At 36.6% G+C, this 144,179-nt stretch overlaps 7 protein-coding genes and 1 long non-coding RNA gene across 13 annotated transcripts in view; 3 read left to right on the plus strand and 5 right to left on the minus strand.

Moving 5' to 3' along the window:
- Positions 1-22,431: 22,431 nt before the first annotated feature.
- LOC120491288 (uncharacterized) lies at positions 22,432-31,331 on the minus strand. Its single transcript, XR_005625232.2, has 3 exons — positions 31,119-31,331; positions 30,657-30,771; positions 22,432-23,442 (listed from the first exon to the last, which is right to left on the minus strand). It is a non-coding gene; the product is annotated as an uncharacterized LOC120491288 (long non-coding RNA).
- A 10,442-nt stretch (positions 31,332-41,773) lies between these two features.
- avpr2b.1 (arginine vasopressin receptor 2b, tandem duplicate, 1) lies at positions 41,774-44,622 on the minus strand. 2 transcript variants are annotated; one of them, XM_039689244.2, is made up of 3 exons: positions 44,484-44,622; positions 43,483-44,322; positions 41,774-42,446 (listed from the first exon to the last, which is right to left on the minus strand). In XM_039689244.2, exons 2-3 carry the CDS (start codon positions 44,318-44,320, stop codon positions 42,241-42,243), a joined length of 1,044 nt encoding a protein of 347 aa, XP_039545178.1. In that variant the 5' UTR covers positions 44,321-44,322; positions 44,484-44,622; the 3' UTR covers positions 41,774-42,240. The 2 variants fall into 2 exon arrangements, with proteins under 2 accessions (XP_039545178.1, XP_039545177.1); XM_039689243.2 differs by having other exon boundaries at positions 43,483-44,499.
- A 1,818-nt stretch (positions 44,623-46,440) lies between these two features.
- trnt1 (tRNA nucleotidyl transferase, CCA-adding, 1) lies at positions 46,441-51,084 on the minus strand. Its single transcript, XM_039689242.2, has 8 exons — positions 50,952-51,084; positions 50,733-50,873; positions 50,226-50,419; positions 49,901-50,039; positions 49,665-49,791; positions 49,358-49,551; positions 48,070-48,323; positions 46,441-46,837 (listed from the first exon to the last, which is right to left on the minus strand). Exons 2-8 carry the CDS (start codon positions 50,869-50,871, stop codon positions 46,589-46,591), a joined length of 1,296 nt encoding a protein of 431 aa, XP_039545176.2. The 5' UTR covers positions 50,872-50,873; positions 50,952-51,084; the 3' UTR covers positions 46,441-46,588.
- Positions 51,085-51,805: 721 nt separating this feature from the next.
- arl6ip5a (ARF like GTPase 6 interacting protein 5a) lies at positions 51,806-54,210 on the plus strand. The gene is made up of 3 exons (XM_039689245.2): positions 51,806-52,051; positions 53,120-53,337; positions 53,586-54,210. The coding sequence occupies exons 1-3, from the start codon at positions 51,873-51,875 to the stop codon at positions 53,771-53,773; spliced, it is 585 nt and encodes a 194-aa protein (XP_039545179.1). The 5' UTR covers positions 51,806-51,872; the 3' UTR covers positions 53,774-54,210.
- A 5,134-nt stretch (positions 54,211-59,344) lies between these two features.
- On the minus strand, positions 59,345-109,859 carry frmd4ba (FERM domain containing 4Ba). 4 transcript variants are annotated; one of them, XM_089134361.1, is made up of 24 exons: positions 109,632-109,859; positions 88,854-88,919; positions 88,680-88,774; positions 88,104-88,196; positions 87,758-87,842; positions 84,896-84,952; positions 84,431-84,453; positions 79,007-79,090; positions 78,030-78,095; positions 77,512-77,569; positions 77,128-77,214; positions 71,722-71,798; positions 71,005-71,143; positions 70,746-70,887; positions 70,516-70,649; positions 70,297-70,413; positions 69,972-70,200; positions 69,716-69,763; positions 69,113-69,236; positions 68,353-68,517; positions 64,681-65,390; positions 63,892-64,012; positions 61,659-61,851; positions 59,345-60,551 (listed from the first exon to the last, which is right to left on the minus strand). In XM_089134361.1, exons 2-23 carry the CDS (start codon positions 88,917-88,919, stop codon positions 61,683-61,685), a joined length of 2,889 nt encoding a protein of 962 aa, XP_088990487.1. In that variant the 5' UTR covers positions 109,632-109,859; the 3' UTR covers positions 59,345-60,551; positions 61,659-61,682. The 4 variants fall into 4 exon arrangements, with proteins under 4 accessions (XP_088990487.1, XP_039545170.2, XP_039545171.2 ...); XM_039689236.2 differs by lacking the exon at positions 109,632-109,859 and adding an exon at positions 95,997-96,224; XM_039689237.2 differs by lacking the exons at positions 61,659-61,851; positions 109,632-109,859 and adding an exon at positions 95,997-96,222.
- Positions 109,860-129,340: 19,481 nt separating this feature from the next.
- mitfa (melanocyte inducing transcription factor a) lies at positions 129,341-133,160 on the plus strand. Its single transcript, XM_039689010.2, is given in 9 exon segments — positions 129,341-129,559; positions 130,568-130,582; positions 130,584-130,664; positions 130,766-130,880; positions 131,029-131,121; positions 131,552-131,608; positions 131,724-131,799; positions 131,956-132,103; positions 132,484-133,160. Coding segments are annotated over 9 exon segments (1,053 nt in total). The 5' UTR covers positions 129,341-129,487; the 3' UTR covers positions 132,880-133,160.
- A 773-nt stretch (positions 133,161-133,933) lies between these two features.
- On the minus strand, positions 133,934-140,267 carry eevs (2-epi-5-epi-valiolone synthase). Its single transcript, XM_039689009.2, has 5 exons — positions 140,000-140,267; positions 138,236-138,869; positions 137,383-137,619; positions 135,569-135,821; positions 133,934-134,645 (listed from the first exon to the last, which is right to left on the minus strand). Exons 1-5 carry the CDS (start codon positions 140,212-140,214, stop codon positions 134,560-134,562), a joined length of 1,425 nt encoding a protein of 474 aa, XP_039544943.2. The 5' UTR covers positions 140,215-140,267; the 3' UTR covers positions 133,934-134,559.
- Positions 140,268-141,702: 1,435 nt separating this feature from the next.
- The window catches only part of LOC120491652 (uncharacterized), a 13,160-nt gene continuing 10,683 nt past the window's right edge, over positions 141,703-144,179 (plus strand). Inside the window, exons 1-3 of one of the 2 annotated variants that reach the window (XM_039689618.2) lie at positions 141,703-141,958; positions 143,637-143,826; positions 143,995-144,086. In XM_039689618.2, coding sequence (XP_039545552.2) covers positions 141,943-141,958; positions 143,637-143,826; positions 143,995-144,086 — 298 coding nt within the window. In that variant the 5' untranslated portion in view covers positions 141,703-141,942. Of the gene's footprint in view, positions 141,959-142,914; positions 143,217-143,636; positions 143,827-143,994; positions 144,087-144,179 lie in introns of those variants that run through there. The other variant, XM_089134363.1, reaches the window with a different exon arrangement.

Genomic DNA, 144,179 nt, shown 5'->3' on the forward strand with positions numbered 1-144,179 from the left:
GTAAGTAGAGAACTGGAGGCAAGTGGAGAATACAGCTCCTGCATTGCCTCCCCCATGCTTTATCCCCACTGAAGGATACAGACAGATGAAGTCTTGTCAGTGTGTGTGAGAGTGTGTGTGTGTGGGTGGGTGCAGATAACAGGGAAACTTTTTGAGGTCACTGTTGCCCTAAAGGCCTTAGCTGGCAGGTAAATAGAAAGGCTGTAGGTGCATTGGCTATATTTGAATTGTGATATGATGGTAAGGATTAAACACATGCACCCACATAACCAAACCTTTATCTTAGAATATTTTAGAAGTCATGCCTCTATAAATAAGACAATAACAACACCGATAAGCCTTTATGTCAGAGGTGTCCAAACTCGGTCCTGGATCGAGGGCCAGTGTCCTGCAGAGTTAGCTCCAACTTACCTCAACACAAGTTTAAAAGGAAGTTTAAAGTATTCCTAGTAAGACCTTGATTAGCTGGTTCAGGTGTTTAATTGGGGTTGAGGCTAAACTTTGCAGGACTGGCCTTCCAGGTTCAGGACTGGATGCTCCTGCTTTATGCGGTGGCATGTAAGTCAAAAATATTATTTCATATGACTGAAGGAATGTGACTACATAAGGTTACACCACAAACACAAGAAGTAGGTAGAAACTACTGCGCACTGGACCAAATTGACATTTTACAGTCTTGCTTCAGTTGCAAGAATATTCAGGTCACACTCATTGATTGAATATATCGATTTATTCCATTAAGGCAGATAACAAACAGAGTAAGATATGTCTGCTTCAGAGGATTCCCTCAGCATACTAAACCAAGCCTAACACAGGCAGGTTCAGTCAGCCCACAGACACATATCTACCCCTTAACAGCAGTTTTATAAAGTAATGTCAAATAAGACAACATAATATTCAAAAAATTAGTGCTTTGAATGAGTTATTTTGACTTTCATTACACATTTTTACCATTTTATCATATGGAAAACATAATTATAATGCAACATTGAAGCTATTAATTATTTGATAAATAGTTTCTCTTTGGATAAAATCAAGTTATTGAACCTCTGAGTCTGAGCGAGTCCTGCTTGCTTTAGAAAGGCCACCATCTCCTTCAGACTGACACAGAGGTTAAGAGAAGTTAAACCGGAGCCTGGGGTAAGTCTAATCAGCCACAATGAGTTTTAAAATCATGAATTTGTTGTGAGAGGATTCACGGTAGCTCTGAGTCAGATGGGACCTGTGGCTATGGGGTGTTGGCAGAGGTCAGTCAGTCAATAAGGCCACATCAAGGCCTTGGTGTTCTGTAGAAGAGAGACAAGAGGTACATGGCCCTGTTCAGCAAATTGCTGATGCTGGTACATGCATTCAGTGCTTGTAAATGGTTGTGAAATGGGTGAAACCTTTACAAGAGTATCAACTTTATTGTTTTGTTTTACACTTGAAACAAACAATTCACCATAAATGTTTTTATTATATTACATATTATGTATTTTTTACAACAATAAAAGAGTCAAATAATGTGTAAAAAACATGTAAAAATAATGTGTTAATATTTAAGTATCTATGGAACCTTGGAACCTATTTCAGGGTTTGCGTTCTCGGGCCACCAGGCACTGTTGTTGTATAATGAGCGGGCCAGAGAGTGTTAAGGGTTTCCTGTTAGAACGGTGTCGTGTAGGCTAAGTTAATAACTTATGATCTTTGCAACGGAAGTGAACCAATCAAAACTAACTTTAGCTGGACAATAACTTTATTCTATAGCTGCTGTAAAGTCAAAACAATCTCTGTTACTTGAATTTCCTATTATCACGTAGCTTCTTTGAAACAGTCGATATTGTTAAAAGCGCTATATAAACTAAGGTGACTTGACTTGACATATACCCCTCTGTAATTTTGTATGTTCTTCCCCAGAGAACATTGTAACAACTGAGAAGCTGCTGCAGTGCAGGTTTATTTTAAAGTTCATTGCTGATGGGTTAACCTCCAATCGGCAGTGAGTAGGAAATAATATATTCAGTGTGAATCCGTGTAAATATGTGAACTCATTTAGTGCATCCCTGATCAAATGATCAGCTTTCAAAATCTCACACACTCACCTAAACATAAACCTACACAACACAGAGATACATAATTCAAAGCTGACTGGCCCCCGTTTTCCTGTGGTTCACTATTTCACAGAATCAACATCATAGACTTAATGAAATTACACAAACACACACACACAGGCAATTTAAATAGCTCAATACATATGCACTTTTTCCAGAGACAAGCATTTTTTTTTCCTCTAGGCATTATCTCTCCAGCCCACTCCAAGACCTCCTCCATAATGCATTGCTTTTCCTCACCAAACCTCTGTGTCTACACGGAGAGAATCATCATTGCTCCAAACCTAGTCTCCATGCCTACCATTCTTAAGAGCTTTAGAATGAAAAATTTAACATTAGAGCAGTAAATTAAGACTAATCTGAATAAGATGTAGGCTGAGTTAAGAGAAAGAATAACGCCCTCATTTCATTTTAATTTAATTCTATCAGTGATTTTAACCAGGGGATTAATTGTCGTGGGGAATGATGTGTTGGCTCAAGAACCAGTGAAGGAGCAGATTAAATCCAAAGCATGAGAGCACCAGCTGTATTGCTCTTTCTCATGGGTGGGAGGTGACAAAATCACTGTGGTCTCTCCTCGACAAGGTTATGGTGATTGATTATAGTGCTTTCTTTTGACTCAATAGGAATAACAATTCAATTTATATCAAAGACTAAATTACATTAAGAAATGTGATAAACATTTTAAGTGGTTAAAAACTCAAATGTAACATTAACAAAGAAAAATGCCAAATACCAACTTTTAAGAATATACAGTATAATCATTAAAACTATGGCACAGTGTCTCATGAAACTCTTAGAGATGGATGACAGCGCCTTCATGGGTGCCCCACCTCCTTCAAAACAAAGAGAGAGACTTGAGGGCAAAATCTCTTGTCTTGGGGTCACAATGGTGACCTTGTTTAGGGTCAGGGTTATGACCCCTTGCACAGAGAATGGGTAAGAAGAAGAGAAAGGGTGGGGGAGATATAGGAGCGATCCTTTCAGTGCAAGGAATTCTCTCACATACAGCAGAGCGAGCTCACGCTTGCACGGCAACGGTTGCCAGGCAGATTGGATGCCTTGATACTGGCTAGCATGTGAGTTCTTCTCCTGATGGTGGAATCTAATCCGCTATAGCAAAACATGTTCACATGTCAACTCCCTCTTGCTCGCTCTCCTTTACATACAATGCACAGTCAGTCTGCAATATCCCCCTATTACATTTTCAAAATGGAGGTCCACAATCATGCATGTACAAAATGAATTAGTACAATTGGTGCAATGCAGAGCTACAAATCACATCCACACACTTACAGACATTGTTCCTCCACTCAGGAAAATGCAATAACAAAACACTTGAAGCCTGATTAACATAAGCAGAAATGTTTTGCATTTGTAGATTGAGTGGAATAAAATAATAAAGGGAATTCAATTGACCAAGAACAGTTAATGGTCTTACAGTTTTTCAAAAACAAATTGTTTAATATATTGAAGAACCTAATGAACTTTTAATCAGGGCCAAAAAAGGGGTGTGTAGCGATCAGATTTTGTTTAAATGTGCTTTAAATATTGGAGAGACGCTCCCATACTCACCTATTTAAAATTTAAAACTGAACTATGCAATATTTAATTGTTCAAGAGCATCTCCTGAAATCTTCTTTCTCAGCAGAGGCAGTGTCTTTGAGGCAGTTCACTTTGGCCCACATGTAGTTTAAATATTAAGCAGCTCTGCATGCCTGGTAACCAAATATATGCATATAAATATAAATTTTGTATAAATATAAATATAAATATAAACTTAATGAGTCATTTCATATAAATAGGAGTAGAAATTTTGATATTAAAATTTGAATGCATCCATTCAATATCAATAGGTTTTTTTTTTTAATTTACAGTATTATTCTAGCTACTTTTTACAGAAAATATTTAGAAAGTTGTTTATTCAATGTAAAGTTGAGGTTCAGAGTATAGGCCATCTTTTAGTGAGATTTAAAATCCCTTTTCCCCCCTCTGAAAATGTCTATATTTTCTCGTTTTTTACAAATAAACATCTTATGCAAATTTATAAAATTTAACATCATTTATCAAACAAGAAATGAAAGCTATCAAGCAATGCAGATAAGCATGCGTAAGTTGAATATATATATAGAAACCTAACCAGATAATTATATCTGCAGTATTTGCATTCGTTAACTGTCCTTTTTTTGCTCTAAATCAGAGGCAGTTTATCCCTCGGGATTTCAGCACCATGGATAGTGGTAATAAAATCATTTTTTCGAAGAGCTCTAAACCTGAGTCTCAAAGAGAGCAAGGTGGAAAAAGAATCAAAAAAGAAGTAGTCAATCATACCTACAAACTTTATCGTAGGTTTCAAATCGGATTTTGTGCCACTTTTTCAACCACTGATCCCCCAGCACATGGCAAAACAAAGAACTGATGTAAACATGAGTTTAATCTGTATAATCCAATGCATTGAGAGATAATATTTGGATTATATTTTACATTTCGTCTGCATGTTAACTAGGACCTTTGTTCTTCTCAGCATCAAAAATCAGTCCACCATTCAACACAATTGTTAAATGAGTTACTGTACGTGTCTGGCCAGTGTTGTGATGGATTAAATTATACATTGTACCTAAACACACACTCAATTAATAATATAATAAAGAATATATATGAAAAAAGGAGAAAGGTAATAAGCACTGAAACCATTGAATACAATTCAATGAATGCACAAATACAGTACAAAATGGTATTAAAAAGGACTATTAGAATTATTCTATTTTCTTTTCATTTTTCTCTTTTTCTTTAATTAAATAAGGATAAGGATCAGGTCTCCTGGAAAAGATCAGAATCTTTTTTATTGCCTTTCACATGGCAGAAGAGAGTCAGCTGCCAGTTTATAAAGTACTATTCCCTATCCTAAAATTACACAATAGATCAGTTGGGATAAATCTTTTACAGTACACCATAAGGCACTCAGAAATGTTGACAGTGCGTATTTGTGGCTCGCTTAAGGCCACAAGGGCCAAGGTAATCTGCAACAGAAATAGCAAAACTGAAACTTATTTATTGATTTACTTTCTATAGCCATTCAACACTTTGTTTTGTCATTTATAAGATATATAGATATCAAACAAACAAAGGACCATGGCATATGAAACTGTAATAATGTCATTTAACAACCATTTCCATGCTGCTTTTATATTTGGGGTCATGCTTCAACATGTGAAAGCAGCTCGGTCATTTGCGTGAATGAGGAAGCGTTAATGGCTCAATATTGACTTTTTCCTCGTGTACACTAAATAAAATTATCACAGATTGAGATCCAGACAATTCTTTATCTTGAATCCCTCACATTACTGCTTGCTCTCACTGTTTCTACAGTGTTTGTTAATACAATATAGGGCTAAAATTGGGAACATGTCTTTCAGCAGATATGGGACGTCTCGTTGCAAAGCCATTGCAATTTGGAGATTCCCATTATTTATTTATTTTCTCCAGAAGAGCGGTGTTAACTAGGCCACCAATGAAGAGTGAACGGCTGGAAAACTATGTTAAATTATTACTCAATTACAGGTAATTCACAAAGAGTAGTCGCTCCTCTCAAAATAGGCAAAGCCACTAAGATCGAATAAGGATTTTAGGAATTACCATGCCAAGATGGTAGTCAGAAGTATGGTTAACAAAATGTATTTAACATGGACGTTTTTCTATCATTTGCATCTTAATTCTAATACTAAACACAAAATGTCTGATATCTCTTAAAGCAACATTTTTATGCTTTTAATACATAATATAAAAAAGGTACAAAACAACACTTGTGGCAGTAATCATGACAAACATACACAATTATATACAATAAAACAGTGGTAAATTCGGCCCCTACGCCATTTTAAATCCCATTAAGATGTCTTGGCTCTAAAAATATATAGACATATGGGCATCACTTCGCTATTGTTTGCACACGCTCCCAAGTTTAAGATGATTCTAACTAAACTACATGCATACTGTGGATTACACCTGCTAGTTTGAGGCAGAAAGAATCAGGGAACAATAGTCCGCTTTAAGACTGCCATTCAGTATGCGTGAATTCTGCACGCATTCACTTCGCACAGCTGATTGGCATTTCAGACAGAAGGGGCTTAAAGTTGGACCACATGGGGCTTACAAACACTAGACCAAACTACCAGCCAATGTTAAAAACCCCCACCGCAAAGAGCTTAAGATACTTATAATGGTCGCTTGTACAACAGTGCTGTGATTGGCTTCTTCTCAACTTTTAAGTTTATAATCCATTTTGCCTCCTGTGAAATCTTGATTAAGCCATCTGCAAACTCGGTCTTAATATGACTCAAATGCTTGTTTGGCTCTCGGACATTCAATGAATCATCACTGATTTCTATATTACATGATTATCAAACACACTTTCATTGTGGTTTTTGAAATATCATGCAAGCACAATCTTCATGCAGGTCCATTATGACCCAGCCTTATACAAATATGACATTTGCTGTCCGCTGTGAGACTCCTCTGGGATTCTTATCACTGTAACACATAAAAGAGGACAAAATCGTAGACGTATCAGATGAGTAAATTAAATTTGCAGACAGGCGCAGGCTCCCCCTGAGAGCTGTAAAACAATTATACAAGCATAAATCTCAGGCACTTTTCAGTTTTATTTGTGGGTACTAGATAACAGACTCTAATTCGAAGCTGTTTAACTCTGTTTATTTCTAGAAATGAAAAAACATCAAACAAAACATGAAAAATCAATGTTGTGTTGTTTATAGTTTTAACATATCCAATATACAGTATATTATCACTATCTTGTTAATATGGATTCACTAAATATACAAAATAGTTGAGGAGCCAAAGTCTCAAAAGCTCAATAAAATGGGTTGAACCTCACATGGTTTGCCATACTTGTGTTTTTTTCTGTTAACTTTGACCATAAGAACGAATAATTGGGGTCTGCTCTGACGGAAATATCGTGAAAAAGAATTGTGGCCATTTTAGTGTATGCACCCTTTATTTTTTATCAGAAAAATTTGAAATAGTTTTTTTCCCTTGGTGGGTTGGGTAAGCTGTCAATAAATGCAATCCAGATACACAGAACACATGTGCTGACACCCCCCCCCCCCCCCCCTCTTAAAACACATTTCTACATGATTTTTCATCAATTTAATGCATTTTTTTTTTTTTTTTTCAGTTTTCTCACTTTTTTCCAATATTTTCATCTTTACTTCATTGGCAATCAACTATTCCCCTAAGTTATGTCATCAGTCAATATGCCATTATTTTCCACTATAGCTGTCTCCACTCCATATGATGTTGCACTGAACCAACTCATATCTCAGATAGATGAGCCCCTTTTCAAAGAGAATGCCATATTATTAATTTTAGCTTTGAGGGATGAATTCCATAACTATTTGGAAAGCCGTGGAGTTCACAATGTTACCTCATACAGATGTCAGCCTAAAACCACAGCTAATATCTGATTAAACATATGGATGTGCATAAAGCAATCCCTAACTAGATTTTAAATTGTCACGAATGTTTATTTTTTTGTAAAAATGTAGTAATTTTAATCTAGAGCCCTGTTACATTGAGTTTTACAGATAGCAATGTACCATTTCACAACACCTCTGAAACAAAGCTCTGCTTTCTTTCATGGACGTTTCAATGCACAAACATACTCTTACACAGTAAAGCCTGGGAAAGTTGTCTCTTTGCTTTTACATACCGCACAAGAGTCATTTTGTGGGAGCGCGTCACACGCCTCTTATTCACACGCTAGTGTTTGTTTACACACTGCAGCGAGAGCAGATGGAGCAACGTCATCCATATTCATCGACCCAAGCTCTGTCACCTTGACCCTGATGCCAGGCTCTTGCCCTGCGCTCTGTGAGGGTTCAATAGAGACACTCACGGCTGCTGCACAACCCCAGAGTAGGGCCATTATAGAAGAGGCTGGGAAAGATGGAGAAGAAGCCTCTTCTTTCCACCCCCACGCCTCAAATCTGCATTCCGAAACTCATGCTCTCAAGGAACGCCGTTGAGAATGGAACATCTGCCCAGTAATGGGGGTTTCCTAAGTTGATGGATGAAGGAAGGCAAAAGCAGACAATAATGTAACACAGGCAACAGCTCAATGAGCTTGATGGTTCATCTCAAGGTCTTGGTCAGCATAATCAATTGGAAGACCTGAAGGGTTTGTGAGAGCAAGCAATAGCGATCCCACAGCTTGCGTTTGGACAGAGGAGTATTTATTTATCTGGTCCTCACCAAAGCTATGCCAAAACACGCACCAAAAGCCCTAAATAACTTTATGCAGATGGATATTGGAGTTTAATGGAGAAAAAAATGCTTTGGTTGCACTGAATTACCACAGTTAAAATCAAATAAACCCCTTTGTCTTGCACTCTTGGGTTTTGTAATGATGACAGAGAAATATACTCCCAGAATCTGCAGTAAAATATCCTTTACAATGAGACAATTAACCTCTTCGATTAGAGAAGTGGGGGACAGATGACCCATGATGTTCCTGCCAAAATGAATGAATGCAAAGCTATAAACTAAGACAAGTCCATGCTAATTTGCATCAAGTGTACATAATGAAAGCCATAAATCACTAAGCACATAAAACACACCCACAAGAACTGAGATGACACCGGTGAGGAAGGTTGCGTGAACCAAAATTATTCACAGGCACGGAAATAACAGCAAAAGTACAATTTCCTCTTGTAATGTCCCGTCCAGTTGATTCTAACCAGGCCAACCCTGCCTAATTAAGTCCAGGACTAAACCCTGGAGATCACACTATAGTGTCAAGGGAGAGGGCTAAAACATTTATTAGTAAACCAGGAGGTTTCAGGCTATGCTGCAGTGTGAACCCCAGGTTTGTATTTCCTATGCGTGCTACAGGAAACACATTAGTCACAGTGACTATGAGGTCCCCTAGTGGGAGGCGTCATCTTAATGAACTGCCATGTGAAAGGATGTCTCTCCCTCTCGTGCCATAAATACGTCTCCCACCGTTTTTGCACCACGGAGTGCTCGCCTGTGGGTGCTCGTAAGGCACGGGGAGCACAGTGTCATTGTTACATGCATCATAAAATGAAGTGGATGAACTGGGTGGTGCAGAGGACATAACCTTGAAAACTGGCATGTTAAGTGGAGAAATATGAGCTTAAACAGAAGCCAAAAAAGTTTCTGTACTTTTCCTATAGAGGAATATACTAAATAAACCAATGAGCTACCATAAAAGGAGAATTTGAATTTTGCTTTATCTAAAACAACTATGAGAAATGGCAACTTAAAAATAAATGAATATTGGGGCTATCAAAATATTACAATGATTGCATTTTTTTAATTAGCTTGTCAAGTAAAGAAAACAAGATATGTTTAAGTTGTCCATTTGTGTGAATGACACGTTACAGAAAATATCCGTTAAGACTCCAGGCACATGCAACAGTGATCTTTTCTCATCTCCCTCGCAAATCTCCACAAAAAACACAGTGCTCTCTCCTATTTTTATCTCATCAAATGTCTCAGCTAATCAAACTTCAACGTATCAGTTAATATAAAATCACATTCTTTTTTACTTTGAGTATACATTTTGTGTGTCTGTTTTCACCCAATTAGTTTAAATGTTAATTCTAATAAAAACATTTTAACAATATTTATGACCGCTCTAAAATATATGCAGTACAATACGAGTTTGAAGAAACTCATTTTATTAGTAAATGCAGACATTTAAGTGTTTTATTATTTATTATTTTTATTGTATTATCTGCATTTAAAAAAGGCTGTATTTATTTGAATTTACAGTAACAATGAAATATTTCTACAATTAAACTGTTTTCTATTTTAATATATTTTAAAATAATTCATAAGCAATTTATTCCTGTGATGGCAAAACTGTATTTTCAGCAGCCATTACTCCAGTCTTCAGAGTCACATGATAATGAACATGAGAATGATAATATGCTGACTTGGTGCTCAAGAAACATTTCTTATCAATGTTTTTCAATGTCAATTTTGCTGCTTAAAATTGTAATAAAAATTGATAGCATTTTTTGTTTCAGAATTATTTGATAAATAGAAAGTTCAAAAGAACAGCCTCTATTGAAAAATTATAAATATATTTACTGACACTTTTGATTAATTTAATAAATCATTGCTAAATTAAAAATTTTTCTTCTTTTTTTTACTTACTCCAAAGCTTTGAATGACAGTGTTTGGCAAGATAAAAAAAAAAATGTTGGGACACAAAAAACACTGAACTATATGATTTCAGTTTAAACAGCCATTACTTTTACATTGCTTTCAATAACTGAATTCCTCAAAGCTTGCTCGAAACAGATTGACTAACTTGAAATGCATGTATCAAAATCATAACTTGAAAGAATGATATTGTTCCTCCAGCTAACTCTGATTACCGTTTTTACAAAAATCACTTCAAGGAGCATACAGCATCTCATTGATGAAACTGTGGTGACAGGCTAATGCTGAAAGGGCATTGTTTGCTGAAATAAAGTAATTTTGCTATGTGAAATAAGGACAACTCAGTTGACTGCATCTTTCATTGTTAGCAATTTAATAAGAACATGAAATGGAAATGTTACAGATGCCTTATGAATAAATTAACATATGAACAACATCTCTGTTTCTGTTCTCTATCCAAAAAGACCAAAAGCCTATTCTGAGTTGTAGTGCCGTGTGCTTCTCCTTAGATCGGTGGTGAATAAAATGCACTACTCTGACTTTACTTTTAATGGCATACAATAATATCAGGTTATGTATCTGACTATACATTTATAAAATACATTTATAGTCATTTCATATTATGCCTATTTGCTTGAATGTGAGCTGGGTAAATTCTCAAAGGCATTGTGGGACACCACTCATACTCTTGTATGTTAAAGAGACGTCTCTGTCTCCTGGCTGAAATCAAGAAAATTTAGAAACCCTTACTCTACTGGGAGCTGGCTGACTAATTAACTGACCAAGCTATTTTGAATAATTGCAAATGAATTCTTCTCAGCGTGCAACATCCACAGGGAACCTATCAACCCTTTTCCACATAGTAAATATTCTTTTTGTTTCATCCAGACAATTACCAGAAAAGCATTGGGTCTAAACATATTAACAGAGGAAACAAGTAAAGTGGAGAAAATGCTTTTCACCATTTTATCCCTCCATCCCCATCTCAGATGTAAATGTATTTATTTATTAGTTAAATTTAAACATTTATTTGTTGAAATGAAGGTAAAAATCTTGTGATGCTGTCTATTTAGAGATCCTGGATGCTGCAATATTCCACAACAAGTAAATGTTGAGGCTGTGAAGTAAAAAATAAATAAAATAAAAATCAGGATTGAAGGGATTTTGTACCCTGGGAGTTTATCATGTTAATACATGAATGTTGTTGCACAACAGGAGGTCCATTTTACATCATGCTGTGAAAGGGTGTATGGCAATCAAAGCAAGATAACTTCTGCATCGTCCTATTCTACATATTTCAGTCCTTCTGAGTATCCTCAAAAGAAAGGGAGACCTGAGTGTGTAGGATAAAATATTATTTCTAATGTATATTATAATGATAAAATAAAATGTCCTATATTGTATATATATATATATATATATATATATATATTATAACTTGTATATAACTTGTTACACCACTCATCATATAAAAATTACAGTATTAGATCAGTTTGCACCACAATTATATGAAATGACACTTCCAAGTATTGGATAGGAAATGGGTTGATTTGGCTTGTCATGTGAAATAAGGCTCTTATTCAGGAGACAACATGTCATCCAGAATGAAATGAATTATCTGGCTCTGCAGTCAGTTCTACTATGACGCTTTATTGTGAGCTAGAACAGACAACTGACAGAGCGTTAGTGACGTGTTGTGAGTGACACAGGGTTAAAACCCTGCAATTTGTCTGTCTGTCCCGTCAGCCAAAATTTAATTTCAACAATACTTACATTGTGTAAGTATTCATTTGAAGAATTACACTCATGGAAGGCATATACGAACATGTTCCAATTTAATACTGTATAAATATCAATAGCTACTCATGTAAGATAAGCGTTTTATTACACATTATTACAAAAAACTTACTGACTTGCAGCACAACAGCATTTTGAGTCTTTACTTCATCTTGAAAGTCATTTTTTTCATGTTACTTCTCACCATAGAGACAAAACAGCAGCAAAATACATCTGAGGTTTGCACTTACACAGTCAGCATTAAAAGACTCTGCTAAAAGAAAGATGAGAGTCTGTTCTTTCCCATCAAAGCTAGTTCTCATCAAAAAGTTTTTAAGATTGTGACAGGCTTTCTCAAGGTCACGTTTAAGTAAACTGTTGCTTTCTGAAATAGCATTCAACTTCTGTGCACATACCCATCATCATTCACATTCATATTAGTACTGGCACAATGCCACTTTTGATACACACCTTCAGGAGAATGCAATAGCGTTTGCCAAGCACACTTTAATATTTAAACACACTTTAGAAGTGCATATAGCAACCTACAAGAGAGCTGCTCCTGTTGTTGACATGCTCTTATTGTTGCTGTTGTTGATGATGCTGTTGATGATGTGGTACAATATGAATCTATATCTCTCAGCTCAGATTACCTTTAAGCTCATTCTGAAAGCAGGTCAGGCATTTAACAAATGGAAAACATCACCAAAAATCACAAAAAATTAGATATGACTTAAAAGAAATGAAGGAATACCAAATGGTGTTGATGTTTTAAGGCTGATGCTCTTATGCAGACCTTAAATTGGGCCAGCCTTCTGCAGCACTAGGCCTGGAGTGTCCCCTGAGACACAAGCATCCCGCAGTGAATCCTGGGAAGCTTCGTCTGATCAAGGGCTTTTACCAGCAGTGTAACTGGAATAAATGCTGATCTAACAAGGCTCACACCAGTATACTTAGTTCCACTTCCACACTCTAAAAAATACTGGATTGTTTCAACCCAAATTTGGGTCAAATATGGACAAACCCAAATGTTGGGTTAAAAAATGTAAAGTGAAAGTTGAAGTTGGGTTAATATTTGAAATTAGATTTTTAACCCAACATTTGGGTTCAAACAACCCAGCATTTTTTAGAGTGCAGAACATAAAAGTAAATTCAGTGGCCAGTTGCATAAAACTACTTAAGCTTGTCATCCAAATTAAGAAGTAAGTCAAACAAATCAAGTCAAAGTAAGACTAACTAATTATCCCTTGGTCAACTGTCAGCAGCAGATCAAAATCAGATACCTGCATGATATGCTCAGGGTTGGGAGCTCAACAAAAAAAAAAAAAAAAAAAAAAAAAAAAAAAAAAAAAACAGAAACAATTCGGCACTACCAAAGCTCCAAGCTCTTCATCAGTCCGCGTGCTCGAAACGCACCATTACATTTTTTTACATATGTTGTGCTTTGGTGTGCCGACTTTTTTTCAGGGGGGTTTTCTGGGCTATTATAAATCTCCTTTTTTATAATAAAATATTTTTAAAGTGCAGACCTTTTTTATGCATTTGTGGTAGTAAACTTTAAACATGCACAGAGAAAAGGGAAGAGAAGTCTAGTCTCTAGGTGTTTGTGTGCTGCTGCCAGATGGACAGGCTTCCACCTGCAGCTCCTGGAAATCAATAAGACTGATGTTTTTCACATGACCAGGCCACACCTTTCCATATTCGTCTTTACTGAAGCTATTTTTAACACCTCTATTATCCCCCCACACACAATGTAGCCGTGTGCCGTGTCTTCGGGTCTCGGCAGATTGTTGTCATAGCCACAAACTCCAGAGACCAAGTCATCTATGGTGACTTAGCGTTGACATGGTTACAATCTCCTCAAATGTTCTCAGAATTTGCAAGAGGAAGGTTAGAGGGATGGGAAGAATGGTAATAGAGAATAATGGCAATAAAGAATGAGAGTGCACTTGCTTGTATAGTTTATGTTAAAGGTGCTATGTAACTTTTCTTCTAAAATGAATCATTTTTTATTCCCTGTGTGTGAAGGGGTTGTAATCACATATTACAATGATCCACTTGTCTGGTTTTGCCATTATCAATGAAGGCCAGTATTCCTATTTCTATGTGAAGTCTCCGGGTCGGATTTTCTGTGAAATCCATCGGATGTGATATGCATGTGGGCTCCTGAGCCTCTCTCCTTTTTATATATAGTCTATGCGACGGCACTGCAGCGAACGACATGAGTCTGATAACACCAAAAAATGACCTGCCTCCAGCACAACACAGACTCAACACAAACGCCACATAAATATAAAAAACGAAACAAAAATATATCTGCTGAAGCTCGTCAGGTCAAACGTGAATCGGATCGACTTCGGACGAAAACACGGATCAACATCGGCAGACCGTTTGAATTATGGAGAGACCTCCGCTATTTTTATTGTGATAAATTACAAGTTTTTAGATATGCTGAAATAATGTTAAACTGTAACTTATCACTTTGACGGACCAGTTTCAATTAAGCAATTTTACATTATTTTTGCTGATATTCAGTGCAGTTATGCAAGTGATATTGCTTCATTTCAAGTTATATAAACAATTTGTTAATATTGAGTAATATTCAGACAAAACTGGCCAGCTGGTTTGAATATTTTATTCTCTGCTAAGCCAAGGCATCAAACATGTCGCCAAGCAATGGACAGGCTGTATTTAAAAATGTTTTTCTTTACTTGATGTAGACTAGGACACCTGTGTTTCTAAGATGACTGATGTATTGCTGACTGAACAGAAAGGTCATTTAAATTAGCAGTAAATGAGATTTGGTATCAGGCCATTAAATATGTAACTGGAACACACGGTTTAATTCACCATTGACTGCATGAGATAAAAAATTGATTTTTCTTTAGTTGATGTAGACTTGGACACCTGTGTTTTTCTGAGATGTCTAATGCAAGTATGTCTGACTGAACAGAAATGTCATTTAAATTAGCAGTAAATGAGATTTGGTATCAGGCCATTAAGTATGTGGAACATACGGTTTAATTCCCCATTGACTGCATGAGATAAAAAAAATTGATTTCCATGAGCAATTTTAAGCACTGAATAACTGTTTTCTTTTCTCGTTACATACAACCGAATCGAGGCAAGAGAAACCGAGACAGAAAGATGCAGAGAAAGATTGCACTACAAAACTAGCCTTCATAAAGGAATCAGACAAATTGAATAAAAGTTAAGATCTATTGATATCTGATGTGCTGCTCACCATTACAGCATTCATCCATCACACTAGAAATAGAAGGTCAAGTGTTTTACATTGCAATGTGGGATGTAGTACTCCAAGTTCTGGCTATTTATATATATATGTGGCTGAGCATTGGTGCAAAAATCCTCTAATGCACTGTCACTGAAGTCTAGATTGATTCCACTGTCTACGCCACTGAGTGAAATGGAGGTTTCGATAATGCATCACTACAGTCAGACTTTACTGGGTGTGATTCTGAGGTCTATAGACCATTTCACAAGATGTAAACAACACTGGTACAGAAGCACTTCCTGTTTCAGTTTTTTAACACTACATAAAGGCTGGGATAAAATACAACCAACAGAATATTTAAAACTGAATCAAAAAGTTAAACAAACATCTTTAAGATGTTTTCTTTACATGTGAAATAAAGAAAACAGTTACAAACTGAAACAGGAAGTGCTTCTGGACCAGTGTTGTTTACATCTTGTGAAATGGTCTATAGGCTCACATACATCTGAATCAGTCCTCTAATGATCAACATTTATATATAGCTGGCAGGGTGGAGGGTTATGAGTGTCAGGGAAAATTATATTTTTTATCAGCCACAAACACGATTGGGTTCTCCAGAAGTCTTGCATAAGGTCAACAATGTAATTTTTAACAGTTAAAATATGTAGATTGCATTGTACACTATCCACAGTGTTATTTTATAATTATTTGTATGCTTTTATTTTTTTAATTAATATTTTGGTTTTCATTTATTGAAGATGAAAGGGGGCAATGCCATACAACACCTTAGCAACAACACAGTACAAAATAAATAAATAAAAAATAAATAGTATTATGTTGCTATTTGACGGTCTTTACCAAAGACAATAACACTTTATGATGACAATGATATTTGCCCTAGTCACAGTATCTGCCATAATTAATGTCCATCATCCTTTAGCAACATTAATTTATATACATTGTGCACATATGAATACAACAGAGACAGACTGAAGGGGTGATGATCAATCATAAAGCCATTTATATAGCTCTACTGACTGAATGAGGTCTGGCATCTCTCTATAAAATTCGTATTGGTATTATGGTGATGACTGCCACAGAAAGGCTACTAAATCTTGCCACGATGATCCACATTAGTAATGGCTAATTATCTTTTAACGAGGCTGGCAACCGGGCGAAGCATATACCGAAGGGTCATAGATCACGATGTTCAATCGCCATTTCTCGTTTCAGCTTATCTTTGGATTCCCTGTGGCACAAAGGATTAAAATAAATTCTGTGTGCATGAATAAAACATTATGTGTATATGTAAAGCGTGCGTATAGGTAATGAGTATGCAAGTCATAAAATATGCCTTGTTATAAAGAATTTGCCTGGGGCTAGTGGCAAAATTCAGAAAGAGGACCTAAAAACTGCCAAAAGTGGTTTTACCTGAGTCGCCATGGTGATGGAACCATTCTCATGTTCTATGATTAGCACAACCTTCTGCGAAGCCTTCAGAATAAGGCGGGTAAGGCACATCTAAAGCATGCCAGTCTGTGATGACAGCTTCTGAAGGTTTTTGTCAGAGAGGAGGACTCAACCACCCATGACAATATCAGGTTGGTGTCAGTGCTTTGAAATTAAAATGCAGTTTTCCATTTCGCCTCCATGCTTTGAACAGGAAAACAACTTCAATCTGACTGATATTACAAGGGGAAAAATATGAAATGTTGCCATTCATCAGAAGCATGGTAATAATAAACATGTTTTTGTGCATTAATGACTATAGACATAGCTCAAAGAAATGACCTCCCACTGTGAGAGAATACGATTAGGTCTTTAGAACACTAACCAACCGCAACTGCAGGAAAATATGCAGTATTGAACACAAATTTAAAAAAAGAGACATGGAGAATAAAACAGAAAGACTTGTTTTTTAGAGAAGACAGGAACAATTTTTCTGTGCTTGATCATGTAGTTTAAGATGAACAAAAAAACGAAGAAACTAAAGAAGGCGAGATATTCTTCTGAAATTGAACAAACTGCATAACAGTAGTGCAGTACATACATTTATAGGATTTATAGATCAACCTCTCAATCATGCATTAAGTAAATAATATCAATTATATTGCATTTATATTGATAGATTTTTATTTACATTAGATAAATATATATATATATATATATATATATATATATATATATATATATTTTTTTTTTTCAGCATCAAGTAATACATGTTAGGTATAGGCAATATGCTGCATGAAAAATTATATCTCTGTCTCTCTTAAACAAGAAAACTACTTCAAATGTCAGAAGTCCTCTGAAATTCTCTTAATTGACTAGAACCTTCCTACGTGTGGTTTCTGCAAGATCTGGGGGGTTTATCAAGAGTTCACCCTTCAAAAGAAAAAGTAAGTCTTTCAGATGATTTTAGCAACAAGTGAGCTTCTCTAAAAAATATACATACAGTATTATTTTTAATCAATAGATATTCATTTATGAACTAATGAGATTTAGGAAAGCAGCTGTACAAATCCAAATCGGCAAGAGAAGCCTTAATAAAATAAGACATAGCTTAGGCATCAATGCCTGATTAGAGTATCTGTGTGGCAGTGACCTTCTGAATGCTGTGTGAAAGTCAATTTATAATCCCTGTTTGACAGAGCTGAGATGAAGAGGATTTTGGGATGAAAGAAATGCACTCAGCCATAGGGCCATCAGAGGCTGGTTGTGCACATGCAGGGCTATAGATCCCGTTTTATCACACAGACAGCAGAAATATACACCATTGATGTGCACAGTCTGCACACACACTCATACATTTGTTTAAACTTACTTATAAAAGTCAGTACTTATATAATACAATACGTTCTATGAACCTCAAATGCTTCTCCAAAGTATGTTTGTCAAAGTAAAACATCCATTAAAACATTACCTTTTAAGGCTTTCATTTAGAGGTGCCTCCTTTTCAAAAATGTAAAAAAAAAAAAAAATGGGGGGAAATAAGCCAGTAATATGGTTTTGGAATGACAGAAAAAGCCATTAAATTTTGATTTTAGGGTGAAATGTTTCAGCACAAATACAAGTTATTATCAATAGAATTGCATCCAATCATACACTCATTCAAATGCACATCTGCACATGAGCCGAGGCAACAAGCACGAATGCACAAACACACAGCTTCTGACAGCCCACCAATCCATGCTCATCTCATCTGTGTGTTGTTTTCAGGTTGAGGTAAATTAGGATTTAGCTATACTGAACATTGTAAGGAGCACAGTTCCTGTATACATGCATAAGAAGCTTAGGGGGTTAAGACATCAGAACTTGTTGCCATGGAGTGCAGAAGGAGGCTCTCCTTGGAAACACCCACCATTTAGATTCATAGATACAGAATTTCTTGTGTGAAGGACAATATTAAAAAAAAAAATAATGCTTTATTTTTTTATTTACTTCTCTAAACTCAACTTTAATCTTTCTCTCCAGTAAATAAACACCATATGTTTGCGTCTGGAGTCCCTGCAGTGACGGACAGAGGCTCAGACAGGATATGACATGCGGACAGGCAACCATGGAGCCTGAGCTGAATTCTAGGCAGATGAAACACAGGTGGTGGCACTGCGTGGGTGTGTGTGTAAGCGTACGTGCACATAGAGGTTAAGTAGAGCTGCAGGCTAAAGTGCTAAAGACCTGACAACAGACACAGTGAACTGCGTCAGTGCTCACTGAATCGTTACAGTGTTGCTCTGTTTTCAGCTGGTAAAAAGAAAAAAGCTGTCATTCTGCCATTCTGATGGCTAGCCGCTGTTATCAGCATTACAGGCTGCCAAGATTACAGGCTTGCAGATTATTAGCCAGAATACAGGCCAGCACTGTATAGATATGATATAATCATTTACGGGTCAGTGACGTAACATTATTTGTGTCCAGAAACATCCTAACTCAGAATACTATCCTATCCGTTTAGTTGCCACAGAAAATTTTGAAGTCAAGAATTAAGATTTTCTGTAATACAGCCCCAGATCTCATTTAAAAAAAAAAAATTAAAATGCAATTAATGTAGACAATAAATTTAAAAATATATTATATGATGTACTTACTTTCAGTTCCTGACTTAAAATGAATTTTGATCATTTTTCATTGAGCTTAAAGAAAGAAAATATCTTGGTGGTGTAACTGTCCTGTGTAACCGTTTGATGAATGAAATCGATAGCAAATTTGACAATAAAAAAAAAGTAGGGCTGCGCGATATGGACAAAAAAATATAATATCAGTATGTGGCTATATACAATATATGATTTAGGTTATAAATCTGAAGAAATGGTGCACACTGCATTTCCAGATGAACATTAGAAGCAACTCAAACCCATATATGCAGAGATGGAGTAAAGACATTCTCCATGCATGTAAATGATCATATCAACCTTCACGCGTAAATAATTAAAGCGCATATATTAAACACACACGGCATAAATTAATTGAATTGAATCACAGCCTTTGTGAATTCAAAATAGTACTATGTATTATAACCATTTAAAAACTACACCACATAGCAAAGGTCTAATAATGCTTCCCTTCTTTGCAATGTGCCACTTCCGGTATTTTAAAACATTATAAAACATTCCATTTCAAATTTATTAAGCAGCACAAGTGTCTGTCAGAGCATCTGACCGGGCAAGCCATGCTAAACTATATGCGTACTATATCTTAAGAGTTATATTGAAGACCTTAATATAAAGCATATGTCTCATGTTTAGGACAAATTGGATTTTGCACGGAAGCTCTGTCCTCCGCAATTTTTCAGATGAGCTCCTAATATCAAACTACTGCAAATTGATATAAATGGTTTTGCCTCATCCTGATTCCTTTATAAAAATATATCAATATATCGTACACACTCGATATACTGCCCAGCCCTACTTATCAATATCAAGCATCTGTTCCCAATCTCCCAAATTTAGCATCAGAGATCCAAGCCCTGTCAGCAGCAGATATTAGTCAATGAATAATTCAGGGTGGGACATGTCCCAAGTAATTTGTTTAAACCCAAATCTCCTAGAAATGTCATTCAGGGAATGTTCGGGGAAAAGTCTCAGAGAAAAGAACTCCAAGAGAACAGTTCTTTTACATGTGTACACTGCAGGAAAAATATATTTCCTTGCTTGGGATTGAGAGTCATTATGGACACATTATGGTAAGAGCACTGCAATATTTATGCCTCTGACACTACTTTGACTCTTTTTGAATCTTTACCCTCAGGCATTGCAGGCTGGCAAATAAAGTAGATGTATTCATTAATGAAAAAATATTATGTCAACAAGACAACATTTCAGAAAACTATTATGTCAACAAGAGTAAATTTCATAATACTAAGGTTGAACTAAGGTGTTATGTCCTATTTATTTTTAGAGACAACTGAACAGCAACTTCATGCCATTGCCAGGGTCATAATATTTTTTTGTGGGGGTTTATATATGTAGATGATTTTCAGTAATACTGAAGACGTCCTCTACACTCCCAGTGGATTCCTGTAGAGAATACATCACTCATCCTGCTGAGCAGCCTTTAACTGAACATTGGTATACATGCATGTCAGTCGGCCCCATCTAGTCCCACTCACGGCTTCAAATGGCACACCACTGGGCCTTCATCCTGGGATTCCAGACAGTCCAACCACCCTACTATGAATAATTAAACACTGAGAAAAAAATTACATAAAGTGGATGATCAATTATTTAGCCCCAATTCTATGTATTATTGACAAAGGAAGCTGAATGCTCCTGTAACTTCGTTGTTGTGACTATAGCTCAACAGCAAACTGCATGGGCAATGGTTTAGGGACATGGTTAACATGACTATATGGGGTGACCCATAGGGATTTTATGTATTTGCTTTAACTCTTTCCCCGCCAAACACGGAATTTTCCGTGTTTAATGAAAAAACGCATCTGCGCCAAACACGGAATTTTCCGGGTATCCGTGTTTTAGGTGGTATACGGTAAGGAAGACCCGCGCGCATGTCCTGAATGATTGCGCAACTCTTTGATCAGAGAAACAGATCGCAATCGTCTCAAACAGTGGAGTAGTGAGAATGTATCAGACAGACAATGCAGAGGTATATGGCTGAAGTACTGGAGGTTAATGGACTCAGAGTCCGATCACTCTTTATTTGATAATTCTGAATCTGATCGGGACGAAGTAGTCAGTGAGAGAGATGCACATGTTCATGCTAGCCATGGACGTGCCGCAGATAGATCGTATAATATTATGACACTATAATATTTATGTGTGTGTGCAGGCATTTATGTGTGGCTGTCTAAATATGAAGGTGTAATTGTCAAATTATTTCTCTCTTTGTGCACATTTACCACATTGTAATATGTATTTGTGTGTGTGTGTGTGTGTGTGTGTGTGTGTGTGTGTGTCTAGGCCTGTTTATTGTAATTCCAATTATTCATTATTCACAGGTAGAACACAGAGAGGCAGAGGCAGAAGTTTTATTGCAAAAGTTACATTTCCCTTACATCCTGGGAAATTTGATATATTTTACATTTATTTTATGTTTTTAATTTATTTTGGAAAGTTTTATATATGAAGGAAACAACATCTGAATGTATTCTGCTTTTAAATGCACTTGTTTGATAAAAATACCTTTTTCTCAGTTTTTTGTCCAAAATGTTGTGTTTTTGACAAAACCTACCTCTGTTCAAGAGGCAATAAAAAAAGAACAGATGAAGATAAAATAAAAACTTTTTTTTTGCCTAAAAGCAGAGGCTCAGATCTTTATTTTTATATATATCATCTTCATATATTCATGGAAGAAAATATTCAGCGGGGCATTCAAATTTAGCGAAAATCGTCAAAAACCCTGGCGGTGGCTGGCAACTTTTTTTAAAAACGCTGGCGGGGAAAGAGTTAAGGGTAGGCCTAGCTGCCAAAAAAAAAAAAAAAACACACTGGACACAGGATTCAGGATTGTGAATTGAAAAGTTTGTCAATTGTTAACTGCAAGATCTTGCTCCGCGCTTAATCTTTGGGAGTGTTTTTTCTTCTTAGTGTCAGAAGCCATAATGGAGAGTGTGTTGTACTGTATCTGTCAGGAGTTGATAAACAATAAAGCACAGACAGATGCAGCGAACTTCATCCATTTTATTTACTCTTTCACTTCCGTTCTCAAACACATTACGTCATTACACAACACTTAAAAATTGTCCACAACACAACATATAAATATAATTATTTAATGAACACACACAAGACACAACAGTGTGTGAGCTTTGTACTGACACTGGGCTCGATAGATGCTGTCCTCTCACAGAACAGATGAACATTATCAGAGACCATCTATCACACTGACAGTGAAGACTAATTTAACATCCAACAATGCCAAAGCAAGATAAGCAAAATGAACATGCTTATGCGTTTGAACTTTCATTGTTATAATTGCTAATTATATTGTCTGCAACACATTTTCATTAATACACTATTTAGCATGTTGATTAATGTTTTACTCATAACTAGTTCTCACAACCCAGGTGATTTCAGGTTTTACTATCCATGTAAACTACATAAAATCTCCCCAACACATCATTGATAGGAATAAATAATTTAACATGCCAGTAAATCCCACAGGGTCCATGTTATCAACATAAAGATCAATCCTATGATTATATAACCTAAGTATATTGCATAACAAACAAACAACAGCATTGACACCATAGCCCCATATTACAACCAAGAACAGAAAGACAACAGCATAAGACAAATATTTATTTCAGTAAGAAATTTCCTTTAAATAAGTAAAACGTGCAACGTATGTTCTGGGAGAGTTGCATCCCTCACAAGCTGTTGGAATAAACAAGGCCACTGAGGCGCGATCTCAAAAGGGGCAACAGTCAGTCAAAAACATGCCCAATTCCCAACACGTTAAGAGCAAACTAGTACTCCTGAGGCAACTCAAGCTTGTTTTAACCCAGCTCATGAAGTCTTGTGGCACTCTGTGCTGCAATCTCTAGATCGTTTCATTTCTGATATTGGGCTTGATGCCAGTTGATGGTCCTGACAGAGTCCCAACCAAGAAATATGGTCTGTCATGGTTAATTCTGCTCCCGTATTAATCTTTAGATGTGTGGTGGGGGGTGGGTTTCTGAAAATAATAAATGATAAAAGGCGATCAAAAACAACAGCTTCGAAAGACCAGCGTTCAGATAGATTGCATGCGGTTGCACAAACTCCGCAGGGCAACTTATTGATCATATGACCTTTAGCATTACAATGTCAAAACTGTGGGGGCTGCAGTCAGCAGAAGCCATCAGTATTTCAGTGAAAGGACACCGAGGCTATGCCAGGACATCTACAAGCATTATACACAGATTTGCTTCAAATGACTCAAAATGCATTTCTCTAGTTGTAATCTGCCGCTTCTGAAGTTATTATCAGCCTTTATGTTCTGATTACCATTTTATTACTCAAATTTAAGATAAAGCAATTTAGATGAAAGTTTGGTTAGCACTGATATAGGAGACATGAAGAAGGTTTAAACTGAATTCGACAGATGCTCTATTAGAGAGAAATAAAATGTTACATGTAACATAATATAAATGTAAAAAGAAATCCTGGCATTTAGCACATTCAGGGTTTTTAGTTCATATTTTAGTTGCACAAAACTGTATGAAAACTGGAAAACGTCTAATTGTCAAAACCCACAATACACACGCACTATTGTTCCTCAATTAAATGCTAAATATTTGCTTTAGCACTAAAATTACAGCTTTGATTTTTAGAGGTGAAAAGACATTATGCGTGTCCTTAAGATGTGGCATCTTCAATATTTGCAAGCTTATTCATTCTTTTTCTTTTTTTAATGTCTGAAACAAGGGTATTTTATTAAAATGCAAGTAAAGTATCCAATGTCAACATTTTCAGAAAAAGAAATGCGCTTTTAGTTGGAGCAAGATTCTTTATCTGCCTATCCCTTTTTACTTCACCTAAGGATTATATCCTTCTCCCCTTCACAGCCATCTTGAATCTGTTCTCATAAAGCTCATGAGTGCACCTGAGGCTCTGCTACAGGTCAACAACAAAATTCACAAACATGGGCAAAGAAATTCAATTAACCCAGCCATATATTTCCACGATTGCCACCGCAGAGGAAATTGAATGTTGTTCTTCCAATTCGATTGGCCTCCCAATGAAATGTAATAGCATTACATAAATGAATGAGGGGGAAAACGACAGGGCAAACAGAAGCAGGATGTTATTGTTAAATATGAACTGTGCTCCGGATGTTAAGGAAATCAGACAGTCAAGGGCAGATACCATAGACATATATAAAGAGTTTTGATAATCGAGGACTAAAAATAACAGTAAGTAATAATAACAACAGAAATCTAAAAAGTGGTTCTAATATAATATGATAGTATAATAAATATCTAATATAATAGTTCCTGCATAAAAAGCTGCATAATCCCATCCTTTTGATGTTGAGGAGGTGTGCATATGTTATCTTGAGCCTTAGCGTCCAAAATGGATAAGGTTAAGACAGATACTGAGTACCGGTATGCATATATTAAATGGTACATACTTTCTAAATAACTGATGATTATCCATTTCAACAAAAGGGGAAAAGCCTCAAACTGTTCACTCCAGGAAACAGGTGGCATGCAAATGTACCCAGTGAGCTGCAGGGTAAACCAGTTATTCAGAATGGCGTGCAAAACAGGGACCGAATCCACTTTCTATTACAATAAAGATTGTCTCAGCTACAGTAATTTCACATCCCACCATCTGTCACTTGAACCCCAATTGAACAAAATACTCAATATAGGCTATACATACACCCTAACAGATGTTATGGATTTCAGCACACTTGAAATTATGTCACAATAGTTAGACAGCATGAAGATGAAGTCAAATTGATTTCACTAATCAAATTTGATGACAATATCTCACCGTCCCAGAGTGCTAGGTATCATTACGATTTTTAATTCATCAATAATAAACCAAAACAGCAATGTACAAGCATGCAAACAGAACACCAAGCAAAAAAAAATCTTCAAGGAGAATGCAAATTGGTTCATTAATATTAATAACTTTTACAGTAAGATGCCAGTCAGGAGAAAACGGTGGGAATTTGCAAGTCTAATCCGGACTTTATAGGACTCAAGGAAGGGTTTGTTCCACATCACAAGTCTTACTGAGATTGGAGGGAACAGAATACCTCTGTTACATTAGATCTGTTCTGTGTTTCTCAAGACTGTGATTAAAAAATGCCAACGAGGAAGTAAATAAAAGTGTGTCTGTATCATCACAGCCACATTAACCGGTTTAGGTCCAAGTTGCCCTCAATTTTATATAAATAACTATGCTCTCCTACACGCTGTCCTCTGACATATTACACCTCCTCCATATTTTTAAGGGTGCTAATAGCAGATTTTCTTTATGTAATGTTAGTAGCATCTCATATTTGCTCTTCCTCCTGGTTGCCTGCTATGGTTTGCCTTCATTAAGAACCATGTTCTGTCTACTGACACACATATTCTCCTTTGAGCTCTCTACTGCCCACTTATCTTTTGCCAGTCCTATACTAATGAAGCTTCATTTGTTGACTCTGAGTGATTAGACTTAATCAGGGCTTAATGACCTTGAGGCTACAAATTCAAAAAGGCAAAGACTTGTTAGCCTGGGGGGAAAAAAAAGTTGTTTTACTTTAGCATGCAAAAGCAGTATGCTGAAAGGACAGCATGTGAAAATTATATGAACTTAAAACTTCCACTTCCAAACTATCAGAATCCACTGTATTTTAAGAAGTCATAATGTACATTTTTTTATTATTTAATTTATCTACTGAGGTCCACTCATAATGTTGCTGATGCTTTGAGCCAAAAAGTTATATTTTAGCTTCTGGTTACCAGAATTCAAATGGACCTTTAAAAATCCCCCTTCAAATGTCATGTTTTCTCCAGTTTACATTGTGACAGGGTCAGAAAACAATTCACACAGGAATGTGCTGTTAAGTTCAGACCGTTTTAATTCTTTGTTACGTCACGCTCTCATAAGGATCAGAACAATAAAAAAATAATGATTTTTAGTGGCTTCCTCACAAACTTTTTTTTTTCTGTGTTCAGAGTGCATTTATCCGGGAGATAAAATCCTGTTACAGATGTCTGAACACTACTTACATAATTCAAAAGTAAGGCTCAAATGCATCAGAATTGTGATATTTCATATGGCCCAACTGTTACTGCATCTTTTTCTTTGCCAGTTTTTGCTTTATGCCTCGCAGCCAATGCAATATGCCCGGATGTTCCAGATAGATGAGATTAATTATGAGACCCATAGCACCATGCGTAAAGCAGTCTACGAGTGAATGACAGCCCGTGCCGAAAAGGAGACAAGCGAAGAAACATCAACGCTCCACCATCCGGAGAAAACACATAAAGCATGACATTCAAAAAAGGTCAGACTCTCCTCATCCACAGACAGGCGAATACACACTCAAGCAGGTATGATGAGGTATCAACACATAACTTCCAACTCACTGCCAAAGTCAGATCTTTTCATTCATTATCAAATTATAAGATACCCTTTATTCACTAGTTTACATTAATGCCAGTCGGGTTTGAATAGTTCAAAATGGTTCTGTTTTCCAGCAATGCAGATTTAAGTTAGTAGATTTTAGTTAGTTAGGAATCCGATGGCCCACACCAAGAAGGTCTATAATCCCAGGAAAGTGAAATACGTTAGCATTTACATTTATCTTAATGTCAGATTCTCAAATGGCGCATAAATACTGGGAAATGCACGACCTTTGGAACCACAGAACATTTTGAGAACAATCACTAGAGTTGTAAATTCCATGTGAATCACATCATGACAATCCTGACTGGACAACTATGTTAACATTGCAGTATGCACAGTCCAAATTATTCAAATTATTACAGAAGTACTGGGGGAAAAAGGTTTAGTTTGGATATCCATATACAGTAGCGATCAAAATAGAATAAATCACCTTTTGGAAGAAACTTGACACTTCAAGTAATGATTGTATCAATTACATAGAGACAAGTGACTGTTAAAAAAAATGTATGTCATTGAATCATTCATTCAAGAGATTTGTTCAAATATGCTGATTCATCCAGTAATGAAACAAGTTAAAAATAATTAATTCAAACTGATTAAAAAAAATAGACTGCTGCAATTAACATTTTATAAGAACCTAGTAAATGTGCATGACATTTTTACGAGTTTACTCAGAATCGTGGTAGAATAGTGAATCTCCGTTTTTAAAAAAAAAAAATGTGATTCTCAAATTTTCCACAATTGCGCCCCTCTAGTTAAGCATCTGCGTTTACATTCTCGCATGGAGTATATCTGGGGCCTTACACGGTTGCAATTATATACACTTACAGGCATGCATGAAAATACACACGCAAACACAGACAGCACAGTCTCTCCGAGGTTTCCTCATCAGTATTCCATGGTCACAGCATGCTGCAGTGACACTGCTGTTATCTGGCCTCTCTTCCGCTCTGCTATGTGACTTTAGGAGAGGCTATATAGAGCTTCATGATTTGCGACAAACCTCCCCATTTGAGACTGTTTGCTTTCTTCAACTCTCTCACTCACTGTCTCACTCAACTCTGTCTGCCTGCCTGCATTTCTCTTTCTCCCTGTTGTGGTCATTCAGACACTTTTATCTTGATTACCAGATGTATCTGATGAAAACAATAGTATAAAAAAAGGAAGGGGAAGAAAGACTATGCCACTTGTCTGTGCTTTCACTTTAATTCCCATCAGCTTCAAAGGTAGGCAGAGAAGACATCTGGTGGAATTAAACTGCTAAAAATATCTGTGAGGATACTCAGAGCGGTAGACATCTCACCGTAAAAGCCAGAAGACATCAAAGGTTTGCAAGGAGCATCTTCAGGGGGCAAGGTCTTTTGGATTTTAATGAAGGCACTTTTTCTACTGCATTACCTTCCTGAGAGTCTCCCCAGCTGAGATGTATTCGCAAAAGATTAGCGGCTACAGCGAGCTTCCAGTTTGACGGAATAGCATGTCTAATCCACTGCTTTCATATAGTCAATTTGCTGCGTCGTACAAAAACAAGGTGAAACTTTTGAAGCAGCACTTCTCATGTTATTTTTACCCTTTCTGCTGGACTGAAGAGTTTGAGTGGCTTTTTTTCCCCTTGCTGGGTAATGCCATTTTGATGCTACACAGGTGCAGACTGCACCTGCTGTCTCTGAGTGCTGCTCTTTCATTGGCCCAGATGAATCGCAAAGCAGAATCCTGGCCAATCAGGCATAAGTGTGTGTTGCCAAAAGCAACTTATTGTGATCTGTGTGGAAGAGCACATTGAAATCAACCAGTCTGCCATGAGACGCGCAATTCAAACAACAGTGTGATGTGAGAAGAAATTGTGCTTTCCATAAAATATCACAGCTGAATAGAAAAAAAAGATTATTTGCCACCTATTAATAAAATTCGAAAAATAAAGCCAGATGATGAAAAAATACAAAACTTTGTGTCTTATGGAAACGTGTTTGTATGATTAAAAAAGGAAAGATTATATTAGAGAGAATTATATAATTGTCTTCATTTGAGAATATCAGTCCTACAAGATGAACTGAAAGCAAACAGAGGAATCAGTGTCTTAAACTCAAGACCAGCTGCCAAGTCAACGCCCATTTCCTTTTCCACAGTAGTTGAACAGTAGTTTGTTCTCTTGCCCCCTGAATCAGTGCCCTGTAAACTGGCACTCACAAAAAAACTCTTCACGTGTTGACAGTCTGAACTGCATGCAGGAAGCGAGAAGTAAATAAATGAAAACAAATTTTCCTTTAAGGAGCAATAATATGTCTCCCTATGGGGGGTTTAATCTCATTAAATGACATTAACTTTTAATTTCATTAAATTATATGAGTATTTTAAATAAAAAAACAATTTGAAAATAATCTTTAAACCTCAAACTGTCCAGGGAGTTTATTTATATTTTTTATTTCGATGAACAAAATTGTTTATTAGCAACGCAATTATATTAAATATCTGTCAGATAACCAATAAATGGAACCGATAAATCAGGTTTAATTTTTATTAAAACTATTTAAAATGGCTTTTGATCAAATAAAGCTTAAGTAAAATAAATATAAATATTGTATGAAACAAACAAAAAAAAACTAAAAAAGTTGTATTATGTTTCAGTTTTCAATTAAAATTTTTAAAAAATATATTAATTATAGAGGTGTAAAACCATGAATAGAAATGACAAAAATCACTTAAAATTACTAAAAGTTCAATCAAAATGAAAAGTGAATATAAAACATAAACTAACTAAGCAATTTTCTATAAATAAAAAAAAAACATTAAATACAAAACACTAAAAACATTTATTTTAAAAGCAACAAGTGAATCACACCATTATAATGTAGGCCTACAGCATGAAAAATGGATATTTAATTTGAGATTTTCTAAAAATTTCATTTAACAGCGTTATTAAATTACTGGTGTTTTTTTAAAGATTAACTTTGAGCGCTAGATGACAGCAAATGTAAAGTTAATAAAAATGTCTAGGCAAAAAATGCACCACTAAATATACAATATCAAACCATTTTTAATATGATACGATAACTGATCTGATATACTGTGAATATGTTTTTAATCTTAAAATGAAACCTGGAAAAATTTATTATTTTGTGCTTTGGTCTAATACAATGTCACATAATTAAAAAATGTATATATCTCCATGCTTTAGCAACCTCAACTAATGTAGCATACCACACGCTTATAGGCAATATTCTTAATGTATGCAGCAAATTTTCCTGAATAACTCCCATTGAAGAGAATGTCATGCTGTTCTGTCTCTTGCTGCGAGAGTAATTAACACCATTCCTGCCTCCTTATTATCTTCAATGCTGAAGATTATAAAGACAAATGTGAGCGCAGTTTACAGAAATGCAGAGTCATGCCTGCAGTGTCTTTGCACCTCTTCAATGTCATTGGAAAGCATCTGCATTGGACAGAATTTTGGCATGTAAGTGCCAAACATAACAGGCCATCAGGGATCAGTTAACTTATAGTGCCCCCCCCCCCCCCCCCCCCACCCCCACCCTTGTGATCTAACTGCAATCAGAGGAACTTTACTGTTTGCTCATCAACCAGGTGAAGCACCAGGATGATCTGCAAAACTGTATCCACACCTAAAGAGTACAAAAGTAATCTATCCACTCGTTCACCAAACATGAATGTGCTGTTTTGTGATTTTGTGGTGCAAGGTCAGTTTCTTGACAACACTGCACTTTCGTCAGCCTGCTGAAGGTCTTCTCTGGAGCAATAAGTCACATTTAAATTGCCACTCACCTTTATTTCTGTAGGCTACTTCGTGCAAATTGTTTCATCCTTAAAGTTAGATCAGTCAAGTTCTTTTATAATGGCTCTTTATTGCCCCCTAGAGCTCAATCCTTCCTTAAACAACCTGTGAAAAGATGGGAAGTAAAGGTTCAGTACTGAAAATGAAGTAACGTTAGATCAGTATGATATAGTGCATACTGCATAAATAATGAGAGAGAAATGTATTATGTTGATTTATTATAATGTTCTCAGATCTCGATCTAAACACTCTTTGAACTCACTGGCAGGTGTTGTGAAGAGCAATATGACAAGAAACCACAAGATGTCATACTTAACTAATCGAATTCCCTGCCAGACAGAATGATGTTTTTTTGTTTGTTTGTTTTTTGGAGAATATCATAATAACAATCTGTTTTCGCACTCTAGGAAAAAAACGGAGCCTCAAAATCATAATAATAACAATTTACTCACCATTACATCGTTCTAACCCCGTATAATTTTCTTCCATGGAGCACAAATGGAGAATTTGTCATGAAATATAGCCTGCCAGTGTCAATAAATGAGGACATGTGGCCGTCAACTTCCAAATTATGACTAAAAACGCATTAAATGCTAAAGGTAAAGGTAATTCCGTTTAATTCCCTAATCCCTCCGCTTTAAAATCAAATATGGCGCCAAAGCCGTCAATGATGTAGGCCTATGTTAGGCGATTCGCGAACCAATGAGCTCTATGCACGGCGTTATTTCCGGTGAAGGATTAAGGATGCTCGATAACTTCCGCCGATCATAGAGTCCAATGCAATACCGAGAATTTATATTGAATTTTATACTCCATGGTTATACTAAAGAAACGTTAGTCACAAAAACAGATAAAACAGACACCCCTCGTTTATGCTTCTTTTTAAAATTATATTAAATAAACATAACTATATATAAAATTACATCTAAACGTATGTACGTTTCGTTTCAAAGACAGGAGGACAGTAAATATTGAAGACTCTGCCATAATCCCGTTTTCTCTGGTTTTCCTCTGCTTTAATCTACACAACCGGAAATGGACGAGCATCCTTACGTCAAATGCGGAACTTATGCGTGCATATAGCCCATAACGTTGAACAGCAATTTGGTAGTCCAGCATACGTCTATATTTATTCTTATATTTAAAAAAAAAAAGATATATATATATATATATCTTTATTTTTTTTTATTTTTTTTTCCTCAGACTTGACTCAATTCACAATCACTTGGACATTGAAAGAAAAAAAAAAATCTAAATTGAGAACTCAAACCCTGGTCAGCCCTCCAATTAAGTAATGGTAGTTTTAGCTTTTTTGAAAGGTTCTTATTTTCATAAAGCTCATTTATGATTTTGAGTAATTTTATCAACAATTTCCGGCCCGGGCTTTAAGTGTAAAATACCGAACTTGTCCTTTAAACTTATAAACTCCTTAAACTCAGAAACTCATCTAAACATACTGTAAGTAAACTCAATTTGAAGAAATCAATAGGTGAGATTGTCTGTTGAGATCTATGACAGCTGATTAGCATGACCCCTCGCCCTCATTATGCTAAATGTGAACTGTAGAAAATGCCACTCATTAACCTTTGCCCATACCTTCTATGTGCTAAACCTCCCAATAGGTTATAATTTGTGGTTAAAGCAACTCTGCAGTCAAATTTATTAGCTATTCTTGTCCAGGTCTTCCTATAATTTACATGTTTAAAAAATGGTTGAACATGATGATTTGCCGAATATAAAGGTGTTACTGTTTTTGCAGTTTGTCTATTAATATTTCTACTCTCTAAAGTAAATTATTCTGCCTACGCCACTGCTTGTAGCACATTTCTTAGTTTGAAGTAAACTCTTAATAAAGTACAAAGTAAAGTTGGCCTATATAGGCCAAAACTGACTTTTCTGTCAGTATAAGTCAAGTGTAATTTTAAGTATAGCCTGTATTTCTAAAAAGTACATAAAAAATTGACTGAAAATATACTTTCTTATTTTTTAAGAAAAGTTAAGGTAAGGTAATGACTGGGTTTGTATTGTTTGGGTGAACTAGCCATTTAATTAACTTTTTCCCGCCAGCTTTTTTTTTTAGGTTGCCAGCCACCATCAGCATGTTTTAAATCATTTTCACTATTTTTATGGCCCCTAGAATACTTTGCTCTATGAATATCTGAACATGCAATTTATCAAAAGAACAAATAGAGATTTATTGTATAGCTTAATGCATTAGTTTTTTCCTCACCTAGATATCGGGGTGGCGATGGCGCAGTGGATAAGACACATGCCTTTGGTGCGAGAGACCCAGGTTTAAATCCATTGTGAGACACCAATGTGTCCCTGAGCAAGACACTTAACCCTTAGTTGCTCCAGAGGCGTGCAACCTCTGACATGTATAGTAATTTTAAGTCGCTTTGGATAAAGGCGTCAGCTAAATGAATGAATAAAAAAAATAAAATAAAATATGGGCAAGTTTCATAAAAAAAGCAACATTCTGAGCAAAAAGCTGAGAAAAACTTTTCAATTACATTTTATGACTTGTAATCAGCTTGTAAACATATTTTATATGACTAGAAAAAAATGAATAACGTGAAAGTATTTTGCAATTATATAAGACAATTCTCTTAAAAATTTTCAAGCAAGTCAGATGTTGCAATCGTTATATTGTAATGCTCATGCACCTGCTGAATCTCAAGGCACGTTGTGGTAGAGTGCGTTGTGGTTGACTGCGAACTTGACATTGACAAACTTTTATACAACACCATATTACAGAAAATTAATAAAAAAAATTATTAACATCCCTATTATCTTTCCTATTATCTCTATTTCGTAAAAATGACTGCTCTTGCTCCTTCTTTTAAGTGGTTTAGTATATGAGCCACTCACTCCTTTCATCTATATCTTAAAAGAAAATGAACTAACCCTTTCTGTCTCAGATCCAACATGCAGTAAAAGACTCACGTGGATAAGCATTCACAAAGAGTGAGATTACTCAAACCTTTCAGAGGTTCTTTCTAATGGGAGGAAGTACATCAAGTATGTGGCACATGCACGTGAATGTATGGTCAGTGCATTTAGTTGTTTATTTAGTCCTGTGGAAGATATGTTCAACCAGAAGGCTTTGATGATTTGGATATTAATATGTGGGCGGTTATGAAGGGAAGACAACATGCTTATGAATTTAGAGAGCACTACTTTAAACCCAAATACACTGTTCTAAGAGGTGCTTTGGTGTCCTACTTTCAGAGTGTGGCATAAAATAGAAAAGATCACTCTGGTTACATTTGCTTTGTCCTTTGGGTTCAGACTTGAGAGTGAAATGTGGAGAGAAGAAATCAGCATCTACAGTATCTTGTGCTTTACACACGTGACGTGTCATAGATGATAAAATCATTAATTAGATCAAAATGCATTAATACTCAGGCTTTTGTCACGCACATATAGGGCTCAAGAGAGGAAATTATGAAGATGGAGTGGGACTATATGACCTTGCAGGGTCAAACAGTTTTAAAAAAACAAATGAAGTTAATAAATTTAGTGGATTTCTTTCGAGGACGTTTTGCTATATTCATTGTCTAAATAGTGTAATTTACCTCAATGCTTTCAACCATACAGGCTCTTTCACGTTCATTCCCAATTCGTGCTATTTTAATATCACTGAGATAACCTACTATTTTTTAGTAAGTTTGAAATAGTCATTTAAGTTTTAGTGATTTTGTTGTTTGTTATTTTTATTATAGATAAAACCTTTCATAGATAAATTGACCAAAACAAATTGTCAATTGAACATGGGGACTATGCATGGTCTTTCATCATTAAATATTAAACACATGTTATCAAAAATAATAGCAGAGATCACTTGACACACATAATTTTGAATGCTACCTTGTCTCCTCCTGCATCAGTGGATTAATACATCATGAGGGCCAACATTCAGTGCTTGTATGGATATTTCAAAGCATTCATTGATCCTTTTCTTTGAAAGCCTCTGATATACCATGACGACCAGACCTAATGGTTTCAGCAGGCATCAAAGTCTTATTATGAACACATCAGATCTTTTTATCCACAAAACCTATTTCCGTCTCACTTCCTCTGTAAGGCCACACACTTTTTTTTTTATTCCGCTTGCCCGAAATACAATTTTACTGAAATGTTTGTCTTGTTTATAGCAAAAATATGATTTCTAAGATAATAAGGGGGTTTCACATCATTTTGATGGTCTCTTAAACACATTCTGTTGACTAAGTAATTTTGTACCTACATCTACTAACTCTCATTAGAGTGTTAGTTAGAGTAGTAGACTGGTTAGTGATAGAATAAGTTGATATGCATGTTGGGCTGTATTTTAAAGGGATAGTTCACTTCGAAATTAATTTTTTATATGTTAGCTATATCTCAAGGGCATCCAAGATGTAGGTGTCTTTGTTTCCACAGTCTTTTAAATTTTGATGTTTTTAGATCAAACCGCTCTATTCTGTCAGTCATATAATGCAGGTATATGGTCACCACCTCAAAGAGCATGCACAGAGAAGTCCGAATTAAACATAATTTAATGACTCATAAATGTAAGTACACTTTGATGACCTAAGACACAAAACGAGCGGTTTGTGTGAGAAAACGAACAGTATTTATATCGTTTTTACCAACCACAGCCACGTCCAAGTGATTTGAGATTTGAGGCCACGGGCGCTTCGGTCTGCGCAAGTGTCGGAAAGCGCCGGAAGTGATCTCTCGCGGTTGCCAAAAAAAAAAAATTCAATGTTGTCTGTTGATATATCAAAATCGTCTTCCATTGCAATTCCCTGTATATCTAAATATGTTTAGATCTTCACAGTGAAAGGTATAACAACATCATTGTTTTCTAGAGAGCGGCTATATAAATTAACTAAATTATTAACTTTTTTACAACAAAAATGACCCATCACTGAACTTACTTAAGCTGGACTATGACACTGTTTTCTTCTAGAAACTAAGTGTGTTGCATTATTTTCCTGTTACCACTGTAAAGCTACTTTGAAACAATCTGTATTGTAAAAAGTGCTATATAAATAAAGTTGACTTGACTTAATATAAACAGCATTATGGATGCAGTCAAACTATTTTTTTTTTTTTCAGATACTCAGAGGGCACGTGTAGCAAATCTTTGCACAAATGTCTCACATCCATGCTTTTGACCTGCAGTTGCAAAGTGTTGGAGTTTTATGTAAGACGCATCACAGAAGAACCCAGTTTCTGCTCTTACTGTCTGTCAGAACAGAGACTGATTGTTAAAATTCTCCTCTGAACAAAAGTAGTTTTGAGGTCCATCTTCACTGACACACTTTAAATCAAAGGGTACAGAACCTTGAACCAAAGCCATTGGTTTTAGGATTTTAATGATTTTAATTTCTGGATCAGTGTTTACATCATTAATCACCTCATCCATTGAATGTGATATTGTTAGTTAGGGATGGGCAATCTGACAATTTTATATTGTGATTGGTCTTGAAGACGTCCAAAATCTACTTTTCAAGCGAATAGTAGAGATTGGGATTCTTTTATGTCCCGGTAATATGTTGTGCAAATTCTGCCTATTAGATGGCTGTGCTGACTGGCCAAATCATAGCCTATGTGTCTTTCATGCTTGGTGATGCATTTGAAAAAACAATTCAGCAGCAATAGGGCTATGCGATGAATCAAATTTTAGTTTAGATTGTGGCTTCCCTATTATGCTATTTTAGGGCGTTTTGTGAATCCTGCGTTGAACTGTTGTTGGCTGGTCAAGTTGTTCGCGGGTGGACAACATACAACAGTTCTAGTGACGTAGAACCGCGAATGTAGAATGCGAATTACAAACGATTCGTCAAGGTATATTGCATGTCATCATCTTGGTCAAGTTTTGTTTCCCTGTAACCACTGTTGGTAAGTGTTATGTTCATGTTTTTAAAATTCATGCCACATCATGGTTACGTTTCGATCTTGTTATATTTATAAATAAACTGCACTTGGGTTCTCATATACACTTACCTCCAGTGGTTTCCTTTTACAATAGGTTTGTTCCAGTCTGGTTATTCTCGATAGTACATCTCAAAATACTTTTCTATCTCTTCAAACACAGCAAGCGTCTAATTTGTTCTTTGTGTTTTGTTTGTGTTCTGAAAATCACAAGTGAAGATAATTTGTACGATTTGTCTTTAACCACGTGACGGTTATGTTTAGGGGCGGGGTCAGGGGTAGGTCATTCATACGAATTCATACGAATTGGCTAATTCGTAAAATATGTACGATTTAGCAAAATCGTACTAATTCGTACTAGTGAGGTCGTACGAATTGTTACGAATTAGCCACCTCGTAAAATTCGTACGAATTCCCGTGGATGCATATTTGGCGTGCTGTTTGCGGGAGAGGGCTCCGAGCTCAGAAATTGGGCCCAAATGTAACGGAGGCCAGCTAGTAGTTGCTGTGCGAGTAAACCTCACTCCCCGATCTCAATAGGCGCTCTAGCGACAGACGCTAGGGGCTGCAGTCTTTAGCCTCCTTGCTAGAGCGCCTGACTCTCACGCCGGAGGACCCGGGTGTGAGGGGTTACATTGGTGCCGTGACCCGGATGAGAGTGAGGTTTAGGGGGGTGAGTGTAACGGAGGCCAGCTAGTAGTTGCTGTGCGAGTAAACCTCACTCCCCGATCTCAATAGGCGCTCTAGCGACAGACGCTAGGGGCTGCAGTCTTTAGCCTCCTTGCTAGAGCGCCTGACTCTCACGCCGGAGGACCCGGGTGTGAGGGGTTACACAAACCCAGAGTACTCATATCTCTGTTTAGGAAAATAATCAGACAAGTGTGAGGAGATGGGTGGCGGAGGGATGCTGAAAACTGTCAAGAACTAGGGTGAGTCGACTGTGTATATTTATAGGCTTTACTAATGTTGATTGAGTGGACCTGTTGATTACTGATTACTCACAGCTGGTTGGAATGACTGGATTGTTGATTAGAATGTGTTCCTCCCGAACCTTGTTAATAAAACATCAATTATTTCAGGAGAGCTAAAAGAAACAACAGCTGCATTCTGAGTTAAACACTTTCAACAACATTTCAATGATTCAACACTCAAACACTAATTTTTTAACACAAATGTTGTGCTATTGTAATCACTGCAAAGAAAAAAATCTGGCAAATGTGTCATTGAGTAACTATATTTACCTCCAGTGTTAAAGTTCAATACCGAAGCTCATTCGAAGTGAAAAGAACAAAAAAAGGGGTTAAAAGCAAAGCTAATATTTTGTGTATTTAAAATTGAATTATGTAGAAGTGGATTTGATGGAAGATTTACAAATGAACAAATGCTTTTTCGCAATACTTTATTAAAAATGTGTATATATATATATATATATATATATATATATATATATATATATATATATATATATATATATATATATACAGGGGCGTAGCAATCATTTCAAAAGTGAGGGGGACAGAATGTCAAGCATTATACCTTTTTTATCTATCCATCTATCCATCTATCTATCTATCTATCTATCTATCTATCTATCTATCTATCTATCTATCTATCTATCTATCTATCTGTCTGTCTGTCTGTCTGTCTGTCTTACTTAACCAAAACTATAATTCATTTTGAAAACATTCAAACTTCATGCTTTTAAAACTTCTTCAAACTTTCTGGTTAGGCTTTTTAAAGAAAACTTAACGTTTGTCTACAAACTTTTTTAATCTAATTGTAAAGTGTTACCTTATTATATGGTAAACATCATGTAGGCCTACACATGTTACAAGTACAACACTGCATGATTCAAGCAAATAAGTTAGATAATGGCAGAAAATTAGGCAAAGTTATTCATCAATGACAATGAGCAACCAAATTCGGATACCACATTACAACTTACAGTTCTTGACTTTTTTGCGAAAAAAAAGTGTGAAGTGTTTTTCGCCGTTTTGAATTCCTTTCGACCTTCGACGATAGATTCTGTGCGGGTGCGAGCACGGGCGTGTGGTGATGCACGAGCGCGAGTGACTGATTACCATGGCAACAAGTCACGTGTAGATACAGTAGATAGGCGATCTTTTCTCTTTGAATTTTAAATCTGTATCACATTGTAATACACATTGGCTCGAGAAAACCTCAACATGTCGTGAACACTTTTCCCCTATGAAAAAGTGCGGGGGACAAATTTACATTTTTTAAAATGTGGGGGGGGGGGGGGGGGGGACACGTCCCCCACTGTATATATATATATATATACTGTGTATATGTGTGTGTTTATTTTTATTCTCAAAGAATATCTTTTTATTCTTATCCAAATGGTAGCCTTTATTGTTGTGCATAAACTGTTAGATTTAAAACAATTTAATTTCTAGTTTTAATATCCAAACTAAACGTTTTTACCAGTACTTGTGATGATTTGAATGATTGTCACAGAAACAATGATACTGTGCGGTTGAAATTGCCTACTGTTTTGTGAAGCTTTTTCATATGACAACTGCTCTCTCTGGCTCAGTGGCAACACCATGCAGCACAGATCTTGTTTGCTGTGACGGACTTAGATGAATCATTGTCATTTAGACATAAGATTGCGTGCGTGTTTGAATCGAGATCAGCTCTACTGCAGACATTAGGTAGGACTTGCAATTGTCACACTAACCATCAATATGGAGGAAACATTTTATTGAACAAACCACAGGAAACCCTTTCTCATATTTTCATCCAAGGTCTGAAATCCCAGCAGACATGATCCATGAGTCACACAGAGAAAACGGTACAGGAGCAGTTGTGCAGCACACGTGCCTCATGCTGCTCTCACATAAATTGTAAATCGCTTCTCCATTTTGGAGCCTAGAAGTGATTGTCCCTATGGGAACATTCTGCACATGCTGTTTTTAGAGTCTGGATTATATAAGACTACAAAAGACATAAAAAAAAAATAATGCGTTATTGACAACTTGTTTCCAAAATTAAATAGGCCTATTAGCCTACCTGTGTTTTTTCCCCACATAAAGCAAAAAACAATTAAGGTACACAAAAAACACTTTCAATAGCCCAACTGATAAGGCAGGAAAATGTTTGTTCAATTTCAGTTAATCCTTACAAACAACATGTCTCTCTATGTGAATGATATTTTACTGTGTTGGATCTTCAAGCTTCATTTCCCCAGAGACTGGAGATATTTGTAAAGTTCAGTATGTTCAAATAAATTGGGATAAATCCTCTTTGCTTCCATAGTGTGGCTGAAAAGGTTAGACTGAATATCTCCACACAATCGTCAATTAGTTACTTGGGCATTGTTGTTCATTCATCCCTCTATGTTATACCTTCTACAATCTACAAACTATCTACAAATTCAAACCGGAACAAGATCATAAAAAATGGACCTCGATGCCACTATCATTACATGAGGTGGAGAGTGTTGAAATAAATGTTTTCCCGCGATTCAATTTTCTTAGTTCCATGATTCCCTTAACTGCCCCTAAAAGGTTTTGGCACAAATACGATTCGTAAATTAATCAGGAATAAGGCGTTCAAAACATAATGGGGGATTAACAATTCCAAAATTAATTATCAGAGGGCCTTATAAAATGCATTAAGGTTTGGCTCAACCCGCTCATGTGGTTCCTTGAGAGATAGAGGAGAACTAAACAGGCAAACAGATGTAAATTTAGGTAGTTAAGACTCTTAAAACTGCAGTCCGTAGCTTTTTTGGGGGGGTTAAAAATGATCCAAAATACTTATTTGAAAACAATACATAATCAGCCAGTGTTCAAAACTGCTTGCCGCTCTATTCGAAGTGGTAAGCTTGTTTTAATTCCAGTGGTATGGTGGATTTCCACAGGAGATTCAAGCATATCTTTGCGTCATTTCGTCACATCTGTACACATAAATTCGGAGTCTCGGCTAGTAGGCTATATTGAGTCATTATGTCACATCTGCACACATAAAGGAGGAGTCTCAGCTAGGCTATATTGCGTGTGAGGATGTTGGAGGTGGAGATTTATATAGCCTTTTCTCACAGCACTTGATATAATTAAATATATCAATTTGATCAATTTCTCACAATGAGCGAGAAAGTTTGACATGTAGCATGCTAAATCTCCAACCTCGGGGAATCACTTGAATTTTAAAAAAAACGCTGAACAGTGGAGAGTCTGCTGGCATAAAGAGAACGTGACCGAGCTTGTAATAAAATGAGGATCGACAGTAGCTTTGCTTTTTGAGATGGCAAGAATTCAGGGATTTGAAAATTTGTAAAAGCAACAGAGAGATTTTTACTACTCAACAGGTGTGTAAGGTATTTTATTAAACACATGAATTGCCATAGTTGTCTTAAAGAGTTTGTTGCAAAGTATTGTCTATTGTGAAGGGTCATGTTCACAGTCATGCAGTGTTAAAGCACAACCAAAACAATGTTCTTCCACAAAATACAGCTAAGTTGATGTACTAAATTTAAATTAAAAATAATAATAAACCATATTTAGAAATAAAATATAGACCAAAAACACATTCAAAATGACAAAAATAGAACACAATTATTAAAACTTTAACTAAAATTAAAAAGAAAAACAAAATTAAAATATGAATATAATATACTATCTCAATAATACTAAAATAACACAAATTAAGATTTGATATTTTTAATTATACATATTTATTTTTTTCTCAAATTTTCCACAGACATACAGAAACCCTGTCCTGAGAAATATAAAGTTCTTATCATACACTGACTCAAGCTCAAAAAAAACAAAAAACAACTAAACTGTAACCTGTTAGTAATACATTTGTTTCTCCCAACAATTATTTATTTTGTTAGTCCGTTGAGGCGTAATGTAAAACATACATACCTTTATAAAAATAAACATATCTTTCAACGCATTCTCACCTAACTGACACCTTGGGAAGCATTTTTGACCAGGCGCCCTTTAGCGTCAGTTAAATGACGCCCTAGGATCGCGTGTAACCCCTACCCCAGACCTAAACCTACCCGCGTCATCTAAATGACGCTTTCCTTTAGCGTCAGTTAAATGACGCCGTAGGATCGCCTAAAGCGTCAAATATTGAAGCATGGTCAAAGGTGACGCCTTGGCTGTGTATACTTCATGTAAGAACTGATTTCAATGCCAAATATTTCATTTTTAAAGCACTTTATTGACAACAGTGAGAATGTTCTGTACAGGCATTTTAATAACATCACCCACTACACTAATAGTCAAATGGATATTTTTGTCAGTATTTAAAGACACTATGTTTTGTACATTATTTTGATTATGATTAGGACAGCACACACTGAGCAATTTTCCTGCTTGTTATGTACAGTTAAAAGAAATGATAGAACAACATACTATAAGAGGGGAAGGTAAATGGGGGCATAATTGGTGTTGAACATTGTTTGAAATGCTTCAGTACATGGAGACTCCAATGAGTCAAGCGGGTTTCATTTTTATCTTTACATAAATGTAATGTGCTAGTAGCATGGTACAGTGATCATGTCAGATGGTAAAATCATGGTACTTTGACATTTACAGTATATGGTACTGAACACTTAGCACATTAATGTACAATTTACATGGTACTTCAAAGAATGTTTGTAGTGTTGTTTCTTTTTCACTGCGTGTCAGAGTTTTTAAAGCTCAAATACAGAGAGCTGACCATCGTAGTCTCCTCAGGCAGCGGCACCTTCATGTCTGTGTGTTTCATGCACAGGAGAGTTTGCAACAGTTTGGGGAACTTCACAGTGAAAAGCAGGTAGATACATGGATTGGCAACACTGTTCAGACTGGCTAGCAACATGAGGATGGTGAAGATTGCAGCTGAAAAATACAATTGATAATATTATTGGTTAGATACAAGTAATTACATTGGATAACATTCTCAATAAATGCCCTTAAACATGATTTAGCAGTGCTGTGTGTTACACGTAAGGAAGAGTGTGGAGTGCAACATGGGGTAAGTTGGAACATCTTCCATCATCTTAACCAATTAAAAAGTTACAAGGGGTGACATCTCCATAAGTAGGCAAATTTAAACAATTTTAATGTGAGAAGTCAATACATCATGTAATTATATAATATAGCCAACCCCTGCGAGGACTTCAGATGATGTTCACTCTGAATCTGACAAATTATATATATAATCATTACATCACAACTAATATTGCTTTAATAATATCATGTTTTTTGCTTAAATTACATGATGCTAGCTAACTACATGATTTATTGTACCTTAGAACTCTATACTTCATATGGACAATATAATCTATGATAACAAATTAAATTGTAATGTAGAAACATGCATTTTCTGTAAAGTTGCTTTGAAACGATCTGTATTGTTATCATAAAATGAATATAATAAAGTGTTATTCAAAACAGAAGGCTAATATTGTGAAATAGCAATTATTATATCATTATTTGAATACATTTTAAAATATCATTTATTTCTTAGATGGCAAAGCTGAATTTTCAGCAGCTGTTACTCTTCAGGGTCACATGATCCTTCAGAAAACAGTTATTTTAAAATAATATTTGACAATATTAGCCACTATCAGCTACTATGTTTACTGAATTTATGAACAAACAAAAAAATGCAGCCTTGGTGAAAATCTAAGATACTTCTTTTAAAATTATAAAACATACTAAAACACTTAAATACAAAAAATGGCTCTAAAACTGCATGGTTATTGACAACTGTAGAAATATTTGTATTCACTTTTATTTCCAAAATCAACCTGTCACACCCTATTCTTGTAGACAACTATTATCGAGCATTTTAACCTTTATATTAAGATAGCATTTGTAATTTATAAACACGTAATGACCAAAACGTCATTGCTAGAAGAATTTCTCTTACTCTCAGTCGGAGCGTCGGTGTCCCACACAGACCAGAGCTGCACGGTGAAGAACGGAGCCCAGCACACGGTGTAGGCGAGCACGATCACCACTGTCATCTTCACGGTCCTAATCCGAGACTTGGACACAAACACCACGTTGCTGGCTCTGGAGGAAAGACAGTTCGGGAGACCATCACCTCCCTGCTGCTGTTGCTGAAGCGTCTTCAGGTACAGGTTTGTCTGGAGCGCGCGGCAGATGCGCACCTGGCACACCATCACAGTTACGATGGGCACCAGAAATATCACCAGTGTCGTCCACGTCACATACGCTTTCGGTCCCCACGGCTGAATAAACTCGGCCCAGCAGTCGTAGACACCCGGGGCGATTTCAACCCTGGAGAAAATAAACAGTTGCGGGACGCTGAAGACAAACGACGCAAGCCACGCGACGCACACGGGCACGTTCCAGCGCGCGCGCCTCCTCTGGAAAGTCACCATGGGGTTGCAGATCGCCTGATAACGGTCCACCGTCATCACAACTATCAGGTAAGTGGAGGCAAACATGCCGACGATCTGTAGATACTTGACCACACGACATACGAGATCAGGACCGATGAAACGGTCAGTTATGTCCCACATCAGCTGAGGGCACACCTGGAAGAAAGCGACCACCAGGTCTGCCAAGCAGAGATGGGTCACAAACACACGCATCCTGGACACCTGCTGTCTCTTCCTCCACAGAAGCAGCAGCAGACCGAAGTTCAGAGATGATGCGCAGAGAAAGATGACGCTCAGCAGCGCGATCTCGATTTGAGCCAAGCGCTCGTTCCGGGGTTCATCATCTCCAGTGACTTCCATCTCTAAAGTTAAATTGGTTAAGTTAATTGTGAAGAGAGACATTATCTTAATATTTGTAGAGTCTTAAAAATAATTCAAGTTCAGAACCTGCGGTCCAATTAACCCTGTGCACGACTGTCAGTCACGCGTCTGCGCGTGTGAGTAAAGACTTGAGGTTTTATACCTGGGTCTACTGAATGGGATGGAGGGTGGGTCCTTCATTCAAAACTACTCATCAACACAAAATGGCATTCAGAAATCTGCATGATGAAAATATGAAGACAAAGACACTCACTCTAAGACAGTTTCACTTTATAAATAAGTCTTCAAAATATATCGAGTCTGATTTTACTCTTGTTTCCATGCAGTTTGCCAAAAATCGTCACTATGAAAAACAGAAAAACAAAAAACCTCCAGAGACTAACATAAAACAGAAATTATGTGAGAAATTGAATAATACCCATTTATTTCTATTGTATTAGCTATTCATATTGTGTTTAGGGTCAGTTTGACCCTACATTATTGATGTTAAAAATTTTGCTGAATAAACTAAATAAATAAAGACGATTTTGTTATGACTACTTGTGGTGACTATTGGCACACTCACTGAGGTGCAAATAACTACAAGTATAAATAGTAGCTTTCTCAGTCGATTGATTCTTAAACCCTTACACGGATAAAATGGGGTTTTCAGTAGTAACTGAGATCCAAAACAACGAATAACCAAAAAGCATACATTGTCTGTACAATAAAAACAAATAAATCTTCAATTTAGAGTAAACTTTGAGTCTTAAAATGTCATTCGTTCATGCATTCCATATTTTATTGTTTGACAAGCTACAATAACGTGTTTCTAGTGAGCTGTTTTTAAAATGTTGATATTTTAGGGGGTCAATATTACCCCAACAGACACAAATGTACCAAAATTTGTGAAGCCTTTCCAAAAACACATCTGGGATGTAACTTTGCATGCATATTAAAAGACCCTAAATGAAAAAATATTCACTACATTTCAAAAATAGTTAACAGTGTTTTAAACAGTTGAAATTCAAATAGGGTTCAAATTGATCCCAACACAGATGTACCAGTAGACATGATGAACCGGTAAAAAATTTGTCAAACGTTAGAGATTTTGAACTATTATTTTGCCTTGCAACGTTGTCACAAAAGCTTATGGGTAGTGCTCATTTGTGTCTTTGCTCTATTGTAGTTTGTTTTCCTATATGCTTGTAATTCATTTCTTTGTTCTTTCCTTATCACGGTTTGGCTTCAGTAAGTTTGAGATTATTTTTACTTAGGCTAGTATTAGTTTTTTGTTATATTGAAAACGGTGATTATACATATTATTAATACAAATATGTATAATACAAATTATACATAATTTAATTGGGATCAATACATTTTGATATCATAAAAACCTTATTTAAAGCAAAAATAACTATATTGTGATATATATCATTATAGTGAAATAAAATTACTTGTATCGTGATTTAAGGTTTTGGTCATATCGCCCACCCGAGATGTATATATCAAACCATTACAGATTACAATCCATGGACTTAAAGCAAGACACCTCGACACTGTAATACGTAATACGTGTGCTACTTTATTTTAAAGTAAACACCTTGAGAGTTGGTTACATAACCATCTAATAACTATAAACTGTTGACAAAAGGAATATCATTTTTTCTCATAATGAAACCATGGCTACGGCTTCATAAATGAGAAGATGTTATCTCTCGAGGACAGTTAAATTACTTTCTTTTCTATAATAATTACAGTTCACTAATTACACCACTTCACTCTTCTGAAAGGGACAAATCCCACATCAAAAAAACTAATCTGAAATGAAACTGCATTGTGTCATTCAATTTAGACGCATCCTTGTTCAAACCAAGTATATTAATGAATAAATGAACGATATTATGTCAAAATAAATCATCATTTATAAAAGGAAAACGATAGGGAAGTGTTTATGATGTTTAACATTCTAAGATCGCTTTGATACTCCAAGACATTTTCTGCATGTTCCCAAAAACATAGCCATTACAAATTGCACAGATAGCAACACCATAGATATTCCTCAGCTTTTGGTAGCATTGATTCTGCAAAGCCACAGGACAAAAATAATAAGGGTTTATAAGTGCCCCATGCAGACCTGATGGTCCCTCCACACTATTCGTTGACACTATGGAGGTGCACCTTCTGTACACAGACTCATAATGCATTATAGAACATGCATGCAAAGTCAGTAGCACTTCTGACATTAGTGTGTTTCCTTATCTGACATCAGGATCTGCTGAGAGTGGCCAGAAGTTCATCTTTGCTCATCTGATAGCGGCTCTTCTTCCACGTGTCCCTAAGCTCCAGAAGGATGGTGCCAATCTCTTTACCCGAGGTAATGCCCAGCTTGCGTAGGTCATGCCCATTCACCGGGAAGCGGGGGATGGACCACCGTCTCAGCTCATCTAAAAGTTTATATTCTCCCTGATACTTCAGAAGCTCCAGCACTTTACTCTGCGTTTCTGGCTCTCGAGACTGCAATGGAGGGGGAAAAAAATTGATATATTTTTATATGTTCATTGTATATTTATATATTTATATGTAAGGGATAATCCATGGCTAGCAGTGCATTAAACGATTTTGTGGAGGCAAAGTACCGCCAGAAGCAAAGCTTAAAGCTGTTATTGATGTTTGAAGCACACTATTTGACTGGAAGGGTAAAATTGATGGTTATTTCCGTCAGTTACAGCTCATTAGATCTAGCACTCTGCCTGCTTTGAAGACATAGAGGTAAAGTAGTGCTTAAGATAACATTTATTTGAATGAATTATAGCATTCGTCTGAATTAATAATCAAAGAGGAAGTAGCGTACATGCGTCGGTTCAGTGTCTCTCTCTCTCTCTATTAACAACGGCGCTGTGATACTTCAGAAATATAATGTAGCGAGATTCAGCCAAGCTATTTTATTAATAAAAGTCACGGGGCAGCGCTGATAAGTTTCTGTGCTCCTGAATGTTTCTGTGTGCGCAGCGTGAGTGACGTTCTGTATGTGTGTCCACGCTTAAATGAAAACAGCGCATTAATATAGACCGGTGATTAAACTTCCTGTACATTAAAAGGTTTTATTGCACACCTTCCAGCCAATCAGCATAGAGTATTCAGACAGACCATAGTATAAAAGTATATATAATATTAAAATAGTTATTATATAGTATATAGCATCGCTATTTATACATATTTTTTTATAATAAATAAAAACTATGTAATGTGGAAATAAAGATCTGAAAAAAATCAGCGTTGTAATTAACCAAAACTATTAAAAATCGTTTGCCGTAACTGAAATAAATGAATATGAAATAAAATAAAAATATTAAATGAAAAAAAAAAATGTAAAAAAAAACGTAAAACACTAAAATAAACAGAAAAATTTAAACTAAACAGATTTAATAGATCTAAATAGATTTAAACTCAATTTCTAAAAAATTAAAAGCTAATTAAAAATATCAATGCATAATATAATAGTATAACAAAATCAGGAATGAAATGCGTAAAAGTAAAACTAGTAAGCAGAATATGAGTCACTGGGCCTTTGCGAATGAGTCTTAATGATTATGGGGATAAAGTGTGTCTAAAGTGTTCTTACTGTTTGAGTGACACATATGTGTTTTGAATGTGAAAATGCTTTAAAAGGAATAAATCAATGTACAACAACTGATTTTTTTGGTAGTAAACATTAGAGAGGGAACCCAGGGAAGAAATGTACATACATCAATTATGAAATCTGTGTATGGTTTCATGCTGTCATGTTGATCCTGTCCCTTAACGAGATCTTGTCTGTGTTTGACCAGGAACAGGCCCAGGTTTTTCTCTTCTCTGGACAGCTTCAGTCGCAGATCCAGTTTCTCCACATCCTCCTGGCTTCGGAACAGAGCAGCCAGGATAGTCATGGGTTTAGGAGAGCTGTCGTGAGCCCTCTGCCAGACCTGCTTCATCTCTCCAACATTGCCATCTGCTGGAAGACCTGCAGGGAAACACACAGCAAGTCAGAATATTTGCAAAAAATATTGAACTTTTATATATTAAGTCCAACATTAAATCTATTGTATTTTGTAAATATAAACACATTTTGATGGCAGCTAGACAGTAGACTAGACTTGGAACAGAGGCAAAATAAAAGTGGAAAGCTTCTAGAAAATCCAAGTTAATCTCTTTTGAAATAGTCCACGATACGGTAATCGGTGAGGGTGTCGTGACTCTCAATCTTTGCAAGCAAAGATAGGTCATGGTTCATCACTTTGTGCCAAATATCAAGAGAAAATTGTCAAACAATTCAAAAATCACATTTCTCAATGCAAGACTGCAAAGAATTTAGGTCTTTCACCATCTACCATACATAATATTGTGAAAAGACTTCAATCCAGGGGAATCCAGGGAAATCTTGTAGTACATGTAGTGCAAGGCAAGAAACAGCTGTTGAATGTACATGACCTTTGAGGACCCAGGTGGCATTGCATGAGAAACCACCATGCTACTCTGTTTAATATAGCCACATGGGCTCGGGAGTTCTTTGGAAAATTGATTTTTGGAAAATCAATACATAAGTTCAAGCAGAGATGCCGACGAGGCCCGAGCTGATCTCCAATGATCCAAATCACAGTGGAAATGGTCAGATGAATCCACGTTTCAGCTTGCTTTGGGGGGAAATGGACATTGAGTTCAATCCCAAAGACGAAATGAACCAGAATTCATTATTTCATCAGCAGGTGCATCAGTGCAAATGGCACGGGTGACTTGCATGCGTGTGAAGGTACAAGAGTGTTCTGTTGCCATCAAAATCTAAATTTGATTATATTAACAAAATAAAATTAAGTTGTTCAGTGAAAATATTGAAAATCTTTTTGTTATTGCATTTTAAAAAAATGTCCCAACTTTTCTTGATTTGGGATAGATAGATAGAAATAGATAGATAGAGGCAGGTCATTAATCATCACTGTATACTGTATGTAGTGTCCAGGCACAATTCCTAACAAATATCTGTATTTCTCAGTTTCTCACCTGTGTACTGGGCTAGGCCCAACTCATAGACAAGCTCCAGGAGGTGGCCAGCATGGTTTCCAACCAGCATCTTCTTCAGCTCCACCCAGATCCTCTCACCTGAGATAACAGCCAATCCTTTGGCATTCTCTCTTATTGCATTCAGAGTCTCAGATTCATGTTGCCCAGGCTCAGCAGCCACCCGCCCATAGAATCTACCGAAGATATAAAGATTAACTCTGTAATAATTTATTCACCTTCATATAATTCTAAACATGCATTTCATTCAAATTCTTTTGGTCAAATTACTGTAATAGTGCATAATTACCTGAAATATCTCAAAATTCGAAGGTAGTCCTCTTGGATCCGTAGTGAGGCACTGCCGACAAACTTTACTTTCCTGTTCTTGAGGTCCTCGTGTCCTTTGAAATAATCATATAGAGTCCCATCCAGCCCTGTAAAAACACAATTCCAAATCCTGAGAAAGTCAACATCAAATTAATGAGAAATTCATTAATTAAATTGCGAGGTGAAATGTCTCATTGGGAACTCCTTCTGTTTTACCAAGAAACATGGAGTTGATGGTGAGATCTCTGCGCTCTGCATCCTTCTGCCAGTCAGTGGTAAACTCCACCTCTGCATGCCGCCCATCTGTCTGCACATCCACTCGCAAAGTGGTCACTTCAAAGTTCTCGTTATGAAGCTGCATAATGTATAAAGTGGCATGTTTCAGTTTGTAGTCATGACTTTAACTAATTTTAATGTGGAAAATTCTCACAAACCAAAATTGATCACCTAAACCCACTGCAAAAAAGTATAATAACTGTGTAAGAGGTTTAGCAAAACGTAAAATGTTTGAGGAATATATATATACAATTTTTCACCTTACCCTGGCAGTAATGGTCCCATGTTTCTCTCCTTTATTGTTTATCATCCTGACTCCTGCTGTCTGGAACATGCTCTTCATTTCCTCTGGAGTGGCTGTGGTGGCAAAATCTACATCTTCGGGCCGGTTCCCTGACAGAAGGTCCCGCACCGCCCCTCCTGCAATCCTCAGCTCAAACTGGTTCTTTTCAAATATTTCTATATATCGTAATAAAGACAATGCTTTTTTGGACATGTTCCTTGGTAGTATAAAAGTAAACAGCATTGAACATGAATGGTAACCATTCAAGTTGACACGTCTGACTGAATGTACCTCATAACATGCAAAATACTTTTGTTTTGGTGACTTTATTATTCTAAAATGTGAAAAAATGAGTAAGAGTGTCCAACTTCTCGCTAGTTCATATCAAAGTAAGAATGATGAAGTGGGTATATCACCACTGCAGTTAAAAAAAAAAAGAAAAGAAAGAAAGGGACGGGGTGATGATGGGTTAAGATAAAGTAAGCTTACCAGCTAGACCAACCAGCCCGTCGGTAAATAGAGACTCGAACTCTTTAGTTTTCAGTTGCATTGTGATCAATGATCTGTGACTCCACGTGAGATGAACTCGGTTGATAAACCTGGGGCTAAGGAATAATTTAGCCCACATACCTAAAGACAACAAAGGCAGTTACTAAAAGGAGCTATAAATGTCTCAAACGTAACATAAAATACTTCATATTTATTCACCCGAGGAAAGCAACAGATGCTATTTTAGCATATCCATAGTTTTACTCGTTTTACTTCTACCGTGAGCAGCCATGACAGATATTCGCAAAGGGGCGTGGTCATGTGATATACGTTTCCGGGATAGGTACGTAATAACACTACCAACCAATGAAAATGGTTTATTTCCATTTTTTTATGCTCCCAGCCAACATGCTGCCTTTAGTAATATAAAATCTATTTACATCTCTTGGCAGAAAATTTGAATGTTTATCAGTCAAGTCCCACGTAAACTACAATTTTTTTCCCTTAACTTTTTATTGAGCATATTTGGGGATACAACAAAGATAGAAAACAAGTTAAGACACTTGAATTGAAGCAATAAGGCACTAAAATATATTTGCAAGCAAGATCAGGGATAGTCTGCTAAAAATAAAACACCTAAAGCAATAAATAAATTACCATAAGGAGATTATCAGGAGGTATTGTTTCTTTTCATCAAGAGAACAGTTTTTTGTTGAATGATGAACAGTGAGTAGAATAGCTTTAAATCAATACAGCACAAATTCTTATCTTGAGCTCACTCACTCAAGGTTTGTCGGTTTATCACGAATCGGATATATCAACCACGAAAAAACGATTCCTGGTTCAGCTGAATCATTCATTTAAAAGATCCGACTCAGGAGAATCGTTCGTTCGCGAATTAAATTTACTTGTTAATTAAATCAGACAATACATAACCGTAAACTGTATGCGATTAGCATGAGATCAGACATATAATGATTTGCGATGATTGCATTAAGTCCTGAATGTTCAAACATGATGGTTTGTTTACACTTGAAGTAACCGCCCATTTAAAGCCAAAGCGCATCGCGAGAGTGAGGAAGTGCATAAGCTGTGAGCAGCTGCCAGTGTATCTTGAGTGTATCCGGTTATTCGGTTTTAATGGCTAAAGTGGAGATCGCCCCTTTGAGAGGCTGGGATGATTTCTATCCAGGCTCGGAGCGCTTTGCCAAACCAGACACGCGAGATTTGGCAAAATGGAACAACAGAGTGGTCAGCAACCTCCTCTATTATCAAACAAACTATCTGGTGGTGGCAATCATTGTATTCGTGCTTGTAGGGTAAGTCCAGTAACGTTAGTCTTGTTCTTTAATTTGATCGAGCATATTGTATTTAACTCTAAACAGATATTTCTTACTATTAGACTATTATAATATTTCAAGTAACGTTATTTAATTCGAACTTGTCTTGGATATGTCAACACTATCGCATTACAGAAAGTATCGCGAAACACTTAACTGTAAATCTATGGTAAATTCTCATGTTCTGATAAACTTAACTTTAAATGCGTTTTTTTAATGGTAGGCTAATATGATAATTCCGATTTTTTTTTTGGATACCATCTTGACATGCTACATCAGTACATGAAATTTGCAATATTTCAGTTGATATCATGAAACCACCATTGGTAAACTTCTGTACTGTTTTGAAAGGAAATTTCATGTCGTGCTGAAAAAATAAGCTACGTTAAACTCCTAACAAATATCCATATCCCCCCCCTGATATTACGGTAAAAAAAATTCCCCTCCTGTCAAAATTAGAACATGAAGTAATTTCTTCCTAAATATAGTTCGTAGATTGTTAGTGATATGTGGGCAGCTGTTTTTGTAAGATGAATGCCAGTGTAATGTCTGGGAGATTGTGGTTTGGCTCTATTATTATAGTTAGTTGCTAAGAATGAACTTAAGGTGTAATCACATGACACCATGAGCAAAGGCCAGTATTTAACAACTCATTTCACAGTAATAAAGTGGCTGTCTATTTTAATGTATTAAAGTTCAGTTTATTATTTAACTGACAAGTTTATTCGTTGTTTTATTTCTTTTCAGACCAACATGGAAATGCCTCCTTTTGTCAGCAATATTTTGTGTTTACACTTAATAGCCATTAGGTGTCACCATTGACGTATGCTTGTATTCTCACAAAGCTAGAAGGCAGGACAAATTTAATTGAGCGTTTTGTGAGAACTAAGGGAATATTAAATGTGTACAATGCTTATTTTAAAGGAGACATTGAAGCATTAGTTGAAAAAGTAACTGAACTGAAAAATAACACTAGTGAACTGTAGTATAATCACCACAGTTTTGGCCTCAATAATGTGCTGTCACCATTCAATTCTCTGTCCACAGGTTGATGAACCCCGTGAGCATGTTCACAGGAGCAATAGTGGTCACTTCTGTCTTCGTCGGCTCTGTGTGGGCAGGGGAGAACAAGGCAATCATTAAAAATTTCAAGAAGGAGAACCCTACCTTGTTTGTTTTCCTGGTGATGGTCGTGAGCTACTTCCTTATGTCGCTCTTCGGTGGAGTTATGGTATTCCTGCTTGGAATCAAACTCCCACTTCTGTGTAAGTTTCTTAAGAAATGTATCATCACCATAGATCTATTGTTAGCGAAAATGAAAGGAGGAAAAAAAGTTCATTTCAAATGTTTCTTTCAATGGAAATTAGATGGAATGCATTAGGGATTAGGCATTCCTAAGTTGTGAAAAGAAAAAAAATCACAGCAGTTTATTAAAAACTATTGTCATTTAAACGTTTTTGACATGCAACCGACCATCTGGAGGTTTAAAGTGCTCTGTCATTTTTCGTTTCAGTGATTTTTGCACATGCATCGCTTCGCCTACGGAACATGAAAAACAAACTGGAGAATAAGATGGAGAGTGCTGGACTCAAGAAATCACCCATGGGAATCATACTTGAAGCACTGGGTCAACAAGAAGAGAACCTCTGTAAAATTCAAGACATTCTGGAGAGCAAACTGAAGAATGATCTCTCTCGATAGGGACTCTCTGTTTCTCACCAATGCTTGAAGGAACTGTTTCAGCTGGTACAATCTGTGAAATCCACTCTGTTTCTTCCAACATACATAATTGGCAAAAAGAAAAAGTATTATTTTCTCTGTATTTTTCTGTAAAGGGATGAACAAATTGTATTGAAAAAAGTGTGTTTTATGATGTTTTTGTTTGTCTCATGTCAAATGTGAGGGGGTGCAGTTCAACTTGTTTTTCAAAGGTTCTTTTTTTTCCTGTAACCTGTTGGGTAACGTGTCATAAGTGCTTATAGAAAGTGTTTGTATTCTTTTCTTTCAAAATGTGTTCATTCTTACATTAAGAAAATGTAAAGTATTACATAACAAGATGTCATCAGGTTTATAAGATCTAATATCTCCAATTTTCCTGCAGTGTGATGATGATAACTGGAATTAAATGAATAAAAGATTGCATGGTCTGGACTAAAATTAATAGCGACTGAGTCATGTTATAATGAGCTATAATTAATGATAATTTGTTGGTGATGTGAACTTAATTGAAGATTGATGTCTTTTAACATATTACTGTTGTAGATGTGTTGTGAAGGGAATAAGCAATTTGAGTTCTGCATTACAATGATTTTACCATAGGAATATTTTGCCTGTTTTTTTGGGGTTTTTTTTGTATCATGCTAAGATCAACCCTTACATTTGGAAAATTACTGTAATGCACCACCTTTCATAGCTTATTGTTTTGTTGTGACCTATTAGGTAAAATAAGTCATAGTTGAATTTTGTGTGATGCTACTCCAAAATCTATGCATAAAGGTTTAATAAAGTCACATTTTGGTACCATCATGTGTTATTTTTAAATAAAGTTCGATTTACATTGACATCAAATTAATTGCTGTGGTTTGCTTGTTTTAATGCCATGCTAGCTTCTGGCTATTTTCATTTAAAAATGGTAAACTATATCAGGTTTTTAAAATCTATTTTTCTAAAACTATATTTTGTAAATGTGTGAAAAAAAATGATAATAAAAATAAATAAAATGCCTTCCGACGTGTTAACTGGATAAAAAAAAGGTTTCTAATAAAACATGCTTCAGGGATAAGGACAACAATTTTGAACATGTTGGTGAATTTGGAAACATTTGGAAAATGATGTGGTTAAAGATGCACTCAGCAATTGTATTATTTATGTTGTGCTGATTTCTGAAATGCACTTTTCACGATCAGCCATAATCAATTTGTTCCAAAATCAAAATAGTGTTCCAAAAGCGAATTTTGTCATTGTTTTGGAGCACACTTGCTTATAGACAGTAAGGCTAACATATTCATACTAAAAGCCAAAAAACTTTAAATAGGGCACTATTTGAGGGAACCATTGTGGACATTATTGAGTGCACTTATTCAATCTCACATTCAATCCCACAAGAAATGTGTTCTAAAATTAAATTTGATATTGATATGACGGTGGGCAGGCATTCAGAGGCAAAAAGTATTACATACAACAATAATAAAACAATGCATTGACATTTACTTTCGATAGTACTTTTAAAATCTAGTAGGCTACTTCTATACTTCAGTAAAAATCAGTCCTTACAACTTTTACTTGACCACTAGTATCTGTACTTTCAAGTTGTGGACTTTGTCCACCTCTGGAAGCCGATCATGTGATCTCAACGCCGCTGGGCCCCATGCAACCTGGTCCGTGTAAAATAATCCAGCTTTTATTAGGATACTGATATCACTGAAGTTTTTATCTCCTTCAAGTGTACATGACCTTAAACATGTTTTACAAAACCATTTACTTCTTTAAATGTGGAAAAATTTGAAAGAGAAAAGAAACGAAACGGAGTGCACCGAACAATAGATACGACTGAGCAAAGTATCCCATAACACTTCAACAGCTGTCTCTCATTACAGACTCTCAGAATGACTGAACTTTAGTGAAGAGTCTTTAAACTGTAAAATATTGACAGGAACTATGAACCGTTTTCCAACATCTAAATAACACTGTCATTCTGTATTTCAGAGCGTCTCGCAACATCTCTGCAAACTTACCTGCAGTAAATCATGCTGGGTTCCTGCTGAATCAGCAACTTCACTTCCATGTGTTTACATTTAAAAACAGACCCAAATCTGAGCCTTTTAAAATGCTGAGCAAAATAGCTTTTTTTTTTTTTTTTTTTTTTTTTTGTAGCCAGGAAAAGGTTCAGAATTCTTTCTTTTTTAGCAGCAGGGTAGCCTATAGGGTTCTTTTTTGCAGCATCAGAAGGGATTGGTTTCAGATTTTTTTTTCTTCAATATATAAGCTTCAACAGGTGGTTGTTAAGAGCTTATTAATTTTATAATTATAACTAAGGATTTTCTTATATTGAGTGGTTTGTTGTTACTAGGCCCAAGTTTTTCTTCTTGCACCGGGAAAGAGTTTTCTTATCATTTTTTTTTTTTTTCAGCATTAGCGATAGAGTTGCTCTCTAGGAGAAAGCAAACTTCAATGGCAGGTTGCAGACAATAAAGCCATTCATAAATGAAATAGCTATAATGGCATCGTCTATTGAGGAATTAGGTCACAAAAACGTAACCCAATCTCCAGTTGTTCTTCACCTTTGTGCAGGTGACACATCCAAAATCAGAAAACTGAGAGCGCAGCTCTTCACTGCCATATATATATATATATATATATATATATGAAATTTATCCTACAGCTCTTATATTGGTAATTTTCTTTTCAAAACCCACTTATGGCCATAGAGGCTGTGAGGGATACCGTGTTTTTAATGACATCCGCTGTAAAAAGCTGTATAATTCTCCTTGGACACATAATTTTCCATTTTTATTGTGTACACAAATTTCTTGGGAAAATATGTTTGCAGTGATTCATCAGCAGAACAATCCAAAAAAAACACATTAAATAACAATTCAACCTTGAAGAGATTAATCTATCCCTCACAGCCTCACTTTCATTATTGTTAAAAAATCAACCATGACACTGGTTTAAAATAAAGTCTATTGCTGAAACATTTTCCTCAGTTTGAGCTTCTTTTTACTAAATCTTTCATTTACTTCACATCAGTTAGATTTGAGCCTGATTCATCTATGAGGGTCTCTGAAAGACACCCACAGTGAATCTTTGATGGACTTTGTCTCTGCGCCTACCCTCCCCCACATCCAAAGGTTAAACATGACCTCATTTCTAATGACCTTCAGGTGTATAAGTTGACCATTGTTGCAAAACTTTACACCTCTATGAAATTTCTCTGGTCAGTTCACTGAGGTGTTGGAGTACGAGTGCACAAACAGAAGATGCAATAAGTTTAAAGGGTGTTATTGTCAAAAGTAAAAGTGTGTGAAGAATAAAATGTCTTAAAAGGAACACTCCACCGTTTTTTGAAATAGGGCTTATTCACAGTGTCCCCTACATTAAAATAGTTTGGCAAAAGCATTTTTTTTTTCAAAGTGCATGCATTGTCTTAGTTTGGCAGTGCCGACACTAGCTTAGCTTAGCATAATGAATGGAAACCTATGTTGCAAGTAGCATGTCGTGAGTAAAAGTGATTAAAAAAAACAAACAAAAAAAAAACAAACCTAATTACTACTTGTGGACTGTGTTCACATCGAGTATTCACAATCATTTCAAATTAAGACTAGGCGATTATTTAATCGCCTAGTCTTAATTTGAAATGCTATTTGTACTCGTTGTGAATACACAGCCCAGATAGCAAACTGACATTGAATCAACGTGGAAATGTGACATCGAAACAACGTTGATCTGACATTGTTTTGCTCATCGAATTAACGTTGAACCAACGTCAGACGCGTCATTCTTTCAAAACTAACGGAAAATCAACGTGAAATCAACGCGTTGTTTCAACGTTATGAAAGCAAACCAATTTTCGATTTTCATTTAGCTTTGAAGAATGCCGCGTCTGACGTTGGTTCAATGTTAATTCGATGAGCAAATCAACGTTGTTTCAATGTCATGAGAGACGTCGTTTCCACGTTGATTCAATGTCAGTTTGCTGTCTGGGAGGCCACAAGAAGTAATTAGGTTTTGTGTTTTGTTTTTTGTCTTAAGAATCACTTTTACTCATGACGTGCTACTTGGCAACATAGGATTCCATTCATTATGCTAAGCTAAGCTAGCATCGGCGCTGCCAAACTAAGACAATGCATACACTTTGAAAAAAAAATGCTTTTGCCAAACTATTTTAATGTAGAGGACACTGTGAATAAACCCTATTTCAAAAAACGGTGGAGTGTTCATTTAAATGAAGTGGTTTTAGATGAGAAGTTGTGTGGTAAAACAGGCTCATTTATACACTGACACTTTGGAAAAACTAGGTAAATAAAACACCACTTAGTAATAGTCAGATGACCGTTTTACAACAATATTTTGTCTATATACTGTGAAGTTGAAGTATGTGCGTAACGGAACCACAAACCCACTTGACAACTGGAAGGAGTGAGTGTGTTCATGAAGGACTAATAGACGGCCATTGTTTGCTTGGGTTTGGAGTCAGCTGTGGATGACCTGGCTGATATCTTTGTACAGCTGGTGGCTTCAGGAGCAAGGGGAGGTTACAGCTGCAGCATACTTCAGGAGCAGTGTAGGGTGGACAGCCCTGGGACACAGTCCTTCAGAACAAAGACCCTGTATCTCTCTGAGCCAAGAGCAGCGGCCAAGGTGAGGACAGACAAATTACTTCAAGAGCTGTAAAATCAAAAGACAACAGGAACAATAATGTTGCGCAAAGAAAATGACTAGAACAAAATGTTTTGAATCATTTTAAATGTGAAAAAAATTTAATTACTGTAATAGTTTTGAAAATCACCTTGCAAAAAAGGCATAAACTGAGAACAATAAACATCATAAAATATTTTATATAATTGTAGATGATTTTTCCACTGAAAAAAACCCCCAAACATTTTAGATTGAAATATAGTAGTCTTGCATTATTTTGAAGATATATTTTGTGAGAATGACAGTGGCTTTGTTTATATACAAGTGAAGGATGTAGGTTAGAGGGCACAAACTAATCTAATTTAATGCATTTTAAATAATGTTTCTAAGTGTAAACTGAAATAAGTGCATTGTGTATATTTATCAAAGGTGTCGCATAAAAAGCCAGCCAGCCACATGATCTGTTCTTACCTCATTATGTACACAGATGACTGATTGCTTATCTTTAGGGGAGTGTCTCATGTGCTCTTCAAAACATGTTCCTCTGGTTTTACACTCCATGCATGATTGACGACAAGCCGCTTGTTCTCCTGAGAATAGTAATTCTCTGAAGTGATGAAAAACAAACTGAGTGTGTAGCTGTAATACAAGTGGTTATTTTCCACGAGACATTTAATTCAACTAAATATTTCAACTACAATGACAAATTTATAATGAAGCAGCCTGTGCAAAAAAAATGGACTTCTTAATAGTCCTATTGCTCGCTTAATGTTATAAGCTGCAAGCAATTTCCTTATTGCATCTCAGCAGGTGGCATTTCCTTGTGAACCCATTAGAAAGTTATATTTACTATTATTATAAACGCTCATAAAATCATTCATGCTCAAAACTGACAAAAAACAAGGGCAATACATGTTGGTTTTCTTTTTTAATTCCAATGAATTTTTTTAGACAAATTACTAAGAACCAGCTTGATAAATCCAAACTATATATTATATGCTTTCAAAACAAAATCTTTCAAAATGATAAAAACAAATCTCTCTAAAAGGTGAAAAATGTATCAAATGTTTGTACAGTATTTACAAATATACAGTTCCCGTTTCTAAAGAGAAAGAGAGACGCAGTGTGCTCGCTCACGGTTTCCAATCTTTCCGAGTGAGCAAAGTCCATTAGGGTATAAAAGTGCAGTAAATGGTAACAATTATTGTACCTGACTAATTGTTAGTGACAGTATTAAAACAATTATACTCCCATATAATCATGTTTCAATTATTAGAGCTGTTCCAAACCATTCAACAGTATTAGAAAACTGAATACTTGGCAATGTCTGACGCAAAGTAGAATGTGGACAGGCATGATTTACTAGTACTTGGCATGTGCTAAAACAAATTCTTCTTATGACTGGCCCAAAATGTTAGTTGCACACTGATCAAAAACAGGATTGCTGGTTGTGAACCACATTTAAATAGTACACAGGTCTAAAGCCAGAAAAGAATGATTCCTGTTATTGTGAACGCACTTAAAACGAGAGTGAAAATACTGAATGAAAAAGTTGTTGCACCATCACATCCCATTTTGGTTTCTGAACATAAAAACACTGTAAAAGTTCGTCGATAAAAGAGGAGATCAGCAACAAAAAGCATTGTGGAATATTTTGGTGGGAAAAATCTGGTTTCAATCCTTCATATCATTTTTAGCTTGTGCCTGATGAAATATTAATGTTGCAATATCCTTCAATGCCACAGAGTGTATTGAGAGTTAGACAATGTCCCCAGTTCATTCTGCCCACAGCACCACAAGTTTCCACAGCAGCTGTGTATTGTAGGCGAAGTGCTATCCCATAGTTTGTTCACGAAACGCAATAGTCCTTTCATGTCGTCTAGCAGGATCATCTTCACACGCATGTTTTAAGGCTCTTGTCCGGCAACATTCCTAACTTTGGAATTCATTGCTATTAATAAGCAAATGGGATGAGAACAAGGCACATGACCATAGTCTCTACACTATGGTTCCAGGTTTCGAGTCCTCATGCCAATGCAGCATCTGCTGCTCTTCAGAGTCAAAACTGCTGTCTATTGGGCTGCTCGTGTGTGAATCGTGGTGGCTCACGTCTATATACGACCTGCAAATAGAAAAGAGAATAAAAATGTTTTAATAATCTACAGGAAATATGGACAATGACTTAAAATACACTGATTTATTGAATATTTCAAACCCCGGTGGAACATACACTGGCCGACTAAAAAAAAAAAAAAAAGTCACTGTTTGGATTTAAATAGGCAAATGCTTAAGAGTCTATGAACTCTTTAGCAACAGTTCTTCTAACCCTAACTGATGGAGTGTGTGGCTTTTCATTTCTAAACCATGTAGGAAGACACATCATGGCCATATTCCAGGATTACAATGTCAAGATTCATCAGGCTCAAATTGTGAAAGAATGGTTAAGAGGGAGCGTAAAGAATCATTTTCACACATGAATTGGCACCTCTTGAGTCCAGACCTTAAATTCATTGAAAGTCTTTGGGATGTTCTGGAGGAGACTTAACAGAGTGCTGGACTCTTGCATTGTCAATACAAGATCTTGACCAAAATTTGATGCACCTCTTAATGGAAATAACATCCCAACATTTATTTCCATCAAGAAGTGCACCAATTTTAGACTCTTAAGCATTTACCTATATAAATCCAAACAGTGACTTTTATTTTGGCCGTGAAGTGTAGTATATAAATACAACACCAGATATACTGAAAACCAGAGTTTGGGTGAATGGTTTTGCAGGAACAACAATGTTACAAAAATAACTTCTTGTGCAGCTGGTTTTTCAGCACTGTGTGCAAAGGGATTCAGTATATCTAGTCAAGAAACGTGCCTAGTTTCCATATTGAGGATTTTTTTTGCTTATTGCATGTCAACGTGTTGAGTAGATTGAGTGAGACACAACATCACTGAACAGTGTTAAAGACTCACACCTAAAGCAGACCATACAAAAGCACACACGTATACTTGTCATAACTTGCACACAGCAATCAAAAACATGAAGCGCAGGGTCACATGCTTCCCCTCAAAATGATACTTCACCCTTTTTTAGAAGAAAACACACAACCAGCCCACCACCAGTGAGTAAGCGGTAGAAAGTGCTGTGGAAACGACTGTAACCGCAGTCTTGTTAACCCCTGAGTGATTCGTCATTATAGTTAGAGAGGCAAAAGCGAGTCCTTCATATCTCACCACTGTTTTACGTGTTGTCTGTCTCTAGCAATGAGTGTAAAAGTATTCCGGGTCATAACCACTGGCAACAGCACCAGGCACCTCTAAAGGTACAGGCAATGGGCTTCTCCTGCCCGGAGTCATCCACCCGTACTCGGGTGGGTATCTGTCCATTAGAGGGTCAGGATGCGGAGCCAGCAGATGGGGGTCAGGGCTGGTTTGGGAGGAAGGGTAAGCAGTAGTCAATCGGACCAAATAGGTAAGTGTTCATGTGTGCTCATTACACACAGCAAGAGAGACGACGACTTGACGTATATTGATGCTTAAAAAAAGTTCACCCAAAAATAAAAATAAAATTTGCTCACTCTTTATTTTGTTGCAAATACGTATGCACTCAAAAAATGCCATTTTGTAAAGTGTCTTTAGTCATAATTGACTGAGGCAGGGCCGGCGCTGCATTACCGTATTTTACATTTGTTATTTATGTATGTGTATTTTTATGCCTTACACATATAAACATTTGGTTTTAATGTGCAATTTACGTAAACTAGATAAAATTATTGGATAACTTGCCAGCAAAATTGTTCAAGTTAATGGCCATCTCAGAGTTTCCTGTGTAATTATTATACCAGCTATTATTGCTTTCTTTATAAAGAAAATTGAACATTTGACATATTAAATTAGTTTCTTATGTATATAAATTGATAAATATAGAGTAATAAATATAAATATACAATTCTAAATTATCAGGGTTCAGGGTCAGTAAGACTTTTAAAAGTCTTTTATGCTCACCAATGGTCCATTTATTTGATCTAAATACAGTAAAACAGAGATATTGTGAATTATTAAAATTTAAAACAAGTGTTTTCTATTTGAATATAAAAAATATATTTATTCATGTGATGGCAAAACTTAATTTTCAGCATCGGTCTTCAGTGTCACATGATCCTTCAGAAATCATACTGATATGCAGATTTGGTGTTCAAGAAGCTGTATCAATGCTGTATTTTTGTGGAAACAGTGATCAATTATTTCAGGATTATTTGATGAAGAGAAAAGAACAGCATTTATTTGAAATAGAAATATTTTGTAACATAAGTGTCTTTACTAGCACACTTTTGACTGATTGCGTCCTTATTAATGAATAAAAGCAAAACTTTCTTTAAAAAAAACCCCTCCAAACTTTTGAATGGTAGATTATGTGTTGAGGGCAGTGAAAACATGGTCACCCTAATAGGTCAACAGAAAAGAAAACCCTTAATGTTGCAGCTTGTGAAGAATACTGTGACTTCAAAAGACACAGAATATAATGCACAAGTCGTATGGATACAAATAGACGCTCCATTATGAAAACAAGCTCTCTGGTCATTCTATTTGCATATTTATGGAAGAGAGTATACAAGTAAGGGTGAGTAGTACACAAGTGTGAACTACTACTTTAAAAGCTTTTTGGAGGAAACACAAGCACATTTAAAAGAAAGCCATGCAGTCATATTTTTACAACACACAACAAGCCAGACATCCTGAGACGCTGACTAAACATCAATCACGCTGAGCACAGACAAAGCAACCCCACACGGTTGGCGCTTTACTTACTATCAAGGGCTACATTTAGCAAATGAAGCTTTATTAACCCTTGCATGTCTTGCACCACCAGATTGAGGCGGGGACAAACCCATCTGCTTCATCTGATAGCAAGAAGAGGATGGAGGAAGAGGAGGAGGAGGAGGGAGTGAGGAAGAACAAGCTTGGGAGAAATGAGGAGGACAGTACTGAGGGCTGGCAGGGTAGTGCCAAGCACGTTTAGGGTGAGAGCTGGAGTCATGTCTGTGAAGGAAAGATCGGTCATAGGGAGAACAAAGCGTGAGAGCAGATACCGCACCAGCACTCCTGCAGAATTAGCCAGATGCATTGTGTCAGGCAAGCTGTTAGCTTGAACATGCCCTAATGAACTGTAGCATATCAGTTGTGGACACTATGGCAAACATCAAAAAAAAAAAAAAAAAATACATTATTCAAACTAGCATTTTCTTTGAAAGTGTAAGTGAGCATTTCAAGGTGTTTTATAGGATGTGCTTACTGGCCAAGTCAAAAGAGCCCACTATGAGCTTGGGACCATCATTCAAAATGGGTCTTAAGGGATTTTTTATTGTGCAGAGCTATTGAATCACCAAGCATGCCTCGGTTTAAGACGGTTCAGATAAAGGCTAATGAGCTAATCAGTAAAGGATGATGGTGTACAGAAGAGTCATACCTGCTGTGTAACTGGTGGCTGTGATGGACAGTGTTGTAGCCGTAGGGGTGATGGTGTGTGAGAGGCATTTCATAATCTGACATTGCCATGACTGGTCGACTGTGCCAGTTTCCCGAACTAACTGCGATTACATGAAGATGAAAGGAAAATTAATGAAGGAGAACCTCATAACATCGCAGTTCAAGAGAGAAGAAAATGATTCTGCATTCAAGTCAACCAAAACACCCAATGTTTTAGACTAGCTGGGCTGATTAAATTGGCAAGCGGGCATTTCGGTCAAATATCGTCTGATAAAAAAAAAAAAAAGACGCCCATTAAGACAGCTTCAAATCTAGCTTTTTTTGTAATAAAAACATTAAAAACAGAAAATGTATACTATCTATGCAAATAGGTAAAACACGTGACTCATTTACCATCAACAATTTAATAATTGTGTGTCCACTAAATATGGGCATCTATATTTGAAAATAAATGTTGGTATCAATATTTAAAATATAAGAAGGACATTTGAGGGATAATAATTTATATTTATTTTGAATTAAATAAATCCTTCCGTCTAAACAGTAAGAGAAAATTGCATTACATTACTGATAAATTGTGCTCAATTGCCATGTCAATAAGATCACAATGAAAACCACCAAATGGTCCTAGAATTGGCTTCTTTTGTCTTATGCCTTTTCATGCTGGTGTAAAATGTTTGAGAGATTCACCAATTTAAGACGCCCATTGAAGCCCAGGAGTATTTGTAACATGAGGAAACAGGATGTGTTTTTAAGCAACACTTCTCACCTGTTGAGTAGGAAGCTGTACTGTCACTGCGCACATAACTTGATGACATGGTCCTGTATCCTAGGTTTTGCTGTGGCCCCCTGTAGGTATCATACCCTTGTTGTTTGTTCTGTCGGCTGTACCATCCACGCAAGTGTTCCACCACTTCAGCCCTTTGCATGCTTCTGGCAATATTCTCATTCCTGGATGGAGGACGGTTCCTTGGTGGCCTTAACGTGGCATAAAGGTTATGAGCCAAACCGTCTATCTCATCATGGCCGTAGTTCCCATGAGGGTCATGTCTGGGGTAGGAGGGGTTAACATTATAGTGTCCCTCCATCTCAGTCTCATACATATACGGTCCATTTGGATACACTTCAGGTTCCACGTAGCGCGGATATCCAGTGACGTAATAGGCTGTGGTGGTTGGCTGTTGCCGAGGCTGGGATGTATAACCACGTGTGTCATTCTGTGCTAGGTTAGGCATGCTTCCTGTGTTGGCGTATATGTTGCCCTGCCTCCTCCGATGTCGGTTTTTGGCACGGGAATGGTAGCCGGGCGCAGGGTACTCCACGCTGGACTGGCTGGTGTTTGAGGAGCCGTCGTCAAGAATTTCAGTGCTGTTGCTACGACGAGGAGAAGAGATGGTGAAGACAGGCTCGGATGGTTCGCTTTCCGTAAGGAACTGTGACTGAGATTCCAGACTGCCACTGCGCTGCCGATAATGAGTGCTTCATGAAGGAAGAAGCAAAATAATTCATGAAAACAATATCAAAATCATAAATAAAAATCATTTTAAAACACACAATAAAAAAAAACATTTCTCCTCTGCTCTAGTTTGCTTCCTAATCAAGTTGTTCAATAAATCTGGGATTTTATATTACAAATAATTCTGACTAGGCCTAAAAAAAAAAAAAGTTTGGTTCCGGTTGGTTGTCAGTTGAGGTCATGGGTCGGTAGGGATTTTTTTTTTTTTTTTTTTTTTTTTTTTCAGTGGCAGCAAGGGATGGGTAGGAAATTATTCAGGGCTCGACATTAAAGGGATAGTCAAACCTAAAAATATCAAAATCGAAACTACTGTGGAAACAAAGACACCTACATCTTAGATGCCCTTGAGTTAAGCTAAAACATATCAAAAATTTATTTCAAAGTGAACTATCCCCTTAAGCCTTTTCACGTGCTTGTCCTCCGGACAAGTAAGTAAATCTGTCAATCACTTGTCCGAGTAAAAAAGTTGCTTGTCCGGATTTTTAAAATGTATTTATTTTTTATTCTGAAGCAATATTCTCATCAGTGTTCAATCAGCTTTGATATTTAAAAAGGCAAATTGTAATATCTGCACCTTTAAGGGCATCCCCTCCACCAATATTATTAAATGCCCAATAGTGTCTTATTATTCTAAATAATTGAATTTATTGATCAAATTTAGGAATTTAAAATGAAAGATGAAGCATACTGTTACCCTAGGTAGGGCTGATGAAATTAAATCATTTACACTGAAAAATTACAATTTCATAAAATAATGTTATGAAATTGATTTAAATGTGCAAATAAGAAATATTGGAAAGAAATATACTAGGCTACTTATAAACATAACACTAAACTGCCAATAGGTGGCGGCAGGCGGCCGTATAAATGAGTGAGTTATTGATTCATTAATTCAAACGATTCGTTCAAACGGTTGATTCATTCAAGAATGAGACAGATGTTGATGTTTATGAATGGGTCATTGAATCCTTGACTCAACCGATTCGTTCAAAATACTGAATCATTCAGTAATGACAACAGGATGAGTTCCTGTGAGATGCGTCGTGGTTCTGCTGTGACTTTTCTTTGGAACTATTTTCGCTGCTGAAATGGAACAAAAACACCCAATATTGCTTATAAACAGTAAGTGACTTAATCTTAACTGTTTATTGAACTGTTGTAGGAAATCAATGTCACTTTTTCAATCGTGATGGTATTCAGGAAAAATAATTGAGGCTGCTTAGTGCTTAACATATGTTAAAATATAAAAACTCCACATTTAAATTTTTTATAGACAGAGTATGTTGTTAACTGTGTGTGTGTGCTCCGCTCATGTGTGTAGATTTCTCTGCGCGAGCGTCAACAAACAGCGCAACCTTACCATCAGTAATACAGTAGGCCTGCTACATTTATTATCCACAATCGATCGCAACTTGCAATAAATGTAATAAAATCAGAATCATTCTCTCGGTTTAGTGATTCCCTAGTTATTTTTTTGTTTGTTATTGATGTTCTAATCAGGCTACTTGTCCGTTGGGGCGAGTAAAATTCTCTTTTACTTGTCCTTCAAAAATCCATTTGTCCCGGAAAAGCGGACAAGTTAGACGGGCTCTAGAGATACGAACCGCGGCAGGTTAGAGTGTTTTGGATTGCGTAAAATAATGAAAGAAACGAACAAATACATGGCGAAAGAAGTGCTAGACAGCAGAAGATGGGATTGGGATCATGATTGGATCATGATGATTTTTTAATAAAACTAGGCGGATGAGGTATTAGTATGTGGTGTGTGCATGCCTATGAATGCATGTATTTGTATGTGTGCGAATATGAATAAAAATATCCTAAATTACAAAAAAAGACTTGAATAATATGTATTATAGACAGTTCAGTTTGACGAACGAACGATATCTGCCTCGTTTTGTTAATAGATTGCTGGAGGACAAGATGCATCTTACATCGCGTGCTATAAAAAGACGGAGCTGTACAAAAAAGTAAATTAATAGTTCGCCTCAGAGTTTTTTATTTGTGTATTTATTTAATTTTTATTATTTCTTCCCCAAGGTCATAAAATAATTTTGGGTCGCACATAAATTGACAGGGTCGGTCGGAAACCGGAAACAAACAATTTTTTTTTTTACGCCCTAAAAGTGTCTGCTGAATGCATAAAGGTAAATGTAATAAAATAAAATATAATTTCAATAAAACAATTGTATTTACTGGAAACGCTAGTACACATTAAAGGGATAATTCACCCCAAAATAAAAATACTGTCATCACTTATTCACCCTCATGTTGTTCCAAACCTGTATGAGTTTCTTTGTTCCATTGAACACAAAAGAAGATATTTTAAAGAATGTTGGTAATCAAACAGTTGACTGTAGCCATTGACCTCCATAGTAGGGACAAAATACTATGGAAGTCAATGGGTGCCCTCAACTGTCTGGTTTCCAACATTCTTTAAAATATCTTCTTTTGTGTTCAACCGAACAAAGGAACAACATGAGGGTGAGTAAGTGATGACAGAATTGTTGGGTGAACTAATCCTTTAATAAGACAGAATAATGTTTTACACTGGTTTGTGGCAACACAAACACTTTTCACATTTCCAGGTTTCTCAGAAGCAGAAGTTGTGTGAACTTCTATAGCGGTAAATGAGAGACCACATTATTATTATTTTTTTCGTGGGTGTGTGTTCCCATTTGCTCAAATAGCAAAATAAAAAGTTGTGGCTTCACATTCTGTGAAAAGGGCCCATTGAATATTTTACAACAGAGCAAAACAAAACAAATTCACAGCTTTTTAAGATCTACACATTTCCATTACTTTTACAAAGCTGGAAATCCCTGACATTTACAGAGTAAGGAACAAAGACAGTGTTCCAATGAGCATGATTCAGGGGGCATGCTAGTGGGAGGGTGATGAAGAAGGGTTGATTGTGTACTGTACCTGAGCTGGATGCTGCTGTAAGCGTTGCGGGGAAGTTGCGGGGTGGGGGGCATGCTCCGCGAGTCTGAGGGTTGTCGTGAGGGTTGATGGTAGGGGCTGCTGTGTGTTGATAAGGTGTCTCCCTGTATATAGTTCACAGGTTCTTGGACTTCTCCATAATTTAATCTAGAACACAGATAAGAACAACACGTTACCAAACTTCCTTCATGGGTGGAGTTCTTACTGCATACAAAGCCTCCAAGGAAGTAAAGAAAAACTTTTCACGCTATACCACCCTTGTTCCTAGCTAGATCTAATACAAAAGCTCAATGGTTTTTGAGGAACACACGATTAAATAAGAAACGACTGAATTACATCTCTTTTTACCGGGAGACTTCAGCAGTTTGGTCTCATTGAACTTTCACCTCACTGGCTAATTCTATTAATGCTCGTTGTTCCTGTGAGATTTTCCAGAGCAGCTTTCCTGTTTGCTTATGGCCCTTCCGCCCCCACTTTGCGATTATTGCTAGAGTTTTTGCAGTCAAGCAGTGACATGCTTATTCCTGGGGCACTATTTTTAACACTGTGAGTGTTTTGGCTGATAAGAGGAGACTGTGAAGGAAGAAATGGAGGCAAGGGAAGACTGGAATGCAGAGCTGATTCCTTGATCACAGGTCTCTACTAGCTCAACTGGCCCAAAAGTAAATAACAGCCAGAGGCAGGGAAAGGTAGGAAGTGAATAAGATTAATCCGAAAGAGCTGTGGTTGGTGGGCCTCTCACCTGCTATAGTTCTGGTGGTCGTCATTTCCGTGATCCGAATTGTATGATGCAGTGAAGGAGTTTGACGAGTTAGGACGTGGAGAATACTGTACTGAACGTGAACGTTGTCTCTGCGATGGCTCATCTAAGACAAAACAAGATAATAAGATTAAGAGAGTAGCCACATGCTTACACACACTACTGTTCAAAAGTTTGGGGTCAATAAGATCAGGTAGGTCAAAAAAAAATACTTTAATTCGGTTTTATTGACAAAAAAAGTAAAGACATATGTATTAAAAAAAAATATATTTTTCAAATAAATGCTGTTCTATTCTTTTGAACTTTCTATTCAGAGAATATATGATTTAAAAAGTGTAAAAGAACAAATTGGAAAAAAAAAATTAAATCACGGTTTCAAAAATATTAGGCAGCACATCTGTTTTAACATTGATGACAACAAGAAACAAACCTTGAGCACCAAGTCAGCATATTATGATGATTTGTGAATGATTGACTGCAGAAAAATGCTTTTTGCCATGCAGCCTCGGTGAGCATAAAAAATAAAAAGACAACCCCAAAATTTTGAACGGTCGAGTACCTGAATTCAACGCCAACAGTACTCACCATCTTCCAAATTTAGGCAGTCAGAAAGTCTGTCAAGGTTCACATCATCTGCAACAACAATTAAGATTATAATTAATATTTCCTTTCCGCCATGATCAAATACTATAACAACCCTAAAACATCAGCTCATCACATAAAACTTTCAACAGAGAGCAAAGTTTACATACGCAGTATACGCATGCATGATTTCAGTGTCCCACATATTTTGACCAATACATTTATATAATCATGAGTAATCAATAAACCACATATGCACCAGCAATGATGACAGAAGCTCTTTGTGTGGGCTCCTTGCCAATCTTCATTCTGTAACCATTAATCTGATCTTCAATCTCCTGAAGTTTTTTGGTAGCATCCAGAAGGTTTCTCCTGCGTTTCTTCTTCACAGTTTTACAGAGCTCATTTTCATAGGCAAGTTTTTTCGCTGCCTCCACAATCTTCTTCTGGAGCGCAAAGCAGCCCTCCAAGTTTCTTAAATGAGGGTCCTGCAAGGGGGAAAAACACATTCATTTTGCATAGAAGAACACAAAATGCGAGGAGTTCTTGCAGCATTTCTGAGAAGAATGAATGAGACAACCTACCACATCGTAAGGGAAAAGATCATCCAATTTGAAAGCAGTTCCAATGCGCCTTCGAACAGTGGGGGGCTTCTCTCCTGATGCCAAAGGATACTCCTTGGGTAACACACCGGTAAGTTCCTGGTCAAATAAAAATAGAAAGCAAAGAATTTTTTTTGTAAAATAGGCCGGTTTAAATTGACAAACTTAAAAGACTGTATGGATATATGACAAGCCACTAACAGCTTCCCGGAGGCAGATTCTCTTTAGCTCTTCTTCCTTTAGTGCCAGAATTTCATTTAAGCTCTTCTGTTTGTTCTTCAGTTCTGCAATCTTCTCTTTCTTCTGTTCCTCATTCACATCATTGTCGGCAGAATCTAAAATGAAAGAAAAAGCAAGCTCAATCATGATATCAGTTCGAACGACAAAGTTCATTTGGCTGTTCTTGGAATAAATGAAAGAGATTGACTTACTGGAAGAGACCAAACTTCCATTGCTGGCCATGATGAGCTTGTCTTTACTCTCCATGCGGACCAGCTTACTGTTCCTTGGAGCTCCAGTCTCTGAGAGATCCATGGCAATATCACCTAAACTTCTTGCTGTAGTTATTTTAGCCTTTAGGTTAAAAAAAAAAGAAGCGGCGGTTATGACATCATCTCAATTTCTTTTGCATGATATCAGCATATCATAGTATTAAGTATTAAAGATGCACTAATACTAATGCATACTCACTTTACTCTGTTTGCGGTCCAGGTAGAACTGGTGTTGGCTGATTGCCATTACCCAGATGGTTTTGATCAGAGAGTGGCTGGCATACCACGTGTGGATGACCTGACCAGACTGACCAAATGTGCGTCTAGAAGCTGTTTTTCTATGGATTAACACATGTGCACATTGAAGTCAACCATAAACACATTCCTCATTCTATTTATTGCCAATGAGAAAGTTAGTTTCTGTGACGGATATTTTTTGCATTGTATTCAAAGATAAATACTACATGCTGATTTACTCAAACTAAATAGTTCTTAAATGGATAAAATCAATAAAATTGAATATTACTACATAAAGCAGTTTATTGGGTTACATGATATTTTATACCAATTGACAACAAGGCATGTTGGTGACACTAGTACGGCAACAATGTACAGTGGGTATGATATCATCTTTGTTTACAGAGCAACCATAGCCTGTATTACTACTACAGCGTAAAGTGACCGATTGCTTCACTGCTTCAGTTCAGTGTTGGAAACCCATCAGCTACGTCCAAAAGGCTTTGCATCACTAACATTTACTTAGTCAGTCTATTCAAAGGCCATGTCTTACAGTCTGAAAGAGTAAAAATAATGCTGAACGTTTTACAGTAAAAACAAACCAAAACTGAGCTCATTGTGTGTCTCATTCAGGTTTGTGTCAGGCTCGACCTAGTGTATATTTGTCCCATTTCCTCACCTCTGAGGGTCGTTGACCTCTACGGCAAACTTCTTCTCACGGAAATACAAGTTTTCAAGCTGTTTCCACAGAAAAAGCTACAGAGAAAAAGGAAATGAGATTTAGACAAGGACTACATTAGGAACACGGAAAAAATAGCATTTATTTTCATTGAGCATTCATTTCTATGATTTGCATTTTTTTTGTGAGATTTAATCAAGAACTTTTACATCCTTGTATTTCAGCAATTTTTTCTTTGCTTTCTGTCAAATCAGGAAACATGCATTATTAATTCCTAGAAACAATATATGCTGAATTCACTCAAAAACAATGACTAGATCAAATGGATATTGATATATTTAGCTGGAAGCACAAGACAATTGCTAGTATAAAGCCAATACAATCTAAGCAGGACAGAAACAAAGCATCCACTGAGGTTGTACCTCGATTTTGCCCTAAAGGGAGAGCACTGAAAAACAGGTCTGTGTTAAAAACATGGCCAAAACATCTGCCATTCATGTGAACTATCATTTCAGAGCTTTTTTCCTTGAGCTCCGTCATAGCTTTCCCAGCTTAGGGCAGGGAAAGTACAATATCCAAATACTATCAGCATGCGGGGGTGAGGATTTACTAGGAATGTTAATAAATGCTCCCTACCAGGTACTGCTCCAATGCACCGCTGAGTTATATGCATAGAAACAATATGATCCGAACATGGATCGTACGATAGATTTGACTGCTAAGAGCATTTTAAAACTTAACACATTTCTGACAGTCATGTCTAATATAACAACAAAACTAATGACAACGTATTCTAATTTCAAACAACTTAAAATGGACCTTACCAGATCAGTTAGCAAGTCAGTAAAATCCCTTGATAGTTGGAAAGGTTTAGTATAGTCCTGATCTAAAGTTTCCCACAGGGTTGTGGCTTCCTTGAACAATACTCACTTGTCTGCTTTCAAAGAGACCAAAAGGTGTTGCAAGAGTTTCAGAAAAGTGAGCCCCGCCTCTTCCCTCCCCCTTTCTGTGACATCACTAGCACCTCACTTTGCTCTTACTCACCTTGAGCAAGACTTCTCTTTAAGTACAAGTACTACTCTCTGTTTCCACCTGCCAACTACGCCATCATCTCTCTGAAACTCTCTAACTCACACATGTAATTAAACCTTCGCAACTTCATTCTTTCTTTACAGTCGCCTCCCTCTTACTCTGATACTCGCTTCCTGTCCTTGTCAAACTAGACAAACAGGTTACGCTCACTGAAATACACACACATAGTCATAGGCATTCCTTTTGTTTCATTTTGGGAGGGGATTTAGAGCATTGATCATTATGTACACCCCTCAAATAGCTATTCATTAATCCGGGTTTCTTTTCCTGATGGGTCTCATTTTTACAGTCTGAATCTTAATCCATCACCTGTTGGTTTGGATGCTCGCTCCCTTACGCTTCCCAAGGCAAGTATGCGAGGAATCTACAACTTTCTTGTAATCATTAATGGCTGGCCATGGCACTCTTCACCTCCTGGTGAAAACAGCATGCCTCTCTCACAGTGACCAAATAGCCAAAGCGACAGCAACAGGGAATGTCTCACTATCTGACAACATGAAAGTTCCCTGACCTTTCTCTGACATTTAAAACAAATAACTAAAAGTATTGTTTTGTCGATGTCGAAAGGTGGTCCTGATTACTTAAAATAAGCAGTATAAACACATGATAGACCCAACATATTTCTTCAAGACATACTGTTTTTTTTTATTTCAAAAACGTGATAAACCATTATAATGTATTTTTGTGACAGAAATAGCAAAATCACCTAATTTAAAACTAGGACTGGGTAAGAGAAAACTATGAACAGCAGTCTTTAAGAATGCTGAGTGAGATAAGCCATTTCAGCATAATTCCTTTAGCCAATTAAATAAGAGATAACAAGATAAAGTCTGAGGGGAAAATGAGAGCATGCAAATGGAAAGACAATGGGAACAATCCTCAACACCTCAGACTGTCTGTGACTGATAAAGCAAGACAGGCAGGCACATCTAGGAAGTCTGCAGACATTAACGACTAAAATACACTTGGAATTACATTCAATTTACAAAAAATAAAATGAATTACATTTAAAAGATGAACACATAAAATGGAAATAAACTAAAATATTTTTTTCAAGGAAAATAATTTTAAAAAGCTTATTTTATTTGTTAACTTGCAGACCCAAACCTTACAGATGATGTATTTTAAAAAGTATCACTGATCTTGATGTAAATGTACATGTGATACCAATTAGGACCAGTGATTTGTTTAGCATAATCATACACACCTTAAAACTCTTTCATGTCACTGGGATAATAATGATGCAGTGCAGAAATATGTTGCGAATAATACACACCCTCATGATGCATCACTAGATCTTCAAAATAAGCTGTGTTCACAGTAGTGAAATGCAGTCATCAGTCCTTTTTTGGAGTGGTAAATACATTCGGAAAAAAATTGTAAACTCTCATACATGAGCTGGACGTAAAAAAAAAAAATTTTTTTTTGTAAATACAGTTGTCAATCTCAAACCCTGACTATGTGAACCTGGCCATGAAACACTAAATATTACACAAAAGCACAGATTAAAGGCCTGTTCAGCCCGTGAAGAATTTCACGTCACGAAGAATATTCGCCGACGTTTAACGCCCCTTGACTAAACAAAGGGCCGCCATGGTGCGCACACCGACACGTAAAAGCGTCTTTTCCGACCAATGAGATTGGCACTTTTGCTCACGTGTCTGGAGCTTCTGATGTTACAGTAAAACACAACTTGGGGGCGCTCATACACAAAACGGTCTTGCCGAGCACACATAAGTAACAGCGAAGAAGATTTACGCCCAGTAGCGTCTACACTGCCAGGAAGAAATAAGGCGAGGAAGATGCAAGAGCTGCTGGTCTCGTTGGCAAACACGACAGCATCTACAACATAGGACTATTATATTTGTTTTACATTAAGCAACATCTAATGTCAGGGAATGAATTCGGCTCATCGTCAGTGAAAATCGATTGGGTGTGAACACAAAAACGCGTTGGAAAACTCTAGCGAATAACATGCGCCGATATTCGTCCCGTTGTGTATGGCCCTATATGTGTAAAAGCAACAACAACAACAAAAAACTAACTCTTCATACAGTAAAGGAACAAATTATTTTAAAAATAACAAAGAAGCCACAACAGACACCACCAATACACATGATCCAACATAAACTCATGTAAACCAAAAACTCACTGCAACCAAAAACTATATTGCCTGGTATTATCTTTAAATCTTTGATGTATCTATGATTTGTCATCAACATATTTACAGACAATCCAGATGCAATCGTCAGCTCTGAATTATGACTCAAATATATTCTGCATCCTCCTCTCTCAGACAAGATACACTCATACACAAACAATCCCTATGGAGATAACCACAAATAAATAGTAAATTGTTGAGAGAGCGGCGCTTCCCTTGCCTGAGCAAAACTCACCACTTTAACACTATGAATCTTTTGGGTTGTTGTCAGGTTTTTACTTTTCTACTTTTTTACTTTGTAATAGTTTATTAATTTGCTTTCAATTAGCAAACAACAGGTTATCTTTATAATAATAATAATAATCACATTTGCTACTTTTATATTTTAGAAAGGGAATCCCTTGCAGGATTGTCACATTTTGGCATCAAAAAGTTTGGAAAAAAAAAAAACTGCATTAGAGGATGTCCCAGAGAAATAATTAACAAGAGCGAAGCATTTAGTGTAAACAACCAAAATTAAGAAATTATTAACCAACATCTGCCAAGCAATCTGTAAAGACCTACATAAAATGTTCCTAAAAAAATTGGGACAAAACTGGGAACAGACTAATGACTAAAGTTTTTTCACTTAATTTACTGCTTTCATAAGGCATCAGTTCAGAGCCCGGGAAAGTTCAGACAAAAAGTTTCCGAGCTTCTTTTAATACTGAATACTCCCAATCTTGCCTGTGGAGGAGTTATAGCCGCGAGACCCCACGCTCTCCTTTATGGCCCCCTGCTTGGCTAATTGTGTTTTATTGCTTGATCAATTGTCTGGCCTGAGTAAAATGCACAATGGCGGTCAGATTTGCATAATGAGCTCGGCGTGCTGGAAGAAGATCGGGGGGCGGGCGGACACAAAAACTGCCCTCTTGGCAGGAAGCACAATCAATACTGGCCAGATGATGGGTTGCACTCTGACAAGGCCTAGTGTACTTTCAAAAAGACAGTTAAAACACTAGTGGGAAAAGACGAGTGGGAAAAGACCCACAAAAAGGAGAGGGAGGGAACACCAAGTGTGTTACCTTTATTTTAATATATGATTCACTGTACCATGGTACCACCACATCTTTCTGTTAAGACAAATTAAGAAATAGAAAGGATTTCTATGTTTACTCTCTAACCCTTCAGTAGCAGTCTTAGTTTCTCCAGGAGAAGAGCTGATTGGGGTTCTGTCAATGGAGCCAATCCCCCTTCAGACATCACATTGCTGGCATTGCTCCAGTTCCTGCTCCCCATGAAGCTCCATAATTACACCCTCCACAGGGAGGGGCTGGTGTTCATTGCAGCCATGCAGCAGGGTTACAGAGTGGGACATGCCCATTAACACTCTGGCATTGGACTGAATATACATTCACACCCAGCAGCATCCTACAAAGCATTGGTGTAATGAATGCCAATTAACAGACACTTTAATGACTGCGGTTGGGGTGAAATATAGAAGTCCTCCTCGTAAAAAAGAGCAATGGCTACTAATCTCTCATATCCTTGAAATGTGATAAAAATGTGGTAAATGAAAATGTTCATTAAAAATGCCAACGAACACAAAATTAGAGCTAAGAGACATCTCAATCGGAGATTTTGGGGAAAAATATATTGCACACAGAAATCTGATTGGCTGACTTGGCACAACCTCTGGGATTTGGGGTACACCAATCCACTTGGAAAAAAAGTTGGGTTAACAAGGTACTGAGCTAATACCATTACTGCCTCTAAGGATAAACTAATCACTGGATTTGCCAGCTTAATGGCATTGAAATCTGGAAGTTATTTTGAATATTTTAGGCACTTGGTCGCAAGCAAACTAGAGTAGATGTCCACAAGCAGAATTGTACACTACCATTTTTTTGAAAGAACGCTCAAAACGCTCACTAAGGCTGCATTAATTTGATTAGATATTCAGTAAAACTGTAATATTGTGAAATATACCATTTAAAACATCTGTTTTAATATAAACTATTCCTGTAATGGCAAAGCTGAATTCAACAGTCATTGCTTCAGTGTCACATGACCCTTTAAACATTTTCTGAAGGAATATACAGAGAGGAGGAGGGAGGGGGGCAACATTGCTCTTAGCACAGAAACAAAAATAAACAAACAACTAAACAGCAAACCTTTCGTGGCTTGAGCTTGTCTTGCAGGTCGTACTGGCCAATGCCTTTGTAGCTAATCCCCAACCACCACGGTATGCCCTGTTTGTCCTGTAAAAGAAAATGGTTTTGTTTTGTATAAAGGGAAGGTAATTACTATTTGCTTTTGTCTGGGATGGTAGAGAAATAAAAAGATCAAATGGATCCAACCAACACGGCCTTTACATACAGTAACAGTGATTTAAACAGCACTGTTTGATCTCCAGAGACATTTCTAATCAACTAAGCACAATTATAATCAAACCACACAGTGGATAATTATTTAACCAATCATAAATCAAGTAAATGATATACTATGGCAGCTTCAGTATTTATAATGTCTAGGTTTATGTCCTAAAATACACATACCTTCACTTTGTAGTAATGAACTCCATATGCAGGCAAAGACTCGACTAAGGTCATATACCTGTTGATTTAAGTCACAACAGTCCAGTAAATAACAGTACAGCACAGAAAGTTAATAAGATAGTGTGTTAGACAAAAACAACAAGGATGAACAACATTTTAAGCCTGGTTAATCATCTATAATGCATCACTGACTGTAGTCATACAAACTCCTAGTGCTTTCACAGTGAGGGAAAATGTCAATATATCAATGCCGGAGCACAAATCAAGCTGACAGAAATGACCTTGTCTCATCCCAATGAGCTAAAAATAAAGTGGGACAGTGTGATTAGGCCGGTTGAACTTGAAAGCGGTCACTTTCAGTAATGTGGTCTAATTAATTACGCAGTTTCGCTCTTCCACAAACAACCGTGCAGTAGTTATCAGAGGTTGGGCAACAAGCTCAGTCTCGCAGTTCCTGTATCTACTGTACATTCCTTGAGATCCTTTATGTCATGCATATAAATTATTATTGTACTTACCGTACGATAGCCTGTCCACGACTGAGTCCTTTCAGCTTCTTATAATGCTCGATTACTTTATCTTCACTAGAGGGCAAAAGAGAGAAACGTTACCATCCGCACTACTGCCACCAAATAATAATTGAGCATAAGACCAATATGTGAATGTGCCATTTAAATGACGAGGCTAGTCAGAATATTAACTAGTCAGATATTACACCAGGTGAACCCATGTGAGAAATGCCATCTGGCTGTCTGTCCTATGAATCACACTCACACACTGTTTGTGGCAAATTATTCTAATAACCACTTCGGTTCCTCAACACACACACACACACACACACACACAGTAAGTATTCATGTCCACTATTAATAAGAAACAGCAAAAAGGAAATTAATCTGACAGATGAACATTACAGTAAACTTGTACACTAATAAAATTACAACATATAGACCATTTTTATATATAAACGACGAACACAGCTGCTTATGTACTTACTCACACAGCTGCCTCTTTAACACTTGAACTAACGCACAGCTGTTTCCCACTCACACACTTCAATAATTGCGGTCAGTTAACTGGTTTACTGTCTTACTGCTCCACTCTTACACTCAATACCCATTGATTAAAGCTGCCACATCAATCCTTTTAAGGTGGTAGACTTCAACATCTAGACGTCTAGGGTTATAGTAGCCAGAGGGCAGGGATCATTAACAAGAAAGTTAATTAGCAAGGTTTGTTTGAAATAAACAGGCTGCAGCTTGCACACTACACCCTGGCAACACTAAAGTTTTTGAGCTTCAAGACCCATAACACATATATTCACACTTATGGAATACATTGATTTTTGACACTGTCTCCATCATGATCATATTTTTCAGAACATTATTCAATCAAGTCTTGCCTACATAATTTCCTTCTGAATATTGCGTTTCACTCTGAAAAATGTCATATTACAGAAGTTACCTGCCTTAAAGAAACAAAAATGCAGTCTTACCAGAATGCTAATGATGGGTGCTCCTTTAAAACCGCAGTGGGGAAAGCTGGAAGCTTTTTTAAGTCTGATCTTGTGCTTTCATCACTAACAGATTAAAATAAAATAAAAAACATCACAAACTGTGTTAAAAAAATTAAACACTTCCTAGGTAAATTTACACAAAATACATAAAACACAAAATATGGTATAATACAGTACAGTATTTTGTTGCATAGATTTCAAACAAGAGGTTTTTTTAAAGACGTGCATCATCAAATTCCCTTTTTAGGCATCAAAAGCAATGTATGAAGTGTTTGTTAAAATTCATTAAAAAAAAAAAAAATACTGATAATTAAATTTTTTTTGAACATGTTTTCCAAAACACACCCTTAAACAATTCATTACTAACAGTCTGAAACTGTCAATACATCAGGAAAGCTAATACATTTTCTTATTTTAAAAATTGATTATTAACAGTCGAGTGCAGTTACTTGAAACATTTAAATATTACATATTTTTATATAATTTTGACTGATGTCTCTCATTACTTTTTGCAATTTACAACCTCCTATTTTCATACATTTCAATAGGTTTTCATTTCATTAGATTTTATTGAAACTTTGACATTTTCAAACTGATGTGGCAAACCAGAAAGAATATAAATGTATAGATTCTGCAAATGTTTGCTTGATGACAGATTGACTGATGTTTGCATATTTTTCTTTCAGATCTTCTTGATGTTTGAGGAGCACACCATTTTTTATCTTTCATCCTTAAGCTGGAATTCCTTTTCAGATAGATGGGCTTCCTATTGCAAACAGCTCACAACTCTTACACTTTAAAGCAATAAGCGTTTAAATTACAAATCATCTTAAGACCTGCATTTTTTCTATTCTGCATCTTGGCTTAGCTTGACTTTTTATAGTCACTCAGAGCAGATATTTAAAGATTAGATGTAAATGTAAAACAGATTTCCCTGAATTTACACTGAAGTTAGTGATAGTGATGATGCAGTACTTGAGCTAATAGCATCTTATCTCAGTGGAGAGAGTGTACAATACTTCAATGTCAAAGTCTCTTACCTGAATATATAGTTATACCATTTCAATTACAAAGTAATAGTTCTGTCGTAAACTTCATGCTCATGTTGTTCCAACTTCCAAAGCCGTATGACTTACTTTCTTCTCTGAAACAAAGAGCATGTAATTGCATGGCATCTAGTGCTGAATCGAAGAAAGTAAGTCACACAGGTTTGAAATTGCATGGGGGTGAGTACAAAATGACAGAATTTCTATTTAATTTTTGGAATAACTATCCCTTTAAGGGCTTAGAAAGCTTCATATTTAACTACCGTACAACAAAAGCTACACAAAAAGTGTAACCATTGTAATGTAAGGAAAGACACACAACACCCGAATTCATAAAACATGACAGCAGTGTTATAGAAAACCCTCATGTCATAGGTTTCCAGATATCTGACTGGTCAAGCAAACTTTGATCTGATCTTTTCCAAATCCAAGTTGAGAGTGAAGTGGGCGATATTGTTTTTACAGGAAGCAATTCCCAGAAAACAAAGGGGGAAAAAACAGATCTAAATGTGCAGAACACTTTAAAACCACAACAACTGAGTCAGAATACTTTGAAAATTAATTGAAGACAAAAGGGAAACCGGTTACAGAATTGATAAGATAAAACCTCTCTAGCCCCGCTTATCAGGCCATTAATACCTTGCTCGGCTAAGCACCACTATATTCCCTGGCGCTCTTCCCTTTCCAAGCCAGTTGGTTCTGCAGCTCAGCGATTTATGATAAGTTTGAAGGTATAAATCTTGCAGGCTGGGTTGATGATGTGGTAAAATACAGTAAGCTGGTTCCCTGAGACTGCAATGCCTTGTCAGCAATCTGGAATTCATTATGCTGTCTGTACTATCAAAGCGTTGGCAAGGAAGGGCGGGCACATGCTTAACCCAGCACAAGCAGCACATGGAGGAGTTAGAGCCATGTGTCAGCTTTTTCAGGAATACACACAGAGTGCATGAGTGCCCGCTCCCTTAATCAGAGACGTTGGTTCCGGAAGTATTTTTTACATTTGTTTTTTCTATAGGGATTTTTGAAAGTTTTCTTTTTAAAGCCATGATTGAAGCAAACCAGCTCAGAGGTAAATCACAAAATTACAAACCCCAAAGCTCAAAATATCAGAAAACTTGACAAGACGACAAAGGTAGAAAAATGGTCGCGTCACGAGGACATTACGTAGACAGTTGAAGGGCTTTATACTTTGGGCTTTCGTGAAGGGAAGAACTACTTTCCCTCACTCCTGAAGCATTGCTAATTACAATCAAATTAAAAAATATCGGGAAATATTTAAATTTGTTGATTATATCTAGAGAAACATTATATTTTAAATGTATTTTTAATATATATCGCTTCAATAAACGCATGTAACATTGATTAACAACTTCTGAGTAGATTTATTTTTTTAAGGCTTATAAAAGTTATTGTTAAAAACTAATTTCCTTATGGAGAAAATGAATGGAATTTTTACTTCCAGAACCCTTACAGGTCTTGATGTCAACGTCCTTGAAAGTATGTAATTTCTGCTTAGAATTTCAACAGGATCAAGCATTTTCATAACAGTATTTCAAAATGTAAAAGTGATTCATATTTATTTTTAAAAGTGACACCATTTCTTAAACTTTCCATATTCTCTTTAAATAACTAGGAAATATTAGGAGGGGATTGTATAGGAAGAACCCCTGAGTTGTTGCCCCTGATAAAAAAACTGCAGACAGATGACATCAGCATCCTGCATGACGCCCTATGTCTGCCAACGGGAGATGTCTCCACTCCCTTTCCACTAACATCTATGCAGTCTTAACCGAGGAGTGGTAGGTTTATATGAAGAGACGTGGGGGTCTTCTAGCTTCCTACATAAACTTAAAGCCCTGGGCCTCCCAATGCAACTGCTCTGGCTTTATGAAATCTGGGAGCTTCATCCACCTGAAATATTAGAAATTAGAGGAAGAGAAGGTCTTAAGGGTTTGCTTATGTTAAGCCTACTTCTACCATAAAAGGATGCTGTCAGTAATGATTCACTGCTACCAGAACTGCTTAATTATGTGCCAGCAAATAAATAGTGAAGGACATACAGATGACATACATGTCTGTATCAGACATAATGTTCTAACATGACCCACCTAGGCTATATCTTTAACCAAAATTGGGAATAGATTACCATCTTAAATGTTTGGGGTCTGTAAACATTTTTTTTTTGAAAAAGGTTTTTTGAAAAAAGTGTATTATACTCACCAAGGCTGCATTTATTTGATCAAAAATACAGTAAAACAGGAATAGTGTGATTATTACAATTAGGGATGCACCGAATGTTCGGCAACGGAAATTATTCGGCCAAAAAAAAAAAAAAAAAAAAAAACACTTTCGTTGTTCGGCCGAATAAGTAAAAAATAAAAAACAAATACATTTTTTCGAACAATGACGTTTTTATTTCAGTGCATCCCTAATTACAATGTAAAATAACCACTTTCTATTGAATATATTTTAAAATTTAATTTATGCCTTTGATGCAAAGCTGAATTTTCAGCAGCCATTACTCCAGTCTTGTGTCACATGATCCTTCAACGCTCAAGAAACATTTCTTATGGACAATGTAGTTAATGCTAAATATTTTTGTCAAAACCATCCTTTTTTCAGGATTCTTTGATGAATAGAAAGTATAAAAGAACAGAATTTATTTGAAATAGAAATCCTTTGTAAGTAACCTTGCTGAATAAAATTAAATTCAAAAAGTATAATATGCCACCTGCGACCTCCCATTTTCCCATGTCCCCTTCCTGTCCAAGCCATTTAACAAGGCATTTAACAAGTTACCCACTGCTAAACAAAAGCAGTCGTTGTTGCAAGGTAAACATTTTCAGAGTAAAAGAGGCTGTTTGCACACCTCTGTTCTCACTCTACTCAACAGTGGACAAGCTCTGTTTCCCAACAATGAACTGCAAGGCTACCGAGAAAGAATGGTCAACACGTTCAAACCTTGCTGACCAATTCATCCTTTTCATTTGTTAGGGTTTCGTTAATATATTGCTTTATCCCAATGCATCCCATTCACTGCCACAAGCACATGTTAACAGAGAGGATGAAGAATTCCATTACTCACAACAACTAATCACTTGGAGTAAACCTCCTGAAAATTTATGAACGGAGAACTACGTAATATGCCAACTGGCACGATGACTGTAAAAATGTGCTTGTAAAGTGGCCAACATTTATATACAACAAAAAGCTCTGAATTGAATTATGCTGTCGTACATGAAATGCAACTGTCAAGGGTCCTTTTTTAAGGTTTGAGTGCAGAAATATCTAAGCCATGGACTTATAGATCACATTTATTGACTGCCAGTTCAACTCACTCATTAAATGTTTCATTTGGAAATGATCAACTAGTAGGGCTGAATGCACAGCATTGAGGCACACAAGCAGAACAGTAACTCATAAATGCTTACTTTTAGATGGATCTAACTTGCAAAAACAATTCCACCACCAAGTCGGATGGACACTAATTTTAGCAATAAAAATAAAAATAGAACATTACTTTTTTTGCAGTTATTTTGTAAGGTATGATGGAATTTATAATCAATTGAACACAAGTGCAAAAACTGTGAATGTGGCATTTTTTTTTTTCATTTCAAGTTTGGTCTGGAAAGGAACTGACTTTTAATTGAGTTTTGAATGTTATGTAATTTACAGCAGTAATAAAAGTTACATATCTGAAGAGGTTAGCTTTGTAAGCCCCTACGCCTGTTACTTGCTGTTGATTAATGGTCTCTATGGAATTTTATAAGGCTGAACTGTAAGAAGAGGAAGTTTAAACTATGGTGTCAGTAATACCAATTTCAAACATAGCCTTAATACTAACGTTCTGATCCCAACAAATACAAGACATATCAGTAATACAAAATAAAGTAGTGTGTACAGTGAGGCTAAAAGTATGTGTAAACTTCAGCCACACTCGTACGAGCGCCGAAAATTTCAACCCCACAAATGATCCTTAACCTCATCTCATCAACCTAAACTTTCAAATATTGCATTTTCTGTCAACCACCTGGTTCCAAGGTCATTTTAGTAGATTAAACTTTTCCTTAAGTTCACACAGGTGTCCTAGCAGGTGCCTGTTTCATTTAGTTGAAAAAAGTGTTACTTTTACTAGGTAATATGTAAACTTGATACATAAAGGTTGTCTTCATTTATGAACAATATCTATTAATTATTCAAAGTCAAACAAATAAAAAACTTTTTAAACTATAGATAGGTAACGTTAGATGTCTATCTATCAATTAGAATATAAAGTCTGTATTAGAGGATATATCTGGGACTGTAAGGTTCGGTTACCCCTGATCTAATGTCTTCCCAGATCTAAGTTTTCTCTTACCTTGTGAAGTCTCCGTTTGCCTCCTAAAGAAAGAGACAAAAGTGCTTGTTGATGAATCATTTCAGACTGACCCTTTATAACGTTACATGCTTGAGTCTTGAGTCAATGCGGTAAGAAGCTTAACGTTAACTCCAGAGTGGGTTTGCTACACACCACAAGTCTCTAAACTTTGTATTAGACATTTGACAAATAATGAAATGTTAATATTTTCAACATTTTCGTAAGCATTTCACAGCACAAATAACGTTACAAACATGCAACGAAATAACGTCGTTTGATAATAAATTACAGTTTAGCGAAAAGATAAATGCAAATTCTGGCGTAAAAAAACATTAGAACCCATGTCATTGTAACTGGTTTATTTTCAAAGCAGCTTAAATCAGTTCAGGAGATACAAATTGCGTGTGAAAATTACTGGCAGCGAGTCTGTCAAAACTAACCCAGAGAACTAAAATTCTCACTCACCTGAACAGTGTATGCAGCTAACTTAAAAACGATATCACTCTCCACTTCAATGTTTTCCTGTAAGTATTTAAAAGGAAGGAGTACAAAATTATTAAATCGCTTTACACGTTAAGCTTTCGGCAGACACACCGAATCTAACTATTTGTCCCACCACCACCAACCGTTTCCAGTTCCACCACACACACAGGTTCCACAGTGGACGATACCATCTTTGTAAACAGACACGGGGTGTTTGTATAAAAGTAATCACTTTATCTACCTTAAACGCACTGTATCAATACACAAAAACTATATCAATACGTTAACAGATGAATTTAGTATTTTAAAAACATAAAAGACACGAAAATATTGAATACGACTCCAGTACATAACTTGGACCACCCCAGGATGACATGGTACAGACTGGGAGCAGGTTCAGCGCTCGTGTTTCAACCTCAACGTGCATCAAAATAACTTACTCTGGTGTCTCGCGAACGCTAATAATTATTAAAAACTATATGGTTAAAAAAAGTTTTCACCACACGATCGCGCAGGGGTCCTTTTAAATAGAAGTCTAAAGGAGTTTGTGGCTGTAGTTACAGTTACAGGAGTAGATTAATCAGTCAACATGGGGTCGCTGTACAGCACCGAGAAAAATCCCTCAATCACGCCACAGCGCCCCTCACACCATCTACACCACAAAGAACGGATTAACAGCATGCAATATTGCAAATATTTACTTATCTTTAGGGATGTCAATCGATTAAAAACAACTAAATTCTGCAATTATGATTAATCTCACCTAACATTACAATTTGTATACATATTTTAAATATATTTTTAATATTGTAATACACTACACATTTAATTTGTTTGATGGCATCTTTTTACTAAGTAGCTACTAATGTATCATCAATATTGTAACTGATGTCTCCATTTAAAAAAAACTCAATTTCTGGGGATTAAATGTGTAAGTACATCCATTCAACATTAACTGAAATCTATGATTTTTAACATTCAATAAGCTTTAAAACATACAACAGTTTTAATTTAGGGGAATTTAAAACAATTTTCACACAAACCCATTTTATTAAATGCCACATTTAGTTTGTGCCTAAATGCCACTCAGTGTGCTGCATGAGCGGGGGAGTGGCCACTCAGTAATTTACAGATGGAGACAAGAACGTTCAAACTGTCCTATTGTCCAAAGTGTATTATTTGACAAAGATTGTTTTAGTAAGTCAGTAGCCTATGTATTTGAATAATGTTTAAATGGTGTAATATTTGTGAATTTGATTATGTAGCCTAATTATCCATTTTCATGCGAGTGTCGTCAAGATTACTCTTTGGTGCTGTGCACTTGCGCGAGACCAACCAATCTCACGACCAAATCGTACGAATTTGACGAATGATTAAAAAGTGGCTAATTCGTAACAATTCATACGACCTCACTCGATTTCCTCACTATTCGATTTTGATAAATCGTACATATTTTACGAATTGCCCAATTCGTATGAATTCGTACGAATGACCTACCCTTTACCCCGTCCCTAAACCTACCCATCACGTGGGTTTAGACAAATTCGTCGAATTCGTACGAATTGGTGCTGTGCACTTGCGCGAGACCAACCGATCTCACGACCAAATCGTACGAATTCGACGAATGATTAAAAAGTGGCTAATTCGTAACAATTCATACGACCTCACTCATACGAATTAGTACGATTTTGCTAAATCGTACATATTTTACGAATTGCCCAATTCGTATGAATTCGTACGAATGACCTACCCCTTACCCCGTCCCTAAACCTACCCATCACGTGGGTTTAGACAAATTCGTCGAATTCGTACGAATTGGTGCTGTGCACTTGCGCGAGACCAACCGATCTCACGACCAAATCGTACGAATTTGACGAATGATTAAAAAGTGGCTAATTCGTAACAATTCATACGACCTCACTCATACGAATTAGTACGATTTTGATAAATCGTACATATTTTACGAATTGCCCAATTCGTATGAATTCGTACGAATGACCTACCCCTTACCCCGTCCCTAAACCTACCCATCACGTGGGTTTAGACAAATTCGTCGAATTCGTACGAATTGGTGCTGTGCACTTGCGCGAGACCAACCGATCTCACGACCAAATCGTACGAATTCGACGAATGATTAAAAAGTGGCTAATTCGTAACAATTCATACGACCTCACTCATACGAATTAGTACGATTTTGCTAAATCGTACATATTTTACGAATTGCCCAATTCGTATGAATTCATACGAATGACCTACCCCTTACCCCGTCCCTAAACCTACCCATCACGTGGGTTTAGACAAATTCGTCGAATTCGTACGAATTGGTCGTGAGATAGCGTGCGAGACTCCATCCACACTCTGTTCTGATTGGCTGTCGATTTTGATTGATTTTTATGCATCTCGCAGTCGCGTCGCATGGTGATAGATAGTAAAATGCGTATTATGATTATTTTGGAATTAGCCTATGTGAACTGTAATGGTTTCTATGTAGACAAAAATGAAGTCTGTCAGAACAAGCTAAATTCATACTACCTTCTTTCTTTATCAAATGTGTTATGTTGAGTTAGATTTGGTGGTTCAATAATGGCCTTTACAGTTGAAAGAGGCTACAGAGGAACCAGCCAACCCAGCAGCATCCTGCTGTGTGAGGGCTGTCATCTGTAAATGCCCGTAATCAAAAAGAACTTAATGGAGGCCACCTGCCAAGCTCTTTTAAAGCCTCACAAAAGAAAGAAAAAAAATCAAAGGGAAAAATCATCCACAGACTAAATAACAGTATTGCAATCTTTAATAGATTTTGGATGTTTTGATCTGTGACATGATTTTAATACTTGGATCACTTACATTGTAGACAGATATCTTAGCATTCCGGAAAAACAGTTCGACAGTGGTAGCATCTTTCAAACATGCAACACTCTCGATGTAAAACCTACAGAAAACAGCGACAATCAATGAGGAACATAAACGAACTCCTATGATAAACAATGATGCAATACTAACAATCATTGCATATAAAGAGAATAAAATATAAAGTGATTAGTTATGAATGAGACATTATTGTCTATATAAATGCCATATCTTGTATGTCTGTCTTGCATTTGTATGTTGAAGTTGCACCAGTACATGCTGTACTGGTGGCGCCCCCTATTGGTTAGCAATTGGACATGCAAATGAGTGAATCTGAACTAACCTGACTTGGAATTTGAGCTCAAGTGGTTCAGTCTTTTTGGAAAAGTCATGGTCCAGCACCCTGCGATCCAGTTGAAGCCAGTTTTTTTGACCCCTGATAAAATGGCAAAAAGTCTAATTCAACACTTGGGCTAAATGACATAAGAAACATGATGTCTTTGAAAGACTATTTATGGTTGAACATAATTAAACCTCACATGTTTTGTGTATGATCCTATATGTGCTTTGTTCGACTGAATGAATGATCAAAGGCAAGTAAGTATTTAAAAAAACAATAATAATAGTAGGTACAGTAGGTTCCTTGTAAAAGTGGAATACCTCTGAATCCCCACCTAAGCCTATTGTTCGAAAGCTTTTAAGTTGAAAGACTTATAGCAATTAGAAGTTCAGTTATTATTTGAGGATATTTGGTTAACTCTACTTCAATGTGTGTAATGAACAGGAATTACATGCTAGTTTAATATTGTAATTAAAGATCTACTGGAGGAGTCTTTATTGTATAGTTGTAAAGTATGCTAATAATAAATAATAAATACATCTTTCTATACAATGACAACAAATCACTTCACTAACTTACCTGTCATCAGTGAAGGAGATTCCAAAATATTCTTTCTCTTTTAGGTTGAAATGTGATGAAACCAGATCCAGGAGATCTCGGGACAACAGTTTTGGCTATATTAGGGAAACAGGTGTTACTGTTAATAACGTGTCTGTTTTTTATCTATGAGATAGTGTGGTGAGTTAGTTTTACCTGAACAAGTAGTTCCAGCTGCCTGTCATCTAGCAGAAGCACCTGACACAGCCGGCCCTCCGTCATCTGGCAAAGTCAAACACACATCCAGTTCATCTTATTATAGTCAATATTTGTATATTATTAATTCACATAAATATGGTGGTCATGTAAAATACTGTGCACTTCAGTTCATAGTTTGAATACGGAAAAAGAAATAAATACTTTCAGCAAGGATGCATTAAATTGAAGACATTTATTATATTACCATAATGTTTACATATATTTCCATTTCAAATAAAGGCTGTTCCTTTGAACTCAAATAAAAAATATTAATAAGCACAAATATTTTCAACATTTTCAATATGTGATGCTAAAGACTGGATTAATGGCTGTTGAAAATCAAACTTTGCTATCACAGTCACAGGAATGAATTATATTTTAAAATATATTAAAATAGAAAAGTTATTTCACGCTGTAATAATATTTCACAATATTACAGTTTTTAGTGTTGTTTTTTTAATCAAATAAATGCAGCCTTGGTGACCATAAGAAACTTCTTGTGTGTGTGTGTCAGTGCATGTACTGTATATGAAGAGTTCAGATGCAAAAGCCTCTAAATGCCATTTTAAATTTTCTTCTTTAATGATGATTTTTATCAAACTTGTGTATTTAAGTTCAGTGATTTCACTTAAATGGCAACGATAATTACCTATTAATTGTTATTTAAGTGAAATTACTGAACTTAAATATACAAGTTTGATCAAAATCATCATTAAAGAAGAAAATTTCAAATGGCATTTAGAGGCTTTTGCATCTGAACTCTTCATATATTGAACACACTCTTCCATGACCTCCAATACAGATTTAGACCCAATCATAACCTACTGCTATAATTATAAACACTAATCTAATGATGTGAGGAGAGTGTGTCCTCTGATAATGGGTTGATAAATTGGATTGTTTTCCCATTGGGAAGATTGATCTCTGTGTACAGTCAGCTGGATTTAGATGTTATCTTGGCAGCCTCTTGGCAGGGTCATGTTAGTATTTATTATTCAACAACATCAGAGAAAGCTGTGAAATTATGAACAAAATTATTATTTTATTACAGAATCTTTATTCTGAATATCCTACACCTATCCTTTAACTTAAGTACTAATTATGTATGCATCTTAGAGAGTAGCATTTGATTTAGAATGGGAGAGTAGAGAGAGAGAGAGAGAAAGAGAGAGAGAGAGAGAGAGAGAGAGAGAGAGAGAGATCGAAAGGGCTTATCCTTTCAATAAATTCAAATGCTGCTTTTCGGACGGAGGATGTATTCCAATATAGGACGGTATCAAGGCATGTCCAAATCCAATATTAGCTTAATTTCCCTTTGTGCTTCTCGACACTCAAACTGATGCTTCCTCATTTCCTCGCTCCTCCGTCCTCCATCTCGTGACCCGTAAACTGATCAAACTCAGCCATCTTAAAGGGCATCTCCAACCTCTAATAGCACTGTGAGGAACGAGGAGTGAGGAAGCATCCTGAGGAGTCATGATCTGGGATAGACAGGTGTATCCTTTACTTCTAAAGGCTGTTATCTTGGCAAATAACAACTCTGAGTTGTCTTCTATAATGCCTGATGAGTTTGGAGAACACCTGACAAGAGATCAGAGACCATTCCTCCACACAGAATCTCTCCAGATCCTTCAGATTCACAAGTTAGTGTTTCTTTTCAGTTCAGCCCACTCATTTTCTACGGATCAGTTTACGGGACTGGGACGGTCATGGCAGAAGCTTCATTTTGTGCTCAGTTACCAATTTTTGTATTGATTTTGATGTTTGTTTTGGACTGTAGTCCTGATGGAAGATTCAACTATGGCTCATTATAAGAATTCAAGCAGAGGCAGTCAGGTTTTGATTTTGTATCTGTTGGTATTTGCTAGAATCCATAATACGATCTGAACAAGAAGTCCAGGACCTCCAGCAAAAAAAATAGGCCCACAACATTAAAGATCCAGTGGTATATTTAACCGTAGGCATGGGGAACTTTTTATCCCTGTTTGCACCAAACCAAACACAACTGCCAAAAAGTCATTTTTTTGTTTCATCTAACCAAAGCATCCATTCCCTTTTAGAGTTCCAGTCATGTCTGACAACTAAATATGCTGGAGTTTGTTTTTGGACGAGCGAGGAGAATTTTTCTTGAAACCCTCCCAAACGACGTGGTGATGTAGGGGTTGTTTGGTTTTTATAGGCTTTCTGACCCTAAGAATCAACTAATCTCTGCAATTCTCCATCTGTGATCCTTGGAGAGTCTTTGGCCACTCAATCTCTCCGCCTCACCGTCCATTAAGGCAATATAGACACACGTCTTCTTCCTGGCAGATTCGTAACATCTTAAGTTGATTGGAATTTCTTAATTATTGCCCTGATGGTCAAAATGGGGATCTTCAATTCTTTAGCTATTTTCTAACAGCCACATTCTATTTTGTGAGGCTTAACAATCTTGATGCACATCAGAACTATATTTTTTGGTTTTACTCATTGTGATGGATGATTAATGGAAATTGGCCTTTGTGTTTCCTCATATTTAAACTCCTGTCAAAAAAAGAAGTCAGCTAGACAATTTCACGTTCTTAGTCACCATGGTGTGCTAAACATACAAATATTCTAGGCGTACCGATAATTGTGGCCAACATGTTTTGGAGAAAAACATTTCTTTCATAATGTTCACATTTACCAGGGGTGTCATCAATTCTGACTACAACTCAATCTACCCTCTTATCTCTAATACTGCATTAAATCAATTCCAACACACACACAATTAACTTTACTATATTTCATGAATTAAAACAGTGATGAGACAGGAGCATACATGAATTATGCTTAATTAGTAAGAACCAACCAATCGAACTATCTCTCTTCACCAGATCCACCAGTGTCCATGTACTGATAACATTTGATTAATTAACCAGAATTCTCATGTGAATTAACCAAATTTCATATCTTATGATTGATATTGATAATATAATAATTATATAAGGAATATACTAGGAATTATATTTCTAGAAGAGAAGAAAAATCTTAAATGTAATTGTGACTAAACCAAGACTTATAATAAGTATTAAATAAGAGAGAAAAAAAGTAGTGTAGTAGTCGCTAAAAAACAAGGACTTGCATTTAAGAGTCTTAATGGGGAGAATTATTGGTGTTGTTAATTACACAGGCTCCATTGTCTAAGCTTGGATTAGTCACCATAGAAACACTTTAAAGGACTAGCCCAGCCTGATAAATGATTCAAGCTTTAATAAAAAATAAAAGATCACATTGAACATGCACGCAACAATAGATCTTTTAGATGTTGCATTCAACATTATTTGGAATTTATGCTTAAGCAATGTTTTGCTAAATGTTTATTTTAATATTTTGATTCAAACAATACAACCAGAGTCAAAATCGATTTCCATAAATTAGAAAAATCTGCTCCACCAGCAATGCAGGAAGCCTCATTGGCTTAGCGTTAAACTTTACCTTGCCAAAAACAATGCACTTGAATGTGCAATACACCAGACTCAGCATCAGCATTATTTAAGCTTAATGCGGCATCACTTCCCTGCCCCCATAATACTTTCTTGCCCCCCTTAAAACCCCTCCACTTATCCCTAAAAAAAACATCCACTTGTGTGTTTTCTGCTTGTCTGGTATAGATTTACTCATGCAGAAATCTCCCTTGTTTTGTGTGCTGTCAGACTATAAGGTCATCACTGTGCCAGGCACAGAGTGGCCGCTATATTAGTCTGTTAACTCATGTTGTGGATGAACACAGACAAAAGAGTTAGTATAAAGTTTGGGATCTGTAATGAATATTTAAACTTGCGGCTTTGTACTTCAGTACCTGAAAGAGAAGCATAATTGATTTGTATTTGTGAATGAACTAAGCCTATGTGCCTATGGGGGCAGGGAATGAGTGACCAATGATCATGCAAAAAAGAGGGTCATGTCATGTGACAATGCTCTTGACATAAGGGTCATTCACCCTGAATTATAATCTGAGTTCAAACAAAGCCCCATACTCCCTCTCCTAAAAACATACACATTATCTCCATTTAAAAAATACCACTTAAACTGTTAAACTATTAGCTACAAACCTAAAAAACTCAACCCCTGCCATGTTTGAGTGTGATTTTGTGAAGTCCAAACAATTCAATTTCAGGGAGTCACAAGAAAAACAAAAAGATTAAATGACTCAGACCTACCAGCTATTAAAAAAAAACTACGGCAAAGAACTTAGAAAGGGAAAAACATCTGGAGAGAAGATCTGTCTGGATCAGGGATGGGCAACTTCAGTCCTGGAGGGCCACTGTCCTGAAGTATTGGTCTGCCCGTCCCTAGACTGGATATATAAATATCACCCAACTGTGGAGTGACTCTCAATAAAGTTGCTTATAGCTATAAAATAAAATTTGGTTACATTTTTGTCCTTTTTTACTCAAATTCATCACATGGCTTCAGACTATTAAAAAAAACATTTGAATAGTATTGATGTTTGTTTTTGTGTTTATCCATGCACATCTTTTTAATTTATTATTATTATTTTATTTATAAATGCACGTGCCGTAATCTTTAATTAAAATAGCTTCCCCTTGCTCTTGTAGCGACATCTCTTCTATTCTCTGATGACGTGTTTACTGGCGTGAGGGCAGGACAACCTGTCATTCACATAAAAGTGACATTCACATTCACAGATCTTGAACAGCAAATCACAATGATTCAACGATCCAATCAATTGGTGATAGTCAAAATCCCGCCTCACATTTCTTCTTGTGCGAGAACTCGGATATAGGCATACATCACAATAGGCCTATGTCACACTTCCTGCTTCCGGAACGGCGGATTTAGATTATCAGCCCTAATGTCTCTAAACCACCACGAGCTATGAGGTTGCGAAACGAAGGTTTTTGCTCCTGTTGAAGCTATACGTTTCTATGAAATCAACTTTGTTTAAAGAAAAACATGTTTTAACCGCGATCTTATGAAAAAAAAACTACATTACCCACAATTCTAAGCATAGTAGCAACGTCTGCTGATTGGTCCAACTCACTGTTACCATAGAAACGTTTACCTTACTGGCGAACGGCTACCCGCGCCGACGGCTGTTGTTGTAGTGTACCGGGTTGATCTGCATCAAGACGTAGACAGCCATACCTCAGCTTTCACGTTTTCCCACTTTTCATTTAACATCCAATTCCGAACCACATCGTCATATGTGACGTTGCGGATAGATTTGGTCAAGCGGTATCTATCGGACTCCACCATTGTAAAAAGCTAACTGGAAGAGCCGTATCCCTACTAAAAGACGTACTTCCGGTCTTAAATTTCGTGATATAGGCCTATAGGGAAAACAAGACTGCCACAATTTCCGTTCCATGCCAAAGCCAAAGTTAAGTATGTAGCTAAAGCCACTGTGGAATATTATTATCACATCGTTTTTCAAACTTAATTAACTCAAGTTAATTGACAAATAGGGAGTAAAACTGATTATATGGGGATTTTTTGGTCAACAAATAGGTAAAAAGAGGAGAAATGTTCCTAGTCAAACAAATAAGTTCCACAAAAGTTCTGATTGGTCATTGCATTCATTTGCTCAACTGAGTATTCCGTGGTTTGTTACAATGCAAAAACAAAAATATGTTTTTTAAAAAACACATTTTAATGCAATGGGAGGACAAATATACAAATTGTGGCAATTGTGTAATTTTACTAAACCTACTTCTAAACTCCATAAACATTTCTTTAAAATATGTAGTAATAACGGGACACGTAACAGACAAGTGGAATCCCAATGTATCCATTGCAAAAATGTCAAAAGCATAGTTCAAATGAAAATGTGCTGCAGAATTTAAGCTAATTGCTGAGAATCTTATCCCGATCCACTCTGTGAAAGAGTGCATTTCTCATTCAAATGCACATCACCCAAAACACGGCATGTCACAATCTGTGACGAAGCAAGTGAGAGCCAATGAGCGTTTGATATCACTGCCGTAAAACGAGTTATAAAGCTTCTTTGGGCAAATGAAAGTGAATGGAGACATTGGGTTTATGCCCAAAAAACACAATTTGTTTTTTTACTAATATTCTGAGAGGAAAACAAGCATCTGTTCAGCTTGACTTCTGAAAAAAACACATCTGTCTTTGATATAGCAGGTATATTAGATGTCATGAATGACTGAATTCATGTTAAGGTTTAGGGAACAACATTCCTTAGACACAATGACATCAGACAGACCACAGCTCTGACAACAGTAAGAGAAGAAAAACATCCTTAGTCAATAGTGACACTTGCACGCATGGGCGCTAAGTGAATTGACCAGATGGTGCTTTCCAAACGTACAATTGACAAGTCCAAACGTACAATTGACATTTCTATTTTGACTTCAACCAACTCTCCGAAATATTTTTTTTTTTTAGTTGATTTACCCATGAATTACAATTCTGTCATCATAACACACCCTCATATTGTTCCAAACGTTCTTTCTTTCATGACGGACAAAAGGAGTTATTAAAAAAAAAAAAAATGTTTAAGCTGCAAACGTGATTTTTATTTAATAAATAATATCAGTTTGTTCCTCACATAAACTATAATTTGCCTTCATAAGCCTTAACATAGCGCATCATTAATATAAGCTATACTTTTATGATGCTTTTAATTGCTCTTTTTGTTATTAATGGTAGAGCACAAATGGTAAATTCAGATGATAATCAGCTAAATGTCTCCTTTACAGTTTCACAGAAGAAAGTTAGTCTTACAGCTTTGGAACAAAACAAGACTGAGTAAATGATGACAATTTTTTCTTAGTATTATTCTTAGTATAACCCATAATTTACATTTTAACTACTGTTCAAAAGTCTGCTTCAGAAAGATTTTTTAAATAAGTCTCTTGTGCTGCATTTGTTGGACCAAAAATACAGTAAAACAGCGAATTATTGTAATACTATGAAATATTACTGCAGTTTAAAGTTTCTATTTTTAATATATTCCTGTGACGCAAAGCTGAATACAGACAGACAGACAGACAGACAGAGAGACAGACAGACAGACAGACAGACAGACAGATAGATTAGAGACAAATATACTAAACCAAAGTACATCATCATCACTCTCATCTCATCTCATACCTGATAGACATCTCCCAGATGACAGCATGTCTGCAAGAACCTCCTACAGGGCACAAGCCCATCACTATAGCATCTCTTCAGCACCTGTTCAGCCAGAGTCCACACTAACTGACTTCCAGAGGCCAGCAGATCCTCAATGCCGCAAAATAAGCCCTGCGCCATCTCTGTTTGTTTGGCACACTGGGAAGCTGTGCTCCCTCAGAGGCTGATGTAACCTAACTGGAGCCTGGAAGAGCCAGGGTCGGAATGCCACTGGCTGGGTTTGAGGCTCTGTATATACTATACAGGCTTCTGTCCAAGACTTTCCCCCTTGGAGGAGAGCACAGAGAGAGGGCAGGCCACAAACAATCCACAGTCAGAGACAAGCCTACTGAGGCTTCATAACACACAGTGACTGAGACACATACATAGACGACATGCACAGTGCACACACTCATAAACAAAAGAATGCGACCACAAATCAGTGCAGACTCGTATACGCACACATATTTACGCAAATCGTTCACAATGGCCGCCCCGGCCGTGCCAGTCCCTTCTCGTAAACAAACGTTGTGGTTTTCTGTGCTTTTTACAAGCTTTTGTCTTTTTGTGATCAACATTTTACAGACACTTATGTAAGGCCAATCAAAAGACAATGTTTTGGTAGTCATAGCGATTAAAAGTAAAAACTCACAGCTTTCTATTTTTGGCTCCTTTCTGAGTAAGGGTTACGTTTAGCTGTTTCTGTATGTAGCCTATGCGAGTGAAAGTGTGTGTTAAGGGTGTAGTTTCCGCCAGACGCAACACTTCTCCACCCGACATATTCCATGAAGGAAAAACTTACAAAAACTACTCACTGATCCATCCACAATATAAGAGGATGATGTGTTATGACTAACGGCCAAAGCGGCAAATTATAGAGGAAATTCAAAGGTCTTCATGGACATGGAATAAAAGGTTTTCCACAGCATCACTTCCTGTTCCAATCTGTTAAGATCACATTCAAAGTGTCAGATATTTATGGAAGCCCGCTTCCACTTTTCTCTCAATTACGAGTTTATATCTGGCAAATTAGAGACATTGTAAGACATAAACTCGAAAAAAGTAAGAATTGTCAGATAAAAAGTTGCAATGACCATCTTTTTTTTTGACACAAGCTTCCATAAATTCGTTTTGTAGCAACCCAAAAGTATATTTTTCATTGTCTTCCAGCTGTTTGTGCATGAGTCTAGGGTCTTGCACTACACATATTGGTGTTGAGTTCATCTTTAAGAGTCATTCTGGCAGAAACTGGACAAATCCAAGAGGAACATGCACACACAGCTGTCATATCTGGCAGTAGTTTATAGAGATGTTTATATGTCACAACATGTTTGAAAGATTTAAATCTTCTAAAACATAAAGAATGCATTAACTAAAGGGATTTGATGCAAACAGGCTGTTAATAGTTAGTGAAAAATAGCTATATGACACTTGAACTGGATATAGCTTGCTAAAACTGCTCGTTTCAAGAGGTATACAATCTCAAAATGACGCAGACAAAGACCATAGAGAGAATGGAGAAACAAAACAAAAAAAAACCTAAACAGTTTAGTTAAGAGGTCCATTGTTAAAATCTACTAAGAAATATAGGCCAATCAATATAGACTACATGCATCTATAAAAGAGAGAAGGAAGACTATGCAGGCTCTATGTTTGCATGGCAGGCTGTTCTATGATGAATAGCATTTTCTTGAAATAGAAATCGTCATTTTGCACATCCCTTCGTCTTTTTCGACTAGGGAAAAAGTTCCAGGGGTTCACCTCTTCCACTTTGGACTTTTCCCAATGGACTTCATTGGAAACCAAACAGTTCAAGGTCCAAATGAGAGTTTCAGTGCAGCTTCAAAGGGCTTTAAACGACACCAGACGATGAATAAGGGCCTTATCCAGGACCCTTCGGGTCATGACTCAAAAAAAGATTTGTTCATTTTGATGAACGAGTTTGAACAGGAGAGTCACGAACACTCATCACAGAACAGAGCAAGGCGAGCATTTGTGCTTATAAAACTTAAACTTTTTGATTTATTTTTGAAATGAGCGATCGTTTTGCTAGATAAGACCCTTATTCATCGTCTGGTGTCGTTTAAAGGCCTTTGAAGCTGCACTGAAAGTGTCATTTGGACCTTGAACCGTTTGGTTCCCATTGAAGTCCATTATATGGAGAAAATCCTGGAATGTTTTCATCAAAAACCTTAAGTTCTTTTCGACTGAAGAAAGAAAGACATGGACATCTTGGATGACATGGGGGTGAGTAAATTATTAGCAAAAGTTTTTTTAAAAGTGAACTACTCCTTTAAACTGCAATTCATCAATTGTCTCCAAAAGAAAGTCAATCCCATAGACCCACCAATGGGGTAAAATGCCCAACTTTAAAGCAGAAAAAAAATATGTTTACAGCCTGGTGCAAAAGTGGTTTGGGTCTATATAGCTTATTTGACCTGTTTAATGTTTTAAACTGTGAGGGGGTAAATGTTTTATAACTCATCTGTTTAAATTATATTAAGCCTTAATGTTCTTTATAATTAAAGGCGTGGGCACTTGAGTGGCAGGTGGATTTCCGTTAATGCCACTGCTAGCCGTTTGTCTGCTGTCTGTTAGCCGTCATGTCACCTCAGTTAATCCCGCCTTTTTGCCCATTTTTGGTTATGCGGGACGGGAGTGAAGCGCTGCCAAGATGGTGACTTCCGGCTCTGTCCACTTTAGGCTTCAAAAATGCTCTTCAGAAACCTACGGGTGATGTCAAGGACACTACGTTCATTGTTTCATGCAGTCTATGGACGAGCTCATACACAGGAGTGGTATAACGAAAACATAGAGTGGACTTTTACCTTGAAACTGTTAACTGGCCCATGCCTACTGAGGACTGGAGTAGTAATGCAGCAACATTTTTGAATACATTAAAATTGAAAACAGTTCTTTTATTAATAATTAGGGCTGTCAAACGATTAATCATGATTAATTGCATTCAAAATAAAGGTTTGTGTTTACATAATATATGTGGGTGCACTGTGTATAATTATTTTATATATATATATATATATACTGTATATATATATATATAAATACACACACACATGCTTGTATATATTTAAGAAATATTTTCATGTTTACTGTATATAGATTTATATATGATTTATATCATATATAAATATAAATATTTTATATATAAATAATATTTTTTTCTTAAATATACATGCATGTGTGTGTATTTATCATGGTATTTATATACAAAATAATCATACACAGTGCACCCACATATATTACGTAAACACAAACTTTTATTTTGGATGCGATTAATCGTGATTAATCGTTTGACAACCCTAATAATATTAGTTCACAATTTGACTTTTTACTGTTATTTTTGATTAAATAAATGCAGCCTTGGGGAAAGTAAGACTTCTTTCAAAAACATAAAAAAAAAAAAATATTTCCAAACTGTTGATAGGTACTGTACACACACACTAACACTAACCATAAATCTAGCAATAGCAAACACAACCCTCTTGCAGTGCCACAGCTCATAGGATATGTATATGGGTAATATGGCCAAAAAAAAAAAAAAACCTGTTGATTAAAAAGCATTAGTGTAAAGAGCCTCAAACCATGACTGACAAATTTGAGACCAGTGCTGCTCAAAAGTTCCCTCATGGAGCAGAGCAACCATTGATGTCAAGCGCTGATTGGATGCTAAGAGGCAAAGAGTCAAGGGTTTCAGTGCATTCTGGGAATTCAGAGAGCCTGTGGCATTGGTAAGAGCAAACATGGGGGTTAGTAACAGGACATCCTCTAGTCTTACATCGATCTTACATCCTCCTCAACCTTAATATAAAAAACTCCAGGCTGAAAACAATTCAAAATTTTCCATAATAACGGTAGTCTAACATATGTAATAACAAGGAATTCTCTATTCAAATATGTCTGTATAATGGCAGTATAATAGACGTTGTTCAACCAATTTCTCATATGGTTCCATCAGTTCTTTATTCTCACATAATTTCTGAAAAATACTAAAATAAAATGATAATATATAATAAAAAAAAAATGTATGAACATTTTAGTGGACATTACACTTAAATATATGTTTTGAATCTAACTAATTTGATATATATATATATACTGTATATATATTCATTTTCAAAATCAATTATCCCTATAATACCCCTATAGTTCAAATATACTGAAAATTGATATTTTTTTGTTTGCGTGAATGTGACATGTGACGCAAACTCTCCTGTTATATAATTTGTTGATTAATGAATCCTAGTAGATTATATATTTAGCTCAGCATAGAATACACTGAGTAATAGTCATTCCCAATGGAAGTCTTGGGTAATTCTCTGGGTACATCTAACAAAAGTATCTGGTTAAACCTCTCAGGTGTGTGTGTGAGAGAGAGAGCAAGAACAAAAACAAACACACATAAAATGCACATCATATACGTAAAATTTGCACACACAACATAAGATTTACACAAGAGCTTCTCTGAAAACGAATTGCCTGTATTCACAAACACACAGAGAAACCAAGGTTCACATGCTGTCTGCACCTTTAAAAGTAAACACAGCTGTAGCTTTTGAAGCCATATTTTAGGCCGAAACTCAAAAGAAAGCACATTGTGAGCAAAAACAAAGACTTACATCAATGTGGGGGAAAAACATCAAATGGCAAGTCTAATTTCCACATGTTGTGTTTAAAAGGCAAAAACATCTGGGAGATATATATATGCCCTACGAGTTAGTGATGAGTTGCGCTTCGGTTTGTGTCTGCGAGCAATGCATGCTTTTTACAAACGTTACACGTTATTGCCACAGAAACCGAGATACAATTACAGCTTCAACTCGGCTTTGAATGATGACCTCACACATTGGCAATTGTCCAGTGTCATGTGCATAAACTCAAGCTCTCTTGTGACATAGGATCCTATTCATTTTAATGGCATTGACGCTTGATGGCACCCTGCTAGTAATTAAATGCCTATTGTATTTCCAAAACAAACAGGACAACTGCATGTTGTGTTATATGACGCAAGTAGTCAAGTAGTCCTTCAAATAACAGCAATTCCATAGACTGGGCCAGAAGGTGGTAATTAAATTCACAGTAGAATCAAAGGTACAATATGCAGGATTTTTGCAGTAAAATATCCAAAAACCACTAGGACAATGTTATATATTTTGTTTAGTTGATTACTTACAATATCCCAAATGTTTTCAACTATTTGTAAATCGTGAGAAAATTGCGATTTTAACCAAGGAAACGGGCGTGTGAGCAGGGGTGAGGAGTCGCCATGACGTCATATCCGCGTTACCCCCGGTTTCCGCCAGGTTTGACCTCGTACTGCAATGGTAACCATGGCAACAGACGTGGAAAGGACGAGGACGAAAACAAAGATCAACATCTTTCGAGATGCCGAACGCTCGATACGCTTGATATCTGCGGTATTTCGATAATTTTATATATATATATATATCGAGCAGCCCTAACATTATGTCAACGAAGTTCTTCAGCAAAAGAAAGTCTACACCTACAAATCTTGGGACTACAAGAGGTTTAATCAATAATAGATTTAAAAAAAATTAAATAGGGATTTTTTAATGAACTATTCCTTAATGCATCTTTAAGATTCAGAGAATTCTTATTTGGGAATTTTTTTTCTGTCTTTTTCTCTTTGTTTCAAGCTTTATCTATCTCCTCTTTATCAGTGCCAAGGCAAACTCCCATGGTTCCATTCACACTGATTTGTATTAATGAGCTAATTTCCACCAGGAACCCAGAGGAGGGCGGCACAGAACTGCCATCTTCGTCACCCTGTGCGCTCCCCCAGCATAGCAATAATGTGACATCAATTACCAAATGCAATATGAGCATATTAAATTGACTTAAAGGGGAAGGCATTTTATGCATCCAGAGGGCACACACACTCAGAAATGATGGTATGCAGCTGTTCCAAAGTACAAGCGTGCACATCAACAGCTGATGGCCCCAAAAGTGTGCATGACTGTGCTTTGAGATGTGCAGTGTCTGCATTACACTTTCATTACTGGAATGCCACTGTACAGGAGCCAACACCAAACGGCTGTTTGACCAGCCCACTGACTGACTGACTGACTGAGGTCTCTGTTGGGTTACAGATGGTTTGACAGGTGGATTGTTGGAAGGGAAATCAATGATATTCTGAAATGAAATAAAAGAGCTGTGATATCAGACCATCTGTTTTGTAATCTGTAAAAATAATAATGCTTTTCATAACACAGAGAGATCAAAATCAGAGCAGGCTGCGTTCTAATAAATTCAGCTCTGTTTCATTATAATTTAAAATGCCTTGGGAAAACGCATAGGGCTCTGATATGGAGTTTAACCCCATCCTACATTGTTTGTGCTGAGCATCAAATGATACCTCGAAACTTTAAATCTTTCATAAACAATCAAACATGTGATTTTCACTTGGTGGTTGTTAAAACGGGAGCAATGTTGATAGTAAAAACGTGAAAATATTTCTGTTTTATACATCAAATAATTCTGAAAAAGTATCACAGTACCTAAAAATATTAAGCAGCTGTTTTCAATATTGATAATAATAAGAAATGTTTCTTGAGTACTAAATCAACTTATTAGAATGATTTTTGAAGGGTCATGTGACTGAATAATCTGAGTAATGATGCTGAAAATTCAGCTTTGCCATCACAGGAATACATTTTAAAAATATATTAAAATAGAATTTGAAATGTTAATAATATTTTAGAATATTACTGTTTTGCAGTATTTTTTTTAACAGTAACGTATCTGATGAATATTAATAGACTTGGGCTAGCGAGCAAACAAAAAACCACCCAGAACACCCTAACTACAAAACACTACAATCTATTCATAACACCTTAGCAACAACATAGTAACGCCCTAGCAACCACCCACATCACCTAGCACCACTTACTTTTTCTTCAGAAAATCTTTCTTCAGAAAGTCTTTGCTATATTTATATATCTTTATGAAGATTTTAAAAAATGTAAGCGTAAGCCTTCATGAATATTTAAGCCTCGAGGCATTTAGATTACAGTAAGTCTTTGCTTTATGTGTTGAGATGGGGTTTAAGTAGTTCGTTGTCACAGAGAGCTCATTGAAGTGTCTGTCTGATTGGGATTTGGGGCTGATATAGGCCATAGCACACAGAGCTGGGTTATGTTGAAACCTCTGAACCATGACAAAAAGGATGGGTGTGAGTGTGTGCGCATAACACAGATGCCACGGAGCAGACGGGGGAGGTGGTCACTGCTGCTTCTGCCCAGCGCGTACTGTCTGTCTGCCCCCTTTAATAAGGTCCCCACGGGATTGTGGGTGCAGGGACTTTGCAGAATGGTAGATTGAGAACGTGGGGCCACTGGGCTTAAATATCATTTGCAAGAGATGAAAACCATGAATGGGTTCTCTTAGTAGACAATGTCGGAGAAGAAAATCTGAGAGAGAGCAATGAATAGATAAAGAGGAAGACAGACAGACTTGCAAAGCTTGCATAGTTGTACCTGTTTTGTTCATGTTTTTTGTTAATGAGGTCATGACAAGCAACTTTTGTCAGTTATATACCGGTACCTTTTTGGCTGCTTTTTTCAAATGACCAAAATACTATAGATTTTGAATGGATGCACAGACGTTGATGTCAACCCAAAAAGTAATGGCAAGCATTTTCAGTTCCCTAATAAATATACATGTCTGCGTGTAAATAATTAACTAAACTAATGCGGTCTCAATTATTCTCTTCCTGAGGCTACGATTTTGTTTTTCATAGCTAGTCTTATCTGCTCATGCTATTAATCACAAAGAACATATATGATTCATCATTTATTATTTTTGAAATCAATTCACATCCATAAAAATTATAATACAATTTTTATTTTGATTATTTTTATTTGATTAGTTGCATTTTATATTTAGCATTTTCCATGACTTATTTTATGTCATGACCCACCAGTTAAGAAGCACTGACCTAGCCTATAGCATTTTCCCTCATATGTGTCACATAACTTACTGACAATTTCTTATAAAATGATGTACACACTCACAATCACATTATATTCAGAAAACATTCTGAAGTTCATAACTGAATGAACCCTCACCCTGATATGTTTATACATGCGCATTTTTGTGAATTTGTAATCTTAGGGCTACTGAAGCATAAGAAGTGTTTAGCTTATTCCATCTCTCTTGGCTCTTGTCCTTATTAATATTTAATGTTCTCTCCAGCTTCACAATGCATCTCCAACTATATTATGCAAGCTACCACTGTTAACATGTAAAAACATTTGTACTGAACCTTATGTCCTTGTCTCTTATCATATCCTTCAAAATCAGTGTGACATTTCACCTTAATTTCAGCTATGCTAAAAAGACAATTTTCCTCCGTTCTGGCTTAAAAGACAGGGAAAAAATATTTGCAGATGGAAAAATCTGTTTTAATAAATACAGATGAGTTATGTATAACATTTCTATTGCAGCACAACAGGCTGGGTTCAAGCTAAGGCTACTGCTGTAAAAGGCCATGTGTAAGTGTTTTTTTTTTTTTTTTTAGATAAGGAACACAAACTCAATTTGTTTATATCTCATTTAACACTAGATTGGTATCAGAATTGACCAAACATGCAAAATAATCCTGTCCTTGAACATGTGGTGGATGAAAAAATTTGTGTTCATTTTGGCTGTTCAGAATGGATTACTAAATAAATACTGTGAAGTATGCAAAAAATGCGTTTTTTAAGCAACATTTTAAGCAACACTATGCAAATTTGCATATGTAGGCCTATAAAATACACTTTTGAAACAATAAGTAACCAATGATAAGATGCTTTTCTGAACATTGCCTTTATACTGATTCCACGAACAGAAAACAGAGGGATAGAACAATCAAATTACTTTAACTGTGATCTTTATCCAATCTCATATGGGTAAATGGCCCACAGACACATGCCATGTGTCAGAACAAATAAACAAGACAGGCACAGCGGGGTAAGCAAATGCATGAGAGAGTAATTCACAGACATGACAAGTTGGATCACAACATGCCACCTCCTGCACTCCTTGCTTATCACAATGATACAGTCATACAAGATCTTTTGCTTTGTTTAGATAAAAAAAATAAGCAATTCAGCAAAGTTGCCACCATTCTCAGAAGAAAAGATAAAGACTTCATTGTAAATTGCTGATGATGTAAGAAATTACAACAGGCTTAGTCAAAATCCTGTAAAGCTTTTCTAACCCCTTTAGGCAACAATTCATTCAACTCTTGCTGGTCATTGATGGCATGAGAAGGTCATCGTCTTTTGTCAAGACCTTTCCCCCACCCCAAGGCTAGTCATACCTGGTGGTCAGCTTACGGTGAAAAAAGTCAGATCTCTTTCTTTGAGTCATCCATATTTCAGTGTTTGAAGGCTAAAGCTAAAGTATCAAGTTTCTATCTAAGCAGAGGTCATCTTTAGTAGCAGAGAAGTTAGAGCGTGTTTAAAGGACAGTTCTGAGAATTCTGAATCATTTTTACATTGAATAATTTTTAGTGTGTTGCTATGGTGTTTCTGGTAGTGTAGCCCTCTAACCGTCTTCACTTTATAGCCATTAATCCTGTAATTGTGGACAAATGTGGGCACAGAGGACTCAGGTGTGATCCTAATTTTTATTTATTATAAATGTTATATCACCGTCTTTGATAAAGTTTTGTCTATCCATTTATGGTGTTGTTGTTTTTTATTTTGGGGGTATTTTTGAATTTATTTACTTCAAAAAGTACCTTAATTACTATGTAGTTTTATTTTTTTATTTTGTAACTACATTAAAATATCATTCCAATAAGTTCTAAAACCTAAAGATGAAGTGACTTTGCTGTCATCTGGTATCTTATTTTGGCTTATTTCAGAATGCTCTAAATTACAGTTTTTCCCATTCATTTCTATGGGTGCCTATTTTTGAACCAAAAAGATCAAGGAGTTTTTTTTTTTCACCCACTTAACATTGTAGAATTGAGTCAAAATAAAATGTGTGTGTTCAGGAGGCAAACTTAGAAAAGTAGCCAAGTCTTGTACCGCTCAGATCAAGGGAAGTATTTTTTTAAAAATAAATCAAAACTATTTTGCCCACATTTATAAATAATAATAATACATTTATTTTAATATAGCGCCTTTCTACACACTCAAGGTCGCTTTACAATAATGTAGATTAGCAAATCAACCCAACAGGACACAAAAAAAATAAAACAATACAGAATCAGATACACTAAGCGTAGATAACAACATGCATAACATGAATCAGATCATAAAGAAACAAGAAGCCATTTTCAATGATTTTTAAATCATGTAAAGAATGATAAGAGGTTGCAGATGTGTTGGGGAATTAATTCAGGGGCAAAGATACAAAGGCCAGAATTTGAGATCTGATGACAGAATTTTCATTTTTAAGTGAACTATTAATTTAAATAAATTGATACGAAACAGTCACGTTTTCTCATAGGATCAGTTTGGAAAATCATAAGTTGGGTAACTTAAAGTAATATGACTCCTCTCCTCAATAACACCGCACAGTTTAAAATATCATCAATTCTGTATAATAAACAAATTACAACTGCAGTCCAACAGCTTAGACGATTGTTCAAATGAACAACTAATGGAACATATCTGTTGCTGAAAAATGATGTTTCTTTAAGGCTGAATAATCATTAAAAAGCAAAGGGCATGTGGTGGATTTGATTGTCACTCATAGTAATATGAAAAGCAATTCCTTTACCATCTGCTAGATGAAAAGGGCTCCTGACCTGTGTCCCTGCATGTCCCGCCTGCAGTTCAGTGTCACTGTGGCCTTAGGGCTGTATATGTGCTACTAACCCAATATTTATGAAATATTGTTCTGATAATGTTTACTTACTACCTCCCTTGAAAAGAACAGTAGACTATCCCTTGATAAAACACAGAAATGTTGAAGAATCAGCCATGATTCCCTCCAGCGCTACCACTTATGTGGAGCAGCACCATACAACTCTATTGATTTCCATCCAGACTGTAGGCCATGTCTATTTTTCAGCAAGGATGTTACCATACCAAGGTCTCTTGCGAGCGAGGAAACACACACACACACACACACACATACAACAGTAGTGGTAGGCGAGACAGCAGCGGATGGCCCATTATCATGAGCTCTTCCTCTCTGTGTCTAGGTGGACTGATATTAATAGTCGCTCTCATTCGGGCATTGATGGAATGTAATTGAACATATGCCTGCCAGTGGAAAAGAGAAAATGAGTAATAACTATAGGGATCATTTTTGGTTTTCTCTGGAGAATAGTAGCAGGGTATCATGGAAGCTAAAGTTCAATTATTGGAACAGAATAGCATCACACATAATCGTTTTGATTTGATTATTTAGCTTTGTACCAGTTCTTATCAGAACCTTTTTTTTGAAGGGGCAATATGGATAAATAGCAATTGGTTGATAGGTCTAAATTTTTACATCCCGAGGACAGGTTTATGGACCACCAAACCTACAGTTTTGAGCCCTTTGTTTTTCAGAGCTGCCCCGGGACAATTTAAATACTCCAGTTAAGACAAAAGAATGGAAAAACAAGTCAGAAACAGCTATTAGACACACAAAAACAATGACCCACTTAAATTTTGGGTACATTTTACACTATTTTGACAAAAATATTCTAATTTCCATATGACTCTTACTGAGAAAACTGGCACCCATTACTAGACACATCTGCAAAGCAAACAGTATCTAGTTTCATCTGTTCTACAAATGTACTTTGTACATTTCAACATCTCAACCATCTGATGCTAGATTTGCCAGTATGCCTTTCTAAGGACACAGTCAAATTGGACTGAAACCAGTGTCCTTAATGCAATAAGGGATCAATTATACGACATCGGGTCACACTTGCTTTGTAAGTGAGTTGGTTTAATTGAATTGAACTGAATCCACATACCCCTCTGAGGCATTGCCAGCACCATTAAATGCAGAGGCTTTGAATTGATTTGTACTTCCAAGCTTAAAGATAACTGCCAACCCACAGAGAGAACTGACAATCAAATCTAAAGCAAATTTAGATTCAGCTAGAATCATTTAAAAACACCCTTCTAAAGAAAAAAGCAAGCCAAAACTCTCTTTCCTTAAAGTGGCCATTTTCAAGTAACACTTCAGGAAGCGTCAGCCATCAGCGTGTAAGCAGGGCAGGCAAGGAATATTATCTTTTGTGGTCAGCCTTCCTTTGTTGTGCAACAGGAAGGTGAGCTAGTTGTCAGGTTACACATGTTGAACATACTGGATTTACAACTATATCATATAACAGCATCATCATGAGCAGTGTTAAAGGAAAGCAATTGGGCAGAAAGATAAAAACCATATCAGAAATGCATTCAGGAGAAGGGGGATGGGAAGTGTTCAAATGTGCTTCAATTAAGCACTCTACCCTAAAAACCTCAAGAGAGAAAAACCTTGCTTTTAATGATAGTTGAACATTAAAAGCTTAGTTTCTATATAGGCAAATCCATTAAAGCACCCTGATTGGAAAATGACTATCAGAGACACAATTTTCTATATCAGTTAATAGCTTAAAACAATTGGGAAAACAAACCCCATTTTAATGCTCCCCATAGAATGCATGCGTGTTTGAATGTGTGCATGTGCTTTTATCATAAAACCATAAAGTATAACCCACTGTGGCATTAAATCAATTGTTGAACCACATGCACACACAACAAAAAGTCCCAACCAACCAGCGTATCCCTTAAATTGAATTTAATTTAGCTAAATTACATCACCTGCTCCCAAAACAAACCCTCAAAACAAAGAAAGCATTGCTTATCATTGCTCCTTAAATTTGGACTGAAGTGCGTCACCGTTCCCCACATACATGATCAGGATGTCACATGTTTCTGTCTCCTATTGTTTGTCTTTCTCAGGAAGCAGGAAGTTCAGAATCAGCGTCTGCAGGAACGGTGGGAAAATGGCTTTTTGACGGAGTTCTGTTTTCCTTGGTCTTTTAAAATGAGCCAGGGTTTCTAATCGACAGCTCTCTCACATGTGTCAACAGGAAACAAGCAATAACATGTTCTCACTTCAGGTAGCCCCTTGGCATTGAGTATCATTGTTCAAGGTTTGAGCAAGGCATGACAACTTAAAGTTTTTACATTTGTGGAAAAAATACAACTTTACTACGTGAATCAACTAATAGCTACTATCAAGTAGGGGTTTGCATTCACCATTGAAGGCTCATTTAAGAGGAGTCAGGTGCTCCTGGCAGTATTAGCCTACTGTACAATATTAACTGTATTTCATCTCACACACACACACACACACACACACACAACTCTTTCCGCAAAGTTTAAATCTAAGCTGTTTCTCTGATCCTGGAGAATTTAATTTGTTAGTGTATTTCACAAATATCACACATGGTGTGAAGTTTCGATCTGACATCGGTCAAGATTTATGTAGCACCGTATCTACGATCATCATAACATAATGTGTATCAAAGAAACCCAACTTCTTATCCTCAAGTTGTTATAATACGCAAATCCATTATCTCTAAAGCACAAAAGAAGGAAAAAACATCCAGAACACGCAGACCTTTCAATAACAAGCGGAGCTCACCTCTCTTATATTGTCGGTATTGTTGTGTTCAAGCCCCAGGTTTGCCAAAATCTTTTGTCTTTTTTGTTACCGGAGCCTAAATTGACTCTGTTGTCTCCGTGATCTCGCGTCCAAAGTCATGAACACAAAAGGAAAAGCGATGCGCAAAATACAGCCAGCCGGTGATACAGTTCATGTCAGCTTTGTGAGGACACAAGCTCTGTCGGTAGAGTGCCGTCCGTTTACTGGTTTACCCCTCCTCCGCCCCTATCTGATCCCCAGTCGGTCCTGCTGCCTGAGCAGACGAATTTCCCTCTGCCGTTACCTTGGTGATACAAACGCCACTGACGCGCGCGCGGAATGAACCTACAGTGACTGCCTACAAAATAAAATAAAAAATAAAATAATTATGGAATGGAAATAAATGGTGTTAAAGTTTTCTGTCATGATAAATGCAGTCCTACAAAAGCATATTTGTTATGTTTGTTATATCCACTTTATAGGCTATAAAAACTAGCAAGATATTATTATGGTTTTGTATGGAAGTAAGCTTTTTTTCCCCTAAAAAAAAAGGGGAAATTTTTTTTTCTGTGCCTTTAGAAAGTGTAAATCCCAATTTACATTAATCTGAGTAGATGGAACACAAATATGTAAAATTTATTTGCCATTGTGACATAGCCTACACGAATGAAACAAGAAGAGACAAGGAAGAAAATTTGAACACCCTGCTATTTAAGTTCTCCCACTTAGAAATCATGGAGGGGTCTGAAATTGTCATTGTAGACGCATGTCCACTGGGAGAGACATAATCTAAAAAACAAAATACAGAAATCACAATATATGATTTTTAACTATTTATTTGTATGATACAGCTGCAAATAAGTAGCTAGTTGAACACTTGTCTATAAGCTAGAATTCTGACCCTCAAAGACTATTAGGCTATGTTTACACGGAAACGATTCTGAAGAGAAAACGCAAAAGTGGCATTGCATTATCACTTTATTCTGCGTTTAGACAAGCATTTTGGGTAGGAAATCCGCGTGCATAGGTGATGCAAAAGTGTGTGAAATTCAATGTAGTATGCACTCCAGGCGGCTAGGTGGCAATGTGGAGCACTGCCACAAAACAACACCAAGTCCGCGCGCCTGCAAGACTACAACCTTCACTTTCAAGCAGACTTTTGCGTTTTTACCGTTTACACGGGAACGCGACGGTGGGACGTTTTTAAGGCCACGTTTACACAAAGCCAGGTATTTAGCGAAATAAATATTTTCCCCCTCTCCGTTTTCAAAATCATTCACACACCCGCATAAATATGCCGGATAAAGCCATGCAAGCCAATCAGAATCCTCAGAATTGACAAGAGAGAACCTAAAACACCGTTTCTCTCTGGTTTCTCCCAGTTCACACGACAACACATAACCAGCGTTTTCAGAAATCTTCACTTTGGCCGGAGTTTTTAGAAATAATCGTTTTCTGTGATAAAAACGGGGTTTTTGTGTAAATGAGAGGCCAATCCACAGGGAAATATCTGCGTTTTCCCTTCGTGTAAACGGGGCCTAAGATTTCCACTCTGGAGGGTGGTTTCACTTTTTTGCGTTTTAAGCCCCAAAAACGCCATCGCCGTGTAAACAAAAGGCACATCCGATAAAATATTTTTACGTTTTCACCCGCTAGCGTTCTCATGTAAACAGCCTTAGTCTGCCTTTAAGATGTCCACCTCAACTCCATTTATTATTCTAAATTAGATGCACCTGTTTGAGGTCTTTAGCTGCATAGACTCCTGTCCACCCCATACAATCAGTAAGAATCCAACTACTAACATGGCCAAGACCAAAGAGCTGTCCAAAGACACTATGACAAAATTGTACACCTCCACAAGGCTGGAAAGGGCTACGGGGAAATTGCCAAGCAGCTTGGTGAAAAAAGGTCCACTGTTGGAGCAATCATTAGAAAATGGAAGAAGCTAAACACGACTGTCAATCTCTCTCAGACTGGGGCTCCATGCAAGATCTCACCTCATGGGGTCTCAATGATCCTAAGAAAGGTGAGAAATCAGCCACACGGAAGGAGCTGGTCAATCACCTGAAAAGAGCTGGGACCACCGTTTTGAAGGTTACTGTTGGTAATACACTAAGACGTTGTGGTTTGAAATCATGCATGGCATGGAAGGTTCCCATGCTTAAACCAGCACATGTCAGAGCCGTCTTAAGTTTGCCAATGACCATTTGGATGATCCAGAGTCATGGGAGAAAGTCATGTGGTCAGTAACCCACTAACATGTGGTCCACTAACCGTGTTTGGAGGAAGAAGAATGATGAGTATCCCAAGAACACCATCCCTACTGTGAAGCATGGGATTGGTAGCATCATGCTTTGGGGGTGTTTTTGTGCACATGGGACAGGGCGACTGCACTGTACTGAAGAAAGGATGACCGGGGCCATGTATTGTGAGAATTTGGGGAACAACCTCCTTCCCTCAGTTAGAGCACTGAAGATGGGTCGAGGCTGGGTCTTCCAACATGACAATGACCCGAAGCACACAGCCAGGATAACCAAGGAGTGGCTCTGTAAGAAGAATATCAAGGTTCTGGTGTGGCCTAGCCAGTCTCCAGACCTAAACCCCATAGATAGAGAATCTTTGAGGGTTTCTCAGCGACAGCCCAGAAACCTGACTGATCTAGAGAAGATCTGTGTGGAGGAGTTGGCCAAAAAACTACAGGAAATGTTTGACCTCTGTAATTGCAAACAAAGGCTACTGTACCAAATATTAACATTGATTTTCTCAGGTGTTCAAATACTTATTTTCCTCACTTATTTTCCTTTGTTTATTGGGAATTGATTGGATGGTTGTGGTTTGCTATGGCTGTCATCTCATGTGAGTGACAGGTTGTCCCTCCCTCACACTGGAGAACATGTCGTCAGAGTAAGAGTTAGAGAGAAGCTATTTTGATTAAAGATTATTGGGGCATATTTTTATTTTTAAACAATGTTTGTGGATAAACTATAATGGCACTAGTCCTTAAAAATTAGAATGGGCCATTTTGATTTCATGGTGACTTTAACCTTTTCTTGGCTTGTGCTATATCTTATGTTGATATAGAAAAATATGAGTGTGAGATTGCCACCTCTTGTTCAGCTCTGTGATTTCACACATGGCTAGTCATCACTACTATGCCTGCTCACTCTTCCACATCCATTTTGGTTCCATTGATTATCCAGTAAGATAGGTTAATGAGTTCTCTGGGCTTGTCACTGGAGAAAAGTTCCACTTCTCACCTCAGCGAATAAGTGGACATTTTTACAACACAGATTTGTTAAGACCTTTGATAGTCCTGATGAAGGACATGTCTTTTTGAACTTCATTTTGATTGAAGTGAAAAGTGTAACCTTTCTTATCAAATAAATAAATACATGTTGACAGTCTTACTGATGACATCAATGACAAATTGTACCAACATCAAGCACACAGTTTATCAAATATATGAGGCAATCCTGACAATACTGTACATTCTAATTTATTTTGTCTACAAAAAATGTGAGGTGGTATGTGTAGAGGTTTCTCCAATTTAAAATGCATTTTATGCCCTAAAAGGCAAAAACCAGGAAGCTAAGAAAGCAGAGAGCGAAAGAGAGAGAGAGAGGGCTTGTGAAACGGAGGGAGAGGAATGGGGAAGGGAGTGTCAGTGCTCAAAACAATAGAAAAGCTCTCAAAAAAAGAAACAATAGCCCAGTGGCAGGAAATGAAAAAAAAAGGGAATGAAAGAAAAATTGTGGCTTTTGGAAAATACATTACAACATGATTGATTTTGCAGGAATTTACATCCCCACCTCTCTTTTGGCGATGTTCTGTTACCATTATTGTCAAATAAAATGAATAGGCTACATTTTCTTTTCTTGATGCCTTCTAAAATACATAATTCCCTGGATATGTTTGTTGATTATCACTCTTGGTTTGTTAAACAACCAGAAGAAAGACCAATGAAAAGGATAAAATAGGATGAAAGACTTTGATCGTTGCACTTATGTAAATTCACAACTTGTATTCAGGTCCCTAGAGAATAAAATAAAATTAAACAAAACAAAACAAAACAAAAAAACACAATGGTACTCTGCTTCCATTGCCTCATTATAAGCTATGATTTACTGCCATCTAGTGTATAAAACATAGGCCTATCTGACTGGTCTGGCAGAAATGTTTAGAACCATCTACTGGAGAAACATTCAATAAAAAACTGAAAGGGACATTTTATTAAACTTTTTATGTTGTGTCAGTTAGAAACGGCAATGCTATTGTTAATTATTTAGGTATGTAACTTGCGGATGTCTGATCTTCAACACACATTTGTTTTTGTTTGTAAACTGAACGAATGTCGCTATAACCAAATATTTAAACAATGCGAGATTTTTTCCCTCTTAGTATGCCGGTTTATGTCAACGTACAACACGCACGCATGCGCAATATGACGAGCACATCCTTTTTTAGATTCTTTTGGGTTTTAGAAGTTGTTTTGCTATATGGACATGTTTTCGATGAATGAAGAACACCACGGACATAATTTGGTAAATAATGAACTAATTAGCCTAGTATAGCCTACTTAGCTAAATAACGAAAAGCGACATTGCATGTTAATGTCGCTTTTATAGCACTATGCTATAATCATATCATTCTAGTGTTTGTTGTTGTGCTGTCAGCTAATACCTTTAGGCCTTACTGAAGTTGGGTTAATCATGGGGAAGTGCCAGAAAACATGTAATTCTAACAACAAAAAAACAGTTTTGAGGAAGAGAAAGTATCATTTCTGTCTCCATCCTTCAAATGTTTTCTCTTGCTCAAGTCAAGGATGCTCAAATCGTCACCATAATCCCGTGGTGGTCCACGGTGGGATAAAGTGTGTCTCTTCTGATCTCTACCATAAAAGGATGTAATGAAAGTTTTTTATATTTGAATGACCTTTCCCGATTTTGTCAGTGTGCTCTGTTATACAAAATTTACTAGCAGAAAACGAATGGGTTACCTATCGTAACCTCGGTTACGCAATACTCGTTCCCTCTACTAGAGAGGTGGCGGCTTCTCTCTAGATCCAGGGATGCATAGAGCTTTACTGAAGAGATGAAAATCAGAGACAACTAGCCTCCGAGCCCTGCTTATATATGCTAAGCCACGCCCATTCTGGCGGGCATGACACTGTGAAGGCGCGGGCGCCCTTAGAGATGTCACATCGGGCTCAGTGGTAGGCTGCTGCAGTTCCCACAGGGCAGTCTATGAGCACGCTAGACAGCCTGCTCTAGGTCTGCTGCACTGCATTGACAATGAATACAAAATTAAGGATAATTTTTGGCTTCAATATCTCAAAAAGATGAATCTTTCCCGTAGCATAAGCTAACTTACGCAACACGAGAGAACCTCTCGTATAACTATACAGTTCCTTTGCGAAGAATGTCCAATTTCCCATCTCGGTAATGTATGACGTGTGTTTGCATCCTAATTGTGTGAGTTTCAATATGAGCTCAAAGTAAAATAATAGACTCATCAATTCATTCTAATTTTTGTTTATCTCTGTCCATTTCCGCTCCTATTGAATCTCCTTTGTAGACAGAAAGATTCCATGTAAAGTCTGGAGGTGATTGGGTGTGGATGTGGAGCAGGTGGCCATCTTCCGGACACATAATGTTTAAGTAAGTGATTTTCTGTGTGTAATGTACAGTATCATGTTAGGTAACAAGTATAAATATCTGTAAATCAGCCTGAAAATTAGATTGAAAAACATATTTTTAATTCTGTACTTAGCTATAGATCATCTCAGACAGGAAAATCATTATTCCATAGTAAGCAGTAACCAATTCAGTGCTACAAAAACCATCTAACATGCACAGAAAGGTTTGAGCTAATCCTTTTCTTTCCTCTTTCCTAAAAGAAAATAAATAAATAAAAGTATTCTTGGTATTTTGACTCACCCAGCACTTTTTTTAAAACAATTTAGAGTAGTTTTAGAGCAACACCCTTGCTTTAAGCCAAACACTGACACTAGCTGAGATTATTGCAATGTCTCAAGCAATGTAAGTCCACTGGTTTGATTGACATGATCTCTGGTTGAGGCAATTGTGCAAGTAGCTTGCAGCTTGGGATCGCTGCTCTCCTCAGCTTGAAAAAGCACAGTTTCATTTGAGAGGTATTTTCCTTGAGGCTGTTTGTAACATATCTGAACTCAAAAGCCCCTGTAAGCTCATGGTTCTCAGGTGTTTCTGTGCTGTCTATCTCTCTGGATGAGTGAATGTTTTGTAAGTGTTATGGGTTTTGCCGTTAGGTTGGGTTGTTGATGAGACATGTTCCTTAAAGCCCTCAAGAGAGGTGCATACATTACATGTTAGAAAAGTGGATAAGTGCTCATATCATACAAAGATTATCATCACTTGTCAATTTGATTTTACGTCAGTAGCTTTGTTGAAATTTCTCTCTGTAAAAAAATCCTGTTAAATTTACAGGAAAAACTGACTGCTGTAATTCTAAAAATGTAGTGTAAAAAAAGTATGATGACAAAGTTACGGGCATTATGGGGTGGAATTTGGTGGCTGCATATTTTATAATTCATAACAGATTAAAAATTAAGAAATATTTGTTTTAAAAAAACAAACTGGCTGCTGCTTCAGCCTCACTCAATGTCTCACTATAAATTATTTCATTTTTCATTATTTAAAAAATAAGAAAAATAGAACAATATTTGACTTTAAAGGTACATGTATTATCTTGTTGAATATCAAATATTTACTTCCCAAAAAATTTTTTTTATGTGAAATCAATATAATTTTTCTCTTCAAGGCGAGCTAACTAACAGTTAACCAATTAAGTAAGGGTTAAAGTAAAGGGTTAGTTCACCCAAAAATGAAAATGATGTCATTAATGACTTAACCTCATGTCATTCCAAATCCGCCAGAAACTCCGTTCATTTTTGTAACACAGTATAAGATATTTTAGATCTTTCTGTTTCAGCGTCTTATGTCATCAGCCAATACAATGCAGAATAAAGTCGTAGTTTTTGTTATTTTTGAACCAAAATGTATTTTCGATGCTTCAAAACATTCTAACTAAACGACTGATGACACATGGACTACTTTGATGATGATTTCCTTTCTGGACAAGGACAGTAGGCCATTCCGTACATTTTCAATGGAGGGACAGAAAGCACTCGGACTATCTTAAACTGTGTTCAGAAGATGAACAGAGGTCTTTACGGGCTTGGAACGACATGAGGGTAAGTCATTCATGAAACAATTTTAATTTTTTTGGGTGAACTGACACTTTAATGCCCAACGAGGTGTCCATTGTCAGGTATTAATGGACAACGAGGTTGCCTCCACCAAAGTCCATTAATAGCCTACCTAGACAATGGACACATTGAAGGGCATTAACCCGCTTATACAATGGTCACTTGCCAAATAATAATTTTTTTAAAAACATTTGTTTATATTTTAATTAGTTTTACAATCGAAAGTTTTTTGTGAATCCATTTATAAAATATGTTGCATGTTATGTTTTGAATTTGTTTAGTTGTTCAAAGTGTTGCAACCATTGATCATTACTTTAATCTGCATCTAAACTGCATTTCTGTTGTTTTTACACTGCAACATTCCTCTAACACAGATTTCTCTGGTTCCATGCCATGATAATGTCTGGCTTTGTAATATTCAGGGAGGAGAAAGAACTTGCAGCAACCTGTTATAGAAATGGGCACATTTTCAGCTTCATTTAAAGCCTGGATACATCATGTCATGCTCCATCCTTTCTGTTTCATACTCATCTCATCAGTCATCACAAGCACAGAGATATGTTCTGACAAAGAGTATACTCCGGATAACCACTACTGGAATTTTCCACTCCTGAGCCAGGAGTTTTTCCCTTACATTAAGTTTTGTACAGTACAGCTAGAGATGTGATGCATTGACAGGTTGTTTGGACAGGTTCTGTTGGTTTTCATAACCTCTTGCCTAAGCATCTAAATACTTTTGCTGGATGTGACCTCATTTCACTGAGACTAGTTAAATAAGTTTTTTGGCAAAAAAAAAAAAATGTTGCATAAAAAAATTAAACTTTGCCATTAGATAATGCTCTCTTGTATATTTATGCATGTTGCCCCTTCATTAATGTTATATTGTTTCTTAAATGTTATCACACTTTTCAAAACATTCAGGCTTGAATTGTTGGAATTTTATTTTATGCTATCAATCTGAATTAAAGTCAAGTCAAGTCACCTTTATTTATATAGCGCTTTTTACAATACAGATTGTATCAAAGCAGCTTCACAGTGATAACATGAAAATTATACAACACAGATCAATAATATTGTTGAATATTACATGTCCCCATCTAAGCAAGCAACAGTGACAAGGAACCACGAGTAACCTTAAGACTGTTAAGGTAATGATACACAGGGCAACTTTTTGGGCAATGTTGCTGAGCAATGTTGCCGTCAACGGGCAACCAGATGAGACACGGCCCACGACCTAAATTATCCAGAAATGCATTTCCCATTTTCTATGGGAAAGTGCCAAAGCATCAATTGCCCAGCAACATTGCTCTAAAAGTTGTCCTATGTATCATTACCTTAAGAGACATTCTTGAAAAGATGTTGGCTCATTAGGTGGAGGATTTTCCTTTTTTGTGTGTGATTTACGTCATCATTCTAAAAGTTACTAAATAAAAATGAATTAAATCTGCCATTTCTGTGCTAGGTGCACTTTTGTACATTCAAACCGTTATGTACTCAATACCGGTATGTCATTGACAGTGCCATCATCAACCATAACTCTCCGATGCCAGGAACACATTCTTGAGAACTTCATGTTAGAGCGCCCTCTACCAGATAAATCCCAACATTACACAATGGACTTCCCATTGAAGCACTAAAGGTGAGGCCTTCTGTTGACAAGGATTAATTTGACCATTGTACAAGTGTGATTGTTAAATTCACGTTGACATGGACAGTGACAGTATGACATGAACATGACATGGACAGTAATTGACCTGGACAGTGACACACAAAAAGTTGCTGTCTTGATCTTTGAGATACAGTGGTGCTATATTCCACTGGGTATTCAGTGATGATCCCATTTGTAGGATCTCAGCCTCCAGAGAAAATTCCATGGGCTCTGTCGGCTAAAGAATACTGGTTTTACAGACTAAACTGTGTTAATTCCATAGGGGGGATTATCTGTACTCAGTGAATTCCTCCCCTAATTTGTGCTTCGTTTCCAGACTTTTGGCGTTCAAATGTTTAATCCTATTTGCTCCACTACACTGACGTATTTTCATAGCTTTGATTTCTGGTTGGTCTGAGTGGACTACACAAAGGGATAGTGCGAATCTCATGCACAGAGACACAAAGCGGTTTCATTGGCGGCAAAAATGACCCTTCTGGCCGAAAGGAACTAGCTGAAAGGATCTGGTAAGGATTTCTAATTTGTGTGTAAATTTGTAGAGAATATACTACATTAATTGTGTAATAATTTGTCAATGACAGGTTTTGCGTAACTAGATAAAATTTGTAATATTATGGTAACGTCATTAAGCAAATTCATTAGGTATAAGCAGGTGCCATTTGTGAAAAATGTGAATTGAAAGTACTTGTAGAGTTGCAGTTTATTATTATTATTTGAAACAAGGTTTACATGTAATGCCAAAATGAACAGCTGTTAAAAATGTAAATGCACATTTGGGATGTTAGGCCATACATCTTAGTATTAAGTTACTTAACTTCAAATTTTAAACTTAGACAATTCTCTAGCATCCTACACTCTAACAATATCAATAGTGTGCTTGTGTTTTCTCAATTACTTGCTCATATTACATAGCAGCATGGACTTCACAGGTCACAGTGATTTTGCCAAGTAAGACATGGTCCTGGATCAACATATTTTGTCCAAATATGTAGTCCTATCCCTACCCCTAAACCGAACCCCTACCCATAACTTATCCCTAAAATCAGAGGAAAATAATTAGTGCATAATACTGATTTAGAAGCACCAAATCTTGACAGACTGTAAACTTGTCTCTCAAATCTGATTGGTTGATTGAAATGTTGTTCTAGGATAAACAAAGATGTTGATCCACGAATATGTTACACTTGGTGGAATCACGTTCATTGGACGTCTATAGGGGACAACCAGGAATTTGTCTTGGATCCAATATATGATTATTTATTATTGTTCATGAAATACTAATTTATGTTAACTGTTGCAAATGATATATTTGTTGACCCACACGTTTTCATGTTTTATGGGGACATTCCAAAGGCGTAATGATTTTTATGCTGTACAAAGTGTATATGCTATTCCATAACCCTAACCATATCCCTAAACCTATATCACAGAAACAATTTCTGCATTTGTACATTTTCAAACAAAATCACGTAGTATGATTTATAAAATGTTTTTTTCTTGGGGACCAAAGTATTTTCCCAAAAGGACAAGAATTTCTGATATTGCTTCGTGGGACCCCATAGGGTATAGTACCCTTAAATATAGTAATATGTTTGGCAAGAGTTTGAAAGCAGACCAAGCTCTTTTGTAGGCTAAAGATTAGTCCATGTCTCCACAAGGCAGACAAACCTTTTTGAGGTACCAGGCAGAGCCTGGCGAAGCAGAAAAGTTAAATCATTAAGCTCAGATGGGTTTGACCAAAGATTGAGTGAACCCTTAATTAGCTGAAGTACCTCTGACCCGACCAGAAATTAGCAAAGAATCAGCTCAGATACGAAGACAAAGGCAAACACAGTTCTGCCACACACACACTCAGCGCTAATTCAAGCAAGAATGCTCATAATTAGGGCTGCCGTTCCCATTCTTCAAATAATTTACGTGGGGGAAAAATCAGACTGCTTTGAAACGGTGACAGGACAGGATCCTGTCTACGGGGTTTAACGTCATGATCAACAATGTGGAAATAAAAGCTCACAATTCACTTTGAAACTTTTTTTCTGCTAAGTTGATTCCATTATAGAGACTTACTGTAATGCGGAAACAAAGCCTCTGTTTTTTTATTGGTGATCAAAAAGTGGTTCGTTCTCATAGCTTCATGTGACTGAATAAAACGCATTAAAGCTTGTTGCATGCTACCGTTGTAATTAATGCTTCAGTAAGATAGCCCTGCAAATGTTTTCCAAAAACAGATGACTTTAAATACCATCAGATTTCAACTCCACGTGCGAATGGCTTGCCGTTGTCTGCTTAGCTCGTTGGTGGTTCGGGTGACCTTTCAAACTGCAATGCTTCAGGACTCTGTCCGTGTGCATACACAACTCCGGCTTTGTTTACCAGCTCCTGGAGATAATGAGGCTCGAGGCACTGTACTCTGTCAAATCCTAGACAGTAGAAAAAGAGCTTTTGTTCTGTAAAAAAATGGCTGGTCTGTTTCTTAGAGTTAGTATTGGTTTACTGGCAGGTTTGCAGAGTTGAATCAATTGTTTGTTCAAAGGTTTTTGGTTTGTAATGGAGCAAGATGAAACAGATGACGACTTTTAAATTTGTTGTCACATGCACAGGGCCTTTCATGATTTCCATTACACGAGAGTAGATGTTAAAACTTCATGCTGATTTGTACTCGGCTTTCGCCAAGACTTAGCAAATCAACATTATCTAACACATCTGATTTGGATTCTTGCATCCAGCGATTATTTGAACTGAACAGCGTTACAGAATAACAGAACCCTTGAACCAAAATGGATTTCCCAGCAAGTTAATTTGCTTTGCTTGAAACATCAAGAAAGAACCCTTGAGGACCACACGCCTGATCATTGATGGTCCTCGGGGGACCTTTGCAGACTTTGTGGAGTGGGTCCGCTCCAGTGAGTGAAATTTTTGAGTCTGTTCTAGTGAGTTAAATTCCAGAGTCCGTCCAAGTCCGTCCATGAAACTGGGGTTCCCGAGTCTGTTCCTGGTAGTGAAATTCCTTAGTCCATCCCAGTGAGTGAAATTCCCAAGTTTGCTTCAGAGAGTGAAATTTAAGAGTCTGCTCTAGAGAGGGAAATTCTAGAGCCAGCCCTATATGTAAGTTCTGGTAGATAAAAAACGTGGTCTTTTCCATATTTGTTGCATCTTCTTTGTGTGTCTGGATCACACATACATGGCCAAGGAGGCCACTCCTTCCTGGCTCCCTGCACTACTGGCACCTCTCTGGCTCTCCGTACTACCGGCAACCCCCATGATCCCTGAGCTACCAGCACCACCCAGGCTCTCTGCATTATACCGGCATTTCCCAGGCTCCCTGAATTACTGGCACCTCCCTCGTTCCCTGTATTATACCGGCTTTTCCCAGGCTCCCTAAGTTACCGGCACCTCCCTGGCTCCCTATATTGCTGGTACCGCCTTGAGGCTTCTTGAGCTACCAGCACCTCCCTGGCTCTCTGCATTATACCGGCATTTCCCAGTCTCCATAAGTTACCGGCACCTCCCTGGCTCCCTGCATTATACCGGCATTTCCCAGTCTCCATAAGTTACCGGCACCTCCCTGGCTCCCTGCATTATACCGGCATTTCCCAGGCTCCCTGAGTTACCGGCACCTCCCTAGATCCCTGTATTGCCGGTAACGCCTTGAAACTTCCTGGCTGTGGCATTTAAACGATGCCCAATTGGCACTAAGGGGCCTAAAGTGTGTGAAGAAAACATCCCCCACACCATTACACCACCACCACCAGCCTGCACAGTGGTAACAAGGCATGACGGATCCATGTTCTCATTCTGTTTACGCCAAATTCTGATTCTACCATCTGAATGTCTCAACAGAAATCGAGACTCATCAGACCAGGCAACATTTTTCCAGTCTTCAACTGTCCAATTTTGGTGAGCTCTTGCAAATTGTAGCCCCTTTTTCCTATTTGTAGTGGAGATGAGTGGTTCCCGGTGGGGTCTTCTGCTGTTGTAGCCCATCCGCCTCAAGATTGTGCATGTTGTGGTTTCAGAAATGCTTTGCTGCATACCTCGGTTGTAACGAGTGGTTATTTCAGTCTGATAGAAGTTGCTTTTCTATCAGCTTGAATCAGTCGACCCATTCTCCTCTGACCTCTAGCATCAACAAGGCATTTTCGCCCACAGGACTGCCGTATATTGGATGTTTTTCCCTTTTCACACCATTCTTTGTAAACCCTAGAAATGGTTGTGCGTGAAAATCCCAGTAACTGAGCAGATTGTGAAATACTCAGACCGGCCCGTCTGGCACCAACAACCATGCCACGCTCAAAATTGCTTAAATCACCTTTCTTTCCCATTCTGACATTCAGTTTGGAGTTCAGGAGATTGTCTTGACCAGGACCACACCCCTAAAGTATTGAAGCAACTGCCATGTGATTGGTTGATTAGATAATTGCATTAATGAGAATTGAACAGGTGTTCCTAATAATCCTTTAGGCGAGTGTATATAAACACAAAATTGAGAAATTAAATTGTCTGCTATTTTATGGCAAAACATCTAATATGCCATAATTACAACATACAGTAAACAAGGTTTTACATACAGTAAACAAGGCTAATTTTGGTCTACGAAGAGTCTCCTAACTGACAAATTGTCTGTTTAAATCTGCAGGATAATCTTAGATTTGTAAGCAGTGTATTATGTGCTTTTATTAGAGTGACTAATTGCCTTTTATTTCCATATGTGTTGGACTATAAAGTCATCATTCATTCTGTTTTTGGTCTGTGTGGCCTCTCCGACCTCTGACACCATAACAAATATTTGTGCTCTCAACACCCACATTATGGTACATTGTGTATTCAGTTTTGCCCTGGCCCCCCAACTGACATAAACGGTCTGTATCAGATTTGAATGAATTTATATCAGACTTGAATTAGGACAGTAGCCCAGCTTCACACATAAGCAGTATTGTCTGTCATGTAAGCAAGGCCCGTTTTTGTAACCACTTGTAAATCGTCCAGTGTTGGTGCCCATTGTAGTCCAAAGCTGGGACATTTTTGTTGATGCCTCTTGCCACAGGCTCAAAAGCACATTGCACGAATATGGCTGGATAAAAAGCTATTCTTTTGTCTCAGACCCCTCCTCTTGAGCTGCGTGTCTTCATCATGGCCCTTTATGTGAAATGTGAATGTCTCTTCACTAAGGGCAAATGCTAATTCACACCCTTCAGGCATGCTTTTAAACCTAGTCACTTAATGGCTGTTAGCATGCACACACACACACTCTCATACACACTAAACATTTTGTGAATAGCAGGATACAGTACACTGGCAAATTAATTGTTTCATGCTTTCGGTGGCCCCAAAAGAATTTGGACGCATAAGCTATGCTTAAAAAAGTATAAATATCAATGCAGTAGATAACAAAAAAATCAAGCGAAGGAATCTGCAATCAATTAAAATGCTCATTAGAATTAACTTCACTATCTTGCTATTTATTTATGTATTTATTTTTTTAATATTTTTTTTGTGCGTGTATGAAGTCAGTTCGGTAACGCTTCCTTTTACAGTACAGTACTTAAAGTATACTTACAGTGTACTTACCTAGAAAGTACTGGCTAATATAAGCTAAGTACATGGAACAGGCGTAGGTTTAGGGGTAGGTTCAGGGTTAGTACTAGTTATTACCCAGTAATTGTAGTTACTAAAATAAGTACATAGTATTTACATGAGTAACTGGACTGTAAAAGGAAGCGTTACCGTCAGTTCTTCTAAAGTTTCCATAGTAGATACATTTAGTATCATATGAACATATTCCACAAACAGAAAGTGCCTAAATACCTTTAGAATTTTCTTATGCTAACTTTCTTTTAAAATAAAATGCCATTTTTTTGTTGTGTTTGTGAGTTTTAAACACTTACGTTTTCGTTTACATATATGCACATGCATCGTACATGCTTATACAGTTTTATAAATGGCACATTTTCTTTTCCACAAATGTTCTCTCATACCTACAAAGTGCTAGACTAGTCAAGACCACCTAAACCAAGACCAAGACACTACCAAGACCAGAGGGCATCGAGACCAAGACCGAGACATCGTCGAGACCGGAGGGGGAAAAAACAGACTTTTAAGATTTTCTTTTGCATTGCCTGCCTATCTCTACCGATTTCTAAGTCTCCAAATGAATCCATTCTTAAACTTTCAGATACATAATTATATTTTTTAAAACGAAATGACAAGACCGAGACCACGTAAAAGTGATGTATGTCTCAAGACCGGTCTTGGTCTCGAGACATACATCACTACAAAGTGTCTGTTGTCTTAAACAAGCTGTATGTTGGTCATGCACATTTTGTGTGTGGTTCAGATAATTTTACTCTAACCAATTTCACCATTGTAAGTTGTCTGAACTTTGACCCGCTAACTGATCTTTTATGATATTTTTCTTGGGGTGGGGTGGGGGGGTCATACTTGCATAAGAAAAGATTTGACACATGGGCATGTTACTGAAAATGCAACCAAATACAAACTATTTATTTGTTTTCCGTGTGTGTGTGTGTGTGTGAGAGAGAGAGAGAGAGAGAGAGAGAGTCATTGTCATATCATTTACATTAAAACAGGAGATCATGACTCACTCGCCACTCAAAGTGATGCTTGGAGGCTCTAGTGCTTTCCTTTGAACTAACATTCGGAAGATACTTATACTGATATACTCATAGACAAAACAATTGAAGTTAATTCATTTATCAGAGTCCTAATTGTCATAGTCCATATTCAGGGGTAAATCAAACATGATTTAGATGTATCAAATTGCTCCTTGAGTTATATAGATAGTTTGCAGTATTTTACATTACATTACATTTTTACTGCTGGTCAGCAATCCAACACCAATGGATTGATATTTAATTATTTAATTCAGTTATTCATAAAAGATTTTCAAACAAGTCTGTTCCATATGACTGACTCAAAACATTGCACATCTTGTACATTTAATAAGCTTCTGCTAGTCTGCTCTTCTTGAAGACTGTTACATCCTTTTAATGTGAATTGCATTGCATTGCATTTATTTTGAAGCTCTGCTGTAGTATTGGTATTTGAAGCTTGTAATCACATTTTTATTTAGTTTAGTTACCTACACCATTCTGCCTTCAAAAATAAAATAAATAAATGTATTATATTCATTTGAATGCATTTAATTGTTGCTTTTAGAGTTACTATATGTCTGATGTTTTTTGATAAACATCTATTCAGCACCCAAGACAATAACGCTTTAGCAGCCTTGAGTTATCAACAAAATGTCACCAACCCCTAAAGGACACGTTTGACTACTTACTATCACCTTACTCAACCACTCTCCTATGGGAATATGATAAAATTACTTAGAATTTATGAATCTCTCTATAGACACAGTAGCTGTTGGCATTTAGAGAATACTGCTTCTCTTCAGCAGGAACTCTTTATTGAACCCAGGGGGTTTGGGCCGAAGGAGGAAAGTACCAGTGAGAATAAAGAAAAGCACAAAGACTTTCCCTTATAAGAAAAAGAAGAGTGTTCTTATGTGGTCTGACTAACGTTTTTATGGTCCAGAGCACGCTTTTGACCATGGAATCCACACGTGACACATTTTTATGATGTGAGTGCACCTTTAAATATGAATGCATATATAAATTGATTCATTATTTTGGGACTTCCCTGATAACAAAATATGACAAAATGGAAGTATTGACTATATTTCCACTTGTACATGTTCTGCATATGCCTACAATCTGTTTTAATCTATGCATCCATACAAATTTGGAATTATTTCCTTTGCTGCAGGGATTCTGAATAACAATTGTCACATTGTTGTGACAAATACTGTCCCTATAGTTTACCAGAAGAGAGTTTTCAATGATGTTTGTGTCTCATGGTGTCATTATGTAGGCTATAAAATATCAATACTTTACCATCTTTAATAAATCATGCAACTTTTTAATATGCTATGCTTGTCTGATTTGAAAGCAAGCCTTAAGTTAAATAGTGTGAAATGCTGAACTGATTCCTAATCAGTAAATAAAATGTACAGGGACAGTTTTTAATGGGTGGGCCTCACACGTACACACACACAAACACAAATATGATTTTTTTAAGTTAATATAATATAGTTATGTGTGTGAGATTCAGCAATTTATTTATTGCATGCTAAAAATGCTCAATCATTATAAGTATTCCCTTGTGTTTGTGTTACACTGTAAAAAAATATTGATGGTTTAACTTAAAAAAGTAACCTGGTTGCCTTAAAATTTTAAGTTCATTGAACTGAAAAAAGTAAGTTAATACAATGAAGGAGAATGATTTAATCAGAAACTCAAAGTTATACAGTATGTTATCTGAACTAAATAAATTATTTAAGTTGATTTGACAAAAGAAAAAATGTTGTGATTACTACACTGTAAAAAAATATTGTTGGTTTAACTTAAAAAAGCAAGTAACCTGGGTTGCCTTAAAATTTTAAGTTGATTGAACTGGAAAAAGTGAGTTAATACAATGAAGGATATTAATCTAATCATCAGAAACTCAAAATAATAAGTTATCTCAACTAAATAAATTATTACAAAGTTGATTTGACAAAAGAAAATATGAAGAGTTCAGATGCAAAAGCCTCTAAATGCCATTTGAAATTTTCTTCTAAAATGACAATTTTTATCAAGCTTGTATATTTAAGTTCAGTAATTTCAATTAAATGACAATTAATAGGTAATCTTCATTGCCATTTAAGTGAAATTACATCAACTTAAATATACAAGCTTGATAAAAATGATCATTTTAGAAGAAAATTTCAAATGGCACTTAGAGGCTTTTGCATCTGAACTCTTCATATGTTGTGATAACAAATCTTGAAAATATTTTTTACAGTGTAATATTTACAAATGTAATCATTTTTGGTTAACTATTTTTGTTGAAGTCAGTTGATGTAGCTATAATTAATTATATTTTTTTTTCCACAGAAATAATACAGACTATGACACTTGATCATCTGTGGATATAATGTAAATTAATGAAGGGTCCATCAGAAAGATGCTATTCATTTTTACTTGATCATGTTTTTTTTTTTTTTTTTTTGTATATCAAGATATAAGATAAAAAGAAAGAATGAAAACATGACACGGTTTTGTATAAATCCAATTATTGTGCATGGATCCGGCCTGTTTCCGTTATTGATTTTTAAACAACTGACAACAGTTATGTGGTTTAACAGATTCATATTATAAAATCCCCATATTATCAAGTCCCTGAGGCACTTGTGTTGAGGCATGCTTATTATGAGCAGGTCATGGGCATGTATAAACAATTTTAATTTGTGTTTGGAAAACTTGCGTATTGTATTGCATGCACATGCTTCGTGCAGACTCGCTAAATGTTATGTCACACACACAAAAAATATTGTATAAGTGATTATTAAACAACGTTTTGTCTATGCATGTTAGCATTTGTTTATATTTACATGTATTTTCTTAGCTTTTTGTGAAAATGTAAAAAAGATACTAAAACATGAGAAATGCTTGGTTGAGGATTATTGTTCTGAATGTTTTCACAGGAGAAGTCATTCACATATTTATATACTTCATATAAATACCCTGCAATTGTACTTTTGGTATACCATCTGCTAAATTAAGTACTTGCTAATTTTGTAGTTAATGCACTTTAGTTACCCGGAAATAGTGCTGAGGTCCAATTAAAGATGTAGGCCTACTTAATGATTTGATGCTAAAATGGAACTATTGCAAGAATACTTTAGGTGCATTTAAATACTGATATTATACAGAGATCATACTAATAGTGATATTAAAACACATTTTAGTGCAATAAAGTCCTTCAAATAAAGTTTAATTATAATATTTAAATCAGTCTCAAGTGGTATGTCAGTTAATATGTTAATGGATTTGTAGTATATAGTATGAAACTTTGTACAGTTTTATTTTTACTATGGAACAGCTCGTATGCAGATAACAGAACACTCAACTTTTATTGACTTTGTAGGTCCTAATCCAGTGGTTCAATCGAACAGGAATTTGTACGTCTGTGACTTTCTTTGTGCGCACGTATATACGTTTGCACAATATTAAAAAAAAGGCAATAACCAAAGGCCCATCAGGCAACAAAGTTCTCTTTCCTTTCTTCCCCCCTACAACATTTTAGAGATAACTCCATCTTAAACTGTCTTTTTTTTTAGACTAACAGTGGTTTTGATTGTATGCCGGATGCTGAGAACAAACAATGTTTTATGCAGAACGAGTGGAACTAAAGATGAAACGTTAGTTAGCCGTAAGCCAGTTTCAGTTTAGACACTAGTAACCCATCATTTCAAAGAGCCTTTTGTGTAATTCGACTGATGACGTCAAATGAACTTTATAAAGGCAGAAATTCATCGTTGGGTTAAAAAACAATATGAGAACAGCAATCCCCTCCCAGCCCCTTAAAAACATTTTCCTTCTTTTCGTTTCCATTGATTTCTTCAACTGGCTGAGACGACGGGTCAGTTCTTGCACAACATAGACTGAATCCACAAAGGGAATATATTTACGCTAACAATTAGTTGTAATTATGTTGGAGATGCTAGAGTACAGTCACTACCAGGTGAGATGAGACTTTGTGTATTGACTTAGAGAATTGTTTGTATTGTTTTAATTCTGTTTAGACTACCGTGTTTCTTGAATTTACTTTCTCAGCCTCACAGCCAAGTCTGTGCTTTTGTCTTGTTTTAAAAGCATGCTTGCAATACACGGAGCAATTCGGATTCAGTCTGTGATATGTATTGGCATCACCTCTCTGTTTGTGACTCAGGTGCAGACCCACCTGGAAAGCCCATCGAAATACCACATCCATCAGACCCAGAGGCAGCAGGTGAAGCATTACCTGTCCAGTGCACTGGGAGCCAAGCTAAGCCCACAGGCCAACACAGGGCCCGGCCCCAGCCAGACCACAGAACACGGCATGCCCCCTGGACCAGGAGCCAGCGCTCCTAATAGCCCCATGGCCCTTCTCACCCTCAACTGTGAGAAAGAGGTAGATGCAAAACCTGGCGTTGCCAGTTATGTCAATTAGATTCAATTTTGCCAAAGTAAGGTGTCAAAATGTGGCATTTTCCTGTGAATAATGTCCATAGACAAATAAGCAAAAGGGCAAAGGTAAACAAGAATCCTATGAATCATTAGATTTTGTTCACATTATTCACCTATTCATCATTTTGTTCACCTTCAAAAACTTTGGAGTCAATAAGATTTGCAATTGTTTAGCACTTATTTGATCAAAATAGTAAAAATAGTAATATTTTTTTGTCATATTTAAATATTTACTATTTAAAATAAATGTAAAATTCTATTCTATTTGATTTTTTTTTTTTTTGGTGCAATTAATTCCTATGATGGCAAAGCTGATTTTTCAGCAGCCATTGCTCGCTGATTTTGTTCTCAAGAAACATTTCTTATTATTATTAGTGTTGTTGTGCTGCTTAATAAGCTTGTGAATAGCATTTTTTTTAGGATTCTTTGATAAATAGAAAGTGCAGAAGAACAGTATTCGTTTTAGATGGAATTTTTTTTGTAAAATTATAAATGTCCTGACATTTAATGTGTCCCTGCTGAATTAAAGTATTAATTTCACTCAAAACCAATATGTTACTGACCCCCAACTTATGAACAAAAGTGTACATCACTATCAAGGTTAAAAATGATTAAGAGTATTAAGTAACTGCGTGGTGGGGCCTGTTTGACCTAAAAAAAAAGCAAGTTGTGTAAGTTGCATTACTAAATAGTTTCTCACCATTTCTATGTCTTTGAGTGATTGATGAACTACTGTATATAAGTGCTTTAAGGGCTTTGAGGAAAGTAAAAGGTGACAGCTGGGTATTATTCATGTATGTGGTGTATGATCATCTTTCATGGCCCATTATCATATTAATTTGGCATTTCTATTAACCATTGTGGCTTTCTTATTAACATGGATCTAATTAATACTTTGGGATTTAAGCACTTATTACAAGGTGATGTGAACTTATATTTTGAATTGGTACAGATGGATGACGTAATTTGAAGACATCATAAGTTTGGAATCGAGCTACAACGATGATATTCTGGGGTTCATGGATGCAGGACTTCAAATGACTAATGCGGTAACAGCCCTAAGGATTGTAGTGTCATGTTATTTAAGATTCATATAATCACCTGAACAGTCAGAGCATGCACTGAAATCTTTTTGGATCTAAATTCTCAGATTCCAGTTTCTGCAAACCTGTTGGACATGTACAACAATCATGCTCTTTCTCCAGCTGGGGTTCCCATTAACAACTCCTGCTCTAACCTGCCATCCGTCAAAAGGGAATTATCCGGTATATTCACACCGTATTATCTATCATTAGAGTAAATAATCATTTTTGGTTACCATTTCACAGCCCACTGTGCTTAGAAATGGAAGTATCCATATTGTGTGCACTTTCGAATGCACAATATCAATGAAAGATATATTGTATTAAATAGTTACCCCAGCACCTGGCATGATGCACATAATGGACAAGTCTGGACCATGTGGCAAGTTTGACACTTATCAAAGGCCTGAAGGCTTTCCAGTAGGTATGTTTTCCATTCCTCGGCCTCTGAACGGCCCTAAGCATGAATGAAGTGTTGTTGTTTCTTGTCCAGACACTGTACATTAATATCTATACAATTATTTTTAGTTTGAAGATCTAACATGCGTGTCAACGTTCCATTTGAAGTTATCTTTACACACATTAAGTCGAGAAAAAATATTTTCAAAATGCACAGTTGGTGTGTAAAAAAAATCACCTGTGAACTTAAGACAGTAATTGCACACAATATGGACACTTGTAAAACATGCTATACAGACACATTCTTACATTTATTGTTCTACTTTTTAGAATTTCTAGTGAACAGCAACACATTAAAAATACATTGGCACACTAGGGAAGGAACTGTGAACTCTGAAGTTTGAAAAGTTTGATAATTATGAAGTTGTTTCAGTTAATATAACTACGCATTTCAGAATCAGAGGTCAGAGCCTTGGCAAAAGAGAGACAAAAGAAGGACAACCACAACCTCAGTGAGTTCAATCACCATTTTATATGCATAAACATCTGAAATATGTGCTAAAATGTCTGTCACATAATTTATTTTTTGTATATTTAAAATCTTTATTGGCTTTTACATCCATACAGTTGAACGAAGAAGGCGTTTTAATATTAATGACAGAATTAAGGAGCTGGGGACATTAATTCCCAAGTCAAATGATCCGTAAGTCTAAAAAAAATATATATTTTAAAATTAAAATAAGCTTTGGTTTACATTACAATTACATATATTCTGTATCAGCCTAAGCATCTATGATCTATACCAGCATGACCTTTATCAGAAAATGTTGGCATAACCATCTGGCTCTGGTTGTTGCAGAGACATGAGGTGGAATAAGGGGACCATCCTGAAAGCTTCAGTGGATTATATCAGGAAACTGCAGAAAGAGCAGCAGAAAGCAAAAGAGCTGGAAAACAGACAAAAGAGACTAGAACATGCAAACAGACATCTCCTGCTTCGTATTCAGGTAAACCAATGATAAACTAAAGCTACTCACTGCGATGGTTGAAAGTTCATGGCAGCTAGTCACATGATCAGACATGTCAGAAGTATGTTTCCACATGCCCTTTGACAAAATGCTTCTCTTTTTTTGAAGTTAGATGGCAAAAAACCAAGCGTAACATTAATTTGAAAGCTTATAAATTATGCCTAGTGCTTCAGATGCGTGAAATTCAAAAGTTACACTCGAGTAATTCATTATGGGGAATTTCCCTCATTTTGACACATGGCATTTGGTTCACAATGTCCCTACTGTTTAAACGCACAACTTTTCATGCACCCATGCATTTTTTAGAGTAACGCTGTTATCCTAAAGAGTGTGTATTTGTCGTTTCTGGTTGTGTCCAGGAACTTGAGATGCAAGCCCGTGCTCATGGACTCGCCGTTTTACCCTCTACCAGCATTTATTCCTCTGACCTGGTGGCTCGCGCTATCAAACAAGAGCCCGGAATGGGGAACTGCACGTCCGATTTGTACGCACACCTCCCCAGTCCTGATATATCCCGTCCCACCACTCTGGACCTCAACAGCGGCACCATCAGCTACAACGACAGCCCCACGGAGGAAGAAGAACCGGGGGTCTACGACAGCCCCAACAAGACCTCTGCCAAGCTGGACGACATGCTTATGGACAACACCCTGTCTCCAGTGGGCAGCAGTGACCCCCTGCTATACTCCGGCTCCCCCGTCCCATCTAACAGCACCGACAGCAGCAGTATGGATGAACATGAAAACGGCTGTTAGCATTGCAGACAAACTTCGACGAACCAAAGTTAGACGATTAGATATTTTTATATAATTAATTGTTGCTGTACCAATGATACATTCAGGTGGTTTCCTTACAATCCAGATCACGTGTAACATTAAGAGCACTTTTAAGTACAATACTTATCTTGTATTTCTGAATATTTAGTGTATATATGTTTTTTTTTTCATATATCATTTTTGAGTTTACTAGTTAAGAATGACTGATTTTAACAATTTCTTGATTTACCACAGGATTTCTCTTCAGGATAGCTAGAATAAACAGCTAGAGTTGGCTTGATATTGTCTACAAATGCATTTTTTTTTTTTGGGGGGGGGTACTTTTGGTGGAGGTGGAGCAACCAGTAACACATGTCTAGGCATGTTCAGTTCAATGCAAAGCAAGACTGCTGAAAAAGAGAAACACAGAGGTCTGATAGCAGCAATCTAATTTAGTACTTCCAATCTGTAGCATTAATTCATTGAACTTTTTTCAACAAATGTTTGTTGATGATAAAATTAAACATGTTGGCCAGTGGTTACCATCTAATGGTCATAACATACAGGTATGAAGTCTGTGTGCCTGTCAGATTCCTCGTTTAACCATGAGAGAGTTGTTGGAAATTTGGAACATTTTAGATTTGTACTGTCACTGTCTGGTTTGATTTCAGTACAATATTTAGCATTGCAGATTTGATCAGTCAGGCACTGTTTTTAATCAGTAATCTGTGATTATTATGTGCAATGGGCTTAGACAGTATACTAACATTATCAGTAGGATGAATGTCAAAATCCTGACTTATGATAATGTATGAAAGACTTGCTATTGAACAGCTAAATTACAATTGTTGCCTTTGTATATATCAGCTCATTGGCAGTCCTACTGCAATTGATGGAAGTCTACTTCCATTTTTTAAAGGTCAAATAAAGTCTCAAAAGTGGTGTAGTTTTATTTATGCAACAAATCGTTGATGAAGACAGGAGTGAACATTTATATCAGATTCAAATGTAGTCATTTTCTCAATCTCTATTTATGCATTGTTAGGTCATTTTTAAATATACAGTACTGTAATATCCTTAATGTATGCCTTTTTACTCTATATTTCTCTAAATTGACTTCCTTAAAAAATCCTGCATGAAGTGCTGTTTTTGCTTTTAAGGCTTATGAAGACAAAAGCAACAGAAATATACATGCATTGAATACCAAACCAATGGTGTCATGTTTCCCATAGGCTCTCAAACATAATATCTTTCTCTTCATAACAGTCTTGTTGTTAATAAGTGCATTGTTTATTATAAACTCGCATGCATTACATCAAACACATTAGGTAGACTTTATTACAGTTTTAATGCATGATTTCACGATTTAACCGAAATGTCCCTTTATTTAATATGAAATGGTGGTAAAGAACCTCCTTTAACACAACAATAGAAAGATCTTTACATATCAAGTCAGCCTTCTTCTATTCATGACCATTTACAAAAATGGCATTAACAGTTATGAAAAGCAATTGTTTTAAATGTAAAACACTTAAATGCCCATGATGTACATGAAGTTTTCTGTATACAAAGTAAAAAAAGAAATAGAAGCTGTCATAGAATAGTACACAAGTAGAAATTGTTAAAGCTAAGAGGATCCCCATATGTAAACATTGGTGTCAGGTCATCTGTGAGGTGACCTCATTGAAGTGAACCAGTGCTGAGCTCATCACACCACTTCTCATACGCTCGGAACAGAGTGTCTTCATTGGTGTCGTTGAAGATTTCTAAGAGAGGAATGAGGAAAGAATATTTACTTTTTTTCCAAATCATGTTACTTTAACCTTCTGGTGCTGTTCAGTCATTTTTGACCAAAAAATAATACTTTTTTTATTTTTTATTATTTCATCAGAATTATACAAAACTTGGAAAAGGTTTTGGCACTTGCTGTGATAAGCCTTTGAAAACTTTCGAAAAGGTTAAATGGTCACACTTGTATTGTTTGTGGTCCAAAACGACTGCATTGCAAATTAATGGGAGACGAATTTCATTTATTGGAAACATACTGCATTCGCTTGAGGAAACAAACAATTCAGAAAAACAGAACAAAAACTTTTTTTCCCTGAAAAATGATCTCGTAATTCACTCGTTAATTAAGTCGTTAATTCTGAAAAACAGAGTAGATTTTGTTTCCTCAAGTGAATGCAATATGCTTTCGTAGAAACGTTCTTAAAAAACTAAAAAGTTCTTACTGAAAGCTAATTTTTTGAGATATCAAACTCAAAATTGGAACACACCTTGTTTAGATTTATGACTTTTATTTTTTAGAGTAAAACAACAATCTGCCAAGTGTTGTCTTAAAAAAGAGACCAAACTTACAGTATATCTGTTCTCCAAAGCATTCAATATTTATGACTTTAATTCCAGTAATTGACAGACATGCAAACAGTGCCAGAAGATTAATCACTTCACACAATGCCTTAAAAATTCCCCTTAGGTGCTTTATCTTTTCTTTTTAATAACCTCAAGTCATATTCCTACCTGACATACAAGTTTCAGGTAGCGTAGGGATACATGTAAACTTAACTTTCAAAATAATTGTATAGTAATTTATTTGTTTAGTGAATTATTCAAACTCAAAATTAGTTTATTAAAACAATGTTAAAATACATGAAATTGCTTCAGTCTGTTTTCGACTGTATTGTATTACCTGCTCTTCCGAGGCCTGTTGGTAAAGGCATTCTCACGAGTCCTCCAGAATGCTGTAGTCTGTCACTTAGAGATTTCTGCACCAAAGCAAAAGTGCAGTCTTGATGCCAAACCGGCAGCTCCATTCCCATCATGCAGCAGACGATCCTGAACTTCTCGTCCTCTGTGAGCAACCCCATCTCACGTGCCACATACACCATGTACGCCATGTCAATATTCACTGCTTCGCCATGGAGTAGAGCTGGTAGGACTTTCTAAAACATGGAAAAAGGGATGACTAAGTACTACAGGTGCATTTAGCATGTGCAAAACCAATGCCTTAGGAAAAATAAGTTTATTCAAGCGTGCTTTAGTATACTCTTTTAAACTAAAAATAAGAATGTATACTTTCAGTCCACCTATTATGTACTTCTCAGAAATATACTTCAAATAACACTTAGCCTAAGTATACTTGACTCATACTGACAGACAAATCTAAGTATATTTGGCCTATACTTGTACTCAATCTTGTGACCGAGATAAAGTGTAATTAAGTTTTCGAAGAATACTTGGTTTGAATTTTTACTTTTACATCCTGTCAGACAAACTTAAATTCTTTGAAAATATTGATTTATAAAATATAAAACACATATTTTTTGATGAACTCAACCTACTCCATCTATGTTTTGATCGTCGTTCTGAACCGACCCCGGAGGAAGTCTTTGGTAAAATGTGATTTTCTCAGCTTTTTATTAAAAAAATTGCTTTTTCTTTTTTTTCATAAAACTTACCCATATTTAATTGTTGATTAAAAAGGATGCATGCATGCAAGCTAGAATACAAAGGTTTTAAATTGAAAGTGTTAAAAGTACAGTTAAAAGTAACGTTATATATAAATAGTATACATTAATACCTAAATAGGAATATAGTAGTATACTTAAAAGTGTAAAAATAATATATTAATAAATAGTAAACTGTGAGTGTGATGGTTTGTTATGTTAACTAAAGGAAATCTGCACTATAAAAGACATTGCATACTGAGTCCGAAATTTTCATATGTGTTTTTTCGTATTCGTGATTCAGTGGCTCTGAATTGTCCAAACACCATTCAAACTGCTTGCTACGGATGCGAAAAATGCAGGAAATCAAACCCGATTCGATTTTTTTTTTTTTTTTTTTGACGGACGAAAGTTTTGGAGTCCAAGCGCGATTGATATAACATGAGGTCATATTTATTTTTGTGAAAATTTCAGACGCCATGTGCAAGGGCCTTAAAACAACTAAACTAGTAATATACTTCAAAGTGTACTTTCATAAACTAAAAAAAATGTGCTACAAGTATTTTACTAGTAAACTATCAGTATATCTACAAGTTCACTTGTAACATAGTTGCTGTACAAATATTAAAACTTAGTGTTAAAATTTTTATTTACTCAAAGTTAAGTATTTAAAAGTAAACTTTTATAATGACTAAAAAGTGGGCCAACTTAGTCCCAAGTAGTATTGCCAAACTACACTTACAAGGTATCCTTATACAGTAGTACATTGATATTAGTATACATAAAGTACACTTAAAAATACACTTCATAAAATGAACATGAGGTAATATACTTTTTTTTATTTTTTATAAGGAGCAGTCTCAGGTACTTTAATGTGGAGAAACTGCATCTAAATCTGAGACAATTTTCAGACTCTCTACATTCCTAAAATAATGTATCTCACCCAAAAGAATATTGAAAGCCTCAAGGCGAAATGGTTTAATCATGAGGGAAAGCCTTTATAACCCCACCCAACCATTTGAAATAGTAGAATGTGTATTCAAAGAAGTACAGATACCATCTCTAGTTCTGGGCTGATCAGGTGACCGAAGTCGACCAGTCTGTCAAGATCATCCTCCCACAGGTTTGGAGCTAATTCTTCCAACATGGTTTCTATAGCGACACGGGTGGAAACAGAAGCAGGGTCAATGCAGTCGTCTTCTAAAACCTTAGCGGACTGGAACTTGGAGTCTAACAGGAACTGTCCCTGCGTTTCCAGAAGTTCAAACAGCCCTCTGTGCTTCATGAGAGCCATCTACAACAATATAAATATATGTTAATTCAAATCGGTTTTGACAAATACAAATACAGCTGATAGGACATATTTCTCAATACTTGGATTCTTTTCTTAAATCTCTTCAGCTTGGCAGAGCATTTCATTTCACATTCAAAATGCATTACAAAACTCATCTCTCAAATCAAGTTGTTTTTCCCATAACACGAAGGTTGTCACCAAACAAACACACTTTCTCACTCATAAAAACAATGACCTAAAAACACGTGTACTTACAGAGTACTTGCCTAAGAAAAGGTTCTGGGTAAAATAGGGTAACTACATTAGGTTTAGGGGTAGGTTCAGGGTTACCCAGTAATTGTAAAAACTATAATAAGTATTCTAAGTTATTATTGTAATTATGTACATTGGGAACAAGACAGTAAAATAAAGTGCTACCAAAATTGCTGTCTTGTATTCTGAACTTTTATGTTCAATAGCTTTGGCCTGAGTTTGGGTTGTGAGAAAACATGTTGAGAGAAATAGTCATCGAATGCATTTTGTGAGAAAGCAATGAGCCTTTAAAAAGGTGACCTTAGTATTGAGAAACTGGTCCTAGCGATTGCAATAATTGTAATAAAAATGACTTTAATTGTACCTTCAGCATTTCTGCAAGACCATTAGATATGTGCCTGCGAGGAATTGTCTGTATAAACGACCGGTCCAAGAATGCAGCGACAGGTGCTATGTAGGTGCCTAGCTTATTCTTGCAGTTTGCAAAATTCACGCCCGTCTTTGCTCCGACACTTGCGTCGATGTACGACAGAAGGGTGGTGGGAACACGAATGTATGGAGTGCGCCTTCTGTAGAGGGATGCCGCGAGACCCACAATATCCAGGCAGACCCCACCGCCGATGGCAATGATGGGCTCCGTGCGCCGGTCGATACCAAACTGGTGAACTTCCTCCAGGATCTTCAGAGCCATTTCCATGGACTTGTTCTCCTCCGTTGTGGGCAGGGGCAGGATCCGGTACAGGACGTGTCTGGCCTCGAGGTAGTCGGTGACCTGAGAACCATAGAGATTGTATACTACCTCATCCATGACTAAGAAGCGTTTTAAGGGCTTGGTGCTGGACCGTATGGCCTCAAGCTGCTCAGTGTCTCTGATGTGGCCCAAAAGCAGAGTGTCATTGCTGGGGTCAAGAAGGTTTTTGGTCTGAGTAACTGTATATGTGAAGGTGATGGGGGTGACCACTGTCCAGGTGGTGCCACTAGAAGAGGTGCTTTCGTAACTGCAACATATAAAGCTCATAACTCATTTTGTCGCTTGTTTTTGATTAAAAAAGATGTCAAATTGAATATATTGCAAAAAAAAAAAAGTGGTGCTCCAATGCGGCATTATTTCTGTTCCTAAACTAAACTTGTAAAAAGTTATTTTGTAAAAAGCTTCTATTGTTTTCAGGTCAAGAATATACTACATCCGTTTAGTTAAATTATTATAACCTGGTTTGTCTTCAATAGTCAAGAATTTCTAAACTAGTGGTGTCGAATCAATTAATCGCGATTAATCACATCCGACATACAAGTTTGTCCTTGTATACGTGTTTGTGTGTGTATATGCATTACACAGACACTTGCACACATATACATCTATACAACTTATAAATAATATATTCATATATATATATATATATAAACAAACTTATGTTTGGTGAAATAAATCAATTTGACAGCACTAATATAAAAGTAATAACTCATTTTACATTTTAATTTGTTTTGTCCTAAACACTGTGTAACAACATAAACCACTATAGCACTTTTCTGTAATACTGACACAACCTACTTTGCATAAGTAGTGCATATGCAAACAGAGTCTGCATTTGACTCCTCCTTTGTAAATGGAGACATGTGAGGTTAAGAGAAATATGTATGAACTAAAAAAGTTGCTCTATTCGTATGTTCATTAACTAATAGAATAATGACACAGGTGTTATTATAAAATACTGTACATTAAATGCTAAGAAATGCCAAAAGTAATCAGAATTAACCAGGAAAATAAGTCTTTAACATACATTTTTACTCAACTCTTTACTTTGTTGTAAATATTTTTACATTTTTAATACATAAGATTAAAACATCCTTACCTGCACTATTCTTACTAACATAACCTGCTGTAGCCTACCCTAAACAATTTTCTAAGTGAGTCAAAAAACCTGAACACAGGTGGGTGCAGTTTCTCAGGACAGTAGCAGTTATTTAATCGCGATGTAATATGTAAGTTGATTCAACATTTGACTTGAATAGAACTAGTTCAATGAGAAGTTACACAAAAAGCACACCTAACAACATTTTCATCAATTAAATAGTAGCCTATAATGAGTGTTTCTGTAAATATTCAGAATACATATTGGTTTATACGCACATTTTAGCAGGTGAAACTCGTCCTTTCATTCCTTGCTTCACATTGTGCCCTGCTTTGCGTTTCCACGTCCCCTTCACCTGCACCAGGCTGAATACATTTTCCTTCTGTTTGTTGAGATTCTCCATCGTCGAAGTCTCCAAGGATGGGTGCCAAGGAACAGCTAGCTGCCGAATATCAGGTGTATTAACTGTTAAAGTTTCATCAGGTCTCTCCATATTTGCAGTGTCGATTTATAAAGTCATGCGGTGCAACAGCAGGAACCAGGGAGGAGCTTGCAAGGAAAACTTATGAAAGAAGGTCTCTCTCCAAAACCGTGATGTCTCACAGACTTTGAACTTACACAACTCACGTTCTCTATGATCTTACATATGATGATGCCCACACGTGCACCAAACGCCTCGAGACGGGTTGATTATGAAAGATGCCAAAACGTTATGAGAGCGAAACGGAAAATTATGTAAATGATTAAAGTATTTTTCATGGTACATTAAATTATAGTTGATCAAAAAAGAACGTCTCACAAAAAATACAAAATAAATACATGGGAATTATGCCTTTATTTATAATGATTTACAAAAAAAAAAAAAAAAGAAAAAAAAAAGTAGCCTAAATGGGCACCAAAGTGTAACTTAGGCTCTCATTTTGGATTTGTAGATTCATGGATTCCGAAGACTAAGTCATGTCAATATCGGTGTTTAAAGAATGCGCGAACTCTCATTTGATGATACACACGAAGATGAGGCAAATGCATCCCTCTTTTTTTATCCCAATTATTTGACAATTTTTTTGGAGCACACAAACAAGGCAATTATGAATTATCTTAAATTAAACTAAAACGAGGAATAACATAAGGAAGATAAGGAAAAGACCATATGAAGTCAAGCAGGTTTAGCAGGTTTGACTCTGTTTGATAAGCAACCACGTGCACACTTAAGTAAAGTTAGTGCAGACCTCATTGCATTCCAAAATCAAGTAGGCTAACCCATCATGCACTTTGGAATAACTGTAGCCAATTTTCGTGTTTGCTCTTGAAGGGGGTAGATAGTGCATATGTTATAGCCTTAACTTTTGTAATGATATTAGCAAATTCCATAAGATCCTCTAGAGTTTTATTTAGACTGTAAAAAAATGATATGATCAACAAGTCATGACAACATTTTTACATGACTTTAACATCATCAAAATAATTTTAACAGTTTTCTACTTTTTGTAAAAGTTAGCCTACGCAACTTAATATAATATAATTTAATATAATTGAAGTTGAAATGACTCACAGTCCAGTTGATTGTACTTAAGGCAGCAACTTCTTTAGAAATTATATATATATATATTGACTTGAACTTTGCTCTACCATGTCAAGTTATCGAACATTTGGAACTTTGGAATTGCTAACTTCATGTGTTTTTTTTAAATGGGGGGGGGGGGGGAACTCGAGAAAAAAAAAACAATACATATAAACACATTAATCACAGTTCTCCCTTTTTGGGGCACATGGGCCCCCTGAACAAAGTACCCCTTCTCAATCTAAATATTTTCAATTAAAAAAACCTGCAAAAGTTTATATTATTCACATGTAAAACTGATATTATTAGGCTATATTTAGCCTAGTTGGCTACATCTTTGCATTTTTAACTAGATATTTCTTGCAAAGTTTTTCTTCACACATGCAGGCTATCATGCGAGAGAGAGAGAGAGAGAGAGAGAGAGAGAGAGAGAGAGAGAGAGAGAGAGAGAGAGAGAGAGAGAGAGAGAGAGAGAGAGAGAGAGTGTGTGAGTGTCACGGACGGAAACTGAGGGAGCCATGCATTGACTGAGTATTCGACGTTAACTTGTGTAAGTTTGTGACGTGATAGTTTGCGTAACGTTAATGCCTGTAAGGTGGGCATGTGCAACGGGGAACTCGGCCAACACAACTCTTCCGATTCAATCTACGAGGATTCGCTATGCAGGCAGCAAAAGGTAGGAATGTTTGCGTGCGTCGGGTTGTTCCCAAACTAATTACAGATTGCTACATGACAAGCCAAACTCCACATTTTCTGAAATAACGTCAGTTTTGTTTGTTTCGAGTGAACTAATGCGCGTTTAATGTAGTCTCACAACTCTTACTGAGAATGTACGTTACACAGCCGAAAATAACTTTCAACCCAGTGGGATTCCAGTTAGGGTTAGTGTGTCACTGAGCTCGGTCAGAGGTGTCGACAGCGTTGCTACTGTCAAGGCTAGGCTATTCTTAAAATAAAGGTTAAAAAGGGCTACACATTTATTTTTTTTTTGTAGCGGTGCAATGAATAGGGCAACCATTTTTGTTTCATAAAGCTTTCAGTGACCAGTTCTTTCTTAGAGGAACATTAAAAAAAAAAAAAAAATCGAAATAACCTTTTCCCTCTACTTTTGCAATGTTCCAGGATGTTAAGTTTCTTCATGGAACCACCAATGCCAGTAATTTTTTTTAAGTAGACTAGTAAACGTGCAGCAAAACAGACAGTCAACAATACACACGCGCTTCTCCAGCAAGACGCACCAATCGCAGACCTTCGATTTAAAGGGATAGTTCACTCAAATGAAAATTCTGTTATTAATCAACTTAATCACCATCGTGTCGTTCCAAACTCGTAAGACTTTAGTTCATCTTCATCTTTTTGCTTTCTGTCCCTCCATTGACAGCTATGCAACTAAATCTTCGACGCTTCAAAAAGTTCATAAAAGCGATCGTAAAACTAATCCATATGAATCAAAAGGTTTTGTCCGAATTTTCCAAAGAGACACGATTGCTTTATATGATGAGCAGATTGAATTTAGGCTTTTATTCTCGTATAAACATTCATCAACTCGCACATCAAACGGTAAACGGAAGCTCAATATGTTTGCAGCACGTTTGAGCTTCTGCGAGGACCAATGAGGTTCATTCTCATGTGTTACATAGCACATTTGAGCTTTGAGCTTCTGTTTTTGTGCTCTAAACAACGTTTAAATGTGAATAAAAGCCTAAATTCAATCGTTTTATCTAAAGCGATCTTCAGAAATCGCTTCAGAAAATTTGAATTAAACTAAAAGTCTTTATATGCACTTTTTGAAGCATCAAAAGTGTCAGTTGCGTATCTGTCAGTGGAGGTAGGCTACAAAAAGCTCTCAGATTTCATCCAAAAGATCTGTGTTCCGAAGAAGATTTGTGTTCCGAAGATGAACGAAAGTCTTACGGGTTTGGAACGACACGAGGGTGAGTAATTAATGACAGAATTTTAATTTTTGTGTGAATTAACCTTTTGTGAAATGTGTGTCGAGTTTCTAAGAGGTTCTATATTGTCTTTTGTCAGTGTAGACAGTGTTAGCAACAAATTGCACTCAGAATTTTTGGTAACTTTGAATGATTGCAAGTAGGATAAGTAACATGGCTTGCGTGTTCAATACATTTATGTGATGTGTGACACAGTATTGGTGTGCTATGTAACCAGTTCTCGCTTCCAAATCTTAGTTTAGGCCAACTGCCAGTAGTAGGCATCAGTAATTAAGTGTTGTAGCTGGATCACATACCAATGTGAAAACTCAAATGTAACATTTCCATGATTATACACATCATAACACATGTATCTACAAAATCTCATATTACTTATTCACTAATCCATCTTTTGAAAATTAGTTTCAGACACTCCTGTGGAGTTTGTCGTTGAGTACCTGCTGAAGGCTAAAGAGATTGTGGAGAAAAATGCAAATATTCCAGCTGGGCTGCGTGATAATATTCAGAAGGCCCTGGACGTCGCTAGCGGATTGGATGGTTACCTAGAACAAATGAGCAGCCAGGAGAGTGAACCGTTGGCTGAGTTGTATTGGTAACCAAAACTCTGTAGATTACCAGTTCTGTGAATAATGTGTCTTAATTTAGGGTGTGTTTCTGTGTTTGCTGGTTGTGGAGTGCAAGCTTATTTGGCTATTTTTTTTTTTATGAACTATATGTTTATGCAATAAACACATAGTTTCACATTATTTATTTTCTTTAGGAAATCAGTTTCTCATGACTGGAACAAGGTGCATGAGGATGGAAAAACCTTATTCAAGCTTCCGATTACATGCATAACTGGACAGGTAGAAGGTATAAATCTTAAAAATAAAAATCTTTCAATATTTTAATCTCAGTTCATACAACCAATCAAAAAATTTGGGTCTGTAAGTTTTTTTTTTTTTT

Source organism: Pimephales promelas, chromosome 8 (genome assembly GCF_988280905.1).
Source record: "Pimephales promelas chromosome 8, fPimPro1.hap1.1, whole genome shotgun sequence".
Lineage (NCBI taxonomy): Eukaryota > Metazoa > Chordata > Actinopteri > Cypriniformes > Leuciscidae > Pimephales > Pimephales promelas.

Excerpts from the sequence above, each read along its gene's own strand:
- arl6ip5a (XM_039689245.2), top strand. The coding sequence starts at position 51,873 with ATGGCTAAAGTGGAGATCGCCCCTTTGAGAGGCTGGGATGATTTCTAT. Across the intron at positions 52,052-53,119 it reads ATTGTATTCGTGCTTGTAGG|GTTGATGAACCCCGTGAGCA; the intron begins GTAAGTCCAGTA and ends CTCTGTCCACAG. Across the intron at positions 53,338-53,585 it reads AATCAAACTCCCACTTCTGT|TGATTTTTGCACATGCATCG; the intron begins GTAAGTTTCTTA and ends TTTTCGTTTCAG.
- avpr2b.1 (XM_039689243.2), bottom strand. The coding sequence starts at position 44,362 with ATGTCTCTCTTCACAATTAACTTAACCAATTTAACTTTAGAGATGGAA. Across the intron at positions 42,447-43,482 it reads CACCGACGCTCCGACTGAGA|CTGCAATCTTCACCATCCTC; the intron begins GTAAGAGAAATT and ends TGTATTTTTCAG.
- trnt1 (XM_039689242.2), bottom strand. The coding sequence starts at position 50,871 with ATGTGGGCTAAATTATTCCTTAGCCCCAGGTTTATCAACCGAGTTCAT. Across the intron at positions 50,420-50,732 it reads CGGGCTGGTTGGTCTAGCTG|AAATATTTGAAAAGAACCAG; the intron begins GTAAGCTTACTT and ends TACGATATATAG. Across the intron at positions 46,838-48,069 it reads ACACAGATTTCATAATTGAT|TCTCGAGAGCCAGAAACGCA; the intron begins GTATGTACATTT and ends CCTCCATTGCAG.
- eevs (XM_039689009.2), bottom strand. The coding sequence starts at position 140,214 with ATGGAGAGACCTGATGAAACTTTAACAGTTAATACACCTGATATTCGG. Across the intron at positions 137,620-138,235 it reads GTCTTGCAGAAATGCTGAAG|ATGGCTCTCATGAAGCACAG; the intron begins GTACAATTAAAG and ends ATATTGTTGTAG. Across the intron at positions 135,822-137,382 it reads TCAGCCCAGAACTAGAGATG|AAAGTCCTACCAGCTCTACT; the intron begins GTATCTGTACTT and ends TCCATGTTTTAG.
- frmd4ba (XM_039689236.2), bottom strand. The coding sequence starts at position 96,158 with ATGGCGCAGGGCTTATTTTGCGGCATTGAGGATCTGCTGGCCTCTGGA. Across the intron at positions 88,920-95,996 it reads ATCTGGGAGATGTCTATCAG|ATGACGGAGGGCCGGCTGTG; the intron begins GTATGAGATGAG and ends TGACTTTGCCAG. Across the intron at positions 77,215-77,511 it reads TTCATTACTACAAAGTGAAG|GACAAACAGGGCATACCGTG; the intron begins GTATGTGTATTT and ends TTTCTTTTACAG.